Source organism: Homalodisca vitripennis, chromosome 2, assembly GCF_021130785.1.
Source record: "Homalodisca vitripennis isolate AUS2020 chromosome 2, UT_GWSS_2.1, whole genome shotgun sequence".
NCBI lineage: Eukaryota > Metazoa > Arthropoda > Insecta > Hemiptera > Cicadellidae > Homalodisca > Homalodisca vitripennis.
In genome coordinates this window covers 211,801,908-211,946,086 of record NC_060208.1, presented here as the reverse complement: position 1 = coordinate 211,946,086, position 144,179 = coordinate 211,801,908, and positions in this window count along the sequence as shown.

Genomic DNA, 144,179 nt, shown 5'->3' with positions numbered 1-144,179 from the left:
CACTGTAAAATATCTGTATCCTGTAGTACATGGTTACGCTTATAATGTCCTGCTATAGTTTGTTTCACTTGTCTATGTTAATGAGTAGGATGATGTCAAATATCTAGAATAGCCTTGTCGTGGAATTATAATTACAATTATTTAGTTTGGGTCCCTATAATAATATCCACTTTGTAAGGTTATTATCTATAAAAAAAAGTGTTTTTGCAATAGTAAGTTATAGTATGGGTAGATAATAGGGATTAATGTACTAGTTAGTAATTTGGTAAATAGTTCTGATAATAATATTGTCATGTTTGAATTGGAATATCGGTATTGTACTAGATCATAAGAAAGGGCAATATAGAGGATTAATATATTTTGTTTTGTATGACTCGCACAGAACAGCTGAATGGTTCCGGAATGTGTCATGAACTCATCTATTCATATACAATTATAATTTCTCGCTTCAAGTAGTTATAAAGACATGTAAAGTTGATTAATGTATTTTAATATAAAATGTCGAATATACCTACACGTAAGGATATATGTATAATATAAGGGAATGGACACCACCGCGGGTATTTAAGAGTAAGTTTATATGAACTAATGTTTCTGTCAAATAAATGCGATTACACCAATAGCAAACATTGCTAACTAGAGTAGGTAGATAGGCTCTCGTAGGACAACATGTTTTGTAGAAGGCAAACCTTTGTGAGGAACGGTCCATTGCCTGTTGCTGGAATAACATTAAAATTAATAAACTTTCCCTGGAAATGTATTAGTGAAGCGGTACCGATGGGAGCGAACGACTGAGGCTCGTGATCGGGCCGTCCCAACTTCAGAGACTTTATGTGTGATCGAGCCGTCCGAACGCCAGAGACTTTATGTGCCAGTGTAAATGACTGTCCCTGAGAAGTGGCTGCCGCAGTGTCGTTGTTCCCCATGTGTTTCCTCCACATCTAAAGACAAATATTGACTGTTGGAGAACCCCGACCGCTAGCCACACTGTTAGCGATACGCGGCGAAACGTGAGGGTAGACGCCATGGTGACTTGTGCACGTGACCCAGCCGCCCAGCTGAACACAACGAAGGGACCAGCTGCCAGGGCCTGGAAGAATGAAGAAGACGAACTCCTAGAGGGCATCCATCCCAACAACCACCCTTAATTTGGCTGGGGGTGTGTGACGTCGGGGCCCATGTTCCCGCCGTCTGGAAGTACTGGAGGGGGGAGGTCAGCAAGGTGAGCGCCCGAGGCGGTGTGTACGTGAGAGGACTCCGGCGCGAGCGGACGTCCGAGCTCCCTGAGGGCCGATCTAGTGTAGGGCTTAGCCTAGTGATGCTCGTGACGCGTGGTGTCCGTGGGTTCGGAAGTGTTGTCGTTTAAATAAAGTTGCTGTAATCTGAGCTGCGTTTGATTCCTGAGTACACCCCCTTCGCCCCAGCTGAGCAGGAGGCGTGACAATATCAACTGGTGAGTTCCCCCGACAGACATTTTATGTGTTTTCCTGAGACAGAAATACAACCACAGTATTGAAGTTACACATCATCCATTAGTCATGTTGTAGTTGCATATCAACTGGTGAGTTCCCCCGACAGAAATTTTATGTGTTTTCCTGAGACAGAAATACAAACACAGTATTGAAGTTACACATTATCCATTATTCATGTTGTAGTTGCATATCAACTGGTGAGTTCCCCTGACAGACGGTTGTGTGCTTTCCTGAGACAGAAAAATAAGCCAAGGAAAACAATTTGTCACATCACAGGCTATAACTATTTGCTAAATAAACTTTTCGGAGGTAGGTGTCAACAAGTAATTAATTACTGTATTTTATATGCAATACATTATTCAAGTATACGTGCACTTAATTGTTTACCAGTATATTATTATTTATCTTTACTCTAAAGAGAGATGAACTCTATTTTGTAAATCTGAGACATAATGATTTCTTATATATATATAAGTATAAGTATAAGTGCACTTTATTGTTTACCACATCTCGGGAGTCTAGTGAGCTCTTTTTAAACACAAGTTCACATTGTATATTTTTATTTAGGGAGAATTTTAAAAAGGTCTCTTAAATCAATCTGGCGTTTTTAATTATTATGATTTATAAATAAATAGAAGGATCATAAGGTGAAGCTATGTAGCTGTATGTAGGTGTATATCGTGTATGTTACCATCGCACCGTCATTAGGCCACCTGCCGTCTCCCACACACATGAATAATGTACATGAGGTGCTCGCTGCTATCTCACGCTCAGATGAATTGATGCTCTTAATCAACGCAAGGATAGATCCCAAAGAAAGGATGTAAATAGAAAGAACAATGTGGAATTAAATTAATGATTTACCGATAGTCTTCAAGCACCTGTTGGTTTAAAAAACTATGAATCATTTGGAAAAGCTTTACACCAGATTTAAAGGTCACGTTAATTTTTTCTGACTGTTTAAGTTTATTACACAGCAATATAGAAGATCTAATGTAGGTACTGTATATAAATATCTCCAGTATCATAGCACCTGTTGGCTCCCATACCCGTGAATAATGTACAAGAGCCCGATAACGTGACAAGGAGTCCGCCCTTGTTCTTCATGTTTAGTCACTCGTGTTGTAAAACGTCAAAACAGACAACACTGATGATGTAAATTATTTGTCTGTTTAGCTGTTGGATTTTTTGTAACCGTTATAAAGTTGAATTTTGGTATATTAAAGTAACAATTAATCCTTGATCAAAGATAACGGGATATTCTTTTTTTAGATGTTTTATTTTGTGACCAAATAAATTGAAATTTAACTGTTTCTCGTATAGAACGATGTTAGTACATTGGCCGACAGTTTTTTATTGTTAGCTTTACGATGCATCAGTAGTGGCTCGGTGGGTTACAGACGACAAAAGTAGCAGGATCGAGTAACTGTTATGATGTAGGCGAGGATAAGGCATAGTCTATGTTTGCGATCATGCAGCGCTCGTCCGTGTTCCTAAATGGCCTAATGGACTGGCAGCTGGGTTTCACTTTAATTCTTTCGCGGACAGAGGCCCTTATATGTCCATTACTTCCTCGTATCACATTTGAGGAACATGTGTGAAGTGATTTATTAATAAGAAAAGTATAAACGTTTTATTTATGTTTTGAAATTCTATTGAAATATGTTATGGTTCAAATTCAAGTTCAAGTTCAAAAACTCTTTATTCAATAAATTACAAATAATAAAGATAAACAAGTTTCTGCAAATGCGCAACATGCGCGTGCGGGAGTACAGTTGGATTTAGAGTTTTTCTTATGTTTTAAGTGCAAATATCAAGTTCAATAATGTAATACCAAATTCTAAGATTGTTTACTACTATGAGGCACAAGAGGTACAGGCTAAGCAGTCTATATGCTTTATACAATTACTTGCTTTATACAACTATAACAAATATATAAAATATAACCAATACAAACAGAAAAAGAAAAAATAAATAGATAAGCACATTCACAAAACAATTTGGATCCAGATAACAATTAATCAATACTTTAGGTTTATTCAACTAGCATACGTTTCAAATATTCATGTGCTTTCATCTTCACCTTGGGTTTCTTATCAAACATAATTCTATTGCCATAGTGTAGCAGGAAGTTATTATGTATTATGAGGCCTAAATAGCAAAACTGGTGTCTACTTGATTCTTTAGTTAAGAAAGGGACACTTAAAACTATTTGTTGGCTAGCTCTAGTGACTCTATTAATTTCTCTACGATCAAATTAGTAAATAAATTTAGTAACATACAAGATTACTGAATACGTATGCAGTTGCTCAAATGTTAATATATTCTTTTCCCTAAAAAGTTAGCTTATTCTGTCCATGCATTTTACATTGTATATAGTCCTCACAGCATGCCTTTGATTCATAATAACTGATTTTAAACAAGAATTGTAGGCTCCACCATAATGAATCATTCGAAACCTCATCAGACCAAGAAAGATAAAAATTCATGAATTGGTCACGTCTTACAAAACCTCTAAGGTGATACAAATCATAATTTACCTTTCTTAATTTCAATAATATAAAATTAATGTGATGGTCCCATTTAAGGCGTTTATCCATATACGTGCCTAGATATTTTACACGGTATGTATATGTACGACTACGTCTTCGTGCAACATACTGTAGTTGTTTTATCGGTGGGGTGTTGAAATTGCCTCTACTACGTACTCCAACATTTCCCCCTGGCAAATATTCCAATTAGACTAAGTTATGATGTATTCTGGAGCCTAAATAGCAAAACTGAAATATATATTGTATTCCAGTAAGCTGATACTGTATTCCTTTACTTATACTCTCTTAACTTTCAGCACATTCTCTGCACAAATACAAACACTGATCATAGTCTGCTGGCTAAGCATTTGTCAATGCTGTAGAACATATTAGTTTTCACAACCATGAATAATGTACAAGAGCTTGAGTTCTTACTCAATTTTTACGTTAGTATACACTATAAACCGCTCAGATAGTACAGAACAATAATATAGTAGGCACAGTGGTATTGTAAAGTATTGTATTGCTATCTTGTCAGTGTTCTAGCACCTGTTGATTTTGACACTCATGAATAATTAACAGGAACCCTGAGTTCTTACTTGAATTTACGTTGATGTGCACTATAAATCACTTAGGTGTTACCGCACATTAAAACAGTAGATACGATGTAAGTATGTTACTGCTATCTCGTCTGTGTTCTTGCACCTGTATGTTCTCACACTCATGAATAATTAACAGGAACCCTGAGTTCTTACTTGAATTTACGTTGATGTGCACTATAAATCACTTAGGTGTTACCGCACATTAAAACAGTAGATACGATGTAGGTATGTTACTGCTATCTCGTCTGTGTTCTTGCACCTGTATGTTCTCACACTCATGAATAATTAACAGGAACCCTGAGTTCTTACTTGAATTTACGTTGATGTGCACTATAAATCACTTAGGTGTTACCGCACATTAAAACAGGAGATACGATGTAAGTATGTTACTGCTATCTCGTCGGTGTTCTTGCACCTGTATGTTCTCACACTCATGAATAATTAACAGGAACCCTGAGTTCTTACTTGAATTTACGTTGATGTGCACTATAAATCACTTAGGTGTTACCGTACATTAAAACAGTAGATACGATGTAAGTATGTTACTGCTATCTCGTCTGTGTTCTTGCACCTGTATGTTCTCACACTCATGAATAATTAACAGGAACCCTGAGTTCTTACTTGAATTTACGTTGATGTGCACTATAAATCACTTAGGTGTTACCGTACATTAAAACAGTAGATACGATGTAAGTATGTTACTGCTATCTCGTCTGTGTTCTTGCACCTGTATGTTCTCACACTCATGAATAATTAACAGGAACCCTGAGTTCTTACTTGAATTTACGTTGATGTGCACTATAAATCACTTAGGTGTTACCGCACATTAAAACAGTAGATACGATGTAAGTATGTTACTGCTATCTCGTCTGTGTTCTTGCACCTGTATGTTCTCACACTCATGAATAATTCAAAGGGGCCCTGAGGTCTTACTGGAGTTTCACCTTTATATACTGGAACTCGCTCGAGTATTATAACACAACAAAGAAGTCTACTGAGTTACGCTTAATCAGTTTTGTATTATCTGACAGGTCTCGTACTCAGGAACAATGTTCATTAGCCCTGAATTCCCACTTATTCAGAACTTGCTCAGTTGTATCAATACACTCAAAACAATGGAGTTATACTTCTCCAGTTGTTTTATACTATCTGTTGTCTCAAAACCCATGAATAATGTACAGGTGCCCGGGATACTTATTTTCTGCTTCACGCTTTCACAAACTGGGATTTTCTTAAGTATCAATACATCAATTCAGTTAACACAGTAGAATTTGTATTTCTATCTTGCTAGTCTCATAGATGAATTTAATAATGTCTTTCCCACCATCAATATTTTTTATAAATATAAATTTTCATTGTGAAAAGACAGTTCTTGTGCCATTTTTTTATAAAAACAAGGATATAAAAGTACACTACACCACGTGTGGTAAGAGGCTTTGCTGAGTTTGCATTAAAAATTTCAAATCTACGTGAAATTGTCGAAGCTCATTCTCGGGATGTTATATAAACATATAATAAATAGGAAAATCATACAAAAATGTTTAAACGAAAATGACGCACCATGGGACCTTTTGTGTGTAGATAAAGTTTAAAGTCTACATATGACATCTTTCTTGACTTATCTTGCCACATGATACATTCAGATATTCGTTCATTCAATCGTATTTGATACCAATATTATAATAATATAAGTCTAAACGATTGCATATTGTGTTAATATTTAGTATGTCCGGATCTCTTATTGGTGTGTTGTGGGATTTTTACAGATCATTTATTCTGATATTTCATCGTCGACATAATGGTTAACTATAAGACAAGCACTAGCGATTAATGGAGATTATGTAGATGTATTAAGAAAAGATACCAGAATTAGACACCAATACCAATATCTATGTCTAACAGTTTGGTTTCTACAGTAACAAAACATTTATGAGGTTAGCCAAAATAATATCTTACGCCTAGCTAGTGTAATATTGTATAATCTGAGACAGATCAATGTTCTTTGCGCTTCCTTTGACATTAATGAAATAATTATTAAAGGCAGTACAGCAATTAATGTTCGAGTTGCAAAACACTTTGTATTTAATTTTAAAGTTTTTCACCTTGCAAAGTTCGACAAAGTTGGCTGTTTGCGCAACACAGAACTTTTGTTACTGGAAAGTTTTAATCCCTCTCCGCCTTGACGTGTCTCGTCCAGGTAATACCAGAGATTGGTATGAAATAATAAGCACTTTAAAGCTATGTCAAGGTCAATTATAAGAAGTAACACGTTATCAATTGAAATCGTATGAAGTATTTCTAGAGATTCATAGACTTAAAACATGGAATCTCATATATAAAATAACAAAGCAGAAGTACGTCGTACCCCCTGTAGCGTAACAAGCTTTGTTGAGGATGTGTAACAGAAAATAGTCTAGTTGCAAACAAGCAGAATGACAGGCAGTGACACAGACAGTACATTTTGTACATTTATTTTCTTTCTGTATGTCTGACCACACGATAACTCAAACATAAACTGGCTTGTACACTTTAAATTTTCAATGAAGGTTCATTTATATACTAGCAACATCGAGTTAGACGATGGTCCATGTTACACCACGGGATTGGGTGAGCCTGTGAGCATTTTCATATTGGTATTATTGGTAAACTTGATTACAAAGAGGAAATAATATGAACTTTTTTAAGAAGAACTTAAGACACGTGAATCCACTGCACACTACTATGTCATCAATACGTGGATACAGCCGATGACATCTGTCAACAGTGCCACATAAACTTACGCTATGTGGATACAATCGGAGACACCAGTCTACAGTATCACTTAGCATATCTGTGTTCCGCTGTATTGTTTATTTCAGTGGGTATTATACCATTGAATTTACTGTTGGAACGTTTCTAATAAGAGCTTAAGACACGTAAATCCAATGCACATTACTATGTCAACATAGGGTACGTGGATACATAAGGTGACATCTGTCAACTGTGTCACTTAAACTTACGATATGTGGATACAATCGGAGACACCTGTCTACAGTGTCACATAGCATATTTCTGTTCCTGTGTATTGTTAATTAAAATTATATCAACCGTTATATCTGTTTGTATTTCTGGGTTGTTAAATTCTATCATCTTCCTTTACAGTAATAGCTGATTTAAGAGACCACAAATTTCTTTCAAGACAATAAAAGAAATCTGTGCGTCATGGGCACAAAACAGTCTAGGGCAGATGATACCGCTATGGCAGAGAGTTCAGAATAAACTGAAAGAATTTCTGTTAGAAATTATACATATAATAGTAACAAATACATGATCAGCTTTAAATAAATATTATTACATTATCCAGTTAATTGATCTCAATCACTCTACCCCTTACTTTATTTTACTCTTTCACTTGATTATAAAATGTTTCCAAAATCAGTAGTGTTATGTTGAAAATTCATTCCTGGACTAAAGTAAATCTGGACTGTATGGAACCTTTTCATAAACTACATTACGGTACTCATTAACAACAACCCATTAGTTGCTCACTAGTCGATGACAGCAGATAAGCTATTTTTAGACTTCACTGTTGTTGGTGAAAATTAACTTAAGTACGATTGATTATTGTCAGTCAGCAACAGTGGAAGTTTAACCGCGACAACTTGGAAACTTAGGCCGCTAACTTGGAGATGTCAGACTTTCTGATAGAACACAACATCCTGCTGGTGATCGTTAGTTAATTCTCTCTCTGCGTGGGCAATGTAGATAAATACAGCCATTCCTAAAAAATATCGACTTTTATTTATTGCATATATATTATCAATGTTTATCAAGTTCTTATATAATATGGTAGTGGTGATCTAAATATTTATTGTACTTAAAAATATAGATTTTAACGTTTATTGACCAATTCATCTAGCTATTTTTATATACGTTAGTAATCCTATAAGGAACTTTGCCTTGCTCCCGGAGTGACAGGATATTCTGGATGGGTAAAGTTGGGGGTAAGTGCCGCCTCATGTCAAAATTCATGAGGACAATTTTACTAATCTCAAGTCATGTCCTCTCGGAAGAAGGGAGAGAAGCGAGAGCCAACTCTGAACCAGCCTCTCCAGTCATATCAGGCAGGGGTAGCACACCGTTATGTCTAGGCTGGCAAGAATCTTTGACTCTTAGGGAACAAACACTACCAACTCCAACAGTCACCTCCCGCAATGGACTAGACCTGTTGAATTACCCCCCAGAATCTCGACATTTGCTGTTAGTGATGAGCCGCTCCTGCACATCCATAAGGTTGCCCAGATTTAAGTGATACATCGGTTTTTGCTGTGCCCAGTGTGGGTTCAACTGGTAGGTAAAAACCAGCCAGAATCTGGGGATTTTATATAATTAGTATAATAACATAAAATCATGTATTTTAAAGTAGGTTCATAAATATTGCATTAATAATATTGTTACGTATTTCAGTGCGTAATAATTAATAAAAGTACATTAGATACTTTCCACAACATGTGCATCTTATATGCTATGAACAAGAAATAGCTATGTGACATATGGAAAATTTGTTACGTAATTTGTAACAAATGAACAATTATAAAGTTTGTTGGCAAAACGTTAGCGAAGCCTATTACTCGAGGGGCTGGAACCAATGTACAGTATTTCTGCCTATCTGTCTGTCTGCCTTACCACGCCATATATTGAAAATTAAATTACATATCGAATTGAAACTTTGCATGAGGCTTCATTTCTATATGTAGAATATTGAGTTCGATAATGGTGAATGTCACTCCACGGCACTTGAATGATCGTTATCGAATATTTTTATTGGTCTTAAGGGTAACCAGAAAATCATACAAATTTCGAAAATTGGATTGAGTAAATTCATATGAAAATTTTATCATTTGATGTTTGGTGGATATTTGTAAGACAGTTGTTACAGTCCTTTGATATCCGTTGTATCAGTTTATTTGTGTAGAAATAAGGTTCGATGAACATAAATCACATCCATGTGATTTAGCTGACAGTTTGCAAACCGTATAACTCAGGGTGATAACTTGTAGCCTAGAACTCTTCAGACAGCACGAGTTGTAATAAATTGAATGCTGTAATAAATAAAAAATTACAAGGTCCGCTAGCTTCTAATAGTCCGAAACTCTTAGAAACCGCAATCTTCCACATGCCAAGACCTTCCAAATACCACTGGATGTTTCCAGTTTGCTCCCTGATGTCAGAAAATTTTATAATCTAGAAAGTTTTAGAAGGATCTTTCTAGTTCCATGAACTCCTGCCAGGCTCTAATAGTAACAGGATTTATGTCACAGAGAGCTTACATAGGTCATGAACTTTTATAGACTGAAAAAGTTTGAGGTACAAACTTTTTTAACTTTAAGTTTCTATTGGTGACATACTGATAGAAGCAGGATTATTTCTGATACAGTGATCTAGAAGCCAAGAACATCCAAATATAGTATTAAAATTAATTTTTCTAAGAAAATAATGTATAGAATAATGTATCAAATAATAAAAAGTATCTACAGCCATTTGTAAAATCCTTTACATAAGTATCAGGTAGTATACTTATGGTTTTATTAAGAGGGGTATTATATTTGATCGTCGCCCTATACATAGTTTGATGTATTAATTATTAGTTTGATTCTTCTATTATTAAATTTAATTGAAAATTATATTTATAGGGCAATTCGTTCACTGATTATTTTTTTTATTCTACCATACTGTGATTTTGAAGTTTTCAACAGATGAATGGAAGACTTTACGGTAAATAATCAAGACAAACTCTAGATTTTCATTTAAATTTGAAGGAAATACATTTCGTTTCTTGGTTCGTTCAGTTCTTGGTTTCACTTTCTTACTTTTTTTATACGGACACCCTAACTCATTTTGAAGAATTTCATAATTTTATTCATACTTGATTGTAGCCCTAAAATAATAAGCAGCTGCTAAATAGTAGTGCAAATATTTAAAGAATTTATAAATTTTAGACAAGTTTTACAATTTCTTTAATTAACGATTTCTTCACATTTGTGGTTATATAAAAACAGTTGGAAACAAAATTACGTTTGATTGATTAATTCAATCAACCAGAGAAATGCTCTAAAATGCGTTGTATGTTTGAATTACAAACACTTCCCAAAAGTCAATACAATTCATTTCGGAGCAATAGCATTACTAGAGTGAGAGAGAGGGAGAGAGAGTAGTGAGAGACGATAATCGCAACAGGATATGAAAAGTTTTGGAGCCTCTCTTAATTATTTTCCCTTTTCTCTCAGGCTTATCAATCTCCCCTAGAATTAATTCACTTTGAACCCAGTTTCCCAAAAATAATTATTCCTCTTTCCAGTTAATTATCCAAATCCATTGTAATACATCGGTGTGCACTCACTCTTCCCATAAAGCGATGAACGTTATATGGCAAGAATTCCGTAATGCAGTTGAAAAATGCAGCCTGCCACGTCTTCCTGAACTCAATTATACTATATACTGCTGGACGTTTCTCCATAAAAAATAAACATGGCTATTACCCTATCAGACTCTAAATTATCAAAACAAAGTTGGAGTCTATAAAGTACATGTGTTTAAGGGGGTCAGGCCAATCTCTATCCCTCCCATTTTAATATTTTAAATCCCTCATATTTTAAATAATGCGTTGTATGTACCTTTTTTCAAGAACCATGGTAGTTAGACACTTTAACTACATATTCATCAACACGTAATACATCCATACATTCTAAGAGTTTCCAAAAGTTTTCTGAATAAAAATGTTTTATACATATATATTATTTTTTGTGTTTTCTGCCACTGTTATATTTTTTTACTACGATAGATAATTAAAACAGCTCATGGCTATAGTAATAGAACGCTGTGATAAATATATTATTAACGTTTTATGTCTCCATCTACGATGGTTGCTTGGAAAAAGGTACATTAAGTAGAAAAAAATCAATTTTCAGAAAAACGCTAGTAAAGTTGAACCTTATTTTAAGAAGCTCCAGCTGTATACGATGGCCCTGCTGGTGCATCTGCCTACTCCTGCTCAATAATAATTAAATTGTAGGAATTCAACAACAATTTTCATGGAAATCTTATGCTGTGTAGAATATAGATATAGTTATATGGAGAAGACGCTGTTGGAAAGAGTGTGATGTCTACATTATTAGATAAAGCCGATTGGGTTTTGTGTCGTTCAACCAAGATGGCGCTAACAGCGGTTTTTGTCATACCGGGGACTTGTCAAGGTGCACCAACAACTATGAGTCGCTACCGCCAGAGTTCACTAGTGTGCCGGACAGCATTCCATATTTCCGTTATGTAAGAAGTACACATTGTCTACTATTGTAATTGTTAATCTGCTACGTTTTAATATTTAAAGTGAATGTTCAGAAAATTTGATATAGTTTGATACTTAAGGAAATTATTGCATTTGTTGAAACCACCCACACTTTGATAATTTTCATTAGTCTAATTACTCATTACAAAGCTTTGCAATATTGTGCCGTGATTCCATGATGTTTGATGTTCCTGCCGTCCTTTACAATCCATGAGGCAAGAGTCAATTTGAATTATACAAGCACACAACCTGCACTTTCTTGGAATCGATAGAGAAATTTTTCCTAAGAAAGACATTTTTCTCATCCCCGCTAGTTTTGGCGAACGTCAACACGGAAAAAGGGTTAAAAATGTGAAACGGTAAATTTTCTGACACAAAACATTCGCTAACTTTACAAATTTAAACTGACCGTTTGACACACCAATATTTGTAAATTATTTGTAGTACTGTCAGCCAACTAGATGTAGGTAATGACAGTCACCACTCTCAGGGTTTGTATACGGTTAGCTGGCACTGATTTAACATTTGCTTATGTACTTATCTGATAAGAATTAGTGTTCAAGAACAAAATGTGTCGACCTAAAAAATTGTTTTACTTTTTAACCTTTCTTTACCCTCCCTGTCCAACCTCCACTATATGTAGCCCGACTGACGATTAATTTCTTACATAGGAAAAATTCCTCTGTGGGTTTTAAGAAAAACCAGTTTTTGTGCTCATAAAATGTGAAGCGGCTCTTGGCTCCTGGACTGCTGGAATTATCGGTCGATCAGTTGAAGACTACTGACTAGACAACATTGGGTGTGTGCTCAATCCATACCGACTGTAATCAGTTAAGTTTCATATACCATTAGGTAAATGTCCACGAAAGATGAACTTCTCAGCATTCGGTTTTGTGTACTGAAGCTAGAGTCAGTGTGAATAGCTTCCGTTATTCCCATATTGCCTCTCATGAGGATTTGTAAGTGTATTTTGTAATTTATTTAAAATCATATAAAATTTACGATAGCCTATATTTATTTATTTTCAGTTGCAAGCACAGGCTTAATTTTTAAAATAATTTCGCACAATCTTCACCGTTAGAAGTTTTTAGAGTGAACTTGAATTCAGTTGTTTTAAAATTTTGTTTTTTGCTCTGGAATCAATCATGTAAATTTTTACATTATTTACGAACATTAATAAACTAAAAAATTAAGAAATTTTTAAATCACTACTTAATTTGGCGAGCTATGTTTGTATGTTATACACGCTTAATAAACTTTCGTTTCGTGTCACGGAACTTCACGCTTGCTTGTTATCTACATGCTTTCAAAATTGAATGACAACTGAACCGAATCGTCAACAAACCATTATATTAAGTATCTGATCTGAAATAACAAACGTTGACGTTAATGAAACATCTGTTATTATAATATAATAAAAGATAAATATAAAACAAAATAATATGCAGCATTATATACGATGAGAAAAATAACGAAACGATTCTCTAATGTAATAGTTTAATTATACTTTTTTTATAACTTTTGGATCAGTTTACTCACCGACGTAAATTGCAAAATATCGCATCGTCCAGATCTATCCAAAAAACAACTGTTGCAGAGATTAAAATAATTGGTAAAGTAATAGATTGTTTAAATCTACGAACTACTAATTTATTTGTTAATGAATCCAACGTAAAATTGATTAACTTACTGCTTTATTTAATAGCAGTATTCAAAGCTCATAGGATTCTAAATTGAATTTCACCACGGTTAATATTGATTCCTACTCCAGTTCACTACTAGTTTAGTCCTGACGGGATTTAAAACAGGATTAAAAATAAATTGATTAGATTTTTTCTAGATAACAAAGTCGTTGTGTAATTTAATCCTGGACGAAATTTATTCTTTCTGTTGATTATATTGACAACCTTTACCAATTAAATTGGGTCTTACCTTACATTCACATTAAAAATGAATTGCATTAAAACATTTTCAACGCAATTTTGCTGATAAAACGTCAGAACCATTAATTTATTTCTTAAAAGAGAAATTAAATCAATCAGTATCAAACGATAAGTACAAAAACATGTGGAACAACAATAAATATTTTGTAAGATTTACTTGTTGATTTTTTTTTATTTCTTATTTCAGTTATCATAAACCCATATTTTCATTTTTAGAATATAATGAAAATGAAATAATTATTTCGGAAATATAAGATTCTGGTGAAAAGGATACTGACAAAAATTATAGAAACAATAATAATCACAATGTCTAAATATATACTGAAATGTCAATGAGGATTGTAATATATGAAATGTAATACATATTGCAAAAATAAGTATAAAATAAAGATAAATTATAAAAGTATTGTATGTTAAAGAACTTACTGTCTCATATTATTTTGAAATATACAAAAATAACCTTTCAGTAATTGGAAAACGTACATTTTCACTCACAGCCCGTTATAAGAAGTAGTCAAATTCTGTCGGTCAGTCCCTGACTACCTTCATTTATTAAATATGTTTTGTAGTAATTTTTTTTAATAATACCGTACAAATTTGAAGTATGCCTCCGTATTCTACTGTATTTTATTTACTTATATTTGAGAAAGTTATTACAAAAATCACCAAATATCAATACATCTTTTATCATCAAACAATTATTGCATGCACGATTATACCGTTACTTTTACATTTGCGGAACTATTTTCTTGACTCTATACAAAGTAAAAGGCCTACAATTATTCTTTAACTGAAAATATTGCGTCATATTTTTAATAGGAGTTAGCAAGCAATTCTCACATATTAATTTGTTAGACATCATGCCCTAACCAGTATCATGGCAGCCATATAAGTTTTTCGGAAGATGGCTGTCAACTATGAGGAAAAAAATAATTCAAGATTTTAATTCTGTTAGAAAATTTTGATTGAGGCGTGTACCGGAAAATGTTTAATAATAATTTCTCACTATTAAAACAATGTAATTTAATACAACCAACTGAAAATTACTGAGGGATAATAGGAAGTGTCATAGATAGATGGATGTAGATCGAGATCATGATTTACATATATGGTTCAGCTCAGAATCAATATCCTACTTATTAATATTAATTCATATTTACCATATAACAATCTGATACTAACAAAACACAACGCGTGTGACTAGAACTGAAATAATATCGTTATGTTGTGTTATAACTCGCTTCAGGCAACCATAGAGCTCTCTGGTCGCTGTGGAACTGAAGAGCGTAAAGCACGGTAGGTTATCCCGCATGAGCCACCTCGTTTGTTTTATAGTTCCACTCTTCTATCTTTGTGTTGTCTGTTGGATACTCCGTATCCTTCACTCGTATATTTTTATATCAAAGTATCCATTTTAACGTGGAAGGAAACATAAGAACTCCCATATCCTTTTTAAATTGCATCTGTTAAAGAGTACAAAATGAAGAAAAATTAACTGATATTTACAATAATACTTTGTATAATATATGATTACTATTGCATTTTCTGCATAATTTCACCTAACATAACCCTCAGAGTCTAAAACCACTCCTGTATCAAAGTTTAAAATATATACGATATTTAAACTTACCTGATAAACGATAACTGTCAAAAATAACTTTAAAAAAATTAAATTTGATACAAGAATTTATCTTATAAATATCCCTGCTAAGAATTTGACCGTCTTGGTTCACCGTTTCATCCCAATATGTCGGACGTTTAAAATTACAATTGCATTTTTTATGAACGTAAAGAAGATTAAAAAGTATTCTGAAATGCTTATAAGCTTTTCTTTTTAATAAACAATGGTGTTTTATCTCAAGCGATATTTTTGTTACCTGCAAATCCCATAACAGTTTTTCAATCACCAAGAACTAGGGCAATGAAATGCATGTTGAATCTTGGCACAAAAATTCATATAATAAATATCTTGGCTGAGAATATGATTATGAATATCCTACTAGAAAATCCACCTCTGTTTTGAATGAAAATATATAAAATCGAAAAGGATTTTTAAATGCATATTATAACGTTTACAATAATGTCTTATACACTATGTTTAGAATACCGAATGTCTTTCAAGATATTGATATCATGTAAATTTCACAAGAAATAAGTTATTAATATTTCTGAATTATAAAATCTTAATAATTCTTTCCACTAAGCCAAATCAAAGCTACCTTAAATGAAAGCATCAGTCACATTATAAATTTACATTAGCCCTGATGGTAGCAAATATAAGCCAGGAGGTTCTGAACTTTGTCTGGGTTCTAGATTGTCCGAAAGAATGAAACGATCATACCAGCTCATGTGTTATCCTCATCATTCATTCTATAAGTAAAAAACTCTGGTTAGTTTACTTCACATTATGGTAGATATCTTCGCCCAGCGAGGCAATTTTACAGTTTGATCGACTTCTGCAATTTCTTAGTGGGATTTACACTACCTTTCAAAGTATATCTCTTCTAGCGACAATTTATTCTCCTGAAGACCCACAAATTTTAAGAATGAGATCGTAGCAACAGACTTTTAACGTACAAATTAGTTCAACTACTCTTTATTGAGAATCAAAATATTTTAATATAATTATAAAATGGTAAAGAGACTATAAAGTGTCTGTGATTGACATTTTAAATACCTGTAATGAATTGTAGTGATTGGTTTAACTCTATTTTTAATTTGATATGAACTGCAAATAAATTTCAGACAGATCCATTACCAATATCAGAATAAACGATATTTATTCAATTCCAGTCTTGAATATTGCAACGTTTACATTCGTAAAATCCTCAGTCCTTTTTGGAAATAAGCTGTTTTACAGCTATATCATATAGATCCATATGTTATACCTTTTCAATACAAAGCAGTTTTGCAGTTTTTATTTAAATTTTTATGACAAGTAATTATTTACTGACTTTACAGTACCATTACACCATTATAGTGTAGCTTAACGCGGGGAGCGCCAACTTTCTGTTGTTGGATCACTACTATAGATATAATTTTGGCTACTATCACTATAAAGTAACATGAAGTAATTAACCTTTTCATAGAATATAGTTATACACTTTTTATGAGATATCCAAAAGATAAATAGATGACATTTTAAATTCGTATATTGTAAAATCTTTTTAGTAAATAATTTATTAGCTGTGTTTTAACTAACTTAAATATACGAGTAAAACCAGTATATAAGAGTATTACTTGGGCTCAGAAAAACAAGGTGCAGGTACACATTCTACGTGATAATTAAGATATTTATAAACAAATAGTTGCTAAAACGGTGATTTAGAGTAATTTTCTCAATTGGGTGTGGCAAAACTCCATTTAATGTTTGCAGATGCGACCAAGGTTAATAATATAATCTGATCGTCTAGGGTCATCCAAGGGCATATACGAAGACATTTTCCCCTTCTATTTGAAGCTTGACTTAGAGCTGGCACATGATGGCATCCACCATTCGATTATCGACGTGCTGAATATATGTGTTCGTTTTAATCATCCCGGTAAACAATTCCTGTCAAATATTTGATTCCGAGATTTAAAAAAATTCTTAATTGAATTTCTCACTAACGCACGCGTCCACTACTATCTTAATGGCTACAGTCACCTCCTCCCACCATGGGGATTCACACGCACACATCTGATATTGGACCAATCTACCAACTACTGATTGATCTCTACGTTTAGTAGGCTCTGTTTCTAAACGGCTATTATAATTCTTTCGCTGTCAAACTACCGTAATATTCCATGCCAATCCCAGTCAAAAAAATTGTTCATTTAGCTAGCCATTTACCAATTATTGCTATGAAGACTACTTTGCCAGTTAGATAGGATAATAGAATTTTAAACAATTTCCATCGTTATGTGTCACCAACATTGAATATCACGTTACGTAAACTGAGATTTATTCTCTTCCACACACGATAAAAGAACCATAACGTTCAATAAACATAGAATTAATAAAGAATAATTGTGGTGACGAACTTACCACAACCTAAATTTCCTAAAACGTAATTTTACAACAGAATACATTTGAATATAAAAAAATCAAGCATATACCTGAAAAAAAACTAAAGCCTTAGTGGTAGATATGCTAACTCTATGGATTTCCACCACTTTATATTTCCATGAATTTTAATTATAGAATCTTGTTAACCTAATATGTAACGTTGCACCCATTTTAAAATGCTCTGTAAGTCACACACTTTGGTGAAACATTAAGTAATATTTTCTGTTTTTAAAACTGTCGAAAGCTGCGCAGTGCACGTTTTGATGTCTTATGAAATGTATCTGAGGGTAAAAGGTATTTGTAGACACTCGTGAAATAAAGTGTTCCTGGTGAATACTAAATCTTAGTACAATGTATCAATACAAAAAAAGTTCAATAAAATAAATATGTATGTAATCTCTCATAAAACTAAATAAAAAATACCCAATTATTAAAAGTTTGTATGCTGGTAGAAAAACAATTACTACGGGATTAATTTAGAAATATGTATTATTAATTTAGTTGCAAGGGAAGATAATTCGATTTAAATCAACAATAAAACTAAATTTAAATAGGAAATTGAACAAGGTTGTACAAAAGAAAGATTCTTCAAGATGTATTTGGAACAAGGAATAATGTACAAGAAAGGGAGCCATTAGTTTGTTCCATGAACTGAGAATATTTTGTGAGTTGATTATCACGTGCATCTCTCTACTCGATTGCAACTCTTTGTCCTTGAACATCAGTGCACTTTCCAGAAAATCAGTAATTGTAATCTATTTATACAGATTTCTGTCTTACATTTCTTCCATTTTCTCTCTTCGATTTCGATTAATACAGTATGAGATACTTTGATATTAAAAATACCTTATTTTTTGATGCATAACTAAATAAAGAACCAAAAGAATATAGCTAATAGTTATTTTTTAACTTGGTAGTATGACACAAAAATTAACAGAATTAATAATTAAATCGGTTATTTAAACGGTTTGGTATTAGTAAAAGACACTGTCCGTAGATTTGAACTTAATCTTCTCTGTGGAGTGTCCGGAACACCATAGTCACGTTATAGGAAACCACCTAGATTAGTAGGGAGGTTCGGGGGCTTTCCCCCTGGAATATTGTTGAAGTACTAGAATCTAAAGTCGTCATTTTATTGTACTTCTAAACTAATAGATAGGTAAACATCAGGTCAGATTGTATAAAGTTTACAGTAAAACCACTCTGTCACCAAAGATCAGGAAGCTTATACAGGGATACTTCAAATCTTCCGCAAAATATTAAGTTTATATGAAGTAATTAAGTATGTAATTTTATAATCTATATCTATATATATATATATATATATATATATATATATAAATGAATATTTATGTGTTTGTCCTTTATAGACTCAGAAACTATTTTACCGATCATTATGAAAATTGTATGTATTTTTCCACGTAGAAGGTTTATATGCTATGCCCATTGATGTAACTCACCACCAGGAGGCGCTGCAAAATATATGTTATCAAATCGCCTGCATATTTTAAACTACAATTACGAGATAGTTGTGTATTATAACCACACACTATGTGAAGGGGCTAAGTTTTTTTTTTCAAATTAATTTCTGTTTGGCCTTATAGCTTGAATGTTAGACCACTTTATTATTAAGTACATGTAAGTGTACAATGGCTATAAACATACACTTTCGACAGATTTTTTTTGATAGTGTCAACAAGGTAAAATCTATATCAGCGTTGACAATATAATTCACTTGAACCAGAAGTGCTTATACACGAGCAAAGCTTACAAAAAGCGTGCGAAGCCGCGGGGAACAGCTAGTAGTATATAAATAAAGTTGTTATTAAATTACTATTTTATTTTATTCTTGACCGGATAGTCCACAAATTCGACATTGGTCACGTTATGCAGCTCTTGTCCGATATCTTGAGCGTTTAGTTACATAAATCAATTGAGCAGGTGTTTTTAATTTACCGTAATCGGCACCTGCTCGATTAAACTCGTAAATTGCCAGACTGCCCAGGGCGGTATTGCCTCGTGATGACAACGATTGACAACAAACTCACATTACATAACTCTCAGAGCTCGGCAACTCACTCACTACTGTGACAACTGATCACGTCGAGACTACCGTAACAGATTCTTTTTACCGGAAACTCGTCTGTCCGCAAACCGAGAGTACCCGGTACAGGTTAGCCTACTGTTAAAGATACTTTTACGATACAAATACTTTACACGCTTACCACCGCAGTTCCTGATACTGAGTATTCAATCTTGGTTAAGAACTAACCTCACTTTCGTAGTTGCTGAGTGACGGTGAATTTCAAATATGTATCGTTTTGAGCAAACTTTATATGTGGGATGCCGTGTATTTCGTAAATTAATCAAGTTATAAATTTTGAATTATACGAGTATTTGATTATGCTTGATTTCAAAGTTCCAACGTAAATGTTATTTTTAGTCAAAAATAAACTATTAGACGATTGATAATTTTAAAATAAAGTGTATTTGTAAAAGGGACATGTCTTGTTTCCCATACCTCTTCTTCCCCTCCAAGACGGTACGAACCTGTTAGTTGATTCCTTTAGTAGTTGGCGACATGTTTTTATGAATTCCTATTCTACATTTTAGTAGACCACTTACATGCATGTAAGTAATAAAATATATACTTTTTGTAATAATGTTGAAAAAATTAATATGAGAGACATCTTAACACAATAAACAAATTTTGTGGCCACATAATTCAATATTGAATTGTGATATGTATACTTCTGACTTATTAATTTGCAATAATTAATATTTGAGCAGAAAGTCAAAATAAAATCTAAAATAAATTTGTTTGTATAATTTTAGAGTTTATTTTTTAATCTTGAAACAGTTTTTATCGTAAGAAGACATTGGATCTCAACATCTTGGCCCATATACCTCTAGGCACCGCCCACATAATGCCGCTGTGTGCAGCTGCTGCACTTAACTAATTAGACACTAAGTACGGATGTGACCTATCTAATTACAGACCGTGTCTTCTAAATACAGAGTAGTCAGAAGCCTTGCCTGGCTGATATATATGTCGGAGCTTGTATTGTTTAATATGAACGCTATGGGCAATTAATATCCTAATACCGTTACATACCAATTCTTCATAAAAACATGCAAACAATGTTTGAAATTTTAAAATATTTATTCAATTCTATTACATTAAACCTCTATAAAGTTCCAAATTGCTATAATTAGGTTCGGCTTTTCGTAAAGTGATAACCGGTCAATATTTGGTAAACAATCTCCACTCTCCATACCGCTGCACCAGAATCGAGAGTCCAGGAACTCCCAGATAATCGTCTGGATTTTTTTATACATCACCAAAGTGAAATCAGTTTTAAAAATTATTGAAATTCTTAAAACTTCTAATTCTAAAATTTCTAAAAAATTCATCCATGCTATCTACTACATCTATGCCGTGTATATGCTCAGACTTCGACACAGGACTGTAGCTTTTTAGATTAAACTTCTATGCTTATATTCCATCATGATAATTGCAAGTAGTTCTCGGTTTGTAGCTGGACTGAAGATAATATTCTATATTATAGTTGCGTTGATTTCTATATACCCGTTCATGGTACTGGCAGGTTTAAAGACGCATGTCTACTAAATGTGAATACACCATTGTTCGCCATTAAAGGCGAATGGGTAGGATTTTCAATCTTGTTTACATATATTTAGTGAAATGATAATCAACTAACAAACTGAGAATCAATCGAAATTTGATTAGGCCTACTTCACTGATCCAATGCAAAGGACACAACTTTCCTTTAATGAAAAGATTTAAATCAGAAATAATGCATTAGAAAATTATATGCCTCGGTGGACAAAATATTCAGTCTAACAATAATTTTTAATATACATTACTAGGATTTATTAATTAAATATTTAATAAGCCAAAAAATAAATATTTTTTAAATTTTAAACTTTATTACATTAATGTAATTATTGTTCAGCGCATATTCGTGTCACACAAAATGGTTTTACTACAGAACTGGAGCATTCATATCAACAATGGAATCTAACTCGTCAGAACAACAATGTCGCTCACGTATACCTGACATGTCTCGTAGTTCCCGTTGTTGTTAGTGACATCTTGTGTACGACATGCTGTTATTTTGTGTAGATCACAAGTACCCATGTCTCTACAACTCACTACAATATGTCAGAACAATGTCATTAGCTCATACCTGGCATGTTTCGTAGTTCCGATTGTTGTTAGTGACATCGTGTGTACGACATGCTGTTACTTTGTGTAGATCACAAGTACCCATGTCTCTACAACTCACTACAATATGTCAGAACAATGTCATTAGCTCATACCTGGCATGTTTCGTAGTTCCGATTGTTGTTAGTGACATCGTGTGTACGACATGCTGTTACTTTGTGTAGATCACAAGTACCCATGTCTCTACAACTCACTACAATATGTCAGAACAATGTCATTAGCTCATACCTGGCATGTTTCGTAGTTCCGATTGTTGTTAGTGACATCGTGTGTACGACATGCTGTTACTTTGTGTAGATCACAAGTACCCATGTCTCTACAACTCACTACAATATGTCAGAACAATGTCATTAGCTCATACCTGGCATGTTTCGTAGTTCCGATTGTTGTTAGTGACATCGTGTGTACGACATGCTGTTACTTTGTGTAGATCACAAGTACCCATGTCTCTACAACTCACTACAATATGTCAGAACAATGTCATTAGCTCATACCTGGCATGTTTCGTAGTTCCGATTGTTGTTAGTGACATCGTGTGTACGACATGCTGTTACTTTGTGTAGATCACAAGTACCCATGTCTCTACAACTCACTACAATATGTCAGAACAATGTCATTAGCTCATACCTGGCATGTTTCGTAGTTCCGATTGTTGTTAGTGACATCGTGTGTACGACATGCTGTTACTTTGTGTAGATCACAAGTACCCATGTCTCTACAACTCACTACAATATGTCAGAACAATGTCATTAGCTCATACCTGGCATGTTTCGTAGTTCCGATTGTTGTTCAGTGACATCGTGTGTACGACATGCTGTTACTTTGTGTAGATCACAAGTACCCATGTCTCTACAACTCACTACAATATGTCAGAACAATGTCATTAGCTCATACCTGGCATGTTTCGTAGTTCCGATTGTTGTTAGTGACATCGTGTGTACGACATGCTGTTACTTTGTGTAGATCACAAGTACCCATGTCTCTACAACTCACTACAATATGTCAGAACAATGTCATTAGCTCATACCTGGCATGTTTCGTAGTTCCGATTGTTGTTCAGTGACATCGTTGTGTACGACATGCTGTTACTTTGTGTAGATCACAAGTACCCATGTCTCTACAACTCACTACAATATGTCAGAACAATGTCATTAGCTCATACCTGGCATGTTTCGTAGTTCCGATTGTTGTTCAGTGACATCGTGTGTACGACATGCTGTTACTTTGTGTAGATCACAAGTACCCATGTCTCTACAACTCACTACAATATGTCAGAACAATGTCATTAGCTCATACCTGGCATGTTTCGTAGTTCCGATTGTTGTTCAGTGACATCGTGTGTACGACATGCTGTTATTGTGTGTAGATCACCCATCTAGAAGTACCCATGTCTCTACAACTCACTACAATATGTCAGAACAATGTCATTAGCTCATACCTGGCATGTTTCGTAGTTCCGATTGTTGTTCAGTGACATCGTGTGTACGACATGCTGTTACTTTGTGTAGATCACAAGTACCCATGTCTCTACAACTCACTACAATATGTCAGAACAATGTCATTAGCTCATACCTGGCATGTTTCGTAGTTCCGATTGTTGTTAGTGACATCTTGTGTACGACATGCTGTTACTTTGTGTAGATCACAAGTACCCATGTCTCTACAACTCACTACAATATGTCAGAACAATGTCATTAGCTCATACCTGGCATGTTTCGTAGTTCCGATTGTTGTTCAGTGACATCGTGTGTACGACATGCTGTTACTTTGTGTAGATCACAAGTACCCATGTCTCTACAACTCACTACAATATGTCAGAACAATGTCATTAGCTCATACCTGGCATGTTTCGTAGTTCCGATTGTTGTTCAGTGACATCGTGTGTACGACATGCTGTTATTGTGTGTAGATCACCCATCTAGAAGTACCCATGTCTCTACAACTCACTACAATATGTCAGAACAATGTCATTAGCTCATACCTGGCATGTTTCGTAGTTCCGATTGTTGTTCAGTGACATCGTGTGTACGACATGCTGTTACTTTGTGTAGATCACAAGTACCCATGTCTCTACAACTCACTACAATATGTCAGAACAATGTCATTAGCTCATACCTGGCATGTTTCGTAGTTCCGATTGTTGTTAGTGACATCGTGTGTACGACATGCTGTTACTTTGTGTAGATCACAAGTACCCATGTCTCTACAACTCACTACAATATGTCAGAACAATGTCATTAGCTCATACCTGGCATGTTTCGTAGTTCCGATTGTTGTTCAGTGACATCGTGTGTACGACATGCTGTTACTTTGTGTAGATCACCCATCTAGAAGTACCCATGTCTCTACAACTCACTACAATATGTCAGAACAATGTCATTAGCTCATACCTGGCATGTTTCGTAGTTCCGATTGTTGTTCAGTGACATCGTGTGTACGACATGCTGTTACTTTGTGTAGATCACAAGTACCCATGTCTCTACAACTCACTACAATATGTCAGAACAATGTCATTAGCTCATACCTGGCATGTTTCGTAGTTCCGATTGTTGTTCAGTGACATCGTGTGTACGACATGCTGTTACTTTGTGTAGATCACAAGTACCCATGTCTCTACAACTCACTACAATATGTCAGAACAATGTCATTAGCTCATACCTGGCATGTTTCGTAGTTCCGATTGTTGTTCAGTGACATCGTGTGTACGACATGCTGTTACTTTGTGTAGATCACAAGTACCCATGTCTCTACAACTCACTACAATATGTCAGAACAATGTCATTAGCTCATACCTGGCATGTTTCGTAGTTCCGATTGTTGTTCAGTGACATCGTGTGTACGACATGCTGTTATTGTGTGTAGATCACCCATCTAGAAGTACCCATGTCTCTACAACTCACTACAATATGTCAGAACAATGTCATTAGCTCATACCTGGCATGTTTCGTAGTTCCGATTGTTGTTCAGTGACATCGTGTGTACGACATGCTGTTACTTTGTGTAGATCACAAGTACCCATGTCTCTACAACTCACTACAATATGTCAGAACAATGTCATTAGCTCATACCTGGCATGTTTCGTAGTTCCGATTGTTGTTCAGTGACATCGTGTGTACGACATGCTGTTATTGTGTGTAGATCACCCATCTAGAAGTACCCATGTCTCTACAACTCACTACAATATGTCAGAACAATGTCATTAGCTCATACCTGGCATGTTTCGTAGTTCCGATTGTTGTTCAGTGACATCGTGTGTACGACATGCTGTTATTGTGTGTAGATCACCCATCTAGAAGTACCCATGTCTCTACAACTCACTACAATATGTCAGAACAATGTCATTAGCTCATACCTGGCATGTTTCGTAGTTCCGATTGTTGTTCAGTGACATCGTGTGTACGACATGCTGTTACTTTGTGTAGATCACAAGTACCCATGTCTCTACAACTCACTACAATATGTCAGAACAATGTCATTAGCTCATACCTGGCATGTTTCGTAGTTCCGATTGTTGTTCAGTGACATCGTGTGTACGACATGCTGTTACTTTGTGTAGATCACAAGTACCCATGTCTCTACAACTCACTACAATATGTCAGAACAATGTCATTAGCTCATACCTGGCATGTTTCGTAGTTCCGATTGTTGTTCAGTGACATCGTGTGTACGACATGCTGTTATTGTGTGTAGATCACCCATCTAGAAGTACCCATGTCTCTACAACTCACTACAATATGTCAGAACAATGTCATTAGCTCATACCTGGCATGTTTCGTAGTTCCGATTGTTGTTCAGTGACATCGTGTGTACGACATGCTGTTATTGTGTGTAGATCACCCATCTAGAAGTACCCATGTCTCTAAAACTCACTACATTATGTCACAACAAAAATGTTACTCGCTCATATCTGATATTTTTCGTATGTCCGATTGTTGTTCAGAAACAACTTTTATACATGATTTTATTGTGCTTAGATCACCATCAATCAATTCAATATGTCAGAATAGCAGCGTCTTTTACATATAGATAGTATGTCATTTTATTGTTCACAGGTACATTACTGTACACATTATCCTCTCAAAACGCAATTTAATGTATCACAACAACTTTGCTAACGTATACTGTTATCTCATAGCTGTTTGGAGTATTGGTAACTTATTTTGACAATGTGTTGTAGTATTTGGTAGTGGTTCGGAGTGCTGTCCATACGAGGATAATTATGCAACGCATGCCACGTAGAATGTGATTAGTTCATATGATTATTTCCACCAAATGTAGCCGCAACACCAGGAAAACGCTTTATCAGATGCTGTTTGTACTGGTGTCTAAGGGCAGTTGCTAGACACCGACTAAAGATAACGTCTATAATAAATTAAAACATAATCTTAGAATGAACCAATCAAAACCGGACGCTTACAATGTACTATATTTGGGTGTTGAACACCCATTTCCTGTATAAGTGTAGTGCATTTTGTTAGACAAATAACAACATTCCACAAGCTCTGTCCTTAAGTATTTATTTTAGCGTCTCATAATAGTCCTTAAGCAGAGAATGTATAGTAAATATTAATTTTAATATATTTTACACTAAATGCTCAAATATGTTTTGTTCTTACCATTTTATTTTGGATTGTTAAATCCAGTAGTGAAGGGTTGGCGGAGTCTAGGATTCGTAGTCATCAACACTCTTAAAGCTAAGATGGTGCTCTAATTAAGGGGAAGTATTGTAATTGGGAAAAAGTATTGGGGAAGTTTACGGTGTCAGAGAGGAAATGCGTTTTCTATATAAAACTATTTATGTAAGTCTGTTGTATTCGATCCAAGCAAAGTATCAATAATACAGATCAGAGTGTTGTAATAAATAATTTTTTATCATTCGTAAATGGCTAAGAATAGCTAATCATAGTGAAAGTCTCTTTATAGTACAGAAGAAAATGGGTGCCGTCTGACAATGTGAAGACACGCAAAACGTTTATTATCTTTGATGGAGGATTTTATATTATAATAGTTTTTTATATTTGCCATCGTTAAGGTTACAAAAATATAACAATACGATTCTAGGATTGCAATATATCCTCTTCATCAACTTTTTAATACTTAAAAACGTAAAGCGTAGATGATTACCAAAAAAAAAGATTTGTTGTACTATCTTAGTACTTTTTCGAAACAATGTGCGGATAGATAGATAGAAACGGAATTGTTCAGCTCCTCGAATGTTAGGTAACGATCAGCATATGAACAAGGCAATTTTAAAAAACATTAACACCTTTAAAACATAAAAAAATTACTACATAGTTAGTTTTTAATATGGAGAAACGGACTATAAAAACTATAGCATCACTATAGGCGAGTTTAAGGAAAATACAATTACGACATGAAACGAATATTTATTACATTTCATTAAACTTACCCGTTTTTATGTGCTTATAAAACCATTCGATTATTTTAATCCCTAAAGGTTAACGGACTGATAATAATAAGAGGGTTTAATAAAAAGAGGCTAAGATTTCAACAAAAAATGTTTATAAAACATAAGAATAGTTTAATACATAACTTTTGTTAGAATTGTTAGAAATAATTGATTTTTTTTACTAAAAATAAAAATTTTATCTAGCTACATGCCCAGTTACGGTCCGCTGCTGATACGTGACAATAATTATAATGGAGTACTCATAGCAAATTATTTTGGTACTTAATCGAGTTAATGCTCTTGGCTTCGCCTAATGCGTAAAACCTGACATCGAAATAGCCTAGTCTACGAACTGGTCTAACTAAGTGTACTGCTGTAGTAAACTTTTTAATGTTCAAATGCCTTTGGTAACAATAAATTAAATTTGGTGGTGGGTGTTAATTTTACATAGTGTTCTGGTTGATAACATTCGTGTCCAAATAAAGGCTGATGAAATGTAGTTCTTTAGTTTAACCTGACAAGTGAAAGGAAATAAAAGAAAAATAATCACATAATCGTTTCTTTATTTTACGAATCTAGTGAAAGAAATTAAAAAAATAGAATTTGTATTCGTTTGCCGATTTTTCAAGTCGCAAAATTCCGAATTTAGAGTTTAGTAATGAGTTCTATGTTTGTGGCTATTTGTTGATATTCAAAAAATCTGTATGTGATTCAGGTTGATCATGATTTTTATGAACATTTTGACTCCATTGGGTTTATGAGAGTAATATCAAAGGTAATACTGCAATGAATAAAATAATTAAACTACTGTACAATAAATTAGAATAACTCTAGAGTCTGGAGAAATTTAATTTCTGTCTGCCTGTCACCAACATATCTGGAAAACGAACTCACCTATAGGATAGAAATGTTGCAGGAAGCTTAACTTCTATATAATAAACACTGAGTTTGATGGTGCATGCAACTCCATAGCAGTTGGCTGAGCGTTTGCGAACATTTTTCATTAATCTTATGGGTAGAAATGATGGATACAAGAGAATCCCGGAATACATTTATTTTTGCAAGTCATTTAATTGCAAGAAATCTGAAAAGCTAATGGATATTAAAACCACTGATTTCTACAAAAATACTTGGTGTATTGATTATTTTTCTACAGAGTGAACGAGTATCGTTAATGGAGTTCCAATTTGAAAATGTCAAGATATCAAGTACTCCACCCTTGATTTTAATCCCCATTCACAGAATTGTCAAATCACCCTCATAGAAATAGTTAGACATATCTTTGTCATCCTACTGACTGATTGACGTATGTCAATCTATGTGGACGAACAGGATAAATGAAGTCAGTGAAGAAGAGAGAGAGCGCGCGCGAATCCACCTCACTCCAATATCAAATACAAGTGGTATTATATGAAAGCAATCGCATCGCCTCAAGGCATTGATTGAATATACAAAAGCCCGGGAATGCAACTTGTTGCGTTGAACACCGAGACCTCGGAATCCTTTCAGTCCAGCAAAATGAGTTCGGAGTAAAAGACAACGAGGGAAAATCCTTTTCACCCAGTAGTATTTGCACACGAGTATTTTTTATTGTTCTTGAAATTATAATATTATCACAACCACTTGGTCATTATCTCTTTTAGTAATGACATCGCGAACCATTATTAAGTAATTGAATTATTTTAAACGGTCATACAGTAAAGATTTTTCAAACTGTTAATAATGCATCAGTAATCTAAAATTATATAAACTTAAGCATCGTTTACTAGTCAAATCATTCAACTTTATTTTGTTCACAATATATTTCAAAAGCAATACTGTAGATGACGCATTGTTAAATTACTATTGGGAGACTGATTTTATATTTTCCCGTTGTTTATAACTAAAGAGTTGTGTATAAACAAGTACCTAACTGATATTACAAAGTTGAGTTGATTATTGACCCCTTGATTTTCAAGGTTCATGAAATGATTGGATGCGGAGATTTTTTGAACAGCACCGTCTCTTACCTGGGAAACCTCTCGATGGAATAAGAATTATCATATGAAAGTAATCACAGTACACAAAATATAAATAGTTCTTGAAACATTTTTAATTTTTAAAGACAATTTTAAATGCGAACTACACGTCTTAACGGTATTGTCATCTAGGAAACACTAACACACAACTCGTAGCAATTGTAAATTACAAAGGTCGATCGAGGTTAATATATCGTATTAATATGAAACGTTAGTACAATGAGAGCCGGTTTAAAATAATAACTTCAGAGCCAAGAACAACAGATGGCGCCGCTATGATGTTGCCCGATACAGAGGCGGCCACAATACTCTGTTACGTAGCAAATATTTAATACATCCCTCAAACGTGCGAGCTATTCTAAACTCGCTTTTCTAGAAAACTGTCCATTTTTATTGAGTTATTTCTTCCACACAATGTGACAGTATGTGAAATTCATAGAGGTTTACATAGAGGTTATTTGAATTTAACTGAGCTAATTTACAACATAACATTTTTGTCAATTGCTTTAGTAGCAAACAATTTAAATTTAGAAATCATCACAGATGCTAAAATATGTTATACCCTAAGCTACCAGGCAACGTTAATACGAACTAATATACTCCCTGCTTCCGACACAGAATTACAATGTTCCCGAACTAATCTGGCGTTATGACTGTGAACATCGTCAGCCCCACAATTTATGTATACAAATAATTTTAAAGATTTTTTAAATCCTTTTTATAATAGATTACCAGTTAACATTGGATTGGCACGCAATTTCGTGTCGAAATCAAGGAATTTTTGGGCATATTTCTTTTGAACGATATTCTTAGCTTTCTTTACGTAAGTGATAGTAACTGATTTGAAACTACCTGATAGATTTAAAATTATAATTTAAAGACAACTTTCGGGACTTTAAAGTGGGACAGTGATATCTTGGTAATATTTATAAACGCGAAAATGTCTTTGTTTGTTCTGCTTTTACGTATAAACAACCGACTCTACTTAAATTTTCCAAGGACGCCCTTAGTGCTCTTTGTGTTAATATAGACCTATTCTTATATCAAAACGCCCTCCATGCTACGCACCACTGATATTTATATTAGCCAAAAATCACATATTGGTCTGTAAAGTAGTGAAATGATAATTAAAAGAACCTGTCAAATGACCTGTTCTGTGTAAACATTGTTTTTTTACAGTAAAACCACAAAAAAAGTTTTAAAAAACAAAAATTGAATTTAGTGTTTCATTAATTTAAACACTAATTTCAGTTTTTGTGAGTGTGTAAATTCTCTAAGAAGCAACCATTAGTTTTAATGCCGTTTTTATATTTAAGCAATTAGGTAAGTAATCAACTAATTTTTAAAATGTCAGATTGTCAGATTTTGACAACTAAGATACGCTTTGAAGCAGTATGCAAGAATTTTGCTAGATGAGATTTCGCTATACTGTGCTTTTCCATGTCATGGTTAATGTACATTTTTATCAAAAATTAAGTATTAGATGTAAAAGACAAAGTTACTTTTACTATAAGTTTAACGACCGCTAGAAAACCTATTTTAGTAGTCTTTTGACAAAAGTAGGCTTCTCTAAACTGTGGTAAATATATTTTCCTGATCCGAAATCAATTTAAAACCAACTATGGAACAAAAGATCCTAAGAAAGAATTAAATTGTGATGCCAATAAATATACATTTTTTATGTTGTCTTGATCGTATTAAAAGGGAAAACTCCGTATTGGCGTCGGAAATATAATTCACTCGAATCAGCAGTGGTCATTCAGTGCCAAAACCTACTAAATCTTGTGTGAACCTGCGGGTAACTGCGAGATATTTTTATAAGTACCTATGAAATAACTTTTACTCCAATATTCCATGATTTTATTGAGTATCTCCAACAATTTCAGTGAAAATTGAACTATTTTAGCCCAGTGGGTAGGAGTTCTTAAGTTTAAGTCCCTTAGCTTTTCAGTTAATCCACTTAAGATGTAAAAAATAGTGGTGCTCTAAGTATTTTTGAAATGGAAATATATTCTAAGTATATTATCGAGTGTTCAAGATTACGAGCTTCAGGTGTTAAACGAAATTGCGTCTGGTTTGTATTTTAGGCTTTGCGCAGCTATGAGCATGGTTTGAGGATTACATTCTCAACGCTAAGGTTGAATTTGCTTGTTATGTCGAGCATGACAACCTCGATATTATTTGAGAAACCTGCATCGGTCAAAAAGCTTATATTAATTTCCATTGTATTTACTTTGGTTTAATATATTTGTTATTTCTGGTACCAAAGTGGAGTTTGCCTTGTTTCCCCGATGAAGAAAAAATATACGCTGTACATACTCAGGTAGGAAAAGCCTACTTTGATCATAAAGCGTCTACTTTATGACATTGCAATTTTCCACCGGTCTGGTACCATTGTTGAGTTTATTTATTGCATAGTATAAGAACATATAAACAAACTCAGTTCTGAGAACCCTAATTATGTAATAAAGCTTTTAAGGTGGTTTTTTTACAACTCTTTAAATCTGTAGGAAAATTGAAGTAGTAATGTTGTCTTTCATAGCCTATCTGGATTACAATGTATATAAAACATCGCATATTTATTGTTTTGCATTTAAGTGTATTTTTTCTAAAACTTCCAATTATGTTACAAATGTTCAACAAAGATAACATAATAGATGAAAATAATTGTGATGAAATTTTGTTAATTCTAAGCTTAGTCGATGCTTTCAATATACAAACATATATATTGTATTTATTAAAAAGGCAATACGAAACTTATCAAAAGTAAAAAGATAGTGCGACTATCGAGTGGAGGTGATTATACAAAATAGTAAACATTTCTTACTCACTGTGTCCAACTGCCTGTATGGAATTAATCTATCCAGTCAAAATAATAGTAATAACAGATGAATAATTAATTCTTTTAAATATATATTCTACTAGTCATTGTGTTCAAAAGCAACCACTCAAATAGATCGCCTGTGTGATGTTACATAAATATAAGACAAAGGCGCAGTGTATTACGGTATCTATTGCGGTATGATGGAGTGAACTAGGAATTATGTGTCAAATATTGGTGATCGACCGCGCGTAGAGAGAAATAAGGATTACAATACACAAATACAAATAAAATTTGTTAATTTCTAAGAATTTAACGTGATTTGTAGTTGTAGACGATTGCAGTTACAATAAAAATCATTTACATATTATTTATCATGTTAAAAAACTGTGCAAATTACTTAATAAATTCGGTCGTAATCGTTGGACAAACTACATATTAACGAGTAGAGAGCAATATCATGAATATCAATAAATACTGGAACAGGTACGCTTACAGACCACCAGTAACAACAAGATACCGTTATCTTAAAGATTATACACTCTGCCAGTAAATTAGGTCACCGTAAGAGTTTGATATAAGCTATCGAGCAGACTGCGTTTACCTTGAATATTGCATAGTATTCTTCAAGTTGTCTTATTCACAATACAACCTTGAAGAAACCATTGTGTACTGTATCACAATATTCAGTTTTAAGCGTGGATAGACAGATAACAATAGTGTAAGTAACATACTGACACAGGACAGACTATCGTCAAGGAACATGGTTAAGCAGAGGTCAGGAAGGTTGACTTCATCCCCGGGGCAGGTACGAAATGCTGAACGCTAAAATAATCTACTAAGTGACATCTGCTTAGTAGGTTTCTGTATTATCATGGTATAGTTTTGATTTTTACACCATGATCAAGTTCATATCATTTTTACTTTAAATATGCTTTCCCGAGCAAACAAATCAATTATGATACACTAATAATAATTTGTTTTTTTATATACGAATAAATTAAATACAGTTTAATAACGGCTTATAAAAAAAGACAATATTAAAGCGGAGAAGAGCTGGAGATAGGAAACGGAGACGACAGCTGCACACTCATATTGAGAATGTCATTTTGTGTGACTCCATCCAGCGGTTTACAGTGGCCTGGCCAAGCCGGTTATACGGGTTTGTTACGGTTCGTAGGCTTTCTGCAACAGAGAAGTATAGTAGTATTTATAGCTTAATACTGTATTATGACTATTTTTAGTAATCAGTCATCAGTTTAATGTGTGCTGTGTCAATATGTAGAAAGGGCAACTCATTTCCACACAAAACAAGCAATCTATGTTATCATGTTGACAGAAACAAAGGAAGTAATTTATATTTTACCTATTGAGATAGTATAATTACATTGTACTTCAAGAAAACGGGTTAACATTATATTTAAATTGAGAAATTGAGATTGTTGATGATCTTATAACTATAAGAGACATTATAGTGGTGTGAAGCCTGTAGGAAACAATGTCATTGGCTTCAACGATAAATGATGTAAATAAGAGGGAAATGAATGTAATGAGGAGGGTTTGGTAGGAAACCGCTTCACATTCAATTAAATGCCACACGTCATATTGTGGGGGATAACGTAGCTACTACAACTCGGGTAATCATTCTGTTTGTATGACGGTCATTGATAACCTAGTCTGATTGTACTAAGCGGCTATATTCAGCTGAAAGGGAAAAACAAATGAAGCTGATCCAAATTGGCTACAAGAATTTAATAATAAAAACACTGAAATATTATAAGAGCACTAGCATGTTTCTTAAATATTTTGTAAGCCATATTCTATAATGTGCGGTGTACTAGAAGGTAGAATTTCATATAGTAACCACAAAAAAATCAGTCGATTACATTTATAATCATGCATTTTCCTATTTGACATAAATGCAAGGGTAGAATACTTACTTGGAATTTTAAAGCGAATGATTATGTAAACAATATGTAGTGCATAAAGTAGTGATATTTTCCTTCTTTTTACAGTTGTGATTGTGGATATTACTCGTATTTCAAACATTTGGCTATTAAAAAGGATAATTTTCTTTTATATAAACAGAATATATACATTTCAGTCCTTGATATAAATTATGGAAAAACAGGTAATTCATGAAATCCTCCGTTTAGAAAAGCTCTTAATCACTCTTTTGCTACTTTTAAGTATATTACTTAGAAATGTCTTATATTATCAGTAAGCCTTGATCTTGAACACAAGAAAAATGGTTGAATAATTATGATGTTTTTAAGATTTTAACCTGTTACCTAAATTTCTGATACACCCTGTAATGTTTTTACTGATCCCTATGTGGTGGGAACAAATTTAACTACACTATTTTCATCACTGACTTTGCTTGTAACCAATCGAAAACAGACTGTAAGGTCTCTATTTGATAAGTTCTATTCCTCAATGTTACCTTAAATTCAAACCACGTGATCATTATGGGAATATGTTTATCTCCATATAACAATTCATGTTTTTTCCGAGTAAATGAAAAGGACATCTAATTAAAAGGTTTTAGTCTGATGAAGATCGCACTTAATGTGGAGTATTTCCATAACTTATTAACACCTTTGTCGGAATCCTAAGAATTCTATTAACGCATAGTCCTCTCGAGGATTCTTGTCTCTTATTGACTTAACAGGTCATTATTAAATTGGCATTTTACGTTATTATATTCTCTCAGCTTGTTCCGGGTCGTCTTCAAACCAGTCGGTAGATAAGATAGAGCTAGATAACGGGGACATCGTAACGGAACCCAGCAAAGTTGCAGACCATATCAACAACTATCTAGTTTCGGTGCAGTCTGATAACAGCACTAATCAGACAGTTCAGACAGCTAATCAGTTACACCGACAAATCTATCCGCAATCTTTCTTCATCCTCCTACTAATGAATTTGAAGTTCTAAATATAATCCGTTCTTTAAAAAACAAGAAGTCATCGGGTTTTGACGGAATTACAGTTGATTTAGTCAAAAACATATCCAATTTTATTGCTCCCATTTTAACTCACATAATAAATATTAGTTTCAGTATCGGTATTTTTCCTGAGCTTTTGAAATCTAGTGTTGTAATTCCGATTCTAAAATCGGGAAAGTCCATAAGAGTTGATAACCTAAGACCAATAAGTTACTTTCAGTTTTTTCTAAAATCATCGAAAAAATCATCAGAAAAAATTTAATTGCTTATCTTAATTCAATGAATTTTTTTGATCCGAACCAATTTGGCTTCACAAAAAATAAATCTACTGAAGATGCCCTAATCCAATTCACGAACAAAATTTACAGTAGTATAAATCCGGTTTAGAAGACCACGGGGCTCTTAATCGATTTTAAGAAGGCATTTGACCTTGTACCCCACCGAATACTTTTGGACAAAATGGAGGACGCAGGGGTGAGGGGCGTGGCTTTGGACCGGTTCGGGAGTTTCCTCGCCGGTCGTACCCAGCGGGTGCGGGTGGGGGATCACCTGAGCCGGCCACTGCCGGTCACCAAAGGGGTTCCACAGGGCTCCGTCATCTCTGCTCCCCCCTTTTTGATTTTTATAAATGATCTTTTGAAACAAGGCTTCGGTGGGAGTGTAAGTGCATTTGCCGATGATATTGCGTTTTTATACTCAAAACCTGATCCACACGAACTATATTTGGTTATTGATAGTGACCTTTCATTGTTGAGTTTGTGGTGCAAAGAAAACATGATGCAATTAAATGTGAGGAAGACTAAGTTTATTAACTTTGACAAAAGAGGCTTTGACTTGCCTTTACCTTTGGTATACCACGATGTAATTTAAATCCATGTGTTTGCCAACCTTTAGAAAAAGTTGATAGTTTTAGATACTTAGGTGTGATTATTGATAATAAGTTAATTTGAAATATACACATAAATACCCTGCATAGTAAGCTTAGATTCACTGTTAGAACATTCTATTTTTTGAAAAATTTTTGTGATGTCACCCTAATGAGAACCATTTATTTTTTGCTTTAATTGATTCGAAAATTCAGTATGGCATAACGTGTTGGGGAGGATCTTTTAATTACTTGATTAAAAAAATTAGAACAACACAAAATTTTTTATTAAGAATAATATTGAATAAAAATAAAAGAGAGAGTTCTTTCCCCCTTTTTAATTTCTTAAAAATATTGCCTGTGCAACATCTTTATGTATTCAAAGTTTTAAAAATATTTTACGTAAGAAGTGGGAACAGAGGTACTTTTAACACTGCTTTCAACACTAGAAGTAATTACCAACTAAACTTTAGATTACCCAAAGTAAATAAATCAATTTTCAGGTTATCCTTTGCCTATGTTGCTCCCAATTTTTTTAATCAATTACCAATAAATGTAAAAGAAAATAATAATTTAAATAAATCTGTAAAAAGCTGCTCTTTGAAAAAGAAAATCTTAGTTTTTTAAGTTTCGTACTGGAATAATATTTAACTATATTTTATTAAGATTTATGGTTTAAGTTAAGTTTCGTTTTTTTTTGGGTAGATAGTAAGTATTAGTATGTTAGATTTTACAATAAGTGCAGACGTCACTGAGCTATTTTTGTTTTTATGTTGGACTGGACTCATTTTTGTTTCCCTGTAAAGAACTGTACGTTTAAATAAGTAATGCTACCACGCAACTTGTTATTGTGGTAGTATATGATTCCTGATTAAAATTTTGTCTGTAATATGTATTTATGAAACGGAATAAAATAATTTACTTCATGTTACTAAAGATTTACATGTTATTTCTTAAAACTAAAAAAGCGCATTAATAAATATGTGCTCGCTGGGTAATAACTGTATCACTGAATAAAAATTTAAAACTTTCTACTTTTGAACTGTTTTAACGAACTATCCCAATTTGTTCAGTTAATTAAATTCACGTACTCATATATTTATAGCTTCAACATCATAGTATACAGTTATGTGATAATCATACGATACAATAATTGATACAAATGTTGTAGATGTAGACACGAGAGTCAGGTTGGGAAGTGTTCACAAGTACAACTTGTCGAGGAGAACTGACAACTTGTGCTCACGTACTTGTCAGAAACAAAGTCCAACTTAGATGATAGGGGCTTACTCGAGACACTCATACATGTGGGCTTCTACCCTTCTTCACCTTTAACATTCAAAATAAAATTATTTATAATCAGAGTAAGGTCTCTTTTTAAAACAATTCCCTTTTCTCTTTCTGTTTGGCCCAAATGATGTTCTGCAAACATGAATGTGGAACAATCATGATGGGTTTGTAAAAATTTAGTTATGTAAATTCATACTTTAATAATTTTTATTTAAAAATTAAGTTTAAACATTTTATTGTTGAATTTTTCTAAAAAACATATTAGAAACTGTGTTTTGATTATCAACGTGAAATGTCACAATTGAATATAGGGACCTTAGGCAATTTTGTAATAAGACCCAAATAAAAACGGCTGAACGTAAAAAAAGAGAAATTGTTCCAATATTACACGAAGTACAATTTAAGAAATTAACTTAGTTTGTTTGTAAAATAATGTTTTGTTAATGGCAAACTAGTAAAGTGAATTTATGTTTATTAAAATATATTTGATGAAAAATAGAAATGTCACTCCCTAACGCTGTATCTCGTTTATATCCTAACTTTGTGTTTGTCTGGCAAACCGTTTGTCAAGTTAAAACATTTGTTTGAAAATATATGCTATTGACTATATGTATTATAAACAAACGTATTAAATAGCCAGTTTCAAATAAACCGCGGTTAATGAGGTTTAAAACAAAAACTCTCCGGTATAAATATCACCCACCTGTTCATTACGCGGGTCTGTTCGCTGTTTTTCAACAGTCCGACTCTAATGGTCTGTAATTAGTGAAACAAGGTTCATTATATCAAAGTACCTGGTATTTAATAAACCAACAATTCCGTTCCAAGCTGTGACTTTGTTTCAGTTACATCTGCTTTATATCTCTGTATAAATTAGTGTGATATGGATGTAATTAAAACATCTACATTTTATATTGGACCCACAACTGCTGATGTAAATAACTTTTTAGGGGGGGGGGGTGTTTTAGAGCATATAAAAAGGTTTGTGTACTATAAATGATTTATTTATAGATAACTGATATACAGCTAATATAATTTTGAACTACCAAAACTGGTACACTAACAGCTTTAAATAAAACGTAAAACGTAATTATGTTTGGTGACTGAATTTTCCAAACACTGAATGTGACGGAGAGTCCTTTTTGTACTATTCAACACAGCAACATGTATTTTTGTTGTGAACTGTGTCTGATTGAAATTAATTAGTAGGGGAAGGTTTGTTAGACCTTTTTTTTTTATTTATATGATACAAAAATTATTATAGCTATTAGATTATTGTATAAAGTAATATATTAGTACGGTTTGTGCTTTGGGTTTAAGAGAATATTTTGCAAAATAATATCTTACCTATATTTTCAAAAGTATATAACTGCATAAGGCTTTGTTTTTAGAATGGAGGGTGGTATCAGATGAATCTAAAAATGTATTACTCGTAACGTAGTTGTATTTACAATATGATATATTATTCTTATAATAAACTATTTAGGACGATTAGGAGAATATTAAATATCTAGTAGTATGACAAAAATACATATGCTTTGAGTTTTACAACATCAACACTTTACAGGAATCACACTACTAATACAGACTGTCCTCTAATTTGGCACAATTTTCATATGCCCATTCTTTATATTTATGACATTGAATGCAATCTTTTTCAAAACATTCTCCAAAAATGTGTAAAATAAGAACTTGTAAAAGCCATGTTCCCTAGAAATTACGAACGTTTTTAACGTTTGTTTTGAATGGCTGTTTCGTCTTTTGAGTATGCTTATTTTTATTTGCACCTTTAGTGACTCCATTTATTTTTTACTTTATTTTATGTATCAAATTTAATTCCTTATTCTTTTCCACTTTAACTTTCTTTTATGCAATTTACAATCTTTTCTTTTCGGCCCTGGCTTTAGTCTCTTCTTCAAGAGCTTTTTTAAATTGTTTTTTAGTACAATGTAAATGTTAATGTTTTTTCTACGGATGTCTCTCATTTTGTATTTGATACACGAAATACTTTGTAATAGACAAATACCATGTAAGATGCTTCGTTACTGACGAATCCAGGTCCATTGTTGCGTTGTTCTCGTAAAATGATTGGGTTAAAGACGATGGAACAATGGTCAAAGGCCTAGGTTCTGTTGATTTGATAACAGTGGTAGAATTAATGGACAACCTTGAAGAGTCTGCTGAGGCCTGGAGCTCATTTAACAAACCAGTTGCAATCTGAGTGCTAGCTGGAATAATTAGGCATTCGAGAAATTTAGACGTAGCCTATTATGAGAACCGAAGACGTAATGAATGTAATAATGTATTGTTATATACATCTAACATTTTGGAAAATTAATGGTTTATTCTATAAAAAAAATGATGCAATGCGTATTACGAATACACTGGTAATATCTCTCTCAAGATGAGCTATTGATAGTTATCTTTTTATCTGGAGGTTAATTTAATTGTATCTTCTTTATCATTCATTTCATTAAGAGTTCTATAATTTTCAGGTAAATGAAAAACTTAACCGAGTCAAACCACCTGTGTGAAGTTTATAATAAATAAACATCTAAGCATTCAGTTTTCACTGTAAAATGAAGGCTTGTGTACGACGGATGCCCGTGTAAAGTTCATTCCAAGTAGTTAAGACAATTGTCAAATGGGTTGCAATTGTTTACACTGCGGGTAGTGAAACACGAATTGACGTCAGGTGAATATAAGATATCAAGATTATGCTATGTACACTCGTAGCAGGCGATAAACAAGCCCTGGACTGTTCCTTATTACGAGCGACCACTTGTCGTGACCGTTCATAGCCAGCTATAACAGTGTTACTGTGCGTCAGCTGAATCTAATATATCAAGATTACGCTATGCGCACTCGCAACAGGCGATAAACAAGCCCTGGACTGTTCCTTATTACGAGCGACCACCTGTCGGGTCCGTTCACAGCCAGCTATAACAGTGTTACTGTGTGTCAGGTGAATCTAATATATCAAGATTACGCTATGCGCACTCGCAGCAGGCGATAAACAAGCCCTGGACTGTTCCTTATTACGAGCGACCACCTGTCGGGTCCGTTCATAGCCAGCTATAACAGTTTTACTGTGTGTCAGGTGAATCTAAGTTAGCAAGATTATGCTATGTACACGCGTAGCAGGCGATAAACAAGCACTGGACTGTTCCTTATTACGAGCGACCACCTATCGGGTCCGTTCATAGCCAGCTATAACAGTTTTACTGTGTGTCAGGTGAATATAAGATATCAAGATTATGCTATGTACACTCGTAGCAGGCGATAAACAAGCCCTGGACTGTTCCTTATTACGAGCGACCACTTGTCGTGACCGTTCATAGCCAGCTATAACAGTGTTACTGTGCGTCAGCTGAATCTAATATATCAAGATTACGCTATGCGCACTCGCAACAGGCGATAAACAAGCCCTGGACTGTTCCTTATTACGAGCGACCACCTGTCGGGTCCGTTCACAGCCAGCTATAACAGTGTTACTGTGTGTCAGGTGAATCTAATATATCAAGATTACGCTATGCGCACTCGCAACAGGCGATAAACAAGCCCTGGACTGTTCCTTATTACGAGCGACCACCTGTCGGGTCCGTTCATAGCCAGCTATAACAGTTTTACTGTGTGTCAGGTGAATCTAAGTTAGCAAGATTATGCTATGTACACGCGTAGCAGGCGATAAACAAGCACTGGACTGTTCCTTATTACGAGCGACCACCTGTCGGGTCCGTTCACAGCCAGCTATAACAGTGTTACTGTGCGTCAACTGAATCTAATATATCAAGATTACGCTATGCGCACTCGCAGCAGGCGATAAACAAGCCCTGGACTGTTCCTTATTACGAGCGACCACCTGTCGGGTCCGTTCACAGCCAGCTATAACAGTGTTACTGTGCGTCAGCTGAATCTAATATATCAAGATTACGCTATGCGCACTCGCAGCAGGCGATAAACAAGCCCTGGACTGTTCCTTATTACGAGCGACCACTTGTCGTGACCGTTCATAGCCAGCTATAACAGTGTTACTGTGCGTCAGCTGAATCTAATATATCAAGATTACGCTATGCGCACTCGCAGCAGGCGATAAACAAGCCCTGGACTGTTCCTTATTACGAGCGACCACCTGTCGGGTCCGTTCATAGCCAGCTATAACAGTTTTACTGTGTGTCAGGTGAATCTAATTTAGCAAGATTATGCTATGTACACTCGTAGCAGACGATAACAAGTGCATGTGTTCACGACTCAGGTCAGTTATGGAGGAGTAAGTAGAAAACTGAAATAGAAGCATATGTGGAGCAGCATATTATTTGAGGATAAAAATCCAACAATAACGTCAAAATAAATTTTGAAAAAAGTTTTAGCTGTTTAAAAACTGTATGAAATTTTTTATGAAATAGGTTATATATTTTTTTTAACGAAATGTTTTTTAATACTAAAAATTATATGTTATAATTATACAAGATAATTTTGTCACAAGAGTATACATTCAACATTAAAGTAAGTACTTCTGACTATTAAAATTGTATAAAAACTTATGTTTTGACACACACTCTTTTAGCACCATTGATCAAGAATAAATTAATTATTGAGTATGTTTTACCTAATGGGGGAGTAAGCAGAAAACTAAAATAGAAGCATATATGGAGCTGCATATTATTTGAGGATAAAAATCAAACAATAAAGTCAAAATAAATTTTGACAATCTTGAAAAAATTGTAGCTGTTTTAAAACTGTAAGATATTTTAAATTAAATAGGTTATATTTTTTTGTAAATGAAATGTATTTTTTATACTCAAACTTACATGTTATAATTTAAACAAGATAATTATATCACAAGAGTAAACATACAACATTAAAGTAAGTACTTCTGACTATTATAATTATATACAATCTTATGTACTGCATACACTCTTTTAGCACCATTGATCAAGAATGTATTATTGAGTATGTTTTACCTAATGTGTAAAATCATAATCGTGGCAGTATTATAAAAATTTAATTATAGTATAAACTAATTCTTTTTCGGATTAAGTGTTTACATGATGATGATTGGTTGATTTTGACACATACAATAAAAATGTAAAGTTTACCTTGCTTGGAGACTAGCGTTGTCTTGCGTTAACAATATCCTTACTTTCCTTGGTCACTAGCATTCTTTTTCTTTAACACTATTCTTACCTTGCTTGGACACTAGAGCTGCCTTGCTTTAATACTATTATTATCTTGCTTGGACACCAGCATTGTCTTGCTTCAACACTATCCTTATTTTGCTTGTACACAGCATTATCTTCCTTCACCACTATTCTTACCTTGCTTGGAAACTAGCATTGTCTTCTTTCAACACTATTCTTACCTTGCTTGGAAACTAGCATGGTCTTCTTTCAACACTGTTCTTACCTTGCTTGGAAACTAGCATTGCCTTCTTTCAACACTGTTCTTACCTTGCTTGGAAACTAGCATTGTCTTTATTCAACACTATTCTTACCTTGCTTGGAAACTAGCATTGTCTTCTTTCAACACTGTTCTTACCTTGCTTGGAAACTAGCATGATCTTCTTTCAACACTGTTCTTACCTTGCTTGGAAACTAGCATTGTCTTCTTTCAACACTATTCTTACCTTGCTTGGAAACTAGCATTGTCTTCTTTCAACACTGTTCTTACCTTGCTTGGAAACTAGCATTGTCTTTATTCAACACTATTCTTACCTTGCTTGGAAACTAGCATTGTCTTCTTTCAACACTATTCTTACCTTGCTTGGAAACTAGCATTGTCTTCTTTCAACACTATTCTTACCTTGCTTGGAAACTAGCATGGTCTTCTTTCAACACTGTTCTTACCTTGCTTGGAAACTAGCATTGTCTTCTTTCACCACTATTCTTACCTTGCTTGGAAACTAGCATGGTCTTCTTTCAACACTGTTCTTACCTTGCTTGGAAACTAGCATGGTCTTCTTTCACCACTATTCTTACCTTGCTTGGAAACTAGCATGGTCTTCTTTCAACACTGTTCTTACCTTCCTTGGAAACTAGCATTGTCTTCTTTCACCACTATTCTTACCTTGCTTGGAAACTAGCATGGTCTTCTTTCAACACTGTTCTTACCTTGCTTGGAAACTAGCATTGTCTTCTTTCAACACTATTCTTACCTTGCTTGGAAACTAGCATTGTCTTCTTTCAACACTATTCTTACCTTGCTTGGACACTAGCATTGTCTTCTTTCACCACTATTCTTACGTTGCTTGGACACTAGCATTGTCTTCTTTCACCACTATTCTTACCTTGCTTGGACACTAGCATTGTCTTCTTTCAACACTATTCTTACCTTGCTTGGAAACTAGCTTTACCTTGATTTAACACTGTCCTTACCTTTCTTGGACACTAGCAATGTCTTGCTTTAACACTATACTTATCTTGCTTAGATACAAGCATTGTCTTGTTTCAACACTTGCTTGAACTTTATCCTTAATTTGCTTCCAAACTAGGGTTATCTTGCTTGGACAGTAGCGTCCTATTGCTTTGACACTAACGTTATCTTACTTGGTCATTATCGTGGTCTTACTTCAAGGCTAACCTTTTATTGTTACGGTATTAACGGTATCTTAATCCATGGATTAAAATCCACTCGTCTGAGACCGAGAAATTGATTTACACTACACACAATAGATATGTCGCATCTATATACGAACTATGTATTCTAGTATATACTAGTCAGAAATAATAAAGAAACTGCCAAATCCGGGTCACTATACACGCTTTTTCATCACCTTTGACTTAAAAAAAAATGCATAAGGACCTAAAACATTCATTATAACAAATAATAAGTATTTATTTCATTACATTATCTATAACTGAATTTTCTCGGTGAAAGTTGCAAATATATTTGGTTAAGTAAAATATTTATTGACCGTTATTGAAATCCAATATTAATAATAGTTAGTAATTATCTACTATAGTACTCTTTTCTATTAACATTTGAGTCACAAGTTACAGGGAACCTGTTCAAGGACAAAATTATAAAATATCATGCAAGCATGAACATCACAGCTGCTTTTCCGTAGCAGAAACTGTTATGACTCTCATGTCTGCCGATATTGACGCTGTTACTCACTGGACTTGGAAACATGGACTAAAATTAAACGTAGACAAAACTCAGTTTATTACTATAGGTCATCCAAATGTTGTCCGTAAAACTGACTTTAGTACGGGTATCAAATTAAAACTAAATGATCAGGAACTAGAATACTCTGAATAGACTGAACAGACCTCTTTAATGTGTAATAAAGCCTTTTCCTGTGTTCACAGCCTCAAGCGGCTCGTTTTATATGTGCTATATATGGATGTTAAAGCAATACTGTTATGAAGTATTGTACTGCCATTTATTCAGTGTTCACTATTTTTGTTATATTCACCTAATTATTAATGACATGATTGTGGAGGTTTCTAATAAACTCCAGAACTCAGAACTTTTGCGTTAGATTTGTTTTAGTTTTTCAACTTCAGACGATATGATAACGGAAAGGTCTTCTTCAAACAATTCCCATCCCAAAATTAAAATATATTCGAGATTATCACTAACTCAACTTGCACGCTCTTTTTAATACAAATTGTCTCAGTTAATTCTCAAACAATTTCGCTTTATTTGCGAAATAAGTACAAGGGGAGGTAGATAAATCATTCTCAGTTTCTGGCTGTCGATTGTGGAATACCCTTCCAGAAAACTTTAAAGCCATCGATTAGCGCTCTCGCTTCAGGGCGGAGTTCAGGCTTTGAGGCTGAGGACTCAGGGAACATAGTGGTTGGCGGCTTTGGAGTGTGCTACTAAGGGGACGGGAAAATAAGTTGAATTAAAGCTTGTTTGGTAATGATAGTTGAAATATAGTTAAACAAGGTAGCAGTAAGCCACACCATATCTTGCATACCAAGCTTCTCTAAGGTTAGTGCAAAACTTTTAAGTGTATAATTTTAACAATTCCATTCAACAAAGAAATTTTCATATCCCCGGCAAACAAAAGAGAAATATTGGCAGCCTAATGAGTGACAAACTTCATCGAAGAGCAGCCAAATTTCCACGTTTGGGACTTGTCTATTTAGAATTGTTACACGAAATTGCACGATTGGAAATGAGATATTTCTCAAGATATTTTCCCATATGGTAGTCTTACATCTTTTAAATTAAATTGGGTTTTATATCAGTCTTCAAATAATAAAAGATCCGGTGAGAAATTATATACGCCAAGTCACCATTACGTGATGTTGGGATAGTTAGGTTACATGTATTATATTTCACAAGTTAAAATCTCTTTCGAGTTTACAAATTTATTTATTGTTATATTTTCTCGTTGACATATTAGTTAACCGTAAGATTGAAGAATAAATATTCATTAACGCTCAGCCAAATCCCTTGGATTGACATGCACCACAATCAAACTTAGCGTTCTTCATATCAGGTCAGTTCCTGGTCAGTTCCAGTTCAGTTCCAGGTCAGTTCCTGGTCAGTTCCAGGTCAGTTCCAGGTCAGTTCCAGGTCAGTTCCAGGCCAGTTCCAGGTCAGTTCCAGGTCAGTTCCAGGCCAGTTCCAGTTCAGTTCCAGGTCAGTTCCAGTTCAGTTCCAGGTCAGTTCCAGGTCAGTTCCAGTTCAGTTCCAGGTCAGTTCCAGGTCAGTTCCAGGTCAGTTCCAGGTCAGTTCCAGGCCAGTTCCAGGTCAGTTCCAGGTCAGTTCCAGTTCAGTTCCAGTTCAGTTCCAGATCAGTTCCAGGTCAGTTCCAGGTCAGTTCCAGGTCAGTTCCAGTTCAGTTCCAGGTCAGTTCCAGGTCAGTTCCAGGTCAGTTCCAGTTCAGTTCCAGGTCAGTTCCAGGTCAGTTCCAGTTCAGTTCCAGGTCAGTTCCAGTTCAGTTCCAGGTCAGTTCCAGGTCAGTTCCAGGCCAGTTCCAGTTCAGTTCCAGGTCAGTTCCAGGTCAGTTCCAGTTCAGTTCCAGGTCAGTTCCAGGTCAGTTCCAGGTCAGTTCCAGTTCAGTTCCAGATCAGTTCCAGGTCAGTTCCAGGTCAGTTCCAGTTCAGTTCCAGGTCAGTTCGTTTTAAATTCATCGTGCGGACAGAGGGGCATATAGAATGACAGACAGACTGAAATTGAAACTTGTCTAGCCCTAGGAATGACGATTTATAATTTTCTCAGTCAATTAATAATTAATTTATTTTATACATACTGTGAAATTATTCTAATTTCAATTTCTAATAATTTCTAAAGACACGCAATTATGTATAGTTATTAAAGTTCATATTTTATTATAATTTTTACGAGGTTAAGTTTTAGAGAGAATTTTGTAGTTCTTCATCTTAAATAAAATAGTGTTTAATTTAATTTCATTGAACATTTAGTCAACATTTCTGAAACGATCTGAAATTTAATTGAAACTGATGTGGTTAACAGCGACAACTTTTAAACGATATATAAATTTAGGAACATCAAAGGAAAATTCAGAGAAAGCTGTACTACATGTTTATTTGTAATGAAGCAGCAAACACATTTTACAGATAAACAGTCAAAATTAGAATTTTTTAAACACTGCCGAACTATTTGAACATTATATTTTATTATCAGTGAAGCACTTTAAGTGGTTAATAGCAAAGGTAGGGAACCAAGTGGCCTTACAATCAAAAAAGCAAGCATATTGGACTAGGTTCGTGCATATAACCAATTCTCGTTAGTTCACATTCAAAGGGCGAATTAATGAGAAAATTCTATTATTAGCTATGCAAACAAAACGCTGCCGTAGTTATTGCCAGAACGCTTTGTTATCTTTTTGTTAATTTCTGTCTAAAAGCTATTGAACATGTATGTATACATTATAAAACAATGTGTTTAACAGTTGTATCATATACCTCTGTCATTTTTACAGTTTTTAATCAGTGAAATTTTGACAATTAAAAAGAAACATTACAGTAGTGGCCAACAAAATAAAATTAATCATTTATGTAGAACATTTTATCATACATAATTTAGGGTTTGAGGTAAGGATAGTGTAACATTATTGATTAGGGTAGTGTTATATACTGACACCGACCGAGCGACGGAAGGCAGGTTTATGTAAAAACTTTACGTGCGTGACCTGTAAGGTGATATGCCACCTCTCACAAACCATAGAGATAAGTACATAAAGTACAAGGGGTTCCCGCATGTAAATTATTGCGCTGTGTCAGTTATGTCCGCATATAGAAGCTGGCTTTCATCTAACAAGTACTGACAGTGAAAAAGAAAAATATCGAATCCTTTCTACCTATCTTCATACTTTTCTGATGCTAACTTCAAACTAAATAATATAAATATTTAGAAACGTCTATTGCAAAAATTTTTGGTAAAGGTTACACATATTAAGACAAGATATTCAAACATCAGTTTTCAAATATCAGGTACCTCGATTAAGAATATTTTACCACTATATTATCTTTCAAAGTTACATAGCAGTTTAAATCCTATCGTTTAGTTACGAGAAATTTGAGAATGTACTAAAATGTAAACCAATGTTGTTGTAAATAAATAATTCCTGATTCATGATGGTTAGTATTGGATGTTGGCTATCTGACTCTTGATTTTGGATTTCAGAATGTGCAATAGTTCCACTCAGTTTGAGTATTATAGAATAGAGCGGAGTTCTGCGTTAAGTGGTTTGTACGCTACGGAAGTGGCACGCAAAATAAATTATCTGCTGTGTGACTCGATAACACTTTAGTGTGGTTGATCTGTTCAACAAGAAATCCTTAGAAGTAATAAAACTGTCTTTTAAAGTTTAATAGACAGTCACTTATCACTAAAAGCCTTTTTGTCTTAATTTTGGAGTTTGAGATACTTTTGTTTCTTAAGTCCATTACAACAAGGGCTCCCAGGAGCAGCTATAAAGTTTCACAAAATAAAAATTGGTTATCAAAGCTACAGGGGCTGCTCAGGATCACGCAACGTCCCCATATTCCAAGCAGGAAGTGAACAAAAGAGTTAAGTTTGAGGATATCGAGGACTAAAGTTTGTCTCTTTTATCCTACTTATGTTGGGTGAAAAAGAATTCTAGTAGTAATGCTGACTGCAACTCATCCATGCGTGCGAAATATAACTGAAAATAAATTAACTTATTTTCTGCGAGCACTCTTGAAATGTTAGTAATTTCAAAATAGGCCATCCAACTAGACGACTTAAAGAATAGAATGTAATTTGTTTTTAAATGAATAATATAGGGCTGATATAAGTTCTTTTAAAATGTAAGAGAGGGCTCCATTTTATATTACATATTGTGAGGAAATTTGTCGTTTGATCTATTTTAAAATTATTGATTGCAATAGTGCAATTATATTTATTCCTCCCAAGTAATAAATAATGAAATGAAACCCTGAGGTGGAAACTACAACTGTACATACAGTAACCGTTTGCTCGTTTGCCGGTTACAAGGTTTGGTGTGGCGGCGCAATGTTTACTGTCGTGTTTACACGGCGGGACTGCGACAGAAGGAATATGACATGAGGAACAGCGGACGTTTTCATGTTTCACTGACAATATAAATGAATACCTCTACCACACAAATGACACTGGCCTTTTGCTTATAAACGTTAACTTAAAAATGAACTATGATTCGAAAATCATGATAATTTTATTACCTGCTGACAGATACCGTCAGTTAGGGGCTGAGCGTCAGCCAAACCTATCAATCGTGGGGATGGAAAAAATTGTTTGACATTCCCCATGTTATCCCGAAACTAACAGCCCTATAGACTTGACATTTGTATGAAGCTTCATTTCCAAATAAGCAACTCTGCGTCCGGGATGGTGTGCAATGTTTACTGGCGTATTTACGCGGCGGGTATACGGCAGAAGGAATATGGAATGAGGAACAGTGGACGTTTACATTTTTCACTTGCCTCCATGGGCTTTTGCTGAGCATGAGGCAATATTTTTACATTGGTTTTATGGGTAAACATGATGGCAACTACAAAACAGCAGAATAAATATACACAAAACAAGCTGAGTACAATAATATGAGATTTATAAATGTTCAATATTAGCACATATACCTTATTCTTACAGTAAAAACAAAGACTTCTTTTATTATTCAAAGACTATTTAGAAACCTAACTCAATAAAGACACATGTGATTGTATAACATAGCAAGAATTTCACATATTATGTCCGAACGTTTCTTTTATTCTGGGGATATAAACATGTTTTTCCATTAATATGTCTACGTGTTTGCATGTAAGACCCCTCTAGAATGGAACGAGCTGTGCTGTAGATATGAAACTCTTCAACCTTAGCGAAGCCTGTTATGCGACACATTTTCTTAAATTATTTTCTCTACCATTTAGTAGGTTTATTTTAATTCAAAAATTGTATTAGAAATAAAAATTGCATAAAAGGTTGTTGCTATATACAACTGGCCATGGTGGAAGGGGTTGATTTAATTTGAATGTTGAGTTTAGCTCCAGTTCACCTCGCTCTTATTGCAGCGTCTGGAATCTGATTTTGTTACCGACTTGACTTCTTAATTGTGCACCTTATGAGACAATTAGAATGTCAATTCACTTGGTTTACACTATGTTGTATATTTTGAAATACAGATGTATCTGATGTCAAAACTCTTTAAACTCTTTAACGCTTATTTTTCGTTTTAAGTTTTTGTAGACAACATTCTTTCAAACTCTTTAGACGATCATGGCTTCAAATCCTTGTACAAAAAATTCATTTGTTAAACATAAAACCATAAATTTTAAAATTTAAAAATTTTCTTTAAATTATTGTTATATTTGTATTTGTATATAAATTTGTTATGTTATATTGGTAAGTGAAAAAGTGAAGTTAAATAAATTACAAATGCACAAAAATTTTCACGCTGTATTTAGTACACGTTAGATATCCGGTGAAAAAAAACCAAGACTAACCATTAGATCTCAATCCAGTTTAAACCGGACTTAACTAGATGATTACCTGGTGTGACCCAGTTACCGCAAGAACTGCAAGGTCTGTTGTTACTGCGAGCTGTAACACTGACCACGTGTACAGTACAATACCGAGAATTGTGATTTGTTTCCACCTCTGTACTGCACAGTGTTACAGTGCAATCACTATAAACTCGTGCCGACAATAGGCAGAATACAAACATCCAGTCTTTACGATTCATAAACCCTTTCATTTACTCTTGTTTGGTTTATGAATTATAAACTAAACGCAGTATATGGTTTTATATTCCACAAGTGGTGTCATAACACACACATGGCAAAATAACGACTTTGCTGGCTAATAATATTATCATAGGACATTATATTAAAGATACTTTGGAAAAATATATTTTGTACTGTAACAATAGACGACTGATTCTTTCCTGCCTTTTATTAAACTCTTGAAATCATTATGTGTTGCTTTGTAGCTTTATTAGCAGTAATCTTAATTTGTTCCCCATACGACCTTCTCTTTTATCGTAAAAAATGGAATATACTAACAAAGAACATAAAAACGAATGTGCAATTAAACAAATGCAATTTGATAATGATTCATTTTGAAGGTATTTACCAGTATGAACAGCATTACAATATATTCATGGTGTCAGTATATGACGAATACTCAGACTCAAACTTGTCCGACCGAGACAAATGTGTTTACAAGGGTTGGAGCATTTGTATGAGTTGTACCTTCGGGTATTTGCATTACAACGTCAAGTCTCATCGTCAATTAATGTCTTAGTATGAATTGTTAGTTACAGAAGATATTACGTGAATACGTAATGTATTACTGAAATATCCTGATTAACATATGTACATGAATCAACATGGTATGTACAATGATCGTAGAGTTTCTCTGTAATAATTAAAATAGGAATTATGGATTTAATAATTACTTTTCAGTAAGATAAATTGGTTAAAAATACAATGTTATATCTACCGTACATAGTACGTGAATATTTGTGGAAAACAATGCACTGTTAACAAACATTATGAATGAAATCATTACAACGTTTATTTTTACTACAGTTACTAAATTGGAGTAATTTTTTAAAGTACATATATTAAAGTTTACAAGACAATCACAAAAATCTAGATGTTACTACATTATTTAATGGATAATATTTTGTAATTTAATTCACTTTAATATGTATCATTAAACAAAGTAGTAAATTTTAGATTATTCTGTTTGTTAACAGAGTTACCTATAACATAGTGAATAGAATTTATGGCTGAGCTTCAGGGAAGTTTACCACTCAAGGAGCAATAATATTGTTCCTTATCTCTGTATGGCAGCTTGTCTTGAGAATAAATTGAACTATACCCTGATACAGATTGAGCATGTTCATCCATAGAGCGATGGCGAACTTATTATTCAGGAGATATTTCGGAAAATTTTAAGTTATATGCTTGAAATTTTACATAAAACTTCATTCCTAAACAGGAAAATTAGGTTAGATATCGGTAAATATACTACCGTAGGATGTCCATCAAATCACCCTGCTACGCAACACGTGGTCTGGAGTAATCAAACCTTGCTATGAAATTGCACGTGACATACGTTAATGAGTTAACGGGATTTACATTAAAATTCCTCTGTTCCAACAACGGGACATGTAGTTAATATATAATTAGTTCGCTGAACTTTAGCAAAGCCTATCACACGTGGGGATGGAAAAAAATTCTTTCTGTTTGTCTGTCTGATATTTCACACAACAGACTTTAAGTTTTGCATTAAGCTTACTTTCTATATTACAACACTGAGTTCTGTTGTGGTTTGTTTCACTCCATGTGCTTTGGCTGTGCGGTGGTTATTACTACATTGGTGTTATGAGTAATAATTATGGCATTAAGAAAATAACAAAATATCAAATCAAATCAAATCATTTTTATTTTGCCAGAACATTACAAAAATGTATAGCAATAGTCATTTTTCTATAATTTGGACCAATCACTCCACATTGAGACCAGTCAAACATACAGAAATTCAGTCGCCCCACATTCACTCTTGCCAATTTTCCCATTTTCCAACGCTGGTTGTCAGTGTTCCAATTGTGCGGTCACCCAGTCGAATGCCATAATGCAATATAGATTAGTAAACAAACCGAATCCAGTCATTTAAAATTGTAATTTTCATTCTTAGATAAAAAATGAAAAGAATGAAAGTCAACGTTTAAAGTCGGTGGCAAGAATTGGGTTCAGCAAACTTTTGTTTTGTACCTTCTGTAGCTCACCGGAAAAATTTGTTATTTGAACACTGCTACAAAACTTAATTTTATGAACAAAATTTGAAACTCATTATGAGGCAATATATCTCGTGAAAGACTTGTAAGACTTGATATATATTGACTTTAATTTGTATATGACGGTGTGAGACTAACCATGGAATTTGGTTAAGTGTCATTGAAAGCTTTGGTTCAGTAAACTGACAGAGACCCTCTTTTGATTGCCGAAGGCGATGTAAAAATTTCTTTACGATTGCTGCCTTTCTAACTGACTGCGAGACTGCTCGAGAATGAAATAAGCTGTATATTTGAAAGTTTGCATGGATCTGCAACAGAGCAAAGTCTGTTAGGTGTAACATGTGTGGTATTCTTCTACATTTTTATCTTGTAGGCTTACGCATATGTAACTTTTATTTTCTCATCTAATGGCTTGCTTACGTGTCAAAATAAAAAATACACATATAAAGGGATGTATAGATTAATAGTCTTATATGAAAGGCCAACAAAATTTCGGACATGGGATCTTAAAAATTTCGTAAAATGTATAATACAACGTTTCGTTGATTGTAATCTATCCTCTTCGTCAGGTGGTGGGCGTAAAATTTATTTAATCTGTTTTCTCGTTGCTATCATTATTACCCATAATATCAATAAATATTTGCTACTGCTCAGCCAAATTCTACAGAATGACATGCATCATCATAAAGCTAAGTATTCACTGCATGTACTATATATAAATTAAGCTTCACGTCAAAAACGACTTGAGCCAATAGTATATTTGTGATAAGGCAAGTAAATTGTTTATAATGTCATAGAAATAGTCAAAACCTGTGTTAGTGGCTGAGGCTGGTCTAAATGATACCTTCCTAGTCGTTAAATGTGCGAGTCCAGTCGATTATAAATAAGTTTTATAGGTTATTCTGTAGTTATAAAATCAACTACAATATTTTTAGCATAAGTAAGAGAAGGCTTGGAGTAGGTTATTATCTTACAAGGACATGTTTTGTAATTAATTTAATTCATTATGATATTAACAATTTATATAAAGAAGCCTTCTAGTTAGTGATTACCCAATTAAAAGTTAATTTAATCACGGTTAGGAACTATAAAATACATTGAAAACTCCGTTATAAAAGGAACTTTATTACTTTAGCAGAATTACTGCTCTGGGTTGCACCGCACTCGGAGGCTATTGTCCATTTGATGGAGTTTTTACCAGACCACTAAGTCAGTGATTTATCGTTCTTCTTAGCTGAACGTGTGGGGTGAATTTCGTACAACCTGAATCACATTTGAACATCGCTGGTGGAGCTCATTGTAATTACTTACTTTTCTGTATTGAATTCTTTGTTTTCCAACATTAGGATAGTTTCTGCTTGTGTTTGGATATAACTCCATTTCAATAAAATAAAACGTATTGCTCAGTTGGATGCTTGATATTTGTCTGTAATCACAGAATTTCAAATTGGCTGACCTAAATCACTATAACGTAGTGATATATTGGGTTCCGTCTCTCAAATATGTTTCAACGGAGCAAATATAATTTATACGAGCTTACCCTACATCTTTATGAGTATAAGGACGAATTAGGGAGTTAAGAGTCTTCACTTGTTTTACAGAGCTCGTTCAGCAAGGAAGTATTGTGAGTCTCCACTGTAATGTACAGAACTTAATTCTGAGAATGAGGTTGTTCTACTATCTATTAAACCGACGGCCTGATTAAGTTAATCCGGTAGAATTTGATACTGACATTTACTTGATGGTTGTATTATGATGCCTGTCACACATGGAAATGGACTTATTTCTATTGATTCTATGTTGCATTGATATTATCTGTAGCTATGAATACAACGAGAACAATGAAGGATTAATTATTTGTAAGCAAACTGTTTACATATGACATTGTAACATGTGACACAATAATAATAGTAACATAAATGCGAAAAAGTCTTTGTTTTGTTTTTGTTCCCACGGGTAAACTACTCAACCGATTGTACTTAAATTTTACACGGACATATTTAGGCTCCCAGGGATGAGCATATGCCTATTCTTATTTCGTACCTATTCCTATTCCTTCCAGTCTACTCCCCACTGGTCTGTAAAGCAGCAAAAAATGCCATCTTGGTCTCTAAAGTTGTACAATATTAATTGAATGAGCCTGTCAAATGTAATCAACTGTCCTGTGTAAATATTGCTTAATATTTTCTGTTTATTTGTTTACATTTATAGTGAGTAAGTTGTGTAAAGAGTAGATTTTTTATTAGATCACCGGTCACCGTAGCCTGGTAACATCAGTATCATAATACGTTTCATCTTCACTCAAACACTGCATTTTATCGTAAAGTATCACGAAAACACGTCTTAACTTTGTTAATTCCAACGATAAATTGAAAATGATACAGGGCTTCCTCACAACTCATAAGGGAGGCCTGCCCTACAGCAAGCAATAACTGAAAAACAGGTTAGGGTTTGTAAGAATGTGTTTCTCTATTGAAATATTCTGAATATAGTTATTTACCTTCTGAATAAGGATGTTCATGTTTTGCCACACTTATCTATTAATTAACTTAAATGAACTGCCATTTGTACTAAGTTGAGATATAAAGCTCTCGTTTCCACCGTTCTTCTTTTTTCAAAACATTTTAAATGAGGTATCAATAATGGGTATTTACATTTAGAAATTTAAATCCGTCCTCCCAAAATCCCATTGCCTAAATGGTAAAGCTTCAACAGTCACTTCTATTTCATAGAAAAGTGTCCGGAATTCATCCCTGATATATTATCTTTATGCATCAAAAACTAAACAGAGTGTATCCATACTTTTAAATCACACTTTATATTCAATTCAACTAAAGTGAAACTGAAACGCCATCAGAAATAGACTCAGGACTATGCTGTTTGTACGGGTGTAGTTAACTCGAGTGTCTGCCTTACAAAAGTAAATGTCGGCGTGGAGTGAGATCTTAAACATTACAAATAAAATATAGTAGTGTGCATAAATGTTTGGAAATTAATGCCTTTCCGATTGCTTATTGAGAATGTAACAGACTGTCAGATATTTGCAACGATGGAAAATTATAGAAATCGTGTCACTGTATTGTTTAAAGAATGCTTATTGTAGCAACGATGTACCAAAAGCATTTTGTTCACTATAAAATACATCAAACTTGGGAAATGCTACAGGGATCATTAACACGGACAACAGCATGTGATCAACCCGCTTTATTGGCTAGGGATACAAGCGGGGTCTGCTTGTTATTACATACACTTGTTTATTGTCATCACATGGCAAAGACCCGTATTGAAAAGTACTACAAATTTGTTAGTATGTCAATAAAAATAATAATTGTTGTAATATCTTATACTATAAAATTAAAATAACTTATGCTCCATGCATACATGTTTACTAGGTGCTGACCAAGAAATTAAAAAGAAACAAGACAGGTCCAGTACATGCTTTCGTAGGTTCTCAAATTTTTTCGTCTTCCCATTTGATTTTTATGTTATAAATTCATATCTCAAATACGGTTTACGCTGTAGGTTTGCAATTTCCTACAAACATTTACATCTTAATAAAATCAAACTTTTGTATTCAGATAGGAAAAAGTCCTCGTTCCAAAATAATGGGTGTAATTTTTTAATAATTGTACCAAATTTTTCAAAACCTATGTAAAAACAAATTTGTAAAAGATACCACTTCTTTTAGTGAATCTGATGGTAAATAACTTACATGGGATTTTTCTCTAGCGTTTGGTACTTTTCATAATCTTTATGAAACAATAATTATTTTCTTAATAAGCATTTTACGAGAAGAATTTACATTTTCTGATTATGATATTCTGATTCTAGTAACACTTCAGTCATCAATAGCATATAGCAAATCCAGCGTTGTTAACATTTCATATAGAAATTATTGCAAATTATATATAAATTAAAATAATGCTGAATATGTTATAAGGAAAATGAACAACTGTGAGTGGTATTATGTTCTTTGAGAAGAGCTAAGTTAGAGTTGTATTACCTTTGCGTTTATTTCAAAGATTACTTGTGTATAAAACATAGAAAAAGAGCATTTTGCTTTTCTTTCAATACGGTTAACGTAACTTCGCTGTCTCAAAAATAATTTACTAAAGAAGGAGTTTAAATTGCTCTGAATTACCAAGCAAAGAATAAAGTCCGGCAAAACATTTTACAAGAAGTAATTAAATGTTTCATAATAGATGGTTATTACATTTTGTTTTTCTTTTCTTTTCTCTCAAGAACAATCTTTCTGTCATTAATGACAGTTGTTTTTACCATTGTTTCCCTTCGTTTTTTGAAATAGTATTCAGAAACATTTGATTATTTATAATGTGTTTTTCATGTCTGAAATTACATAACTTATTATCTTCATATTAAGTTTGATTTGAATAGTTGTTACAAAACACTTATTGTAGCAACCTTTATTTAAAGTTTACATGTTGTTAGGTTTATAATCTTGTATATATTCGGTCATTATATAAATTATATTAAGGTGAGTGTTGCCAGAAAATATGTGTAATTTATTGTCTAAAGTTCTCCTACTTGTCAAAACTGACCAAAACTTAAGACAAGAATTACAAACATAACGAAGCTATTATGGGAAGTGTTAATTCAATATGAATGTTGATTTTACCTTCAGTTAACTTTCCTTTAGTTCACTATAAGTGCAGCGACTAGAATCTGCACTAGTACAATATATGACAGCGTTAAATGCCATACGCTGCACTAAGAGGAAGGTGAACTGGTGCTAAACTAATCACTTATAAGACTTATAGGTTCACAACCCCCTGGTAATTGATTGTGTAAGAAACAAGATAGGTTATGTGATGTGAAGAACTGATTCTGTGGTAATGCTAAGTTTAACTGCATTCCAATTTCCACATAAATTAGAGCAGAATCTGTACTCTAGAAATAGAGGTGAGTTCCGGAATCTGCAGGAACGTTCGTCTGAAGAAAATCAGCAAGGCTAAACAGCAACCTTAGGAATACTTCATTGTATTTGTCTGGTTTCATTTTTCTTGAACATATTAACATTTTCCTTGGTCACATTAAAATGTTTTATATAATTTCCAATTAGTCGTTCAGTAAGGAAATTAAGTAAACAACACTTTTAAAACGTGTATAGCGACGAAGCAAATTGTTAAAAAATTTGGATTTTTCATAAAATAGTATCAAACTAATTCTATACCTGTTTAACTTAAGAGTTAATGTAAATTCACGCTCATTACCTGCCATGTTTATTGTGAAGCAAAATAAACCTTTTCTCAATTTTCCATCACTATAATAAAATAAAATTAAAGATTTGATCAACCACGAACCACGTGTCATAAACATTTTCAATTCATCCTATACCCCAAAATGCCAAATTAAAATAGCAATTGGCTATTATATTTAATATAATATTATATAAGAACATAATATTGTATTCTTATTTATTCAGAACAAAAATAAATAACAAAATAAACTGCAAATTTTGAAATCCACGTAATGAGAATTTAACAAGATGCAAGTTTAGAGCAATATCACAAGAATAAATAATTTTTATACATTTTATTTATATATTTAAAATTAAGGTTTTATAATATCTGTAGAAAACGTTGATGATGATAAATAAGCTACAAAATAAACTGTCAAGTATAAAAAGAAGCAATAAAGCGGTTAGGCATGACAGAATTTCCAAGGCAGTGCTGTCGAGGCATAATGGATCTTGTGTTGACCAACTCGATGTATCACGTTACATGATAGCTTTAATGACTTGTCTCCGTAAAAAACCTTTCATTATCCCAAATTCACAGTCTTTTTATGAGATGCTTTTTTCAAGCTACTTCGATAACAAAGAACTCTACTCCGCATCACATTTTATTATTATACATTTCCTTGTTATTCAAAATATATAATTGTTCTATCATCACTGTTAGATCGTTGTACACTTGTTAAGAATGGTGACAGGGAAACGCCTAATATATAAAACACTTAAACCTTTTAAATTCACGTATCGGAAATTAAATACATAGACTGCACATTGAAGTGTGTAATTATTCAGGCAATATTTTCTTCGGAAGATCCCCGTTAATTAAAAAGAAATTACACAGTTTGACAAAAAATGTATAGATATACTTCAATAAATTCAAACTATAATTAGAATAATATTATACTCGTATTATTCTACGACGGCAATTTCAACTTTTTTTAAATGGAAAGAACTTTTACATAGAGGAATATTTTTTTACATAGGAAAGATCAGCGGACTTAGCTCCGAGGTAAACCATGACTCTGGCAGATCTCAACTGTATTCGAAAGTAGCCATAAAGAGAGTGTCTGAAAAAAGGTGTCTGGGGTTAAAATAATTTTAATTGTTATAGACAATTGTGAAGCCCTGATAAAGCTGGATATAGAATCCGTTTCTTGGTAAATTACTAAAAGTTGTAGCATGAATGTATGTACAAACATTTATTCTACTGCTGTCTAAAATTTTTCATTGCTTGTAAAAAAAGCATAGCACAAGACGACAGCCCCAACGTTCAATAGAGAAGAGGATTTCGGAGACCAAAGGATTTAATAGCCTCAGTTACTAATACGAAGATTGTAAATATTATATTTTTTCACGGGTGCTCACAGTTGGATTGCAAATTACTCAAACCCGTTTCCAGTGATCGCCTAGATTGTAGGAAACCAAGAGTTAAAATGTGTCTCAGCTCTTAATAATTACAGCCTGCCTGGCGAGTCTTCATACTTAAAGTACTATACCCTTAACATACACACAAACCGTTACTGAGTCAACGTCATACTATTGTGTTTTTAAATGTTTGAAATGAAATCTAAGTCAAAACACAGCCTACTTGTAAAATTTAATAATATAAGAATAATGGCTTTAATATAACGAAAGCAGGTACATATAAAAGTAATAAGTGTATAGTATTTGAACCCACTTTTAATACTGCTGTATTGAGAATACGTCTGTATAAGATCAGCTGGATTAAATAAAAATGAACAAAATGGGTCAATGAACTTTTAAAATATAAATGGGAAACAAAAGAAAGAGCAGCTCGGCAGTTGAGGCCATAAGTGGTCGTGCAAGAGCTCTTGGGTGGACAAGGGTCCTTATCTTTCTAAAGTCGACGGCCCCTGGACAGAATAGGAAAGTTTTATGATTGATGAAAAAAGATTCGCAATTTCTCATGGCTAAACGTGCGAAACAATTAATTTTTGAAACTGTTACGTGCTAATTTCTCCAAATACTTAGGTTAGAATTAGAAATGATTTTGTTTTGGTGAGTGATATTTGGATTTGATATATGTTCATTTCGAAACTTAGAAAATCAATAAAATAATGGCGGTTCAGTCTATAGAGCGAGTATCAATATAGGAAGTGTAAGGGAATGGTTTGCAAACAAGAGGCCGAGATTACTGTAAGTCCTGTTCTTGTAAAAGGGCTTAGCGTACATTCACTGTCCTATATACCTTCCAAGAACAGTTCTAGTTCCACGCTCTATATAACAAATTTGAATTCATTTTAAAAAGTTAGACGATTTTAAAAACCCAATATTATTTAAAAAAAGTATTGTTGTCGAAATGTTACTTAATATTGTTTTATGCCATACTCAAACCTATACAACCCTATGGATTTCCAGCAACGGCACATCATAACCATAAATGTCGAGATAATGGGTGGGAAGTGTAGTCTATATGTCTAGTCTGCTGCGGGAGATGCCTATTTAAGTTGGTGCGGCCACTTAAGTGTTAAAATCAGTTCATAAGGCCGTAAAAATCCTGCCTGCTTTGACTTGAGAGGCTGGTACAGAGCTGGCCTCCCCTTATTCTAAGGTGTCATGACTTAGGTGAATAGCCCGCAATCATTCCTCATGGATGTCGAAAGGCAGCCCCTACCCACAATCTTAAAAAAACATAACCATCATTACATGTCGTGTAACAGGATTAGGGGAAGTTGTTTGTATGTTCAGTAATTTGCAGTATTTAACACTATCCATTAGTACATTAATAGAAATCCCATATTATTTTGTTCAGTTTCTTTACAAATTAAATTATCTTAAGATTTTCTTGCTGCACTCATGTTTACCCATATAAACAATGCACAGAAATTCGATAACGCTCAGCACAACCCCACGGACTGACATTCACCATCATCGAACTCGATGTTGCCTTTGTAGAGATGAAGTTTCATGACAAATTGACAATTTTAAGATATTTCGTCTCTATATGGCGTGCTGACAGACAGACAAACGGAAATGAATTTTCAGCCTTTCACTAACGCTCTGACAATAGATTTAAATCATGATAGTAGACTAATATAATTTTTTTAGGCCAATCTTGTTTTAAAAAACAGTTGGCTGCAATGATTGTTTGGCTACCATTTATATCCTTCATTCGTATTATTTCGTTTTGTTATTAACCACAATTTTTTACGGTATTTATTAACAACACATTCACTGAATATTTTGAAAATTTCAACCGATTACAAAAGAGAAAGTCGAGAGTGTTGTTTCAGTGAAAGACTGAACAGCCTACTCATCTGTGAAAAGCCGAAAACCACGGAAAGCTTGATTGACTGGACGGAAATAAAGGAAAAAATCGAGAATGTTGAGCATGTTTTCCTCAGTTCGTTAGATACAAATTACAGTTATCATCTTCAAGGTCTTTAGTGATAACTTTAACCATGTAAACGAACATAATTATAAATATATTGAATAATACTCCGCCTTTACACTGTACAGAATATATTGTATTTGTTTAGTAATAAAATTAAAGCTGGCAGTAGAGAAGGATAAATGTATTTTTAGGCTAATGCTTGTATTTCGTAAAAGGCAATTATATTCAATAACATAATAATTAAAATAAAACAAACTTTTATGAATTTGTTTAAGTCAATGGGACCTTATTTTTAAACATTACAATTTTGAAGTCTCTTTGATTTTTGCCTCCCATGTTTGGAAATTAAAAGTTCAATTTTATTTTACAACTACCATTTTTTCATTATTGGATTCTCATTTGACAACTACAGAAATCTATATACTTAAGTTGTGCTTATAAAACTCGGAGAGCAACATACGGGGCAGTATTTATTGTTTGCAAGCATTTTTATAATATAAGCAAAAGACAAAACACTAATAAAGTTAACCATTAATAATCTTATGTTTAGCACTATTAAGTACCCGAAAATAACTGTAAAAACGATTTTCAAAAATGATACTCAACTGCCTAGTAAAATAGAAAATTTACCAAATCTGAAGAAGTTTAAATCGGCAGCCTACACTTGGTTAAGTACAACTAGACCTCTATATCAACTATAAAGCCAAAACTTGCCATTTTTAGATGTCTTAGAAATAGGCCTAGCCTGGCCCAATCTCCACTAGCCTGCACCGACATTCCACTACACTGCACAACGCTCAAAACTATTGTTATTACACAGATTCACTCTCACTGTACTAGAAAATTGTTTATTCACTCTACTTTAACCACTAAACCACCGAAAAAGCCACTAAATCTCCTTCACTCAATGAGCAAACATAACCTAACTGCACACGATTAGCAGAAACTGTTTCGACCAGACGACACGACTGGAGACAGACAAAGAAGAACAAAAACAGACATGCATGCACGCATTTCATAACACTGCACTCGTAACATTTATTTTTTAATATCAAACCACGTTGATGTTATTTGTATTGTTGTTGTTATTTAATAGTTATATTAATTTATTGTCATTGTTATATTTAGTTCTAACCGCATTCATACAATTGCCAAATATAAATAGAAACATGATGCCTGCCCTAAACCAGAAATTACTCTTTATTTGTATTTTCACTTAGTGAATTGATTTAAGCGATACAACTTATTAAAGACATTATTACCAGTAGAAATGGAACAGTAGGGAGGAAATATCGCTCGACTTCGCCGACAAGTTTGTTATGTAACTTGGCGAGGCCAAACTGTATACAACAATGTAATTGAATAAATATTTAAATAAAGTGAATTAACATTACAACTTGATTTTCACTCTTTGTGATTTATTTTAGCCCGCAAATGCTTAATATTACTTGCTCATATCCTATATTTCTACGCAAATTTATCAGAACTTACAAATTTTTTATTTTTAAAATTTGATGTTTTTAGTATTTATAAAACTAATAAGAATTAAATTTCCACGAAAATCTTCAAATCAATCACCAATGTTTAAGTTTAATCCCCAGTGACATATCAAAAAAGGGCTGCAATCTTAGTAGGGATGCTTTTTACAGGAATAACAAAAATTACCGCAACATACTTCAACTTTGAACTCAGAAATCTCTTTAGAAGCTTTTGCTTTAATTTTAATTAGATGCACAGGCACCTAATGTTTATTAAGCGGATGCAAAGCACTAGCCTAGAATATGTTTACACATTATTTGGAGATGAATTAACGGTAACTCTTTCCCGTGCAGAGGAATCAGTGCGTAAATTTAACTAGTGATAATTCTAATCCGGACCAACTAATGGGCGATAACTCTTTTAAGAATAGATCTGGAGACTTGAAACTTGATATAAGAATTCTTCTTGCGCTAGCTCTAAATAGAAGTCTTAGAGACTTGAGATTTAGTGTATTGATTTTTCCTGGTTCAAGAAGGACGAAGGTTCCTATGGATAATTTGAGTAAAAAGATCAGAGAGCAGTCCACCTGACTGCCAATCCGTCTACCCGTCTATTAGCCAGCTCTTGAAAGAAAGCTTCTAGAGACTTGAGAATTTTGTAGATTGATTTCTCTCGGTCTCTCAGTCTATCCATATTTTATGTACCTAACTAATATGTTCCGGAACTACTGTATAGTTAGTTATATATTTCACGGATTTTAAAAAATAAAAAAATTATTAGGCAGAACTATATAAATACAGGCTAATAGCTCTAGGATTTGGTTAAAATCCTGATCTTGCCAAGTTTCAAAAGCGTTTATAATAGGTATGTAAATTCTGAGATAAAAAAAAATTGTTATGGAATATAATAAACTTTTAAACAGTAGCATAAATTAACAACTCCTCCTGTTAAGTATAATATTTAAAGCGGTAATTGATGGAAGCAAGTCCTTTGTTCTGAGGCTCAGGTGGACCGGTCACGTGGTCAGGGGAGACGATTAATAGCTCAATATTTCAAAACTGTCCTGTCGAAAAAAAAATCCACTGTCATATTTGTTTACGCTTTGTATAACTGAATATTGTCATACTGCAATAAATATTTTATCTCATGGCTTTTATCCTTATAAAAACTCACCTTGACACATAGGTTCTCGTACATCAATTTTACTTTGATTTCATAATTAATAATTGCGAAATTCAAAAAGGGCACAAGAATTCGTTGGAATTATAAATAACTTGTTTGATAAAATATTAACTAAACTAAATCTGGGAATTTCTGTAAAACTATGGTTTAAGTAGCTTAAAATGCAAATTTAATAAATTAAACTCATTTCTTGAGACGAATAGCCATCTTATAAAAATAACCAAACATCGACAGCCCGGTCGTTACCCTAGACGTCAGCCCTATGCTTAGTGTCAAAACTGAAATATTTGCAATTATTTTTCAAATTTTACTCACCTACAATAATTATATTCTTCTGACCTAAATTCATTATCTGAAGTTTCCCTTACTGACAGGCGATACTAAGGCTCAGTCTAATTCGTAAGTCATGTTCCATCGTTTTAACTAGATCAGGCCTGTGTAGAAATATGGTTCTCTAAACAAATTCAAAGTTTAAACCTGAACTAGGTTTTGAGATATCCAAACGAAAAGTATACAGGCTAACAAACAGACAGTTGAAAAAAGGCGGCTGGAGAATTATACCATTTCACTGAGTGACGGCTAGTTTTGTCAAATTTCAAGTCTGTAGCTCAACCCATTCTAGAGATACCCTCCTGAGGAGAGCTAAGCTTTATTAACGCACAGCTACATCACGTACAAGAACATATACCATCATCAAATTCAATGTTACTCACGTATAATGCTTCATTCAAAATTTAAAGATTTTAGATTTAGTTCGTTCACTGTATATCCTGTGCACACACACATAGACAACCAAGAAGGAAACCAGCAGTTCCCTAAGTAAAGGAGGCCCTAGTTATGGTCTCCAAAGTTAGTTATTAATTGCACTATAAAATATTTACAATACATAAGATACACACTTAAATCATACTTATTTTACACTATTTGTATTTGACCATACTGTTTTGGAAAAAAATAATCGAATCATAGCTGGCATACAGTGAACGTAATAAAAATTGCAATTTAACCATAACAAGATTTAATATTAGTTGACAAGTCTTAAAAGACAAAATTTAAATGAAATGTAAATCTGGCACTGAAGTTGCATCGTAGAAGAAATAAAACCTTCTCAGCGATATAACGAAGTAGTTACTTGAACAGGAAGTGGTACACTCAAGAGAACAACGTTATGAATAAACCTTCCGTATTCTTCAGGTATAAACTTCCTTTTACTGTCATCGTTGCGGAAAACTTTTTCATTTGCCTACATTTGTAATACTAAGACTGGTAGTACTCTGGTCATAACGGAACCAACTTTTATAATAGTGTTCAGCCAGAGGTAGAGCTAGAAGCTTAAAGATTAAAAATAGATACAAATGTTGCTGCATTTGCTGCTACATAATAACTTTTTCTGCAAGTTTAAAATCCTTAGCTAAATCGTACCTCATAATTATACGTGATTCTTTTTAAAAATATTCAAATATTTATTAGTATCTTATCTGAATATTTAGCCTCTGCTTATTGTCCACAATTTTAATATCTTTATCATAGTGGAACACAGCCTGTTAAATATCTTATCCCATATAAACTGTAAGGTAAACATCAGACACAAATAACCAGTGTACTTAAGGGACCGTAGCTCATGTCACTTTGTGATATAATTATCTTGTTTTATAATCTATCCAAGGTATGAGTGCACTTGTAATATCAATTTCATCCATAGAGTGACTTGAAGAGTGAAAGCAAAGAAACCCGTGTGCACAATCTGTAACAAGGTATGACTATGCACGTCGTGTTCTGACAGCCGCATCAGTCTTACGGCATTGTCAGTGACAGACGATATACTCTTTCTAACATCCGGTCCGTTAAAATGAAACAATCAATGTTCTAATTTAAATTTCTAGTCTTGAAATTGTAATTATTAAGATAGACTGAATTTATCCTCTGTTTTACAATCTGAATTCAGTTTGGACAAACAGCTTATATATAAATGTACTTTAATATAACGTAGCGTAGTCTTGTAACCGTTTAAAGAGGGTAGGAATATACATATAGAGCTGTACAATTAACTTCACAGTTTTAGTACTCGCTATTGTCAACACATGCTCTAACCTACCCGGATCGTGATATAGAAGACAAATTGTTTTTCTGGAGTGTTGAGTCGTAGAAAAGAGAATATTGGAAAGGGAGAAGGCTACACCATAACATTAAAAGACTGCAATAACAAAACCAGAATCACCAATCTTCAAGTGGGAAATGAACGACAAAAAAAAATGAAGTACGAAATCTTCAGACGAGAGCTACCAAACCTGGACTTGTCTGGAAAACGTTACTGAATTATTTTTTTAATGGCAACAGTGAAAGTGGTCTAACATTTTTAACATATGCTGACAATTTCCATAACAAAAATTAACATATACAAACATGTTTGACACCGAGAGCTTGAATTAAAATCATGGTTTTGATTACAAAGATAAACTATCAGCTCAAAGAAGTTTTCAAAGTGTAATAAAACAATTATATAAGTTGCCTTTAAAAGTTTACATGTCTTTTGCAACATACATATACATCAAACTTCTTATAAATATGTCTGAAGATTCAGACCCGTATGGAGATTATAACACCTAGTCGTTATTAATCAACATAGAGTGAACCGCCATTAACACAGTAAACATGTTACTTGCAGACGTGCTACACTTCATATATGTAAACTAATTAAGTTTATCCTACTGTAATATAATCCAAACCCGATTATCAATATTTAAATTCATTCTTTTGGTCTTTGAGGAATTTAGAAATGGTTAGAAAAGATTATTATGGAATATGAACTGGAATGTAATGATCCCATATTTTCAGTTTTAGATATTCGTTACAAATATGCTGGCCTACATTTAAAATACACCTTACTGTCATGTAAGTCAAACCCATATTTTATCATTAGATCTACGAGAATTGGTTGGCGTAAATAAGATGAACTAGTAATAGTGGTGGATCCAATAGTTGTACTGTTCAACAGTTTCACTGGAAAATATTTATTGACGTTACACGATGTCTTGAATAACAACTCGGTCTTCAACATTGTGAAAGAAATATAGAACCTATATTTTTAAGATTTTGCTTTGTTACTAATCTTTACGCATTCTTGAAAAGGCTCATAGGGATTGGGCTCGCCAATCCGTCTGAGAAAATAATCTAAAATGTGTATACCTTTACTAATAACTTTGGCACCTAGTTAAATAAAGTATTTCACAACTTAGGTTAGATTATAGAACTGGATTGATTTTATGAGTAATATAATTGTATTTATTAGTTACATTCTATAGGATAATTTCTAACACAGTGGCACTTCTCCACCCAGAATTGAAAAAAGGTTCCACCAAATAAGGGTTCCTCAACGGTGTTAACGTTAAATTTGCAATAGAGAGCAATAACTACTGGTTACTGCGATAATGTGCCATGGCTTATTTCCTAGCGTACACTCAGTACCATACAATACGTAGCTACAATACGTACAAATCTTGTCTCTTTTCATCTTATCTAGTTACAGTGTTCCCCATCAGTGGAAAACATCAGATTTTGCGTCATAGTTTAAACAACACCGAATAAATCCACCGCACTCTGCTGCATTTAGTGTTTTCTCTGTAATAGTTCAGCCAACACTGGATAAAATCACCGCAACTGTACTGTATTTAGTGTTTTATATGTAATAGTCCAGCCAACACCGGATAAAGTCACCACAACTTTACTGCATTTAGTGTTTTCTTTGTAATAGCCCAGCCAACAACAGATAAAGTCACCACAACTGTACTGCATTTAGTGTTTTCTATGTAATATTCCAACCAACACCGGATAAAATCACCACAACTGTGCTGCAATTAGTGTTTTTGTGTAGGAGTCCAGCCAACACCGGATAAAATCACCACAACTGTACTGCTTTTAGTGTTTTCTATGTAATATTCCAGCCAACACCGGATAAAATCACCACAACTGTACTGCATTTAGTGTTTTCTATGTAATAGTCCAGCCAACACCGGATAAAATCACCACAACTGTACTGCATTTAGTGTTTTCTATGTAATAGTCCAGCCAACACCGGATAAAATCACCACAACTGTGCTGCATTTAGTGTTTTTGTGTAGGAGTCCAGCCATCCACGTCAACCATACTGCATTGAATCTCTCATGGGATTTATTTCTACCGTTTATCACAATTTTATTTGTATGGTATGTAATTTCAAAATGTTTAGTTGGAATTGTTGTGGATTGTTGTTTTAGTTGTATATTACAATAAAATAAATTAATTTACATGAACAATTTGTTTCATTTTTTTATTACCTGTATATATTACATATTTATCTACCTTTTGAAACACTGCTTTTTAGACTTCATAATGGTTATTGATTAAAATTGGAGACTTATCATCAGATTGACCTAACTTTTAATCCAAACTCGTTGTAAATCATATACACTTTCACATCTTATACCTCTTTCCTCTTTTATGTGGAATAGACAAATAGATAATGAAACCTGGCATTTATGTTCACTAAAACTTAAATAAATCTACTGCTTACTATATACTTCGTATTCAATTTTCTTCTTGCCATCAAGATCAGCCAGAAAGTATTAATAATAACTATTCTATAGGTCTGCTTGGTACTCAAAGTATCTTTTTAATAACAAAATAAAATTTCGCAGTTCAGAAGGGTAGGCGAATGGATTTAATTTTTTATATCGAGATATTAATTTGCTTATATTGCAGGTGGAATCATTCTCAATAACGATAATTTCCAGCAAAATTTAAAAAATGTGATGTTTATTATGTGCTATGGCAAGAACGATGTGTACCGATGAAGTCAGTGATATCAGTTTTATCTGAAATGTCTAGCATTAAAATGAAGCCAAAATTGCCCTCTGAGGAATGAAATCAACGATTTTTTCGTGAAGCTAATATAGATAGTACGTATCTCTATCTATTTAACCTTTCTTCTCTTATATCCCCTCCCCCGCTCTGTTTATTAGCTTTAGCTATACTATACTGTATTTATACATGATAAGCCAAAAGTGGGAAATATACTTTTTTCTAATATTTCTCCTACTGTTCTGAAATATTGCAGTCTTTGATAATATGTTTTCAATTAGTTCAGTTTCATAGCAGTGTTTATTATAAAGTCCAAACTTTTTTTACTTTATGATACACACTAATTAATTACCAAATAATTGTGTTACATGTGTAATATATCTTATTATTATCTAATACGCTTATTTTAAATTTGTTTACTCGTATTTATTCTGTTTTTTCCCATTGCCACAATGAATAAATACATTTAAAACAAACTAATTATAAGCAACTGAGATCTTAACATGCGACATATTAACTCATGTAGCCTAAAAACTTTAGATAAATTATTTATTTGGTGAAAAATTTCAGATTTCTCAATTAAAAACCACGTTTTGTAACTACTAGGTACACCTGCTTATTGCAATATAGTTTCATTCTACCCTGTATATAGATAAATCAAATAACTTTTTACAGCAGCTTATTCAAGTTCATACGATAACTACGAACCGAAGAAATAAATATATTCATGTCTGCCACAGATTACTATTATTTGATATACCCTTCCTTAAAAATAATAAAAACAAACATTGTAACATTTGTAACTTAACATTGAATACAGATGAACAAATATATCTAAATAAATTATCAAAGTACGCATTATTCTGGACACAGGCCGCTGAAATAAATATAACATAAAAGGGATGTAACAAGGAAAGTACGAAAGCCACTACACATTATCACGTGAAAGGTGATATTTTTGGCCGGACAACAATACGCCTGCTACACGGTTGATGGGGCAACGTGTCTTTCGTCTTTGTGTCTCAAAATACCTTGCTCTTAGGCCTTTGTTGTGAGAGCTAATGTTATCTTCATGAGTCCATAAAGGTTCCAGCATTAAAAATAATTAAATGTTTCCTATTTTAGAGGTTTTACCTTCCTTTAAAATAAATACAACGATATAAAATATTTGTTTTGTATATCTTCACGTACAATAATTAACCACGAATTTTAGGGATGCAATGTTTGATATCTATATGTTTCGATAGGAGCTTAAATTAAAATGTAAACATTAAATGTTCTGTTGATTTCTTACAGGCCACTCATATATATTAAAAGATAAATTAAAATTGCAACATTTCGAAAATGTTAAAGGAGTTATAATTTTGGAGCTGTTTGCTGTTAATTTGTACAATTCAAAACAATTTTGAACCTGTAAGTTTGACTAACGTTTCCACTGACCTCAAAAATATATACAAACAAGCTTACTTTGAACTTTAAATTCCAGCTATTCCTGAACTATAAGAACTTAAAATTTTGACTCCGAATTATCATTTATATACCTTTTATACTCCTGTAACAGGCATCAGAACGTCTAACTAAACATTATGAGTTAAATAAGGATTGCCAATTGCCATTATGACTGTTTTGAACAGAACTCCAAGCCTATACACTCCTTATCTGAAGTTTTTGTACAGTTTAAGACTTACACATCAACCGTACTAACCGAGATTTATGGCATTCTGCTGCACCAACCTTGGACAAGAGAATAAATTGTTGTAGAGATGGTTGTACACATGTGCAGCTAAGGCCTTAAATCTGTTATTCTATTATTTATATGAGAAATACATCAACTGACCTTTTTCATACATACTGACGTGTGCTGAGGTCAAAGAGGTGTTGTGCTAAGTTAGTTGTGAGGTGTGACACTTGGACTACGCCAGGTAACTTTGATTTTTACTCATTTTTGCCGTGTTTCAATTTATATCATTGGGTGACTTATCTCTTTTGTAACTAATACGAACGTAGATACTGTAACATATACCGAGAACTGTTGTCTAGTCCAATTGAGAGCCAATTAAACATACAAACATTTAATTTACAAAATTCAAAATTGTTAATGCAAAATTGATGCGTGTTAAAATAATGTATTTCGTAGTATTTTTTTTTTATAATATCCCCCATTATTATTTATTAGAAGCCTACCAATAAAAAACTATACTTTTATTTAAGGAACCGTGTTATTCACGTTACTACGTGAAGTGTATGAACATGCAAAACACGTTTATATAACATGTGAGCATTAATTTAGATTATTGTATCAATAAAGCTGTTACTAATTTTAATAACCAACGTACAACTGGTAAAGTAAGAGATTGTTTTTCAAAGACCAAAGTGATTCGACTGGGCCTGAGATTTAAGAGGACATTTTCAGCACGAAGAGTTTGTAATGAAACTAGAAATTACTCCTCGGGTGTCCTGTTAACCTGCCTTAGAGTGTCACATTACCGTTATAAGTACGTCGTTGCCCTTAAAGGTTTCCTGTACTTGTACTATGACTACCTTATATGATTACTTAGTATTGCAGACATGTTCTCAATCTTCCCTAACTGGTACAGAGAGCTCTTATACGTACAATCTGAAAATAATTGTTTAAACCCATATACAAGATCACTCTTATTTATAGCAATAACACATTACATAATTATTATTATGTGATGAAAAGCTCGAAAATAGCGAATCACAAATTAGAAGCTTTGAAGTGATTGGTGGGAATTGTCAAACAGAAGCTTTAACATTTTTGCACAACATTAAAGTAAACTAAAGATGTCTTATTTTATCAGGCTAAGTTAGGGCTAAAAAGCCCTCACTAACACTTAACTTGGAGACCAACGGTTTAAGTTGACTTCCGAACCACCACCGACAGGAGGGCTGCTTGGAAGGACAGGATCGCTCAGCGATCACCCATCAAAGCAGCAGCCACGATCGACATTGCTTGATCCGGTTATTGCGATAACCGCTGTACCAACTACGTCTGTTATGGAGTGCTCCCAGGTTGTCAAATTTGACTCTAATCAGGATTATATATGCCTCCAAGTCAGTAATGATTACTATTGGATGTTATTCCTATCTTATTATTCCATTCAGTAATGCTGCCTAAGGCGCGGAGGCTTAAGTCTTCTTTTTTCGTGGTACTCATTAAATTCAAGATATATCAGAATAAATTAATAGTTTATATACAAATTACTCTGAACCAATTCATTCAAAACGTGGATATGTCATTAACTCTAGAAGTTGTGAACGCAAATCATTGTGATGTGTTATCCTGATAATGGTAATACTAGGCCTGGCCGTCGGATAGTGCTGAGAAAATTTGTTTCAATAAGAGTTCCGATTATTGATTTTCTGTGGTATGAACGGTCAAACTTTAATCAAATAGAAAAAAGTGCATTTTAGATATTTGGTGAGTTTTTACATGAACAAAAATTTTAACAGGAAAAACGTTTTCCAATTCCTACAAAACACTGTGTATCAATATTACGCCTTATGGGTATTTTTCCTTTTTGGAAAGAAATGAGGGATTATTTTATTTCACACCTAAGTCAGTTTTAAGTTTAAATTGGCTATTATCCTACGTATTTCCGAATTGTATATTTCCTGTAAACAGAGTTATAAATTGTGGACTTCAAAAATCGCAAATATTAATCATCTTTTATTTCTTAGGAAATGAAATGAAAAATTAATTTATTAAATATACAGAAAACCTCTACTATAAAACAAGGCCAATTGTAGTAAAGACGTATTTCCGTCTTATAAATATTAAAGAATACGAAGTTATCTAACAAAGGGTTTCTGCTGAAGCTGTATTATTTTCCCTCGCGTATCTCGTTATAGAATCGCTTCTTGTTAACAAACAATTCAAACGCATCTCACATTTACCAGTTTCCCTCACAAAGGTACTTACATAATTTACGTAAGGGTCTTCTTATATTGAGAAAGTCATACACAGTTTTAGACCATTTTTAAACTTTCTTATAATTTTTACCTGTTAGAAAAGCATTGAAATCTAGTGTTTCATATGGTAGTAGTATTATATACAATATAGTATTATGGTATTATATTGTATATCTGGCACGACGAATATTGAGGTGTCCTTTTGAAATTGAGAATGCAGGATAATAACAGCAGAAATATAAAGTAAAATAAATAACTGTAATAAATTCTTAGTGGGATACGTGAATCTGGTCGATGCTGCAAATTAAAAATGAATAACAACGGATGACAGGGTCTTGAACATACTCGTACAATATTAATAAACGTAAAACATGTTTATCATCCACTCAGCTTTAGTTTTCAAAGGGAATGCTCTATAACCCCAGAAAAGCCTCATTACCTCATAAAGTTTTCCTTTAATACAAAACTCCCTCACATCTCTGGTTACTATACAGAGGTTTATCATATCTTCATGTCTGGTCAAAGTGGATGCTGTAAAACCCCCTCACCTGTATCATTTCCATGTGAAATATATCTATAGCTGAGCTATAAACCTGTCCTAGTTATGCTTATGTAAGAGTTTAACAAGTTACATTGTGTCGTTTCTCACTTAGATTCCTTGAATATTTTCTTGAACACGCAATATTTTCTTACAGGCCACTCATACAAATTAAAAGTTAAAGTCTACATTGCAATATATGTAATATAGTATATAGAATATAGTAACTTTTATTTAAATAAAATAAGATGGAGTATGTTCATGTTTTTAATATAAATGATTTTCAATCAGTGTACTGTATATTTGCTAGGTTTTTATTTTTACTTGTTACTGTGGAAGCATAATTTTCTTTGTTTTATATTTTAAGCCATTTTTTATTTAGTGGGTAAGGTATTGAAGTGTATTGATAAGCTGCGAGTGCTAGTGTTAAGACACAGATGCCATAGAGAGCGCCTTGGCTGTTGAAGCACGTTAATAAACTGGACTCTGACACAAACAGTGTATTTTATTTTGCTATGTTTCTACTGGCCACAATACTTGTAAAAGTGGCCAATTAATTCCAAGATGTTAATTTTTTTCATATTAACCTTGTTGTTTTTGGAAGGAATAAAATCATTTATTCATTTATTCATCATTTAACTATACTAACTCCTTCAGATTCTGCTCATATTCTTACAGTTCTCTATGTTTGAAAGGCTGAGTTTATCTAACTATACATAGAAATCATACGTAATTAATTTTGTAACCAATTACTTTATTGAAAATGTAGCCTATATAAGAAAAATATAGAGAAATTAGTTTTAAAGGTATTTTAAGAATTATTTTAGGAAAATTAATAATTATAATGCAGTCTAAAACTACGATTAGTTAATATATATTATAACTTAATTTAAAACCCATTCATATTTTTAACACCTATAAACTATAAGAAGTACTAATACCATATTTCATGTTTACAGACCAAGTTATTTTCTCTGAATAAACAAAGCGAGTGATAGACTTATATATGGGATGTATGGAAATATATGCATATTGGAATCTCCATATTTTCATTGCAATCAGAGTTATTGTTCTATTGGAAACAATAGAGGGAAGGAAGAAGGTAAAATCTGTTTCCCACTTCTGCGTTTTTGTCCTATAATGTTTTCAATATAAACATTTTTTAATGTATACAAATAACAGGAATACAGTGAAGCCCGCGCTTTTATTTGAAATGACGAAAATATATTAAAAGCTTTAGGATATCATTAGACTGGAAAGTTGGAAATATTTCTTAGATGGCTATACCCTTCTCGTAACTTTATTCATAATAAAAGGCAAAAGTTCAAAATTCACTATTATCAGTTTCTTTAACTTTCTTACTTCTTATTAACTGTTAGATCGATGAAAATTATTAGAATCTTTGATGTATCTTCAATTCAGATTATCTGTCATGTAAATCTTATTCAAATTATTGAGATGGAGGGCAACTTACAATTTCGAAATAGTAACTCCTATTTTGTGAAGGATAGCGTTAAACATTTTGCTCTTACACAAATTATGGAAAATATAAAAGTAGTTAGGCCTACAGGGAGTTCAAGTCTGTATCGTGAACCCAGGGATGAATGTGAGGTTAGAATTATTGTGATATCCTGTAATCAGAATCACCCAGCAAATGGTTTGATTTTATTGTTGTATTGATAAAGACTATTCCCAAATTATAAAATTAAGATGTTTTGTTAATTGTAAACTATGATAAGTCATTAGTAATATAAATTATTGAGTAGTAATTAAATATTTAAGAGCGAAATTATGTACATTTTAAGATTTCTCCCAAATTTTCCTGGAAAATTAGAAAAATTTTAATGGAAATAGGAAACCATTGTGTGCGTTTTAACAGTAAATACTGTTTGTAATATGTTACTTAAAAAACTTATTTACTCGTATTTTTAGTAAATGTTGGCTGATAGCATGATTTGTTTGTATGCTAAGAACGCAACCATAGATTATAGAATGCGGCTATGGGGTGTTGTATTTCCTATACACTAGTTTAAACTTGTGTTATATTATATATAATAATAAACCTTTGAACACTTTTGATATATTTTTTTATTTCGTACGATGTACATTTCAAATTCTGTGAATTCCTCTTCAGGTACATGTTTAGGTTAAGGTAAATTGTGTTAATAAATAACTGAAACCAGATTATCGTATGTTTGAACTACATTGGTGGCTAAAGTTTTTGTATTTAATTTAATATGTGATCAATGTATATTTTTTTAAAAGTCTATCGAATATTAAATTTTTTGTTACAAAATCTTTGTCATTTAATAATACATTATGATTAATTTTGGCACTTTTATAAATTTCAAAATGTTCTAGAGTTGAGGAATAAGAGGAATTAAAAAGGTTTTACTGAATGTTTTGAAACTTGAAAACTGAGTGAAAGTCTTCTATAATATAACATCGGTTTCTTATTAGAATTTAAAAAACGAGCAATAAAGACCAAAGAGGACGCGTATTTTTATGGATTCGTTACTTTAATAAAATGTTTTATTCACCTCTACACAAATGATTTTAAACTTAAATTGACAAATCGTTATTTCCCTTAATTTTTTATGTTCTTCCAAAATCCAATCATTCAAAATGTGTTATAAATATTTATTTAAAAATTATGAACTTCCTTACCGAATTAATTATTGTAATACAGCATATGTAGTAGAATATTCTGTCACTTTAATATCACAAGTTATATGGAATAAGAATTAAATTAGTTGCAACTGTAACTTTGTAACAAAGCATATTTCAAGTGTAATGCTGATCAACAGTAGTTAAGTTAAATGGTCTGAAAAAATGAATTTGCGGTTATCTTCTAGGAAATCTACTATAGCACTCACCATGTAGGCTAAAATGCGTCTATAGTTAACACCGAATTCATGAAAGGCCTCTTTGTATAATATCATTTTGCAAGTTTTGATTAAGTATTATAAACAGTAATGTTGTAGATGTTAGTAAAACCAGGATACAAAGAGAAAGGTAACAAGTCTTTAGATAGGTACAAATAATATAAAATCTAGCAATTCCCAAGCAGAATATCTCTGAGGGTACCCAATATCATTGAAAGAACGATTCCCTTGACTATTTCTTTTTGAAGAAGTATTTTTTATACTAAACGTCTACCATGAAAAATCACACACACACACACACACACACACACACACACACACACACACACACACACACACACACACACACACACACATATATTATATATATATATATACTCTTTATATCAACAATATATATATATATTGTTGGTATACATAATATTATACATTTGTTCAATTTGATATACTAAATATACTATTTTTGATTAGAATTTTAACAGAAAACAATGACACATAAACCGTTAGAAATATACAGTATTGAGAAAGTTTTGTATTTTAAATTAAAAACAATATTTATTAAATCATTTGGCTGCCTTTATCAAGATATCAAGAGTGGATCTGACATTTGGTTAATATTAGTTACCAGTATGTAGTTCACTATTATTACAACTAGGTACTGGAGTTGATTACATTACTGCATGCAACTGTTCATAATGATGCATACACCATCGACATCCTCACATAATTAAACATATATATTCAGGGTTTTCACAAACTGATGACACAGACTTCTATGACTGATAGTACCTATGATTTAAAACCCAAACTATTCTGTCAAAATAGGTCGAGAAATGTGTTGTTTAGCAGCTGAGCGCCATTTTGTATTTGTATAAAAAAACTATTAGTTCTAGAACTAGTAAAGCTACAGAGACCAAACTTGGCATATAGTATATGACAAATAATGTGGAAACTAACAAACAATTGTGTTACTTTATTTAATGTTAAGAAAATGAAACTTTTCAAATTGTTTAAGTCCACTAAAAACCAGTGTAATTATATAATTTAAAAAAGTACATACTTTTATAAATTTCTTTAATATTTCCAACGGTTCTTTGTCCAACGAAATCCGTCAACGCATAAACAATCAATGACGTAAGTGACGATCATTTTACAGTTGAAAGGCATCAGCTGTTTTGCATCATGATAAAATATGTACAAGGTACCAACTATTTTGCAACTGATAAAATGTTTATTACGCCTTGTGGGAGCATACCTCTGAAGTGATCGTGTTCGCTTATGCGTGAAATGGTTTCGTTGAAGAAAGTAATACTGGAACCTGTATAAAATTTTCAAAAACATTGGTAAATTTCTGATACACCCTGTAATGTTTTTACTGATCCCTATGTGGTGGGAACAAATTTAACTAAACTATTTTCATCAGTGACTTTGCTTGTAACCAATCGAAAACAGACTGTAAGGTCTCTATTTGATAAGTTTTATTCATCAATATTACCTTAAATTCACACCACGTGATCATTACGGGAATATGTTTTATCTCCATATAACAATTCATGTTTTTGCCGAGTATATGAAAATGACATCTAATTAAAAGGTTTTAGTCGGATGAAGATCGCACTTTAATGTGGAGTATTTCCATATCCTATTAACACCTTTGTCGGAATCCTAAGAATTCTAATAACGCATAGTCCTCTCGAGGATTCTTGTCTCTTATTGACTTACAGGTCCATTATTAAATTGGCGTTTTAATACGTTATTATATTCTCTCAGCTTGTTACTAAAGATTTACATGTAATTTTTTTTTAATTAAAAAAGCGCATTAATAAATATGTGCTCGCTGGATTTATTGTGATGTTGTTCAAAGATACATGTGGAGCAATCTTGTTGGGTTTGTAAATATTTAGTTATGTAAATTCATACTTATTTAAGTTTTATTTAAAAATTAAGTTTAAACATTTATTGTTAAATTTTTGTAAAGACAAAATAGTACAAACTGTGTTTTGATTATCAACGTCAAATGTCATAATTTAAAATAGGGACCTTAGGCAATTTTGTGATAAGACCCGAATAAAAACGGCTGAACATAAAAAAGAGAAATTGTTACAATATTACACGAAGTACAATTTCAGAAAGTAACTTTGTTTTGTTTGTAAAATAATGTTTTGTTAATGGAAAACTAGTAAAATGAATTTATTTATTAAAATATATTTAATTAAAAATAGAAATGTCACTCCCTGACTATATGTAATATAAACAAACGTATTAAATAGCCAGTTTCAAACAAACCGCGGTTAATGAGGTTTGAAACAATAACACTCCGGTATAAATATCACCCACCTGTTCATTACGCGGGTCTGTTCGCTGTTTTTCAACAGTCCGACTCTAATGGTGTGTAATTAGTGAAACAATGTTCATTATATTAAAGTACCTAGTATTTAATAAACCAACAATTCCGTTCCAAGTTGTGACTTTGTTTTAGTTACATCTGCTTTATATCTCTGTACAAAATAGTGTGATATGGTTGTTATTAAAACATTTTATATTGGACCCACAATTACTGATGTAAATTACTTTTTAGCGGGGGTTTCAGAGCCTATAGAAAGGTTTGTGTGTTGTGAAAGTTGTGTGTACTACAGATAATTTATTTATAGATAATTGATACACAGCTTATAAAATTTTGAACTACGAATACTTGTACACTAACAGCATTAAATAAAACGTAAAGCTACTTATTTACGTTTGGTGACTGAACTTGACAAACGCTGAATGTTGCGGAGAGTTATTTTTTACTATTCAACACAGCAACATGTATTTTTGTTGTGAACTGTGTCTGATTGAAATTAATTAGTAGGGGATGGTTTGTTAGACCTTACTTTTTTTATTTATATGATACAAAAATTATTATAGCTATTAGATTATTGTATAAAGTAATATATTAGTACGGTTTGTGCTTTGGGTTTAAAAGAATATTTTGCAAAATAATATCTTACCTATTTTTTCAAAAGTATATAACTGCATAAGGCTTTGTTCTGAGAATGGAGGGTGGTATCAGATGAATCCAAAAATGTATTACTCGTAACGTAGTTTTATGTACAATATGATATATTATTCTTATAATAAACTATTTGGGACGATTAGAAGAATATTAAATATCTAGTAGTATGACAAAAATACATATGCTTTGAGTTTTACAACATCAACACTTGTCTTTACAGAAATCACATTAGTAAAACAGACTGTCCTCTAAATTGGCACAATTTTCATATTCCCATCCTTTATATTTATAACATTGAATACAATATTTTTTTTTTAATTCTCCAATTGTAAAAAAAACTTATAAAAGCTATGTTCCCTAGAAATTACGAACGTTTTTGACGTTTGTTTTGAATGGCTGTTTAGTCTTTTGAGTATGCTTGTTTTTATTTGAATCTTTAGTGACTCTAATTTTTACTTTTTTTATGTATCAACTTTCTTTCCTTATTCTTTTCCACTATAGCTTTCTTTTATGCAATTTACAATCTTTTCTCTTCGGCCATGGCTTCGGTCTCTTCTTCAAGAGCTTTTTTAAGTTGTTTTTTAGTACGGTGTAAATGTTAATGTTTTTGCTACGGATGTCTCTCATTTTGTATTCGATACACGAAGTAGTTTGTAATGGACAAATACCATGTAAGATGCTTTTGGTTACTGACGAATCCAGGTCCATTGTTGCGATGTTCTCGTAAAATGATTGGCTTGAAGACGATGGAACAATGGAAAAAGGCCCAGGTTCTGTCGATTTGATAACACGGGTAGAATTAATGGACAACCTTGAAGAGTCTGCTAAGACTTGGAGCTCATTGAACAAACTAGTTGCAATCTGAGTGATAGCTGGAATACTTAGGCGTTCGAGAAATTTAGACGTATTTTGAGAACCGAAGACGTAATGAACGTAATGACGTTATGTTAGATACACATAAAATTTTGGAAAATTAATGGTTTATTCTAAAAAAACGATGCAATGCATCACGATGCGATGTGTATTACGAATATACTGGTAATATCTCTCTCTAGATGAGCTATTGATACTTATATTTATATCTGGAGTTTAATTTAATTTTATCTTCTTTATCATTCATTTCAATAAGAGTTCTATAATTTTCAGGTAAATGAAAAACTTAACCGAGTCAAACCACCTGTTGAAGTTTATAATAAATAAGCATCTAAGCGTTCAGTTTTCACTGTAAAATGACGGCTTGTGTACGACGGATGCCCGTGTAAAGTTCATTCCAAGTAGTTAAGACATTTGTCAAATGGGTTGCAATTCTTTACACTGCGGGTAGTGAAACACGAAGAGAAGAAAGTCAGATGACCTAGATATCGATCAACCCCTCCCCCACCCATCGCTATAGCCCTGGACTGTTCCTTATTACGAGCGACTACCTGTCGGGTCCGTTTATAGCCAGCTATAACAGCTTTACTGTGCGCCAGGCAAATCTAAGATAACAAGATTATGCTATGTACACTCGTAGCAGACGATAACAAGTCGTAGGGAGACTGGGAAAATAAAGTGATTAACACACGCAACAGTAACTCTTCACGACTCAGGTCGTGGTTCAGTATAAAACTGAAATATAAGCATATTATTTGAGGAAAAAAATAAAACAATAACGTAAAAATAAATTTTGACAATCTTGAAAAAAATTTAGCTGTTTTAAAACTTTAAGAAATTTTAAATGAATAGGTTATTTTTTTAATGAAATGTATTTTTTTAAATACTAAAAATTATATGTTATACCTTAAACAAGATAATTATATCACAAGAGTAAACATACAACATTAAAGTAAATACTTCTGACTATTATAATTGTATGAAAACTTATGGTCTGACACACACTCTTTTAGCACCATTGATCAAGAATGAATTATTTAGTATGTTTTACCTAATGTGTAAAATCATAATGGCGGCAGTATTTTAAAAGTTTAAATATATTATAAACTAATTATTTTTCGGAATAAGTGTTTATATGATGGTGATTGGTTAGTTTTGACACACACAATAAAAATTTAAAGTTTACCTTGCTTGGAGACTAGCGTTGTCTTGCGTTAACTATATCCTTACTTTGCTTGGTCACTAGCATTTTTTGCTTTAACACTATGCTTACCTTGCTTGGACACTAGAGTTGCCTTACTGTAATACTATTCTTATCTTGCTTGGACACCTGTATTTAACACTATCCTTATTTTGCTTGTACACTAGCATTATCTTCCTTCACCACTATCCTTACCTTGCTTGGAAACTAGCATTGTCTTCTTTCAACACTATTTTTACCTTTGCTTGGACACTAGCTTTATCTTGATTTTAACACTATCCTTATCTTGCTTAGACTCTAGTTTTGTATTGCGTTAACACTATCCTTACCTTTCTTGGACACTAGCGATGTCTTGCTTTAACACTATATTTATCTTGCTTAGATACAAGCATTGTCTTGTTTCAACACTTGCTTCAACATTATCCTTATCTTTCTTGTACACTGCGTCCCATTTCTTAGACACTAACGTTATCTTAATCCGACACTAACGTTATCTTAATTGGTCATTATCGTTGTCTTACTTCAAGGCTAACGTTTTATTGTTACGGTATTAACGGTATCTTAATCCATGGATTAAAATCCACTCGTCTGAGACCGAGAAATTGATTTACACTACACACAATAGATATGTCGCATCTATATACGAACTATGTATTCTAGTATACACTAGTCAGAAATAATAAAGAAACTGCCAAATCCGGGTCACTATACACGCTTTTTCATCACCTTTGACTTCAAAAAAAGGCATAAGGACCTAAAACATTTATTATAATAAATAATAAGTATCTATTTCATTACATTGGCTATAACAGAATTTTCTCGGTGAAAGTTGCAAATATTTTTAGTTAAGTAAAATATTTATTGACCGTTATTGAAATCCACTATTTATAATTGTCAGTAATTATCCACTATAGTACTCAGTTCTATGAACATTTGAGTCATAAGTTACAGGGAACCTGTTCAGGGACAAAATTATAAAATATCATGCAAGTTGTTAATGAACATCGCAGCTGCTTTTCCGTAGCAGAAACTGTTATGAATCTCATGTCTGCCGATATTGACGCTGTTACTCACTGGACTTGGAAACAACGATATAATTACAAGTAGACAAAACTCATATACTACTACATATATTACTATAGGTCATCCAAATGTTGTCCGTAAAACTGACTTTAGTACGGGTATCAAATTAAAACTAAATGATCAGGAACTAGAATACTCTGAATAGACTGAACAGACCTCTTTAATGTGTAATAAAGCCTTTGCCTGTGTTCACAGCCTCAAGCGGCTCGTTTTATATGTGCTATATATGGATGTTAAAACAATACTGTTATGAAGTATTGCACTGCCGTTTAGTCAGTGGTCACTGTTTTTGTTATAGTCACTTAACTATAAATGACATGATTGTGGAGGTTTCTAATAAACTCCAGAAGTCAGAACTTTTGCTTTAGATTTGTTATAGTTTTTTAACGAGACGAGAGGATAACGGAAAGCTCTGCTTCGAACAATTATCTATCCCAAAGTTAAAATATATTCGAGATTATCACTAACTCAACCTGTTGCACGATCTTTGTAATACAAATTGTCTCAGTTAATTCTCAAACAATTTCACTTTATTTGCGAAATAAGTACAAGGGGAGGTAGATAAATCATTCTCAGTTTCTGGCTGTCGATTGTAGAATACCCTTCCAGAAAACTAAAACCGTCGATCAGCGCGCTCACTTCAGGGCGGAGTTCAGGCTTTGAGGCTGAGGACTCAGGGAACATAGTGGTTGGCGGCTTTGGAGTGTGCTACTAAGGGGACGGGAAAATAAGTTGAATTAAAGCTTGTTTGGTTATGATAGTTGAAATATGTGTATAGTTAAACAAGGTAGCAGTAAGCCACACCACATATTGCATACAAGCTTCTCTAAGGTTAGTGCAAAACTTTTAAGTGTATAATTTTAAACCATTTCATTACTGACAGATAGACAGACAGACAGGCACCCATACAACAAAGACATTTTCAGATCCCCGGCAAACGAAAGAGAAATATTGGCAGCCTAATGAGTGACAAACTTCATCGAAGAGCAGCCAAATATCCACGTTTGGGACTTGTCTATTTAGAATTTTTACACGAAATTACACTACTGGAAATGAGATATTTCTCAAGATATCTTCCCATATGGTAGTATTACATCTTTTAAATTAAATTGGGTTTTATATCAGTCTTCAAATAATAAATGATCCGGTGAGAAATTCTATACGCCAAGTCACCATTACGTGATATTGGGATAGTTAGGCTACATGTATTATATTTTACAAGTTTAAATCTCTTTCGGGTTTACAAATTTATTTATTGTGATAATTTCTCTTTACATATTAGTTAACCGTAAGATTGAAGAATAAATATTCACTATCGCTCAGCCAAATCCCTTGCATTGACATGCACCACAATCAAACTTAGCGTTCTTCATATCAGGTCAGTTCCAGGCCAGTTCCAGGTCAGTTCCAGTTCAGTTCCAGGTCAGTTCCAGTTCAGTTCCAGGTCAGTTCCAGGTCAGTTCCAGTTCAGTTCCAGGTCAGTTCCAGGTCAGTTCCAGTTCAGTTCCAGGTCAGTTCCAGGTCAGTTCCAGGTCAGTTCCAGTTCAGTTCCAGGTCAGTTCCAGGTCAGTTCCAGGTCAGTTCCAGTTCAGTTCCAGGTCAGTTCCAGGTCAGTTCCAGGTCAGTTCCAGGTCAGTTCCAGGTCAGTTCCAGGTCAGTTCCAGTTCAGTTCCAGGTCAGTTCCAGGCCAGTTCCAGGTCAGTTCCAGTTCAGTTCCAGGCCAGTTCCAGGTCAGTTCCAGTTCAGTTCCAGGTCAGTTCCAGGTCAGTTCCAGTTCAGTTCCAGGTCAGTTCGTTTTAAAGTCATCGTGCGGACAGAGGGGCATATAGAATGACAGACAGACTGAAATTGAAACTTGTCTAGCCCTAGGAATGACGATTTATAATTTTCTCAGTCAATTAATAATTTATTTATTTTATACATACTGTAAAATTATTCTAATTTCAATTCCTAATAATTTCTAAAGACGCAATTATGTATAGTTATTAAAGTTCATATTTTATTATGATTTTTACGAGGATAAGTTTTAGAGAGAATTTTATAGTTCTTTACCTTAAATAAAATAGTTTTTAATTTCATTTCATCGAACATTTAGTCAACATTTCTGAAACGATCTGAAATTTAATTGAAACGGATGTGGTTAACAGCGACAACTTTTAAACTATATATAAATTTAGGAACATCAAAGCCAAATTCAGAGAAAGCTGTACTACGTGTTTATTTGTAATGAAGCAGCAAACACATTTTACAGATAAACAGACAAAATCAGAATTTTTAAAACACTGCCGAACTATTTGAACATTATATTTTATTAGCAGTGAAGCACCTTAAGTGGTTATTAGCAAAGGTAGGGAACCAAGTGGCCTTACAATCAATAAAGCAAGCATATTGGACTAGGTTCGTGCATATTATATTAATGTATGTTAATATACTCCCTAACAGCTTACACGTTATTGGCTTCCAATATTCTCCAGTTAATATTAAAATTAGACAGCTTTAACCAATTCTCATTAGTTCACATTCAAAGGGCGAATTAATGAGAAAAATCTATAATTAGATATGTAAACAAAACGCTGCCGAAGTTATTGCCAGAACGCTTTGTCGTTTCGTCTTAATTTCGGAGTTTGAGATACCTTTGTTTCTTAATGCCATCACGACAAGGGCTCCCAGGAGCAGCCATAAAGTTTTACAAAATAAAAATTGTTTATCAATGCTACAGGGGCTGCTCAGGATTACGCAAAGTCCCCATATTCCAAGCATGAATTAAACAAAAGAGTTAAGTTTGAGGATATTGAGGACTAAATTTTGTCTCTTTTATCCTACTTATGTTGGGTGAAAAAGAATTCTAATAGTAATGCTGACGGCAACTTATCCATGTGTGCGAAATATAACTGAAAATAAATTAACTTATTTTCTGCGAGCACTCTTTAAATTTTTACATTGGTTTTATGGGTAAACATGATGGCAACTACAAAACAGCAGAATAAATATACACAAAACAAGCTGAGTATAATAATATGAGATTTATAAATGTCAAATATTAGCACATATACCTTATTCTTACAGTAAAAACAAAGACTTCTTTTATTATTCAAAGACTATTTAGAAACCTAACTCAATAAACACACATGTGATTGTATAACATAGCAAGAATTTCACATATTATGACCGAGCGTTTCTTTTATTCTGGGGATATAAACATGTTTTTCCATTAATATGTCTACGTGTTTGCCTGTAAGACCCCTCTAGAATGAAACGAGCTGTAGATTTGAAACTCTTCAACCTAGCGAAACTAGCTAAGCCTGTTATGCGACACATTTTCTTCAATTATTCTCTCTACCATTTAGGTTTATTTTAATTCAAAAATTGTATTAGAAATAAAAATTGCATAAAAGGTTGTTGCTAGACACAACTGGCCATGGTGGAAGGGGTTGATTTAATTTGAATGTTGAGTTTAGCTCCAGTTCACCTCGCTCTTAATGCAGCGTCTGGAATCTGATTTTGTTACCGACTTGACTTCTTAATTGTGCACCTTATGAGACAATTAGAATGTCAATTCACTTGGTTTACACTATGTTGTATATTTTGAAATACAAATGTATCTGATGTCAAAACTCTTTAAACTCTTTAACGCTTATTTTTCGTTTTAAGCTTTTGTAGACAACATTTTGTCAAACTCTTTAGACGATCATGGCTTTAAATCCTTGTACAAAAAATTCATTTGTTAAACATAAAAGCATAAATTTTAAAATTTTTTAATTTTTTTTTAAATTATTGTTATATTTGTATTTGTATATAAATTTGTTATGTTATATTGGTAAGTGAAAAAGTGAAGTTAAATAAATTACAAATGCACAACAATTTTCACGCTGTATTTAGTACACGTTAGATATCCGATGGAGAAAACCAAGACTAACCAATAGATATCGATCCAGTTTAAACTGGACTTAACTAGATGGTTACCTGGTGTGACCCAGTTACCGCAAGAACTGCAAGGTCTGTTGTTACTGTGAGCTGTAACACTGACCACGTGTACAGTACAGTACCGAGAATTGTGATTTGTTTCCACCTCTGTACTGCACAGTGTTACAGTGCAAATCACCATAGACTCGTGCCGACAATAGGCAGAATACAAACATCCAGTCTTTACGATTCATAAACCCTTTCATTTACTCTTGTTAGGTTTATGACTTATTAAACTAAACACAGAGTAAGGTTATATATTCCACAAGTGACTACGTAATAAACCAATGGCGGCAAATCACTGACTTTGCTGGCTAATGATCTAATCACATGTCATCATCCTACTTTAGCGCTATGCTTTTTCTACTATAAAAATAAACGACCGGTTCTTTTCTGCCTTTTACTAACCTGTTAAAATCATTATGAGTTGCTATATTCGCAGCAATCTTAATTTTATTCTCATAGGACCATATTTTCGTATTAGAATAGAAAATGGGACCACGGACATAGAAACGTGTGTGCAATAACATGTATAAAAAATAGAAATCGATGTATGAATTACTTTCAATGTATTTAAACAGCATTACAATATATTCAGAGTATTAATGGTCTCAGTATATGAGGAATACTCAGACTCAAACTTGTCCGACCGAGACAAATGTGTTTACCAAGGGTTGGAGCATTTGTATGAGTTGTACCTTAGGGTATTTGCATTACAACGTCAAGCCCCATTATCAATTATTGTCTGACTATGAATTGTTAGTTATAGAAGATATTACTTGAATACATAATGTATTACTGAACTATCCTGATTAACATATGTACATGAATCAACGTGATAAGTTTATAATGAACGTAGTGTTTCTCGGTAATAATTAAAATAGGAATAATGAATTTGTTAAATACTTATCAGTAAGACAAATTTATTTAAAATATAATGGTGTATCTACAATATATAGTACTTAAATATTTCAAACAATCTAGTTTGGACACAAACTTTATTTACAAACATTATAAATAAAAGCACTCCTTACTAAAAATTACTAGCTTTAATAGTACAAAGTATAAAAATAAAAAAAATCTAGTTTTACTGTTATATGTCAAAAATAAAATGTTGTAATGTATGCTGTAACACAGCGAATAGAATTTATGGTTGAGCTTTAGAGAAGCTTACTTCATAAGTGGGAGAAATGTATGCTCTGTATGTCTCCTTGTCGGCAGGATGTCTTGAGCGTGTCCCTCCATAGAAACTATCTGAGCGATAACCAAACTTATCATTCAGGGGATATCTCAGAAATATTTGAGCTACTTCAATTTTGGATAAAGCTTAATTGATATATTCTATGATATTATATATATATATATATATATATATATATATATATATATATATATATATCCGTGTTAAAAGGCAGAGGCAAGAATTGAGTTCAGCAAACTTTTGCGTTGTAGTACCTTCTATAGCTCACCAGAACTTCTGATATTGTAACACTGCTACAAAACTTTATTTTATTAATAAAAATGGAAACTCGTTATGTGAAAAGATATCTCTTGTATGGAATTGTATATGAAATATTTATCTGTGATGGTGCAAGTCTAACCACGGAATTTGGCTGAGCGTCGTTGAAGGCTGTGGCTCAGTAAAGTAACAGTTTTTCTTTTGAAATGTCTTGATAATTTTCCGCTTTTCTATCTGACCGCAGGACTGCTCGAGAATGAAATGAGCTGAAGTAGATAGGATTTAAAGTTTTCATCTATCCTCAGCGAAGCCTGTTAGGTGTAACAAGTGTGGCATTCTTCTACATTGTTATCTTGCAGACTTACGCTGATGTAACTTTTGTTTTCGTATCTAATGGTTTGCTTATGTGTCAAAATAAACATTAAGACGTGTAAAGGGATGTTTAGTTTAATATTTTATATGAAAGGATAACAGGATTTTGGGCATTGCCATCGTTGTAGGTTATAAAAGGTATAACACAACGTTTCGTTGATTGGAGTCTATCATCTTCGTCAGGTGAGGGAGGCACACAATCAGTCTATTTTCTCATTGATGTTATTATTACCTATAAAATCAATAAATATTTCCTAGCGGTCAGCAAAATCCCACAGAATGACATGCATCAACATAAATCTCAGTGTTCACTATATATATATAAATAAAGCTTATGCCATAAGCAACTTATGTCAATAGTACAATTCTTTTTCAAAATATCGGGCAAACAGACGGACAAACAAAAATGAACTTTTTCTGACCCTCTAGTAATAATAATTGATATAAAGTATATTTTTATATAACATGTAATTGTTTATAATGTCATCGAAATATTTAAAACATGTGTTAATGGATGAGTCCTGTCTAAATGGCATCTTCCTAGTCAGCAAGTGTGTGAGTCCAGTCTATCAGAAATAAGATCTTTAAGGTTAACCTGCAGTTAAAAACAATTACAATACTTTTAGCATAAGTAAACGAAGGATTGGCGTACGTTATCTTACAAGGAGCTGTTTTGTAGTTAATTAGATTTATCGTAATATTAAGCAATTTACATAAAGAAGTCTTCTAGTTAGTGATTACCCAATTAAAAGTAAATTTAATCACGGCAAGGAAGTATAAAATACATTGAAAACTCCGTTATAAAAGTTATTTTATTACTTTAGCAGAATTACTGATCTGGGTTGCACCGCACTCGGAGGCTATTGTCCATTTGATGGAGTTTTTACCAGACCACTAAGTCAGTGATTTATCGTTCTTCTCAGCTGAACGCGCGGGGTAAGAATTTCGTACAACCTGTATCACATTTGAACATTACTGGGGGAGTTTATTGTAATTGTTTACTTTTCTATATGGAATTCTTTGTTTTACAACATTAGGATGGCTTCTGTTTCTGATTGGATATAATTAAATTTCAATAAATAAAACTCAGTTGATATTTGATTGCAATACACAGAATTTCAGACTGGCTGACCTAAATGATTATAACCTATTATTATATTGGGCTCATTCCCTCAAATGTCTTTCAATGGACCAAATATGATTTATATTCTTGCCCTACATTTGTATGAGTATAAGGAGGAGTTAGGGTCTTCACTAGTTTCACAGAGCTCGGTCAGCAAGAAAGGAATTCGAGTCCCCACTGTAATGTACGGGCACTGCATTCTGAGAATAAAATTTGTACTATCCACTAAACGGACGGCATGATTACGTTAATCACGTAAGAATTTGATACTAAAATTTTCCTGCGTTCTATGATAGTGAATTTCATTCCATGGAAATAGGCTGATTTTTATTGATAATCTTTTCCATTGATGCTATGGTTACCTACGCTGACAATGAGAACATTGAAGGATTAATTATTTGCGAACAAACTGGGATTATTATGTAACATGTTACATAGTAAAACATTTAGCTGTTGTAGATTTTAACTTTGCTTGCAACTTGAGCGAAACCTCTTACGCTACAGGACTGTGGAGTACTCATAATATTGTAGTAAACATCCATTACAAACTTAAATAGTTTGAAGGAACTAAGATTTTAAATATAATCGTAAGTTTCACGCCTCTCCCAAAGTATCGCGTCATTGACCTCAAAGTTAAAATAAATTGGACTTACTTAAAATGTAAAGTCAAGAAGAAAAATTCGTTTGTTTACTGTGCATTTATTATCCAGTGTGAGTTAAAGTATGGATAAACTCTGTTTAGTTTTTATGTATAAAGAAGAAGGAATGGAACTTGGGACACCTTTCTAGGAAATAGAAGTGAACTTTTTAATCAATGTTACAACATTCCCCATTTCTTTAAAATGGGATTTTGGCAGAGCAGCTCAAAATTTTAAAATGTAAAGATCCAATAGGTTAAACCTCTTTTGAAAGGTTTTGATAAAAGAAGAAAAGCAGTGGAAACTAGAGCTTCCTGTCTCAAACGAGTACATAATGCCAGCTTATTGAAATTAATTAAAAATTAATTGAAGTAAAACATGAACATCTACATTTATAAGGTAAATAACCTTTTTCCCTAGACAACCACTTTCCTTACAAACTCAAACCTGTTGTACAGTTATTACCTGCTGCAGGGCAGGCCTCACTTATCTCATAACTTTTAAGAAGTGCTTTTGTAATACTTTAAGTTTCCAGGAAACAGACTCTTAACTTTGTCTGTATAAATAAAGAATTTTTAATTTTATTTCATTTAATTTCAGGAGTCTGATGCCTCAACAAGAAATGTTTCTAAAATATTAGGCATATCTCAAATATTAGTTTGTACATTTTTACATTGCAGTTGTAAAAGTTCGTTTAGCTAAGTGAGGACAATTTTGATCGTCTAGTAAAATTGTGTTTAATAATAATGCGGAACATTGATAATAATCTAATCAAATTAAACAAACATCTTTCTTGTTAAACGGTAACGTAAACAGATACAATGCCGTTATTGGACTGACAACCTTCATCGGATGATAGAGCAACATACCCACCACCCTGAAAAATGAAACGTTTGGCTTGGTATTGTGAGATTGGATGTTGGGCCTTTTTTTATTGATGGAACCTAAATGCCGAGGTATACCAGAAAATTTTACAAAATCATATTTATCCAGTTATCCAAGTAGCAACCAACAACTGTAATGAAGTTTGGTTCCAGTAGGATGGACCACCTCCTGCATGTCTGCGATATTGAAATGTACAAATTTTGAAAAATTAATGACTTTCCAAATGCTTATTAAGAATGTAACAGACTTTCAGGTATTTGCAACGATGAAAAATTTCAGAAATCGTGTTACTTAATTGTTTGAAGAAATACTCATTGTAGCAACAATGCGCAAAAAATTTCGTTTACTATGAAATACATCAAACTTGGGAAATTCTACAGGGATCATTAACACAACAACAACATGTGATCAGCCCGCTTTATTAGCTGGTGATACAAGCGGGGTCTGCTTGTTAACATACGCTTGTTTATTGTCATCACATGGCAAAAGACTGGATTAAAAAGAACTGCAACAAATTTCTCTTTATGCTAATAAAGATAATAATTGTTGTAATATCTTATACTGTAGCATTGAACTAACTGATGCTCCGTGCTACGCACTGACTAAGAAATTAAAAAGTAACAAGACAGGCTTTTCAAATGTTCTTGTAGGTTCTCAAATTTTTTCAGTATATCTTCTCATTTGATTTTTCTCTAAAAAATACATAACTGAAATAAGGTGTACGCTCTATGTTTGCAATTTGCTATGAATATTTACATCTTAATAAAATCAAACTTTTGTATTAAAATAATAATAATGTTCTTGTTTCAAATAATGGGTGTGAAATTTAAATTATCGTACCAAATTTTTCGAAACCTATTTAAAAAAATTTTTTGAAAATATCACTTCTCTTGGTGCACGTGATGGGAAATAACCTACGTGGGATTTTTCTCTAGCTTTTGGGACCCGTCATGATGATTAAGAAATAATAATAATTACCTATCTTAATTAGCATTCTGCGAGAAGAATTTACGTTATCGGACGGCGATATTCTGGGTTTTGTTTCACTTACATCATCAATACGATATGGCAATTCCAGCTTTTTTGTCTTTCATATAGAAACAATTTTGATATTATTGTTATGAAAATAAACAATCGTGAGGGGTATTATGTTCTTGGAGCAGGAGACGTTAGGGTTGTGGTCCCTTTGCGTTTATTTCAAAGACTACTTGTGTAAAAAATATAAAAAGGGAATCTTCTTTTTCTTAATATACTGTTAACGTAAGAATGCTGTTTCAAAAATAATTTACAAAAGACACAACTAATTTATATTACTGAGAACTACAGAGCAAAGAATATAGACGGCAAAACATTGTACAAGAAGTAATTAGTGTATCATAATAGATGATTATTACCTTTTGTTTTTTTTCTTTTCTCTCAAGAACAACCTTTCTGTAATTAATGACAGTTGTTTTTTGTTTCCCTTCCTTTTCCTAATAGTTTAATAATAGTTTTCAGAAACATTTTAATATTTATAATATGTTTTTCATGTATCAAATTACATAACAAATTATTTTTAAATTAAGTTTAATTTGAACAACCTTTTTTAAAAGTTTACATGTTGTTAGGTTTATAATCTTGTATATATTCGGTCATTATATAAATTATATTAAGGTGAGTGTTGTCAGAAAATATGTGTAATTTATTGTCTAAATCTCATGACGCAGTTCTCCTACTCGTCAAAACTGACCAAAAATTAAGACAAGAGTTACAAACATAACGTAGCTATTATGGGAAGTGATATTTCAATATGAATGTTGAGTTTAGCTTCAGTTCACCTTCCTCTAGTTCACCATAAGTTCAGCAACTAAAATCTTCACTAGTACAATCAATGACAGCGTCAAATTCCAGATGCTGCACTATGAGGAAGGTGAACTGGTGCTAAACTCATCACTTTTAGGTTCAGACTTATAGCTTCAGCACGTGACATAACCCAGGTAAAGGATTGTGTAAGAGCAAGACAGGTTATGTTATGCAAAGAATTGATTCTACGGTAATGCTAAGTTTAGCTCCATTCCAATTTCTACAGAAGTTAGTGCAGAATCTTAAGAGTGACGCAGTAATAGACGTGAGTTCTGAAATCTAGAATAACGTCCGTCTGACAGCATACTAACTTGGAAGTACTACATTGTACTTGCCTGGTTTCATTTTTCTTCAACACACCACAATCACAAGGTGATACACAAACAGTTGTACAGCACCCAACTAGTTTGTACAATACACAACCAGTTATACAGTACACAACCAGTTGTACAGTACACAACCGGTTGTACAGCACCCAACTAGTTTGTACAACACATAACCGTGTATACAGTACACAACCAGTTATACAGTACTTAGCCAGTTGTACAGTACACAACCAGTTGTACAGTACACAACCAGTTATACAGTACACAACCAGTTGTACAGTACACAACCGGTTGTACAGCACTGAACTAGTTTATACAATACACAACCAGTTATACAGTACACAACCAGTTGTACAGTACACAACCGGTTGTACAGCACTGAACTAGTTTATACAATACACAACCAGTTATATAGTACACAACCAGTTGTACAGTACTCAACCAGTTGTACAGTACACAACTAGTTGTACAGTACACAACCAGTTGTACAGTACACAACCAGCTGTACAGTATTCAACCAGTTGTACAGCACCCAACTAGTTTATACAATACACAACCAGTTGTACAGTACACAACCAGTTGTACAGTACACAATCGGTTGTACATTACACATCCAGTCTAGACAGTCGGCGATGAAGACGTTCAAAACTCTAGGCAACACAATGAGTTCTTACTCGTTTTCGTGGTGTATAATTTCGACATAAGAGATACCAAATCTACAAAAATGAGTTCTGTCTGGTGTACTCGGTAGCCATCAGTGTAATCTAGCTGAAGAGGTGTTCTCACTGTCTCATCAAGTGCACGATCCCAAAACACGGCATAGCAACCGAGTTTTCTGCACGTAACACAGCTATGGTGGGAAGTGTTGATGCAATGTGAATGTTAAGTTCACCTCTGTTTCACATTACGCTCAGTGCAGAGTCTGAGATGTGATGCTGTCACAGACTACGGGATTGTATCAAAAAATCGCCTTTACTATTGTTTTGTAATTAATATTACAAAACCTTACTTGGACCATTACTTTTGAAATGTTTACAAGTGTTATTTACAGAATATCATTTTACTAACATTTCCTTCAAACTGGATTTCATTTCTAGTATTTTGTGGCAGAGTGAAACCTCCCAGATAAAAACACATATTGCCAAATTTAGGTAAAAAAAATTTTAATTAATAATAATACTTACATACTGCCAAACTCAATACGTGTAAAATTCACTGTAAACATATTGTATCTTCATGAGCTCAGCTACTTCTATATACGTCCTCTGATTGACTCTGGCCGCAAAACCACATCTGGATAACAAAACTTACATACTTCAGTCAGATTCAATTTTGAAATATTTTAAACACAATCGCACGTATTGAAATTCCTTGCAAAACCAAGCCAAACAACCCTCAGTGTTACAGTGGGAAATAATTATAGATAACTAATACAGAGGAGCACAACTATTCTAGGTATATTAGATGTCGCTTAAAACTTTTTGATATAATTTCCAATCATAAGTAGTTCGGTTAAAAAAATGAAGTAAATAACACTTTTTAAACATATATAATAACGTAACAAATTACTCGTATGCAATGAAATTTTACATAAAATAGCTTTAAACTAATGCTATCATATGCCTATGCATGCAATAAATTTTTTGGCTTAAAAGCTATTGTAAATCCACGCTTCTTTTCTATCATGTTTGTTTGAAACAAAACAAACCTTTTCTCGATTATTTCATCACATCAATAAAATTAAATTAAAGCTTTGACCATCGACGAAACTTGTGTACTAAAATTTTTTAATTCATCCTACGTTCCAAAATGTCAGTTCAACATAGAAATTAGTAATGATATTTAATATAAATTCATGTACAAACGTAACATTATATTTCTATAAATTTAGAAAAAAACATAATCAACGACATAAACTACACATTTTAAAATCCACGAACAAGAATTTAACAACATGTACGTTTAGAGAAATATAAAAAGAATAAATATGTTTAATGATTTTATTTGTATATTTAAAAATTAGGTTTTATAATATCTAAAGGAAATGTTGGTGCTTATAAATAAACTACAAAGTAAACTGTCAAGTGTAAAAAGAAGCAATAAAGTAGTTAGACATGACAGAATTTCCCAGGCATTGCTGTCGAGGCATAATGGATCTTGTGTTGACCAACTCGATGGTATCACGTTACATGATAGCTTTAATGACTTGTCTCCGTAAAAAACCTTTCATTATCCTAAAATCACACTCTGTTATACGATGCTTTATTCAAGCTACTTTGATATCACAGAACTCTATTCAATATCGTGTTATATTATAATACATTTATTTGCTTGTTATCCCAAATACATAATTGTGCCATCACAACTTTTAAATGGTTATTCACTTGTTTTGAATGGTTAAAAAGAAACGACCATTCTGCAAAATACTTAAACTTTTAAAATATTTACTTATCGTAAATTTTATACATAGAATGCAAAATTGAAGTTTGTAATTGATCAAGCAACAGTTTCTTCGGAAAGTCGCCATAAATAAAAGTAAATTACACAGTATAGTAAAACAATATATACATACTTAAATTTGCACTATAATTATAATATTATTATAATCTTTGTGGTTCATTAGCATGTATTAGCTGGTAATGGTAATTGTGAGAGTTTCCTATCCTCACCCGTAACTATGCAAGAAGTTAAAAATGGCATGGGATTCAACAGAACTGAAAGTTACTAATTGCCCCAATTCGAACTAATGGTGAGGAATGTTCCAGTTAACCTTAGAATTACTATTTCTGTAATATTTAACATATTAAGGGCAGTGTGAGATATTAAGCATAGGATGAGTTCGCAGATGAAAAGACTAGAGGTTTTGAAGCCTCAGCTTCAAATACGTAGTTAAGGATATTGAAAATAGTATTATAATTTTTAAAGTGTTCACAGTTTGATTGCATATTCATCAAACCTGTTTGCCAGTGATCGCCTAGATTGTAAGAAAAAAAACCAAGAGTCAAAATGTGTCTCAGCTCCAAATAATTACAGCTCGCCTGGTGAGTCTTGATACTTAAAGTATTGTATCGTCAACATACACTCAACCCTATATTGATTCTCCGTCATATTATTGTGTTTTTGAATTTATTAAATGAAATCTAATTCAAAACACAGTATACTTTTTGAATGTAAAAATAGAAGAATAACGACTATAAAAACAGGTGCATATAAAATTCATATAAGTACATAGTATTTGGACCCACTTTAATTACTACCGAATGGAAATTGCGTATGTAGCAAAATCAGCTGAATTAAACAAAAATGAAGAAAACTGGTCAATGCACTTTGTAAACTATAAATGGAAAACAAAAGAAAGAGCAGCTCGGCAGTTGAGGCCGAAAGTGGTCGTGCAAGAGCTCTTGGGTGGACAAGGGTCCTTATATTTCTAAGGTCGAAAGACCCCTGGACAGAATAGGAACATTTTATTACTGATGGAAATCTTCGCAATTTCTCATGGCTAAACGTGCATAACAATGAATTTTGAAACTGTTAAAAAAACAAACTTACGTACGAATTTCTGCAACTACTTAGGTTATAATTAGAAATGATTTTGTTTTGGTGAGTGATATTTGGATTTGATATACGTTTATTTCTAAACTTATAAAATCAATAAAATAATGGCAGTTTAGTCTATAGAACGAGTATCAATATAGGAAGGGAAGTATGAAGGGAGGAGGAAGGTTTCGCAAACAAGAGGCCGAGATTACTGTAAGTCATGTTTCTGTAAAAGGGCTTAGATTAAACAGTTGGCTCACTCTTCATAGAACAGTTTAGTGTGTAAGGTGGTTATTAACATAGGAAGAGTTGATTAACGGTTTTCAAACAAGAGGCCAAGATTACTGATTGCCCTATTCCTGTAAAAGTGTTCAGATTGAACGGTTACATTCTCTGTTCTATATACCTCACAGAATATTTCATTCTACAAAGGAGTATCAACATAGGAAGTGTAAAGGAATGGTTCGCAAACAAGAGGCTGAGATTACTGTAAGCCCTGTTCCTGTAAAAGGGCTTAGATCGAACATCTGGTTTACATTCTTTCTGTTGTGTATCCAGTGCATATCCAGCATTTTTGTTGCAAATTAAAACAAAATTATAGGGAAATACAAAACAATAATTAACCATGTAAATGTACGCCAAATCACCTGTTGCAGACTTCGGGGAAGTTGCATGCAGTCTTTATCTCATTTCATCAAATACTAAAATTTTGCTCAGTTTCCTTACGAACTATACTGTACTGTGATTTTCTTGTTGCCATCATGATTACCCTGATAACCAATGCATAGGATTTCGATAACGCTCACATAAATTCCTAGAGGTGAGAAGCACTATTATCGAACTCAATGTTGTTTTTATATAGATGAAATTTAGTGAAAAATTTTGTCTCAATCTGACGTACTGACAGGCAGAAAAACATAAATGAATTTTTTCACCATTTCATTAACGCTTAGCTAAAAGGTGAAATGTATGCTTACAAATTTCCTTTAGTTTTTTTAATGATTAGAGCCTGCTGTAGGTTAATACTATTTATTTGTGATATTGCTGTTTTAAGCTACAGTTGGCTGCAGTGATTGTTTGGTCACCATTGATGTACTACATTTGTACTGTTTTGTTTTGTTTCTAACCACTAACTCTTTATGGCCTTTATTAACAACATCTATACTGAACATGCTATGAAAGTCAAAAGAGTACAAAAGAGAAAGTCGACAGTGTTTAGCTTCTTTTCGGTGAAAGACTGATCAGCCTACTCATCTGTAGAAAGCTAACGACCACGAAAAGCCTGATTGACTGGACGGAAATAAAGGAGAAAATCGAGAATGTTGAGCATGTATTCCTCAGTTCGTTAGGTACGAATTACAGTTATCATCTTCAAGTCTTTAACGATAACTTTAACCGTGTAAACGAAAATAACTATAATTCTATTGAATAATACTCCGCCTTTAAATTGTAAAGAATATGTTATATTTCTTATGTAATAAAATGAACAATGACAGTAGAGAAGTATAAATGTATTTTAGCCTAATGCTTTTATTAAGGAAAAGGCAATTAAATGCCAACACCATAATTATTAAAATTAAAACGAAATTTTGAGAATACGTTTAAGTCAATGGGACCTAATGTTTATATGTAACCATTTTGAAGTTCCCTTGATTTTTGTATGCCATCTTTGGAAATTAAAAGTTTATTTTTGATTTTACTACTACCATTTATTTCATGATTGGATTCTCATTTGATACCTCCAAAATTTTATAAGTTCTACTTAAAAACTCAGAGAGGAACGTATTAGAGAGAAGTATTAAGTGTTTGCAAGCGTTTTTAATATATAAGCAAAAGTCAAGACAAAGAACTACTATAAGTGAATAAACATAAATCTTGATTTTCATTCTTTGTTGATTTATTTTAGACTGCAAATGCGTAGTATTGCTTCGTCATATCTTGAGTATTTAAACAAATTTATCAGAAATTATAAATATTGTATTGTTTTATTTTTTAAATTTGATTTTTTTTAGACTAATAAGAATCAAGATCACTAATTAACATGAAAACCCCCAAATCAGTCATCAATGTTTCTGTCTACTCCCCAGTTATATATCATAAAAGGGCTGCAATCCTAGAAGAGATGTGTTTTTCAGGAATTATACTATCAACGCCTTAGTTTAAATACTTTAAACAGGAGTGAAAACCGACTTGAACAAACTTTTAAAATGCCCTTTTTTATTATATTTTAAATAATTGGCAAGGGATGTGCTTTATTTGTTATGTATACAATTATACCACGATATTATAAAATACTTATTTAGGATCTAGTCATGATTCATATTAGATAACCGACATATAGGTAAAAATAATGGTTGTGTTTATAGACAACAGTTATTTCAGCATCAACTATTGGAATTTCATTTATTTTATATGTGGGTTACTATACACTGTTACTACAGATTTGATTTATAGAATGCATATCGCCAGATTATTGCTATACCTTGCACTCTTAGTCGTTCTTGAATTACGTTTACAGTTTTATCTTGAGTATATTCGCAATATATCCTCAACATTACTTCGACCTTCAACTCTGCAACTGCTTTAGTAGACTGTAAATGAAGTACCCAGGCACAATGTTTATGAAGCGGATATAAAGCACAAGTCTCGAGTAATTTTGCGCATTACTTCGAGATAAACTACCGGTGACTTTGCCCGTGCAGAGGAATCAGTCCGTGAATTTAACTTGTGATAATTTAGATCTAACAGGGTCTTCTGCCCAAATATTTGGTTTATTTTATTCACCTAACTAAAATGTTCCGGAACTCTTTTATGAAAAGTTGTGGAGACTTGGAACTTGATAAAAGAATTCCTCTTGGTCCAAGGAAGAATACTTTTCATATTTGACTACAAAGGTCAAAGAGCAGTCCCCTGACTACCAATCCGTGTACCCGTCTATAAGCCAGCTCTTGAAAAAAAGGTCTTAGAGACTTAAAGATTTTTACGTAGATTTTTCTTGGTCCAAGTAAACCATGATGTGTTCAAAACATCAAATGCTAGTCCATCTGTCAGTCTATTTGACTGTGTGATAACCCTTCCGTTACATTCTGTCGAGTCCTTAGATATTTATTTATTATATTTAACTAACAAAAGTGTTCCGGGACTATAGTTAGTTATATTTTAACGGATTTCCAAAAGTTACAAAATTTCATTAGATAGAACTAGCTAAATACAGGCCAAAAGCTTTACGTTTTCGTTAAAATCCTAATAAAGTTTCTAAAGCACTTACAATAATTATGTAAATTCCGAGAGTAAAAAAATTATAGAATATAATAAAGAGTAAAACAGTAGCATAAATTTACAACTCCTACTGTAAAATATAATATTTAAAGCGACCATTGATGGAAGCAAATCCCTTGTTCTGAGGCTCAGGTGGATCGGTCACGTGATCAGGGGAGACGATTAATGGCTCAATATTTCAAACCTGTCCTTTTGAAATAAAATCCACTGTCGTATTTGTTTACGCATTTTATAACTGAATTTTGCGAATATTCCGTTTTATAACTGGGGCACAAAGGTTGTAATTCAATTTTACTCTGCTTTAATAATTAATAATTTTGACATTCAAGAGGGGCATGAGAATTCGTTGGAATTATTAATAACTTGTTTAATTCAATATTAACTAAACTACAGCTAGGAATTTCTGTAAAACTGACGTGTAAATAGAAAATGAAAATTTACTAAATTAAACGCATTTCTTGAAATGTATAACCCATCCTGCACTCTACAAAATTAAACTAAAAATTGACAGCCCGGTGGTTATTCTGGACGGCAGCCCTTGCTTAGTGTCAAAACTGATCTATTTGGAATTATTTTCCAAATTTTATACACCTACAATAATAGTATTCCTTTGACCTTAATTCATTATCTCATGCCTCCCTGACTGATAGACTTTGCTAACGCTCAGTCTAATTCCGCGAGTCGTGTACTATCGTCTAATTCTAGGATTCCTAAATTTAGGAATTTAAAGCTGAATTAATTCTTGAGATATTCAATGAAAAGTAGATAAGGTTATAAGCCAGTCCGGTCTAGAGATACACTGAGGGGAGTCAAGTTTTGCTAACGCTCAGCCAAATCACGTAAAAGAACATTCTACGTAACTTACGTAAATTAATGCTTCATTAAATATTTAAAGTTTAGAGCTTTTATTCGCTCTCAGTATAACTGGGCCATACACATATAGGCGGAAAAAAGGAAACCAGCAGTTCCTAAGTGACAGGAGGCCCTAGTGATGGTCTCCTAAGTTAGTTATTAAATTAACGGTAAAATATTCAAAATGAGTAAGATACACATTCAACTCATATTTTATTTTTCACTAATTGTATTTGATCACACTGTTTTCAAATAAACACTCGAATAAATGAAAGTAATAAAAGTTGAAATTTAACCACAACAAGTTTTAACATTATTTGACAAGCTTTAAAAGACTTAATAAATATCAAATAGAAATTTGGCACCGAAGTTGCAGCGTAGAAGAAATAAAACTCTCACAGTGATATAACGAAGTAGTTACTTGAACAGGAAGTGGTGCACTCAAGAGACCAACGTTATGAATAAACCTTCCGTATTCTTCAGATATAAACTTCTTTTTCACTGTCGGCGTTGCGGAAAACTTTCTAATTTTACTACATTTGTAATTCTAAGACTGGTAGTACTCCAGAAACGACGGTAACAAGTTTTATAATAGCATTCAGCCAGTGGTAGAACTAGAAGTTCAATGATTAAAAATAAATACAAATGTTACTGCATTGCTGCTACGGAACCACTTTCTGCAAGTTTCAAATCCTCAGCAAAAACTTATCTCACACAATTCTGTGTTATTCTTTTAAAAATATTCAAATATTTATTAGTATTTTTTCTTAATCTTCTGCCTCTGCTAATCTTCCAATTTGTCACCAACTCTATCCTAGTGGAACACGGTCTGTTAAATATCTTACCCCTTATAAACTGTGAGGTAAACATCAGACACAAATAACCAGTGTACTTAAGGGATACGCTCATGTCACTTTGTGATATAATTATCTTGTTTTATAATCTATCCAAGGCATGAGTGCACTTGTCATATCAATTTCATCCATGGGGTGGCTTAGAAGCATGAAAGCAAAGAAACACGTGTGCACAATCTGTAACGAGGTATCACTGTGCACGTCGTGTTCTGACAGCCGCATCAGTCTTACGGCATTGTCAGTGACAGACGATATACTCTTTCTAACATCCGGTCCGTTAAAATGAAACAATCAATGTTCTAATTTAAATTTAGAGTCCTGAAATTGTAATTATGAGGGTAAACTGAATTTTTCCTATCTTTTGAAACCTGAATTAAGTTTGTACACATACCTTACACATAACTGTACAAACACGTAATTTAATACCGTTTAAAGAGGGTAGGAATGTGTATATATATATATATATATATACATATATATAAATAACTCTATATTTAACGTCATAGTTGCACTACTCACTATTGTCAACACATGCTCTAACCTACCCTGGTCGTGATCAAGAAGACAAATTGTTTTTCTGGATTGTTGAATCGTAGAAAACCGAACATTGAAAAGGAGAAGGCCACACCATAACTTTAAAAGTCTTGAAAAGGTACTGAAGCTTTTGTTTTTTAAAATGGCAACAGTGAAAGCGGTCTAACATTTACTTCTTATTATTATTTTTAATTTTCAACCTAATAAATTAATAAATGTTTTAATTAATTTTTTTATATTAAATTCGTTTGGACATATATTTATTCTACTATTTTCACATTGGCATTATGAATAAATGAATTAAAACAAACTAAATATAAGCAACTGAGATCTTATCATGTGACATTAACGCATATAGCTTAACAACTTCAAATAAGATATTTATTTGGTAAAAAATCTTTTTGCAAAACACTGTTTTGTAACTTTTAGGACACCTGCTTACTACAATTGTGTTTCATAGTATCCCGTACAACTTTTAAGTTCATACGATAACTACAAACCAAGGAAATAAAGAAATCAATGTCTTTGCTTCACTGTTTAATATTATTTGATCTATTATTTCTTAAAATAATAAAAACAAGATATGTATATTGATATTGAATACAGATGAACCAATATATCTAAATAAATTATCCAAGTACACATTCTTGTAGACACAGGTCGCTGAAAGAAATATAACGTAAAAGGGATGTAACAAGGAAAGTACGAAAGCCACTACACATTATCACGCGAAAGGAGATATTTTTGGCCGGCCAACAATACGCCTGTTACAAGGTTGATGGGGCAATGTGTCTTTCGTCTTTGTGTCTCAAAATACCTTGCTCTCAGGCCTTTGTTGTGAGAGCTAACGTTATCTTCATGAATCTATAAAGTTTCCAGCTTTACAATTAATTAAATGCTTTCCATTCTGGAGGTTTTACATTCCTTCAAAGTAAAGGCAATAATGACTTAATTTAGTTGATTTAATTTTGTATATCATTACGTACAATAATTAATCATTCATTTTCAGGGATGCAATATTTTATCTCATTATGTTAGGATAGAAGCTGTAATTTGAATGCAAAAATTAAATGTCCTTGTCATTTATAACAGGTCACTACTATACATGAAAAGTTAAATTCAAAATTGCATTATATTTAACGAATGTTTAAAGATGTTATAATTTGGGAGCTGTTTGCTGTTAATTTGTACAATTCAACCAAAAAACAAGGTTGAACCTGTAATTTTGCCTAACGTTTCCACTGACCTCAAAAATATATACAAACAAGCTTACTTTGAACTCTAAATGCAAGCTATTTCTGAACTACAGAACTTTAAATTTTGACTCCTAATTATCATTTATATACATTTTATATTCCTGTAACAGGCATCAGAACTTCTAATTAAACATTATGGGCTAAATAATGGTTGATAATTGTCATTATGACTGTTTTGAAACAGAACTTTAAGCCTATAGACTACACTCCATATCTGAACTTTTTGTACAGGTTAAAACTTACCTGCCGACCGTATACAACGAGATTTATGGCTTTCTGCTGCACCAACCTTGGACAAGAGAATAAATTATTATAGAGATGGTTGTACACATGTGCAGCTAAGGCCTTAAATCTGTTATTCTATTATTTATATGAGAAATACATCAACTGACTTTTTTCATCCATAATGACGTGTGCTGAGGTCAAGAAGATCATCTAAGTTAGTTGTGAGGTGTGACATTTGGCTACGCCTGGTAACTCTGATTGTTACCCATTTTTGCCGTGTCTCAATTTATATCATTTGGTGAGTTATCTCTTGTGTAACTAGTACAGTCGTAGATACTGTAACATCTACTGAGAGCTGTTGTCTAGTATAATTGAGATACAATTGAACATACAAACATTTAATTTACAACATTCAAAATTGTTAATGCAAAATTTTTGCGTGTTAAAATCATTTATTTCGTAGTATCTACTTTTGATAATTCATAATATCCCATTATTATTTATTAGAAGCGTACCAATTAATAAACTGTGTTTTTATTTAAGGAACCGTGCTATACACGTTACTACGTGAAGTGTATGAACAAGTAAAACACGTTTATATAACATGTCAGCAATAACTTAGATTATTTTATCAATAAATCTGTTACTAATTTTAATAACCAACATACAACTAGAAAAGTAAGAGATTGTTTTTCAAAGGCGAAAGTAAATCGACTGGGCCTGAGATTTAAGAGGACATTTTCAGCACGAAGAGTTTGTAATGAAACTAGAAATTACTCCCCGGGTGTCCTGTTAACCTGCCTTAGAGTGTCACATTACCGTTATAAGTACGTCGTTGCCCTTTAAAGGTTTCCTGTACTTGTACTATGACTACCTAATATGATTACGTAGTATTACAGACATGTTCTCAATCTTCCCTAACTGGTACAGAGAGCTCTTATACGCACAATCTGAAAAGAATTGCTTAAACCCATATACAAGGTAACTTTTATTTATAGCAATAACACATTACATAATTATTATTATGTGATGAAAAGCTCGAAAATACCGAATCACAAATTAGAAGCATTGAAGTGATTAGAGTGAATTTTCAAACAGAAGCTTTAAAATTTTTGCCCAATATTAAAATAAAGTAAAGATGTCTTACACTAACACTTAACTTGGAGACCAACAGTTTACAGGTGACTTCCGGACCATCACCGGCAGGAGGGCTGCTTGCAAGGACAGGATCGCTCAGCGGTCACCCATCCAAGCAGCAGACACGATCAACGTTGCTTGATCCGGTTATTGCGATAACCGCTGTACCCGCTATGACTGTTATAGAGTGCTCCTAGGTTGTCATATTTGACTCTAATCAGGATTATATACGCCTCCAAGTCAGTAATTATTACTATTGGATGGTATTCCTATCTTATTATTCCATTAAGTTAAGCTGCCCAAGGCGCGGAGGCTCCTTTTTTCGTGGTACTCATTCAATTCAAGATATATCAGAATGAATTAAGTTGTGAACGCAAATCATTGTGATGTGTTATCCTGCTAATGTTAATGCTAGGCCTAGCCGTCGGATAGTGCTGAGAAAATTTGTTTCAATAAGAGTTCCTAATATCGATTTTCTGTGGTATGAACGGTCAAACTTTAATCAAAAAGAAAAAAGTGCATTTTAAAAATGTCGTCAGTTTTTACATGAACTAAAATCTTAACAGGAAAAACGTTTTTCAATTCATACAAAACACTGTGTATCAATATTACGCCTTATGGGTATTTTTCCTTTTTGGAAGAAAATGAGGGACCTAAGTCAGTTTTAAGTTTACATTGGCTATTATCCTACTTAGTTCCGAATTGTATATTTCCTTTAAACAGAGTTATAAGTAAAGTTGTGGACTTCAAAGATCGCAAATACTGATCGTATTTTATTTCTTAGGAAATGAAATGAAAAATGTTTTATATTAAAGATACAGAAAACGTGAACTACAAAATAAGTCCAATTGTAGTAAAGACGTATTTCCCTCTTATAAATATTAAAGAATACGAAGTTACCTAACAAAGAGTTTCTGCTGAAGCTGTATTATTTTCCCTCGCGTATCTCGTTATAGAATCACTTCTTGCTAACAAACAATTCAAACTTATCTCACATTTATCAGTTTCCCTCACAAAGGTACATACATAATTTACATGGGTTTCTTATATTGAGAAATTCATATACAATTTTAGACCATTTTCAAACTTTCATACAATTTTTACCTGTTTGAAAAGCATTGAAATCTAGTGTTTCATATGGTAGTAGTATATTATCTGGCGAACAAAGGCGTATTACGTAAAAGACACGACGAATATTGACGTGTCCTTTTGACGTTGAGAATACAGGATAATAACGGTAGAAATATATAGGAAAATAAATCAATGTAATAAATTCTTAGTGAGATACGTGAATCTGATCGATGCAGCAAAGTACAACTGCATAAAATATGAATGATAAAGTCTTAAACCTACAACATGAATAAACGTAAAACATGTTTATCATCCACTCAGTTTCACTTTTCAAAGGGAATGCTCCATAACCCTAGAAAAGCCTCATTACCTCATAAAGTTTTCCTTCTTAACAAAACTCCCTCATATTTATCATTGTCACTCTATAGAGGTTTATCATGGCTTCATATCTGGTCAAATTGAATGCTGTAAAATTCCCCTCAACTGTGTCGTTATCATGCGAAGGTTCTCAATAATTTTACTATAAATCTGCCCTAGTTATTCTTACGTAAGATTTTAACAAGTGTCGTCTCTCAGTTTGATTCCTTGAATATTTTTTAGAACACGCAATTTTTATAAACATCTCTCTCTCTCTCCTCGCAATTCATGTCTTTGAAAACAATTTAGGACGTTGCGTTGAACGGTGAGGTATTGCATTTCGTTTTCTTTAGAAGGCTGGTAGGAAGAAGGCCGTGACTTTAAAGAATCAAGGAAAATACTGAAGCAATTGTATGCAGTTATTTCTAGAATTCTTTAAGGCTTGTAACTGGGTACTCTTATTTTTTCCGGGTAAACTCCGAGTTAAACTCCAATGTTTTTTGCAACGTTGATGATAGTCACCAGAATCCTTTGCTTACGACCTAAAAAACTGCAAAATGCTATTGGTGCAAAATATTTATGTTCTTGAGAAATGGCTTTCTTAAAGTAGCCTTCTTTGTGATTTCACAACGTTACAGTTAAAAGCTTTATAACTATTTTAAATTTCGTATACTAACTCCTTCAGATTCAGCTCATACTCGTACAGTTCTTCTCTATGTATGAAAGGCTGAGTTTATCTAATTATACATAGAAATCATACGTAATGAATTTTTTAACCAATTACTTTAATGAAAATAGTAGCCTATATAAAAAAATATAGAAAAATTAGTTTTAGAGGTATTTTACAAATTATTTTAGGAACATTTATAATTATAATGCAGTCTAAATCTACGATTAGTTTATATATATATATATATAGTATAACTTAACTTAATTTAAAACCCATTCATATTTTTAACACTTATAAACTATAATTAGTACTAATAAAAAATTTCAGGTTTACAGACCAAGTTATTTTCTCGGAATAAACAAAGCGGCTGATTCACTCATACGAGTATATGGGGTATATGGAAATAAATGCATATTGGAATCTCCATATTTTCATCGCAATCAGAGTTATTGTTCTATTGGAAACAATAGAGGAAAGGAGGGAGGGAGAGTTGGTTTTCAATTTTGGCGTTTGTGTCCTAGTTATAAGCACTATAATGTTTTCAATATAAAACACATTTTTAAATACATACAAACAACGGGAATACAGTAAATACCGCCCTTGTATTTTAAATAAAGAAAATATATTAACAGCTTCAGATCACTTGACTGGAAAGTAGGAAATATTTCTTACATGGCAATACCTCTCACGTAAACTTATACATAATAAAATACAATAGTTATAAATTTACTATTTTCTGTTTCTTCTTCTTCTTTTATTTTTATTAAATTGTATTATATTTATTAACTTTTAGATCAATGAAAATAAAGAAATATTCGGTGTATCTTTATTCAATGGTAACTCTTATGTTGTGAAGGATGGTGTTCAAAGTTTTGCTCTTACACAAATTATAGAGAATATAAAAGTGGTTAGGCCTACATGGAGTTCAATTCTGAATCCACAATGTCATGTAAAAACACTGTGCTCTCTCAAGTAGAGTGTTGCGTGAATGTTAATACTCGTGTTTCGTTCTACAGTCAAAGTCAAATATTTTACAATTACCATTTTAGAATGGGGAGAGGTTTATTAGTACTTCAAAGATAAATACAGTTTTAAACGGTCTACTCAAAATGTCCCTTGTTTGACTACTGATCTATTCTGTGAAACAGGGCAAATAAAAATAAGTACGTGAAAATATTGCAAGTATGTGTTTTTTATTTTAATCAGCACAATCTTTGGAACAGGGATTTAATCTACTTTTCTCAGCATTTGACTTCTGCTGCAATACAAAAGTTTTAATACTTTATTTATACTTTAAAGATTGATGCTAAACGTGAACCTATGGGTGAATGTGATATCATAATTAGTGTGATATCCTGTGTAGTCTTGTTACTATAGGCCTATTTCCATGTACTATAGAAACTAAGAAATGAAATTGTGAACTTGAAATCAGAATCACGCAACTAATGATCTGATTGTTTTGACTTATTGATAAAGACTATTCCCAAGATATAAAAGTGAGATTTTCTGTAAGTGTAAACTATGGTAAGTCCTTGATAATATAAATTATTGGCAAGTAATAAAATATATAGGAGGGAAAGTATGAAAGTATACATTTTAAGATTTCTCCCAAACTTTAATTTGGTAATAAGGGAGACATTTTTCTGTACAATAAGAAAGTTTTAGATGGAAATGGGAGACCATTGTGTGCCTTATAACAGTCTTCTAAGTAAACGTTGGTAGATGGCATTATTTTCTTATATGCTAAGAGTACAAACCTGCGAACCTGTTTCTTTTACTCTGACACAAATTTGGGATGATAGATTATAGAATGTGGCTATGAGATGTTGTTTGACTCATATATAAACTAGTTTGAACTTTTGTCATATTCTCATTATCTAAGACCGTCCCAAATGTTATCAAAAAGTGATAAGGGGAAAGCACAAATGAGAGGGATGGAGAGTTTTGCGGGAATACTCCCTCTCTAAGGTTACAACAAGCTTTTAAAGTTAAGTTGTTAAGAGCTGAAGCCCTTTATTGTTGTAGTATATGTTTAACTGTCTCATACAATACAATCAAACTTAGTCTTAATCAGCAGGTGATAAGAGGAATTTAAAAGGTTTACTATCGTGGACTGAATGTTTTGAAACCTGAAAACTGTGTAAAAGACTTCTATAATATAAACAGTGGCTTTTCCTTAAAATAAAAAACAGCAATAAATACCAAACAGGACGCTACACGTCTAAACTAATATTGACGGATTTATTTAATAAAATCTATTAGTTCATTTCTGCACAATTGTTGTTAACTGATATGGATTAATCTCTTTTTTTAAATTTTTAACACGCTTTTACTTTTAATTGATTGAGAGAGAAGAAAGAATTTCTATTTCACAAGTTTCTCTTCATATAACAATGTGAATTAACGTATAAAACGTAGTAAACGTAGTATTACGTTTTTGTGTAATCATCCAAAATTTGTTCTAACATTTTATTTATAAATTATGAACTTCCTTACCTAACTCCTTTATTTTAAAACAACATTTTGAACAACATTTAAGTTTAGTAGAATATTTTGTTTCACTTCTATATCACAAGTTGTTCGGAACTAGAATTAAATTTGTTGCAACTGTAACTTTGTGGCAAAGCATATTTCAAGTAATGCTAAACAAAAGTAGTTAAGTTAAATGGTCTGAAAAATGAATTTGCTTTCGGAAACGTAATTATATTGTTTTCTACTTCTGAGTGTTTATGAAGTTATCTTCTAGGAAATATCCATTATAACACGCACCGTGTAGGGTAAAATACGTCTGTATTTTGTATTGGATTTATGAAAGTTCTCTTTGTATGATACCATTTTATAAGTGTTGATCAAGTATTATAAACGGTAATGTTGTACATATTAGTCAAACTTGGATACAAAGAGTAAAGTAACAGGTCTTTAGAAGAGTAGAAATAATCTCAAATCAAGAAATTCCCAAGCAGAATTGCTCAAGATACAATGATAGTAGCCAATATATTTGACAGAGCGATTCCCTTGACTATTTAATTTTGAAGAATTATTATTTTATACTACAAATCTGCCAACAAAAATGCTTTAATTTGTTTGTATTTAAAGTTTCGGACTAGTCGAGTAATTTTTACATTGTTTAACTAACAAAATTGAGGCTCCAAATTGATAGAAGAAAACATATTTTTTTGGAACATCATTGCCTCTCCACTTCCTTAGTGGAGTCACGAGTCTCTGATTAAAGAGATGTACATATTAAGAAGTGGAAATTCTAAATTAGAAGCAAAAATGACGTGATATTGAAAAAACGAAAAATGGTGTAAGCGCATGTAATTTAATCAATTTAAATAAATATGTGACAACCCTGTATTTAGTACACAATGTCCCTGAAAATCGTTGGAATATACTGGAATGTCGTTTGCATTCCTATAGCTTGAGTATTCCTTGCATTTAAATTAATATTGTATATTTTTACAGCATTTAAGCAGATATAAGTTATGGTAGTTTTATTAACAAGTGAAAATTAATTTAATATTCCAATACACTTTAAAATTTAAATTTTTAGATAAAATAACATTTTGGTTAAAATACTGATTTATGCAGATTAAAACACTGTTAAAATAGTCAACTTTAAAATAAGCTTAGTATAGAAATGTCTATTGATACAATAATATTGTATGTTTTAAGATATCAGAAGTAAAATAAAACTCTTTCAAAGGCTTAAATTTTTTTTATGGTAAATAAAAATAATATATTTAGAAATTTTTTTATGATTTTTTAAGTAAGGTTGACCCAGATTACAACTTAAATTTGCTAATTGGCTATTAAATTGAGTATATAATTTATATATTATTATATATATATATATATATACGTAAGTAACTGCTCCCTTTCTGACGATTTCTATACGAAAGCGCTACCTTTCTGACGATCCTGGCCCATTCTGACGCTCATCAGAATAGGACATGGCAGTTATTAATTTATAAACGGAACTGCGTATCCACGATTTTTATTATATGTTTTATGTTGTTTAATGACTTTTAACTATTTCTATGTTTTTACTTTATTCTTCAAAAGTAATAAGACTCTTTTATCCCTGAATAATTACGTCATGTTTTTCAGTTCTTGGACATAAGAGAAAATAAAGTATTGTATTGAGTTGCACAATTCTTCAATGCATTGCATTAAAATTAGTAGATACAAAATAAATACAAGCTATGTTTTCTTAGCTTACAAAGACCTACTGTTTCATTCTTCTTATAGATACACCTCCTCCCCTACAGCTCATAAGTAGTAAACACATGTAAACAAAGTTATTTGGATAAATTTATTATTGATAAACAATCGAAATTGGGGAATGAAAATGTCACTTCTGACCATCCCCACACTTATCGTGATTAAGTTTGGGATTTTTTATGAAGCCTCTTTTAAATGTAAGAAATATCGAATTCGATAAAAATGCATACACCTACAAGGTATTTGACTGAGCGCCATTTAAGCTTAACTTTCATCATTATATCTCGAGAGCTGATTGAGCTCCAAACTTGGAATTTTAGATATTTTTATGCCATTCAGTGTACTGGCAAAATTGATTTATGCCTGTCTGTTTGTCTTTCGCAAAGATATTTTGAAAACGAAATAAATGTCTTATAGACTTTAAATGATGTATGAAGCTTCATTTCTAAATAGAGATCTCATTGTTACTCTTACAAAATCTTACAGGGAATTTGGCTGAGCGACAGCAGTCTCATGTAGCTCAGGTCTTTTTAGTACAGGTCTTACAGTCTAAACCAGCACTTAGGACATTGAGGCCGCGTGCAGGTAGTTGCGTCCTACAGCTGCAGGCGCGTTTTGTAATTCAAATTGATTATACCTATGAAATAGGTTTTTTCATACACTGTTAAGGTTTGATTTGTATAAATGCACTTTGAAAGTATTCATTGATTAAGTTAGCTTATAACGTTTACCATTGAAAAATATGATATATTACCACATCTCTTTAGTCAACAAACCTCAGATATACCGATTATCTGAAAGTGTAAATTAAAAACTATTATTAGAAGTTGTGAACCAGTAGTTTATAACCTAATAAACAATACATATATAACATATCTTTACAGTAAATGCGATTAAGACTTCAATGTCCGAGTGTTCATAGTTTACATTTAGTTTAAATAATCTATATATCCTAATGGTCAAAATGATGCAATGATAAAACTATTGATTGCATAAATCATAAATATATTTGGACTTTCATATTTACTTTTTATTTTATAAACTCCGATGAGTAGTTTTATAGTACCCATCGATACCTAGACCTATAGTGTTGCCGCATTTTTACCAGTCCTGTTTTGCACGTGATTATATAAATAGTCTAAATATTCGATTTCTTGTATCTTTGGATACTTATAGCCTATAAACCACTTTAAGCATACAATTTTAGGCTTAAAAAATACAACTGCAGTAGGAATGGTCAAAAATATTTACAGCGTTTATATCTTTGTACTGCGAGATACCTGTATAAGGAAATTGTTAATGTACATACTTAGGTCCCATTAAGGTGGTGCAATAAGGCTGTTGGTATTATGATACCCCTGATGCTATTTCTAAATGCAGAAATATTTGTTATTTGTCTAAAAGTGGTAGGAATGTGAAGCATAATTTTGGACATTATAACATGGCCCACAGAAAAACTCTTGAAAATAAAAATAAGAACCTTTACAGAAGGTTATAAATAAAAAATAACTAGATAGTGAAATTTCTATTTATAATAATGTCATCTCCTTATGTCATAAATTAATAACGGTCACTCCCTGAAGCTTGTCTTATTTGCGTAGGCTACTATAACAATTTTTCATGTTTATGTTCAGCGGTTTATTTGGGACATTACAGAATTGTTTACATTTTGAACTTTCCATACCTGCAATTCCTAGTGGACTGATTAAAAATATTTTTATAAAACTGTCACTTTGAAAAAATTATTCTACTTATTAATTATTGTCACTTTAAATAAATTTTCAAATTTATTTAATTTTTTGTACACAGTTAAACAGAATTGTACATTAAAATATTGTAAGGTGATCCTACTATCGGTACTTTGTAGGTCAATACTATCCTTCAATGAAATAATTTGGCTAGATCTTTCTAATTATGTTGCCGTTACCCATAATCCCCTTTAAACGAGTAGAAATGAAATATTTTTTGAAACGCCTCTGTTTACGTGTAGCCTACAGGAATGCACTACTATGATGCATCTATATAAAACTTTCCCTACTATGACCATTCTATGCTTAAAGGTGGATTAGCATTTGATGTTTGAGTATGGTTCCTTGTAGTGTTTAAAATATATTGGGTACTTTGGGATTATATCAACCACACCAGTATGAAGAACACAAAAATATAAATTTATAGAAACAAACATGATAGAATGAAACAACTCTTCAACGCTTACACTTTTTTCAATGAACTTAGAACGTCATAAAACGATGTAGTTGAGTAACAGAACTAACATTCCATCAATCAACAAGCATTTCCAGTTATTGTGATCGGTATTGTTGTCGCTGTTATCTTATCTTTCTTGAGAATCCCGATTACGGCAGGCCGCGCGGCATCACATGATTATTTAGGTTTTTTGCACGGTACATAATTGCCTTTCCATTACAATTCAATTTATATTTCTGATCAGCCCCTCTAGAATTTGATATTTTACAGATAGGTACTATCTCGAGGGATGTTTTTCTTTCGTCGAGGCACTCGCATTTTGGGTGGCGGAGTGTAATCAAGAATAAAAACAAGTTTTGTGTGTTTTTTTTTTAATTAAGAGTTTAGTTCTTGTTTGGTAATGTTTGTTTTTGATGAATTTTTGTGTTTGGAGAAATGTAGGTGTAAAACACAGAAGTACAACAAAGCGACGCACCAGCAGCTGAACGGGCGGCGAGACTCTGCAATCACGTTATCTACTAGACCGCTCGACTTTGACCTCTGTCTGAGGATAGGGAGGGGTTTGCGATAAGACAATTCCTGTTTTATATGGACGAAATATTGTTCTACGCTAATCTAGTAATCAGTAGAAGCAAGATGTCAAATAACGATTCATGTCTGGGTGTGGTCGTTATAATCCCAAAGTACCATTTATATTGTTATGTAAATTGATAATATAAATAGTTTTTATAGGCATCATTGGACTAGTGTAGAAGAGATCAGATATAGGTTTTCAATGTCTGTACTTAATTACTATTATAAATACTATTGCAAAAGTAAGTCTATAGCTAACCTACAATCAATATTGCTTAGGTTTACTTTTAAAACTAACTGTCTTTAGCGAGAAATGCCTCGGTATTGATTGATAATAGCTCAAAAGGTTATGAATTTGTATAAACAAAACTGTATAAGAGAATTTATTTAATGGTTTAAGACAACTGATCTTATAGTATGTTATCATTGGTAAAAAGGCAGAATTTTTCCAGTGAAAATTGTTATCTTTAGGAAGACTGAAGTAACTGCAGATTATGATAGTGTTACCAATATATCTAAGCAGCTCAGTGGCAGTGCACTAGTCTTACAATCTGTAAAGCCCAGGTTTAAATATATCAGTAGTAATATATTTTGCCTCCAGTAAAAACTAAAATTAATTTTTATTTAATAGAATATTAATACGAAGATTAATATAAACAGTTAACTTTTAAATATTACCATTGTTTGGACTTTTAAATAAAATCGAATAAAAACCTATTCTATACAAAAATTTTATTTTAAAAATAACTTCATTAAATGAATTAATTTTAAAATAGAAACTCAAGATTGAAATAAGATAGCTAATGTCACATGACAAAGGAGGGACATTCTCAGAATATCCTCCCACCAAGATGGAATTATAGATGTTTATATACATTCCCCAATTGGTACCTTATTTTTATTGATATTATAAAATATTAGATGAGTATATTGGAAGACACATCAACAATTCTTTTGTTTTCAATACTATTACCAGTTATGTGGGTTGAAATCATTGATAGATTACACTTATTTCTTAGAACATTTGATTATGGCAAACACAGGCATTTTAATTGTTCCAATTAATTTTGTTCAATTGATGGACAGTTTTGGAGGTGCACATTGGGATGTTCTTATCTGTCACATGTGCTACTTTTTACGTATATGACTCATCAGATAGATACCATTATATACTCACAATCTAAAATTGTAATGAATAAATTGTGTGACTCTATGGGGATGATTAAATCTTAAACTAGTTTTACCTTAATAAATGGAGGTAGACAAATCAACAACTTTGATTGCGGCCTGTATGTCATCTTTGCTATCGACAAGATTTTAAGAGAATTTCTAGTGGTAATATATATAGACATAAACTATATTGAAACATGAAATTTGGGATGGATGGAATTAATTTTAAAAAAGCGCTCACTATTAGCCTACATCGTTAATAATTGTACTGCATTTTCAAACAGTAAAATTTACACTCTCCTTAATGAATTTACAAACAACCATGTCTATAATGAAAAATGTGGAAATAAGATTGGTAAGATGAAAATTGATCTACAAAATGAATCTGTGTAGGGTCATATATCTGTACTAAATCATAAAATTAAGTACTTAGAGAAAGAATTTAAGTTTTAAAAGATCTTATATATGAACAACTACAAATAGATGACTCAACTAAAGTGTTATTTGTTAATAAACAGAAAAATATGTCACAAAATTTCTTATAAAAACTGAAACAGGGATTACACCAGTAAATAAGCTAACTGTGGTCACTCATAGGTAGGGATATGGCAAAAGTTTTTTATGGAGAATTATCAAGTGGTTTTTCAACATTTGATTATGTACTTCCTGGTGCTGCTTGACAGGCAGTAATTGGTGCTTTAAAGACCAATCCATACATTAATAAACATTCAATAATATCTTGCTAGTTGGAGGCTCAAGTGATGTTGCAAACATTACTGACTATCAATACAGATATTTTGTTGAAGGTTTGATCAATATGATGGAAGATCAGGTGAAAGCACTTCAACACACAAGTATAATATTGCTCACTATGCTATACTGATATCATATTGTTAATATAAAATGAAATTATTAGATCAATTAACTTCAAAACAGAAAATATCTTTTATCATTTTAATAATGTATACGTATATTTTAAATCTTAAATATTTGGTGTCTTCAAAGACACCGTCATATGAATCAGGGGTTCCACATCTGTAGAAGAGGAAAACAACATGTAAGTTATCTATTTGATTCATATAATTATTGAAGAAGCAACTCAGTTTGGAAAAGATTGTAGTGGGAAATAAATATATAAATAACAGAAAACATTGGAGTAATTGAGAAAAATATAAAAAACATTTTAAAAAATATGGGTTAACATTTACTCCCTGCATTTCTGCAGCTTTTAGTTGTGAAAGACAAATGAGTCAAATGATGGCAGAGAAATTTAAAAAGGAATTTGTAAGGTTCTGCTCTGATGATCTTTCTAATACACATTTAATGTTCCTGGAAACATCGTGTAGAAGAATATCAGCATAGTCATAGTCAAACTACTTTATTCTGTAATATGTACAAGGTACAAAGAATAGCGTCACTACAATGAAACTAAATACTAATATTTAGTAACTTAAATCACATAGTAACTTAAGTCATATATTTTTAGTAAGTCTTTAAATCAGGGATTCTCAACCCCATTCCTATAAACTATGTGAGTGTTATGAGTTTTATATAAGTTATAAACTGATTTTCTGTGGCCAAAATGATGTTTTTGAAAAATGTCTTTATGTACTTATGAGAATATAAGTAACGGCTGTAAGCAAACAAATGGTAGGATATTGTCATTTATCACATAGGTATTAGTCAAATACCCTTCTTTTTTATTCAAAAACATTAAAGCTTTCATTGAAAACTACTCCAACTCAATTAAATTATAAATTAATTTTTAATCAATCAAATGATTAGCACAAACTTTCTGCAAATTCTTGTTAAAAACTACAATATATTCAATCTTAACATTATGTTTCTTGAAATCAAAACATGAAGACCACATGATTATCTGGTCTTCCTGAAACTTTATGCAAGTATGTATTATAATATTTTTATGAAAAACTTCAGATTTTTAAGATAAAATCCATTTTATCCCAGTATTACTTAATAAAATGTTTTTAAAAAGAACCTTACAAGTTTAGATGAAATATGTTGAAATTATAAGCTATTAAATAGTTTAAAATATATTATATTGATTTCAAGTTCCATCTGAGGTTTCTTTAACTTTTTGGATTTAGATTCTGAATTATTAAATTAATATTGAATTAAAAATTTACTAAAATTAAAGAATGCTTCTTTATCATTGAATATCTTGTTTATTCAGTCCTAAATGTTTAGATTACACCTTACCTATCACAAAAAATTAATATAATGTATAAATATAATTCTTATTCTTTTAAAAGTTCTTTTAAAACAACATTTGTGTTTGTTTATTCATGGGTTATACATTCTGAATAATTTTACCATTAAAGTACTATCTGCATGTTTAGAATGATTTTGGAAGTAAAAACTCTTTTCATCACACCAACCTGATCAGGTGTAGAATCTGCCCTTCATCAGGGATCAACAAATTTTATCTTGCCAATGAGATAATACACTCATATAAGAATATCATTGAAGGCAAATCATAGTAATAAAAATATATACTATACCAAACCGTCCAAAAATTAATCTCGCCACATCAAGTCAGGAACTTCTTCATTGGCTCCAACACATGTCCAGTACCATTCCTTACCTATAGCTGAAAATGATAGCAGTGTAGAGATATACAACTATGAATGTCGAAAGGAAGTCACTCAGGAAATCTGAATCAAGTAATAAGTATCCCATGACATTTAATATCTCCAGGAGTAAGGGATTCCAATAAATATTTAAGTCTGGTTTAATATATTAATTTAATTATACAATACAAATGTACTTCTTTTAAAATAACTATGTATTAAACATTTCTCTCCAGTTTAAATTTGAAGTTAGGTTACAATCAATTATAAAAGAATAATCAGTTATAAACAGACACTTTTTTTCAAAATTAATATAAAATCATTGTGTATAATTACATAATTAAATTACAGATACAACTGAATGTAACAATGTACATAACAATCACATATCTTTTCTTATAAATAAGTTCTACTATGGTGTACGTAAGCACAATATAATAATAATTAGTCAATCTATTAATTAAAAATTATTCTATATTTAAATATTAATAGTATTTATTATATATTATAAAACTTATTACATAATGTGTCATAAGTTCTGTAAAATGATTTGAAATTTTGTAGTTGCCAATTAAAATTTACTGTCAAGAAACAGAAGTTTCCACAACTATTCAAAAAGATGTGAACACGAATAAAGATTAGTGAAAATTGAATACAACGTATCCAGACTAATTTATTACACACGTTGCTGTATAAAGTCATCTCAACATTAAACCATCCAAAGGATTTCACAGATTATCTTTTTGATTTCTTAAACCAATAGTATGTGTAGTGCTTACTAAAAAAATAAACATATTTTTATTTAGATCCCTTAAGATAAATAATTTAAATTTAAGTTCATTGCACTTAACCTTGTTAACAAAGTCTGTTTTGGCAGTCAAATCCGTGTTTATTGTTTTAATGTTTGCCGGGGGCATTCTAGCTGTTTGTTACCCTGGCTTTCTTATATTTATTAGGTACTCGTCTCATGGCACAATGAAGGTGTTAAATATATTGTATAATTAGTATTATAAATACTTTATTTCAACAGAGGATATTTTGTTGTGGTGTTATGTATAATATGAAATTTTCCCTTAAAACATATGAATTCCCAATAAAACACAGACTAGTATTATCGGTGTGTTGATTTATTTAAATATTGGTCTAGCTAAGAAATAATACAAATATACTTAAAGTACAAATATTTGCAGTTAAAGATGAAAATTATATGAATAACTAAATTTTACTGTAAATTGAATATTTAGTAGGAGTGAACTGAGATATATCATGAGATTATAACAATCAATAATACATTAATATATTCTTATAAAGAGCCGAAAACGTTTGAAAATATATTTTCCACCAACAAGCTTTAATGAGTATTTCTCATATCTCATAAGTTGTCTTAAACCTTAAATAAGTCACGTGAAGTAATCGACTGAAATGTAAATTTTATTTACTATCCCTTCCAATGCCATTCAAAATGTAAATGTATTCAAATACTAAAAATACATGTTGTACATAAAATTGAAGGTAAAACATTTGAATGTAGAACTTTTCATATATCAAGCCAAGTCATGTTGTGTATCGTTTTTACTGTAAAAAACATTTTAGAAAAACAAAATTATAACAAATTGTTTCAAAATTATATAAAGCGTGTTTTTTACGGGAGAGGATTTGTCCTTATGCCTTTAAGGTCAAACTCCGTGTAAATTTTTGAACAGTTTCTTTAGCAAAGACTGACATATTTAGTCAGTATGATAAAAACGGGTGATAACCTTTGCAGTAAAAGTCACAAGTCCTATAGTCTAGGTATGTACCTACACTCGTGGTCAGATAACTTAAACTGCGCCAGCTTGTGAAATTATGACCAGCAATCCTGCGGTCTACACCTCGTACACCTTGTAGCCAGTGTTGCCCTTCGCCTGGCGGTCAGTTTTACGTGTCCAATAGGCGGGATTTCAACGACTCGCTTGTAGGTCTAGTGGAAGTGCATACCTGTGGCCTACCAATCAACAATAACACAGACCCAGTTTTTAAAACTGTAACCGGATTTAGTACTAGAGGCAGGACGTGAGTTGGATGACTATTTGGCTGACATTAATATGTTTCCAGACTTTTGGATCCAATCGATTTATTTTAAACAAAACTAGTTTTGGCATTAGGATATGACACATTTTTTACTCATACTATAAGTTTACTGTAAATAAAAAGTTTATGATACCTATAGCATATGAAGTCATTGGTATGTATCAAAAGGAGGAAAACGTATACATTTGCTATGAAACTAATTTATTTTACATTTATGTTAATGACCTCATTGAAATCTTGTAAATTTTCAATGCTATTTGAAGTGAAACGCTTCTAGATATAAAATTAGTAAAATATAATAAACTGGAACCGACATTTTTATAAGTAATACAGTATAAGCCTACTACTATATAAACTGAAATTTACTTTGGAAACAAATAATAAATAATATAGAAGACTTTAACCAAAAATAAATCCCAAAACACGCTGTCATACAAATCTAAAAATTAGTACTTTAATCAAAAGTAAATCACAAATATCAGTGTTAAAAACATAGTCTTATTCCAAATTTTGTAACGATTAAATAAAACGAAATTTCGTTAAAACCCGTAACATAACCATGCAGTGTTTGGGATAGGATCTTTTATGAATTTTTATGTAATCTAAATACTAAAACACAATTGGAAAACAATTGGACCTACATAAACTTGGTTTATGAATAGAAAAGAATTATACAATTAAGACTCATACTGTGCATTTTGAACAACCACATTGTAGCATACATGTTAAAAAAATAGGACATTTCAGTATATTATTTCATTTCTACATAAAGGTTAAATCTTTACAAAATTTATATTACAACTACAAGTTACAATATTTGATTCTTAACATTTACAAAAATACAATATAAAACTTAATTGTTTCTTGTATCATAAAATCATTTAAGATATGCTTAACAAATTTAGTTAATGATATATATGGACTAATCCTAATGAATATGTATCTATAAATTAACTTTGGAATCAAACAATACATAATATAGAAGGCAATTACTTGTATACAAATCCCAAATACGCTGTCATAGAAATATAAAAGTATGACTTAAATTGAACATAGATTACAAATATAATGGGTAAAGCAGCCTAAATTTTTTGTATTTATTATCTGTTTAAGAGATTAAAAAAGATAATAAATAAAAAGTCTTGTTACCTTAGTAACATGTGTGGTGATTCGGATGGATACTTCCATAATAACTGTTTTTATTTATATATTCCATATGTGAAAATAAAAATAATATGACCAAACATGGTACATAAAAAGAAAATTATTACATGTTATGTATGATTCCTATTGTGTATTTTGTACAACAATATATAAAAAATACAATGAAAATTAAATTTCTTTTACGAAATATAAAAAATTCCAACACAGTATTTTTTGGAACCAAACAACAAAAGAAAAACATTACTGTAATAATCATACATTATGTTACTTTGCATACATCAAACATATAAAAATTAAACAGACTATTTTATTTCTACGTGAATAGGAAATCTTTGCAAAATATGTTTTACAACTACAAGTTATCACCAGTTTTTCATGTAACCAATCTCATATTAATTACGGCTAATTAGATGTCAGAAATGCGTAAATTATATTACGCTATACTACATAAATCACAAATTGCAATGTATAAAAGAATGTGGTATTACAGAAAGTAATGTAACACAGTCTGAAGAACAATATTTGACTCTTGAGATTATTTTTTGTTAAGCTGTGTGATAAGCAGTTAAGCTTATTATAAACCGGATATAACAACGAATAAGCAACAAATTTAATAAGTTGTTGACTACAAACACAAATGTAGAAATCGTCCATGTGATTGATTTGAAACTCTTTACTATTGCTGCAAAGTAAGTAAAATTTAGATCTCTTATTTCACAATCTTTCTCATTCACAAAACAACTATAACATTGTAGATGAGGTAGTTTCATTGTAAGTAAATTATGCCTAAAATATATTGAATTATATATAATAATAATAATACTAACTTTATTTTCCACCATTTACAAACAAATACAAAACAATATACATTCTTTGGAAATACACTGACCAAAAACCGGTAGCTGGTCAGCGTAACAAAAACAAAACAATGTACAAAAATAAAATAAAAAGAGTCCTTTCCTAATAAAAATAATATTCCTGCCAAAAAGCTGCTCTCCATGACGTCTGCATCTGATTAAAACGTCCAGAGGCATATGATGAGATACAGTACACATTTATACACACATACATATAGTATACATAAATATAAAATACAATAGACAAAGTTGTCATTCACTAACCTAAATTCACAATAAATCTAATATATTAATTAAAAGTTTGGCTAATACCAATTACAAGGAAAAATAACAAAAGTTTTAATAATGGTAAAATAAAATAAATTCTGAATTTAGTGTACTATTTGAAAAAATTAAAAATTGAATATTCAGCTCAAAACATTTGTTAAATCACCAATATTAAGATGTGTCAAAAGTCAAGCTTTCAGCATTTATAGACACATATCCTGTATTGACTACCATAAATTTTACCAGATTATGTTATAGATTAAAACAAAAAATGTTTGCCATATAATGTATAGCCCTGTCTAGCTTAGTTTTCTGTCTGTCCATATTGGGGGTTTTTATTTGTAATAGTTTATATCTCAGTGATGGTTTGTGATATCAAAACTGAAACTATATACGTTTAATAGTCTAAACCGTCACATCTTAACAATTTGAGTGCCACAGCGTCGCCAATTTTGACTTTCCGTATTTCGATAATATTTTATATAGTACAAGATTATTTTGGCCAAATAACCAGACAGCTGTATTCAATAGGTTCCAAACTATCAATAAATATGAGTTTTATGTTGTTTCTCTACTATTTATCTGTGAAACTTAGTTGTTTGGGTACTTATCAAGAAGCCACTATTTTTGGACGAGTTTTCCTTACCGGGGACAAAACCAATTATAGTAAACAACTAACTTTATTTAACCAATTTTGGAATTTACAAGTTATTACGACAGTCAATGAAATCAAAAACTATAAGAACAAACGTTTCATTATTCGAAAATGTCAGGTCATTCGTGTGTCTATTTGGAGACGATTTGGAGATAGGAAGTATAACTCATCGAGTATTATTCGATTCGTTAAGGAAGAAGGAACGTATAATGAAGTTTATTTTGATATCTGATAAGGAAAACTCGTCCAAAAATAGTGGGCTGTGATAATACCGAAGTGCCTGTGTGATGACTCAGTCTTCCAGTCACACGACGTAGCGGACGAGTACCGTGTTGCGTAACTGCCATTCTTGTTGTTTATGTGCCGATAACCAAGCATTTGAGTAAATAAAAAATAAAATAGTAACTTATACTGTATTTTAATGTATTTCTCTACAAAAGTAATGTAGTGTTGTGTCCAAGCGAAAAACGTGAATTTTCACTGTAAATATTATTAGAGTTATTATTTAGTAAACGTAAACTTTTATGTAAATATGTTAGCAAGTATTTGATTAGCAACATTTACCAATCATATTTATTTGTGTTATATTGATGTTTTATTAGATTTATTGGGAAAACTACATCATTACTAAGTAATTTCTAAACTCTGACAAATGAAGTTCAGTTTATAAAATGTCGGTACCGGGCAGCATTTTGTTAATACATATAATGCCATGTTTTAAAAATACTAGAATAAGATATTACACGAGGGTTTCATTTTGAAGTATATGGCCTCTATCATGGTATAAAGAAAAACTCTTAAAAATACCGTACACACTCAAATTAGGTCGAAACTTAACTTTTTATACAAAAGTAAAAAACTTTTTTATAAATACTGAAATTTTTATAAATCATATTTTATTTCTAACGATATGTATCATATTCTGCATTTAATAAAAAAAAAACAACAACAAAATTATGGAAATCTGTTTGGTAGTTATTTTACAACAGCTTTTTCCCCCAAAAGTTTACAAATATGCGAAAAACAGTGTGGCACTTTATGCATATGCCTTCGGAATACACCCGTGGCACTCAAAGGGTTAAATATTCTTTAGTAATACATTAAATTTAGTAATATTGACCACGTAACAAAAACTGTGGCATTTTAACAATTTCAAGGCCTCAAAGCAAGTTCTATTTAGACTGCATTTTGGTGTTGCATTGAACGTTACTCAACGAAGAATTACAAAAATACTTTTGACTTTTCAAATAAACCATAATTAATTTATTTAGACCGTTAGAAAATAAACAAAGGAAGAGCAAACATAAGTTGTTTAGTTGTGAGTGAGTAATCTTTTACCAATACAATTACATTCTTCACATATGCAGTGTAAGTTTAAGGCTCTGATCAATGAAATCATCCATATTTTAGCATGGTCTTGTAAATGAGCTGATTTCATTTAAATTTTAGAGCTGAGATAATAGGTAAAGAGTAAACTATTTTCCCTTATTATTTGTTTACCATCCACAACTATTTATTACTTAACACCTTTTCCCAAGAATAGTTAGACCATTAAACAAACAGAGCTTCAGTTCAATATCTCAAACCGCCACTGATATATAAATTATTACGAAAAACAATAAACGGAAAGAAATATAGCTAGCTTAAATACGGGATTTTATATGTTACAATGGTCCCTGAATATTGAAATAGTTTTAAGTAAATTACCTACTATGGAAATTGAAAAATTTTGTCACATTTCTGTCTGTTTCAATTACATATACTGGTATACTAGCTTGGGCCATTTACCTTGTTTAATTTATCTATAATGGCAACAATAAAAATGCTTCTTCACGTGATTCACTTCAAATAAGAGCCTGTGGCATTTTTTTTCAACTTTTGAACCTCTTAACAATTAATTGTAAAATAATATTTAGTTAAACATGTCTACTTTCAATTAAAAATTATATTATATCGTAAGCGTTTTCACTAAGTTTTCCATTATTACAAAGTACAAGTGAGATGTCACATTGTTGGGGCTATACATTCAAATGGAATTTTGCAAATAGATATACAGTATGTATTTTAATGGTACTCATATCAACTGACTTCCGGACCCCAAAATTTTATCTCTTCAAACTAAAAGTCCAATCCATTGGAAAATAATATGGCTATGACATACTTGTTATTCAATAGGTAATTGCGGGCAAAGCTACGAGTAAATGCTAGTTAATATAAAGATGTATATACATATTTTTGAAATAGGAATAAATATATACATATTTTAGATGTTATTATTAGAATATAAATAAGTTCAACTAAGGCGTAATGTATGCAAACTTACCTGAACCCTTTTTTCCTTTTATATCTTGACCAACATACATTTCTCTAACTTTCGGAGCCTTATAACAATCTTCACGAAAGAGCCCCTTTCATACTTTTCTGTAAATAAACCATCATATTAAAAAATGATCATAGCTGTTAAATCAGTGATAAATTAGATTAAGCATACATCAGTATTTTATAGTAACAGAATAACCGTGATTTGCTATGCTATTTGCTTATTTTACTTATTTTATTGTCTACCCGCTACTGCTTTGTATTAAATACTATAATAAATAATCGTTCATTAACTTTTGTAAGTAAAAGTCCTAAAATTTCCCTGTACATCACATATTTTGCTACTCTCATATTGCAGAATCACAAGACTGTCAGGAGACATATGGAGGAGAATGTCAGGAGAGCCCCTTTAATATTATAAATATTGATTTTTCTTTTCTTTTTGAGGTAAGGTTATAAGTTTGTTGTTAATTTAGTATGGTTTAAAGATTTCAATAGATTCAATTACTTTAAATTATCTTTTGTATTTCAAACACTATGGACAATGTTTTTGGGTAAAAACATAAAATATGTACAATATTTAAATTCTAACTAATGTCATATTTCATTACATTAAGAACAATCATATCAAAGTTACTAATTAGATAAATTTCTTTCTAATTTCACACGTGCTTTGTGAAGCACATTAAATGTATAAATGCATTAAATACAATTATTGAATAAAGACTTTTTGAACCTGAAAGTCATACTAATGGTCATACATCTGTCGTTAGTACAGTTTTAACACTTTACGAGAAAAAAACATTTAAAATCATATTACTTAAACTTTTCACCTTTTCGTCTTTTATATTAAGCCCTAACTATTACCATTTGCTCATTATTTAATTCATCATAATTATTTCTTGTATTTTTTATTAGCACGTTGTATTTGTATTTATCGAGGATTGCAATGAACATATAGACAGTTAATAAATATATAAGGTTATCAATACTTCCACTATTAAAGTTGTATAATATTTGTGATATAAATATTATATATAATATAATAGTATTCTGCACATTTTGTTGGTGCCACCCCACTTTAAGGAGTATCCCCCAATATTTTTCATGTTTTAGAAACTTTTTCAATTGAAATGTCACAAGCTAAATCCTATATGTTATCCATAGAACAAAAATTCCTTATATTGTTTTGTATGTTTAAAAAAATAATTGTGAGAGTTTATTATTGCTTAGCGGATCTAAATTATAATTTCACCTAGTAATAAACTGTCGTGATTGTAGTAAAAGATTTTCCTTATTTCCGGAGGTAAATATTGCATTCACTTATTTTGCACTGCTATGTTGCAGTTTTAGACAGTACAACAATAATAATTGCTATTTGTTGTTAGTTGAGCCTTTATATTCCTGTATGAGAAATAACATTAGTAACAATAACCTTAAACTCACAACGAATATAAATACCGAGGTATATAGTTTGATACAAAGATAGAGACATGTATGTAAACTACAAAGAACAGACTTAAATTTTAAGGGTGTTCCACATGTGTATAATATGTAAAATTAACCATTATGTTATGGATGCCTATAAATCAACTGGACTTATAACCATCCATGGTAATAGATGTTTGGTAATTTTGTTGTATTACAATCACTAGTACACTCAACAACATATTTTAAGTTTTTTTTATTTTATACTAGGAAAGCAAATTTGTAATAATAATTAGTAAAGATAGGAAATGAATATTTCTGTCATACAAATTTAGTTATTAAACAAATATAAATGGCATGATAAGTTCTTAAACCATGTTTTGTATTAATATCTTTAGTTTAAGTTTAGCAATATAGTGTCTCAGCAATATCTTTGTCTGGAAATATTTTGAGTTTTTAATACTTTTTAGGGTTTTAATGGCGTTCATATATTTATACGTTATATACCTAGAAATCTAAACTAAAATTTATAATTTCTGTTTTCTATCTTATTATTTGTAAAACTAAATTAGTTTTAGTAAATATGATTAGTAAAACATAGGAAATGAATAATTCTGTTTAAAAAATGTTTAATAGTTAATAAATATTAATCAGGCGATAATTCTTTATACTGTTTAGTTTCAATAAAATTCACATTGTAATAATAAAAATAAATATTTTAAATTTTTAAGCTTTTCAAACAAAATTTAATATTAATAGCTTTATTTTTTTACTAAGCAATAGAGTAATATAGGGCCTTAGCAAAATATTTATGGCTGTAAGTATTTTGAGTTATTAATATTTGTCTAAGGCCTTAGTTTATAGGAGCATATTTATATATTTATATTTATAAACCTACAACTCTAGACTAAAAATGTATAACTTTACGTTAAACTAAATAGATTTCGTAAAAACGTTTTGCTGACTAATTCTTTCCGGTGATAACAGAACTAACTGCTAAGGTACTCCAAATCAATGGTTTAAATAAACTTACTCAAATCAGGAGTATGAGGCTGATCCCTGAAGCCGCTTGGATCGTAGTCAGGATCGCTGTCTGTATCGTCTATAGCTGATGACATTTCATCTTCACTTTCTTCTTGTTCAAGAAGCTGGCGAACAGTAGCTTCATTGACTGGAGACCACGATGGCTTTTTCTTATTTACTTTGATAATTCTAACCAATTTTATAACCGTAAAATCGACAGAAAAAGCACTTATAGCAGGTGTAACGCACTCCCAACATTTTAAAACTTAGATCAAACACATTTACATCTTGGATCACTAATAACTGTTATTAAATGCTGTCTCATAACAAAACATAGAAAGTTAACTATATAGTCGGATGTTCCACCACTACCCCACTATGTATTACCATAACGAATAACGCGTAATGATGGACCCAACGACCAACACCCCACGACCATACCACTGACTGAAGGAACTAGGCATACAGCAGCCACCTAGCGCGAACCTTGGAGCGGATATTATCGTGTCTGCATCACAGTCCCCCACCCCCCTCCTCATCACTCGCGACGTGACCACGTGTACTATCAGTAACCAAGAATACACGGCGACACCGTTGATTAGTATGACTGTCTGTATTATCACCGAGACTCGCTAGCATATCTCTATCTCTGTAATAATTATGGCCTGTTAAGTTTTCATAAAAAGTTAAGTATTGTTTTTTAAATATTGGGAGAGTAAAAAAGAACTGTTTTGCTATAAAACATATTAAATTTAAAAATTAGCCTATATTATAATTTGAAATATAGTAATATTTTTGTACAAATAAAGAAATGCAGGAAATTGTGGAAATACAAAGGTGGAATCTAGATTGAACTGCAGATAGGGAGTTATTCCTTCTTTTCAGCTTATCATTCAAAAAGAAATAAACATTAGTTTCCTCACGGGGACTAGGGTAGTGAGATATCGCATATCCTCATTTATTTGTTTTTTCAAAAACCATTTATGGGCGATTGCATTGCTACGGTGTTACATTTGTACAACCTTATGTGCTTTTATACAATCATAAAAAGGTAGATTAAATTGATTTTAAAGTGTATCAAAATACTTCCTAATATATTTAAGATATTTAATTTTATACATAATTTACTGTATTAGCAGTAGAAAAACATGAAAAACTTCTATTACGAGTGTTACAAAACCTATCTTTCTGAAGAGAGCCAATGTCTGGGTAAGTACTTTGGAAGTCCCAATAGGGATTCAGTTTACAGACTGGTAGCTATGTTGATTGTAGCCCCTTTGGAAAATGTTAAATCTAATGCACTTTTTCGACTTTATTTTTAGTCCTATAATTCTGTGATATGTTTCATATTAAAGATATAAATGTATTTTACGCATCCAAAGGCTTTGTAGTTTTTTCGGTAGGTTTGTCAGGTTTTTGCGAAATTATTTGCAGATAAAATTAATTTGTATTTATTAACAGACATAGAACAAATCAAGTAGGCAAATAACACCCTTTCTTAAAAACAAATAAAATAGCATGTCGTGTATAGTCTGTAAATATATAATTACTCTGCAATATTAGGACCATTCTTGAGGTACGAAAAAGAAGTAATTTCTATTGTATATGCCAATAATAAGTGTACGATCAAATATGCTTCATAAATAATTAATCCCTTATATGGTACTTGCAGTTAACAGTTTCATTTTTTTAAATCAGGGACACAATGAGCACATTATTTTTAAGTGGCAGTCCAAACACCTGTATAAATGTGTATAAATTATTATACTGATTATTCTTGGCCTTGACAGGGGATTAAATACAAAAACTATCTACAGTTTAAGCCAAGTCCATAAATATATTTATTAATGGAGTTATAAGTGATTTTTCATAACCAGTGGGGCGTAGCCCGCAGGGATGTTCGAAATAGGAATAGACCTAGGAGTTAATCAGAGACTAAGAATATCCATGTAAAATTTCAGTTCAATTGGTCCAGTACCTTTCACGTGATTGAACAACGTAAACACAAATACAAAAATATACGCTATTAGATTTTTATATAATAACATAGTATAATGTATTTTTTTATAAATCATCCTGAAGTGATTAGAAATAAGTTTTTGGGATACTAACAACATATGTGAACAAGAAATAAAGTAATAATGTAGAATAATGTAGAAAAGCGTTAAATAAATATTTGTACATAACAACATTAATATAAGTCTGATATTTCACAAATATTAACCATCACGTAAACACACATATATATGACAGCCAGTCTAAACGTATCTTATTTGAAGAACAGCGTCGTCAGGTGTACACTTCCAAAACCCCTCGCAGATCGGAAGTTCCTTTTGATAAAGAACTTCCGGTGAGTTGCGAACTTAGCAGATTCTCATGGGAAGTAAACAATCCGTACTAATCTTAAATTTATTTCCTGTATTGTACTCACAAATAGGAAATAAAGATTTAGTTAGTTTTTAAATATAATTAAAGGTATTAGTTCTATATCATACCATGGTTATGAAATACAATTTAAATTTAGTAGAGCTGTGTACTTGTCACATGTAGTATAGATTACTATTATTCATATTGATACATAATTACCGTTCTTATTAGTCCATATAAAATGTAACTAAAATTGTTTAAATTCCTATGAGGTATGAGTAAAATGTTGAAATCAACACATGAGAGGTCACATGAAGGCCATTTGTTCACTTTTTATATTTTTAAATTTTAATTCAATAGGAAACCCTTATAAAAATCCTGTGACTGATTTAACTGTGTCTCAGAATATGTTTATATTTTTTACAGTAGATTCTGTAGTAGTTTAAGAATGGAAATTAATGAAACAAAATATAATTTTTATTCTAAAAAAATTAATGAAACAAGGGGAGACTCATCTCTTCAATGGAGAATTCTAAATACCTATAAGAACTCCGTTGACAAAGTGGAACTAGATAACGGAGTATTCTTATCTGATCCGTCTTTAGTAGCTGACACAATTAACAATTATTTGTTCGAAGTACAGTCAAGTCAATATGAAAATTGTGTCAATGAGCTAAACGTAACACCTAGGCTGACGTCCTTTTTTACTTTTCCTACAAATGAAAATGAAGTGTTGCACGTAATTATGAAAAACAAAACATCTTCAGGTTTTGATAATATAAGTGTAGCATTAATCGAACTTATTGCACACATAATATCGAGAGCAGCGAGTGCGTGTTGGTCAAACTGTCAGCGCACCACTGCCCGTCAAAACAGGGGTGCCGCAAGGCTTTCTCTGCCACTTTATTCTTGATTTTTATTAACGATGTATTAGAGAAAAAATTTAATGCAAAGATCAGTGCATTCGCTGATGACATAGCTTTTTTATACTGTCAAACAAATAGCATACACAATTGTTACGGAACCAAATTAATGAAGATCTTTCAATTTTGAAACATTGGTGTAAATTAAATAAAATGTTAGTAAACGTTGAAACAACAAAGTATGTAAAACTCGATTTTAAAGATTTTAACTTTTATTCTGATTTAAAATTTCATGAATTAAGTTATACGGATAACATAGGAGACTTATGTAACTGTAAATATATTACAAAGGAAGACAATTTTAAATTTCTTGGAATACTTTTTGATTCAAAATTAACATGGGAAAATCATATAACAGTCTTGCAAAATAAACTTAAATCCACTATAAGAAAATTTTATTTTTTGTGAAATTTCTGTGATGACTGATTGTTACGAATTCTGTATTTTGCTTTGGTAGAGTCAAGCCTTCAGTATGGAGTTGTTTGCTGGGGAGGGACGTATAAATATTTAATAGAGAGGTTAAGAGTCATACACAATCATTTTATGAGAATAATTACGCACAAAAGAATACGAGAGAGCTCCTTTCCTATTCGCATTCAATTTAAAATTCTACCACTGCAACATTTGTTTATTTTTAAAACTCTTATGCTGTTTTACACTAGAAGTGGTAATTTAGGAACAACGGGCTTAAATTATCCTACCAGAAGCACAGACCGGCGAATGTTCAGAACGCCTAAAGTCAACAAGTCAATACTAAAGCATTCTTTTCTTAACAATGGCCCAAATATTTTTAATAAATTGCCTTATAACATTAAAATGTGTGTGAATGTTAGATAATTTTGTAGTAAATTAAGAACGTTGCTGTTATTACAAGAAAACTGTGACTCATTTTACAAGAAATAATTTCCCCCTATAGTTATAATTTGAGTTATTATATAAATCATGTGTACAAATAAATTAGTATTTAATTAACATAAAGAAATATGTAAATAGCAAAGAATCATGTATTTTACTTGTGTACATTTAACATAATTTCTAGTTTCTAGTTGAGAAGGAAGGGTTATTGAGATATATTTTTTAGTTTGTAAGATAAAGATTGTAACAAGGAAAGTTTTTTTAGTTCTGTTGGTGATTCATGCAGTCCATTATTAATCTTGTAGTGCAGGCGCCACGGGGAGCAGCCCGGCTAATATCTTAAAGAATCTATAGACTGGACTCTGATAAAAAACCTGTTTTATTTTGTTATCCACTGACCACACTACTTGCAAAAGTGGTCAGTCAATTCCGAGTTATTATAATTATGTATTGATGTACATTTTATGTCGGAATAAATTCATTATTCATTCATTATTCGTTATTAATATATTCATATACTACTTTAAATTATCTATAAATAACTGTGCTAATAAAAACATGTTAAAAGTTCTATACAATTTACTGTAATACTTAGATTATGTGGGAGGTTATGCGAGAACAAATACTTTTTCGTATAAATAAAAAAAATCTATTAGTAGGCTACTTCAAAAGAAAATAAGTATAATAAAACAACAACTTGTTAAATGTAGCCTAAATTGAATTTATTATAAGTGAGTGATTGTAAATTTCTGTATCAGACAAAATTGCTGAATTGGTAAACACAATTTGTATTAATTTGAAAACAAAATGAGTTAAGGACTAACATATCTTGTAAAGATGTATATGAGAGAAAATCATATGAGTTCCCTAGCTGCTGATATTGTTAATCATAACATTACTACAGATATTTGAAATTGTGGCAAGCTGCCACGGGTGCGATCTATTGCGTGCAATCATTACTTTGATAATTTAATTTAGAGAACAGTACACGGGTATCGGTAAGAATATTTTGGTTGAAATGTATATAAATTCTTCGCCCATGATCTTGTTGTGAATTCAACGTTTAACTGTATAATATATACCTGAAAATGGCCAAATAGATAACTGTAAATACGAATAATTTCACATAATTTACTTTAGCCTAAACAAGTAAGACAATTAATTAATATGGTTAAATGTTTCAAAGTTTGGTGCGAACTCGATATTTACTTGTATACACTACCTGAAAATAGCCATTCACAAAAAAATGGATTGCTGAAGTGAACAGTGTAAAGAATCCTAGTAGCGTGCTTTCAGCAAAATTATAGTGTGTATAATTGTATACTCTATGTATTGTATAATTGTATATTAATTGCATATTGTATTTGTACCTGAAAATCGTCATAGAAATGGACGGAGCTGTAAGTATGAACAATATCAATGTGAATAAATACTTTTTATCTGGCAAATTAAGACAATTGGATCGTTCCTTTCACTTTACCTGAGTGGTATATGACATTCAGGTATGTAATCCCCAGCAATGTCTAGTACAAAGGGAAAGAATAAAAACTTTCCAGGAAATGAACCAAATAATGGTAATGCTGACCACACTACTTATCAGAATGAAAGACATCCCTTTGAGGTCTAGTTTTATATGCTTAGCAATATTAAGTATAATCATCATTACATAATATAATGTAAAGTAACTTTTTGTGTTTGTCTGTTTGTGCATCTGTATTTTCTAAACTACTCAACGGATTTGATACGATTTTCACTGACGGCTTCGTTACAAAATAGGGGGGATTTTAGGTATGATACATCAATTATTGAAAGTTGAAAAAAGTTTGTATGGTGCGAAAATTGATATTTTTAGCTCTTTAATTGTTATTACTGACTAAACCTTACGACTTGTAACAAAATAATGTACTAAGAAACTGTACCTTTCAAAAAAGCCTACAAAAAATTCTGCGGTAGCATATATCTATATCCAACAATGGCAATGTGCCATTTCTCGCTCTCCCTCGCTCGAAGCGTGGGAAGTGTGCGACAGAGACTGGTTGTTAATGTATCCATCATCGCTAATTGTAATGATTTGTAATGTAATGTAATATTTTTAACACGTTCATATCTCTATTTCATAAGAGTGTTATTATTTTTTTAAGAGAAGTACAACACGTTTAGTTTGCAGATTTTACTAGTTTAAAACCTTTTATTTCATTCGATGTTATTGTTACACTTTTCAGTAAGCTTCTACCAAAATTTTAAAAGTGAGGTTTTTATGATGTGTATTACAAATTTTTTCAGGAAACAGAGTTAAATTATTGATGACAAAAGTTATTATATTAATTTTTATAAATGTTTAGATTTTAATTTCTATTTTTTCACTGTCACCTGGACTTTTAAGCAATTTCCGTTATTGAAAACAAAAGAATACAATGTGATAGTAATGAAGAGGGGAGTGTTAAGACATTATGTCTAAAGACTAAAACTATTGTATACAATTCTCTCACGGTCCGATACCTCAGACTATCCGGAAGACCTCGCGGAAGAAAAGTTTTATTGAAATTCAGAAGAAAAATAACTGTATAATATCTCAGTCTTAATTCCATCCAAATATACCAACTTTAAAAACCCTGTCGGTGGTGAACAATGTGGAAAGCCTTAATTGCCTAAAAAGAGAATTAAATTGTCCTCATTTTGACTTAACGGAAGCCATTTTCGAAGACATAAAGAAACAGCGGAGATTGTGGAGATTGATGAAACCCAAATTTATATGCATATATTAGCCTACGTTATTGGTTTCAAGAAAGAGGGACAGTACAGTAATTAACTAAGTTAGTGTGGTGTAATAGAACAATGCAGATTAGATTGTACGTTATGGAGAAATATAAAATTTTATCAAATATTTTGAAGAATTTTGAGTTATTGATATTAGTTTGAAGCTTTCAAGATTAAACTATAATTTTTTTGTATGAATAGGGTTAATAATCTTCACATCTGTTGTGAGGACACCCTGATGAGTTGAACAAGAAAGTAAAGATAGGAGATAGCTCAAAATAAATCTTTTGATAAATAAAGAAGAGAATTAAAAAAGTTCAGTTGTGGTGCTTCAAACGCTCGTTTCTTGGTATACTGGACGAAAGTTTAGCCTGATCAACTTAACAAAGTTATATTTGCTTAGTGGCGCGCCAACACAAAATTCGTCAATTACCAAGGTAACGGAGTGTGTCCGTCCCGACCTTGAACAGATAGATAACGTGGTAGTTGTTATCTGTTGCAATGAAGTAGGCGACTGTATGACGACAGCTGAAGTACAAAGTTCGTCCACCTAGCGCTGGGAGTGATGAGTCACGAATTAAAAGTTGAGATTAGGACATCATGGACTGTTTAGCGGAGTGCAGAGTTCAAGACAGATAACCGAGTTCAGCTCTGTGGGAGGATTTCTGTGATTTTTCTATATTTTTGAAGAGGGTTCTGGTTTTCGTTCCGGATTGTACGTCAGGCAGACTGCACGTTAGATGTGAACTAAGATGGGTTTTATATTGGCCTTTAAATTTATAGTAAAATTTAAATTGTAACATTTTGTTTTATATCTAATACTTAATATTTGACACGAATATACAGTTAAAAGTTCATTAACAATGACGCTATGCGTTTTTTCTTTATAAACAGAAAAATATTGTTAAAATTTTAGAACATTTTGAGCTAGTTGGAATTGGTACATTAATTCAGAAGCACAGTCCAGCGAAATTTCATTTGCATAGTTCTTGCCGACTGGCCGACTGTTTCAAAGGGGGTTTTGTTCAGTGTCAAATTCTGGCCACCTTATGTTTTAGGGCATTTGTAAGGTAGATGAATACTTACGTAATAGCTGAAATCTAAAACGGCGTAAAAAATATCTGTTTTTCCTTAGAGAATGTACTTACTATATAGTGTTAAAAAATTGAACATAATAAACAATGTTTACACAGAACAGTTAATTACAATTACATGCTCCTTTAAATTTTTCACACTTTTACTGAACAAGATGGGATTTTTCGCTATTTTAAATACCAGTGAGGAGTAGCTCGGATGGATTTCGAAATAAAGGCCTATATTCATCCCCGGGACCGTAAAAATGTCCATGTAAAATTTCAGTACATTTCGCTGAATAGTTTACGCGTGAAACCTAAACAAACAAACAATAGCACTTTCGCATTTATAATATTAATTAGGATGTACTAAAGTTGTTTTCGATAGCGAAATTCTGCAAAAAATTCTTGAAGATCGTGCATGATATCCCGTTGAGTTTCAATTCGCCCATCTGATGATGACGAAGAATATCGTTTAAAATAGATGATACTTTTCTAGGTTGCCTTCAAAGGGTTGCGACTGATAACCATATCATTTATGGAACGGTCGGATTTTACTCTGGAAATGCGGTTTTATGTTCAAACTTTTATAAATTATAATTATTCTTCAATTCAGTTGTGCTCATGTCTGCAAAACATAATCAAATTGAATTCATTGTTTGTGTTTTATAATTTTATGATGTAAAAATTTTTGGCTTTTATAAACTGATATTTTTTGTGGATTACTAAGGGGAACGCTCTGTTAAAATGTTTCTCAACATCAGTTTTATTGAAAACACTGTTCCAATATTTGGATGCAATATTTTTCTTAAGTTTTATTTGGTTGTCTCTAGAAAAACTTTTACTTTTTTTTGTTAACCATGTTTTCTACTAAGAAACTGGTAAATAAAAGCATTCACCGTGATCAGGCAAACTAAATTGGACAGTTTTGTAAATTTGTTACGTAAAAGACATTATGAAAAATGTTATAAATACGGTGCCTCCTCTTTTAAATCTCAGGTTGATACCTGTAATAGTTTGTCGACTGTAACAAAAAAAGATATCGAATTAGAGTATTTGCTTGACGAGTAACAACATTAAAATCTCCAAATATAATAGATAGATTTTTGTTGGTTTATATTTGTGAAACAATAATTATTTAATTATTATGAAAGTTATTTGCCGATCGTTAACATGTGTTTGTGCCGCACTTTGTGTATGAAAACCTGTAATTATATAACTAAAATAACAACATTTCGGGCTTTGTAAATATTGAAGTAAATTAAATTTAATATTTTCTGCCTATGTTTGTTCATACCGGCCCGCGCTCCGTGTGTATAACACGTCTGTGAGTGGATGTCAATCGCTTGACTGTTAACAAAACACGATTGCTTATTTCATGTGTAATGATTAAATGTGTAGTTGTATATGCAGTAAATATATAGTCTATAAAAATATATGTTAATGTAAATGCCAATTCCTTTTTATTATGGATGAAATGGTTTTAAATTAAAAAAATTACGCACATTACATATTATTTAAATAGTAAATATACGCTCCCATTTTCAAATTGATGCTGGAAACACAATCAAATTGCTTTTCTTGACCTAAGCAAAACTTTTGACTACTTAGACCAGATATTATTTGTGGCACTACTAAATAAATTAGGTTTTAATAAAAATAACACTGTTACAAATTTTTACCACCTTAAAGTGATTCAGAAGTAGAGTAGCGTCAAGGATAAATCCAACAAAAGTGCTTGAGATTTAAAAATTAGTATTTTATTGTTGGTGTTTTCATTTTAATGAATAACCAATAGTCCCCACTGTACTTAAGAAGAATATCACACCGTGCAGCAATATACGAGTTGTTCTGAAAGACAATGTAATTTTAAAGTTGTGTTCCTGCCCTCTCAGATAGTCTCATTTATCACTTCACGTGATGGAGTACAGGATTGATTATTTACTAAATTAATTATTGAAACTTTATATAGTACCGTATAAAAGCCTTCGTGTCTGGATAATGCCTACATTAATATTCAAGCCTTTGAGACAGTACCATGTGCGTAGCTTATTACATTACAAGATGTAGCCTGTGCATTAAATTTTGTGTATTAAACTCGTACAATAAACGTTTCTGAAAATGGTCAGTGACATGAATATTGTCATATAAATAAATAGTGTCATTTGTATTTCGAATTTAACAAGCAGCAAGTAAGACCACTTACATTGTTTGATTAACCGTAAGTAAATACCGTTTAAGTACATGCCTACAACTAAATACTATTTTAAAACTTATTTTAAGTTATTATTATTTAACAGCAGTAAGTGTTTTAAAAATCATCAATGCTATTCTTTTACTCTATTAAAATATAAGTACATCAGAAAAGTGTAGTTATTTAATGGAGTTTAAATGATACGTGGATATTTATCAATTTATAACTAATAAGTGACAATTTAGTAGTAGGTGAATTGGATACTGGGGAAACTAATGCCCATTCTGTTCCAGAAGTGATCAATATCACATGTTAGGAATTGTATTGCTAATTCCAGAGCTACAGGTTTCATATAAAGCTAGATTAGCCTGAGAAGCGTACATACAAAAGATCCCAAAAGATCGTCATACAATAGAGTTTCGTAACTAACAAATTTGGCTGCAAATATTCACATGTTTGATAAGACTCAATGATTAATGTTTTGTTTACAACATTTTTCAAATTTATCAAAAAGTATTTTTTACAAAACAAATTATCTAGGTGTTTCATTTTGATAGTACAAACAGTTCGCAAATTGCTATGTACATTGTTTTAGTATACGACAAAAATTTGTCCCGAAATATCGTGTTCACTGAAGCAAGTTATACGAGCTCTTGTTTAGCATCCTTTTGTATAAGTATATTGCCTCCTACCATTTTCATAGTAAATAAAATAATGTAAACACAAATTATTAATAACAGTATAAACAACTTAATATCAAGTAAAAGGATATTGTAATAAATGGCTACAGGTAATGTTTTAATGTGATTCAAGTAGTGTTAATGATAGTTAGGTACGTTTATTATCATACCAATGTAAGAAATAAGATACTCGCGGCACGGTGCGGGGCGGGCCGGGTGCAACATGTCTAAAATGTACTTCGCTTTATCTGCACCTTAATTTGTTTTTGAGAAAAGCATTGTAGTATACATATAAATATATCTAACCCTGTAGCATTGCTAATTGATGGAAACAATAAAAAAAAGTTTTTTGACTATATTAAATATATTTTACATGCATATTGTTTACACAAACACATCTACATTAATGTTAATTACATGACTTCAGTAATAAATCATTCTTATAATAGTGAAGAAGTTAAAATAATTTATAGATATCAAATATATTCCTTCTTACAATAAAAGATACATAAGTTCTTTTTATTTGGAGATGACAAAAAATATCTGGCCTCATAGATTGATACGCACAAGGAAAGCCAGTTAGTAATATATATTGCCTATCTAATTAGTATATTTAGTCCCCGGTGTGTAGAGTATTATTATACAGTTCATAAAAATAGGTGCTAATAATCGGTTTTGTAAGGGTTAAGGAAAATTAATAAATTTTTAGTACACCTTTCTTCAAGACAAATACAACAAATACTGTGCGACAAGTACTGTTTTTTTTACTGTTATTACTTTTTGATTAATGATGTGTTAAAATGGAAAAAACTTAAATTTTTAACACAAAGCTGTGTTTTCTCCATAATTTTGATTGTCACAATCCACAAAATAAAATATATTTGTCTTTCACTCTAATACATGAATGAATATTGCCCAAGTAGTAAAAATTGTTTCAGAGATGATATTGGAGTATGTTTTAATGTGGTAGACGTTTGAAGTGACATTTTTAGCGTGTGAGAGAGATCGCCGGGACCTGGCTCCGTCTTTAGAAGACCAAACTATAACCTAGTCACAAGAGTATATTTAGTGGTACATAAATAAACTTCAGAATTTTATGAAGACAGCAGTACCGATTACTTGATGAATTGAGTATAAAAATATTTTTAACAAATTTCTAAGAGAACAAATACAATTAAATCAAATAGTACATTGCTACTTTAGAATCTGCCAGATGTAGTGTTCAGGAAGGTCGAAGGAGAGAGAGAGAGAGATAAACAGATGGGACAGATAACTTCCGGGAACTTGGAGTGGAGGTGGAATGGGCCAGCGGGCTGCTTATCGCAGAAAACAGGAAACGATGATGCTCATGCGATCTCGCGGTCAGAGTCTGCTATACTGTTGCAAGTTCAATTTTAAAGATGCGTTAAGAATTGCGGCCGCATTCTTAATGATAAATATCTATCTACGTAGTAAGAGAATGTTTACATATAAACACTACCATAGGTTGGTTAGAAATCTAGAATACCTAACATTCCTGTCGTATGACATTATTTATTTATTGGCGTATGTATACTACACGCTCTGTGAATAACGCAACAGGCTAAATCAATGTCTACGTGATGTTTGGTGACGGATCACTTTTGTTTAACATCAAATCTCACTATTAGGTGTTATGTACACAAACCGATTCGTACACAAACCAAGTATTCAGTCGGATCAACAGAATGCTCACGTACGCTGCTTTATAAAATTCAAAATAAATAACCGTATTTAACGAAGCTCCCTGAGGTGTGGTGTTAAAATAGTTTTCACCCTGCAGTTCTGCCTCCTACGGCCTCAAAAACATTCAGTATGAATTATAACTACGTTAAGGCGTTCATTGTCAAATAAACCATATCATATATAAGGCATGTCCAATATTAAAATCTGTGAATTTGCTTGGTCTTCTGTATTTATGTCACAGATTTGACTTCTTCATAGTATATGAGTTTTATTAAAAGTGGTGATGACTAGTTTCAATCATGTATATTTGAGTTCATATCCAATGTAATATAATCATATATAACATTGAGTTTAATCCGAAAAAAACTATTATATCAAGATTTGTAAAAGGACTTTCATAACAAATAACAGTCCAATTCAGATAGGTGTCAACCTCTCAAAACATGTTTAATATTAAGATATTAAGACATCGTTGTTAAGACATTAGTCATAGAGTATCTATAACATGGTTTTTTTATAATCCATATTAACACTCTTGTCAGCTAAAGTAACTAGTTGACAAGTTTTTGTCTCTACCCAATCCGAGTTCTTGGGTAATTTATTTCATCCTAAAAGCTTTGGCCTTCTCTATTTAATTAAAATTGTACCTTTATCTTAGAATAAACCATAAAAACACAATGCGAAATTTCGTTAAATTCACGAGTGTATACTGTATATAATTTCCCGTAATAGTGTTCTGAAAATTGTTTTCGTGGGTTTCACCTCAAGATAGTCTGGGCTCAATAACTAGACATTTTAGCAATTATTAAAAAAGTTAGACAACTCAGTATCCACTTGGTTTTACAGCTTTAAAACCAGACACACATGTATTTAAAGCTCTTGCTACAGTAAAGTGTTTAGCGAGTCATTTTTGGTATTTATAGTTTAAAGTTTAAATAACAGTATTAATTTAGGTGAGAAATAATTTTGTACATACTTGATCCCTTTCTGACGACTCAGAACAAATTATACATTCACGCTACCATTCTGAGGAGCCACTCATCAGAATAGGACAATCCTCAGAATTGGGTCGTTTGCGTATCTATATATATATTTAGATATTATATATATATATATTTATTTATTTATTTATTTATATGTGTATAATTACACTGATTTGTTAAAATATTTTTATAAAAACATTTTATATATTTACATTTTATAATTTTTTTGTATATATATATTATAAAAAGTAAAAACTGTTATAAATTTCAATAATATTTCTTGTTCTTTGTCTAACGAAATCCGTCAACGACTTAGAGAGAAAATTCCCTTTAATGCTTGCAGATGGTGTAAGTAACAAATATTTCATCAGTTGAAAGCCATAAGCTGTTTTGCATCAATAATTATAAAAAGTTTACAAGGTACCAATTATTTTGCAACTGATAAAATGTTTGTTACGCCTTGTGGGAGCATACCTCTGAGGTGATCGTGCTTGCTTTTGCTTGAATGGAATCTTTATAAAATGTTTACGTTTGGTATAATGTACATTTTAAATAACTATACTGGTTTTTTTTTTGTTATTTGACTTTCAATTTTGTAAACATGCGCTATTTTAATATTGTTAAAGCAACAACAAGTTTCTTCGTTTTTCTGTTATTTTTCATAAGCTATATTCCAAGTTTTGTATCTGTACATTTACTAGTAAGTTCTAGAGGTAATATTGTTTGTATTACAAATACAAAATGCCACATTTCTTAACCTATATTTATAGAACCTTTTTTGTTTTGAATTATGAGTACCTACTACCAGCGATAGAAGTTTTGTGACACCCAATTGTGAACACACGGTGTATATAAATTGTTTTTGAAAACTTTCATTAGAAATAAAACAAAAAAGTAACAAAAATACACACAAAAGAAAAAAAATTTCTAACACCATAAAATATAAACATACCAAATAAAATAAATACATTAATGACCATTAACATTTGAAATAAGTGTTTGTACATTAATAAATAAGACATACAAAATCGCACTTAATTCTGAAAATACACAAACATGGAGAAAAATGAAATAAACACTCAAAGTGTGTAAGTTGTGTAACGGGTAACAGTGCTGTCTTTAAGATAGAATATGTTGTCTTTTATTTCCATGAAAATCGTTCACGTGTTCCTGAGTTACTGCATAATGACAATAATTAATCATTTATTCCCACAACTCACAAAGTCTCAAAACCTTTTATTGCCATGAAGACAATTCACGTGTAACTGAGTTATTGCATAATGGCAGGAATTCCTTTATCTTCACAACTATGGTTTAGCACACAACCTAGTTTTTTGCTCTCATTTGGTGTAGTTCCTGATGGAATGGTATTGACAGGGTTAAAAATATGGAAAATAACTGTTTCCCGTGTTTCATTTATCTAGATTGGTATACCTAAAACAGACTGCCAGACAATAAATAACGTTATACAATCGTCGAGACTGAAATTAGCCGCTTTAAAGGTCTTTATATTGTTATCTAACGCACCTTTTTTAAATTTTATATTTTTTTAAATATTTTGTAACCCTTTGATACCTTATAATTTCGAAATCAACCTAGAAAGGTGAAAATGAAATGAAAAATGAAATGAAATGAAAAATGCCTTTATTTACAGAGGCGAAGTTAGGACTTAAAAGGTGCATTTCTCTCTTAGAGTAAATTTTGCTATAGATTCCATGAGAGTATGATATCTTATACAGGTGTTATACTTGTATTGTTTGTAATATATAACAATGGTGAATGTCCGATATCCTGTTATCTTTTCAAAATCAAGGTTGTATGCTATACAATGAAAATTGGTTCTAGGATCCTGGACTATGTATGTGGTCTGCAGGTGTTTCCAGAGAAGTTAAAAGAGTTGTTGTAGGGTTTAAAGCTAGAGTGTTGAGAATGTTCTATTATAAAAATTTGACTTTTGCCCATCTGTAAATGTTTCTTTTTTATTAACCAGTTTTACATATATTTATTTATACATTTCCTATTTCAAAACCAATTCACACATTCGGTTATGTGACTCTTTAAGCTGTGAAAATAAAAATTGACTTACTTTTGTTTGTTTCTTAAATCTCTTTACTTAACCATTTATTAAATGCTACAGTATATTCTCCAGCCCCATATTAGACAAACTTATTAAGCGATCCTTACCCAGCTTGTAGCAATTTGCAGCTCTTGTACCCAGCTTGGCTCTTGTTGGCTATCATTAATCAGCTCACCTGCAAGTCTGGCCCGCGTCAATTAGTAACGTCGGACAACAAAAGTGGCATTAATCAGAGAGACTGTAATTAACGATAAGTACCGTACACCATTGTGTCTACAATATACTGCAGTTCTACTGCTCTATTGTGATTAATTTGCAATTGTGGGTCCACACCTGAGAAGCTCTGTATTGCAGTTAAGTAGAATCATTAAACTTGCTTATTAATTACTTTTCCTAATGAATGGATAACTGAACTTCCACTAATGAACATTTATATTGAATTCCTTCATTTAGCTTAGAGAATGGCAGTGATTAAAGTGCTTCCTTAGCAATTACCGCTATGCAAAGGTAAAATGAAAGTGCTTAATGTTCGAGACAATATAACCTTTATTACTATAAGCATGTTTTAGAGCAATCACGCATAGTTTAGGAGCGGGTGTCTATTTGCATTACATAAACACACAACTGAATTTTCGTGAATTTTTTATGGAATTTTCTCTTTGAAAAATTGATTCTCCGCCGCGCTAACAATGAAAATAATTATTTCATCAGATATTATTGTTTCATGTTGACACACATAAAAAACAACTGTAATATACAGTAATAAATATTAATTATCTGTGATGAACAAACAAATATTATACGTCACTTCCGTGCAACTTAGAACCATACCAGGGTGTATCAAAATTAACGAAACTAAAGTCCTAACCCAAACGTACATTCATTATTATAATTTTGTTATAAAGCTACAAAATAATGACCACCTGATATTTTACAACGCTTGCAACGCTTTATCCATTTTAGAGACAATCACTTCCCTTTCTGAAAGTCTATATATATATAAACCTGAGAGAGCATGGTTAAACTCACTGTCAGTTTGAAAATTGCGTTCCAGAAACCCCTCACAGGGTGCCAGATCTGGTGAACACATACATGTTTAGATCCTTAGAGCCTTGGGTGAACTTCGCTCCATGAACAAGGATATAACTATAATGCACAATTCATTTATCCAATGCGGATGTTCTTTTAATGAACTTTAAATATATTATATATGTAGATATCCAGGTTAGAGAGTGCAACTACACTCCTGCAGACCCTGAGGACAGAAGATTATTAACAAA